The sequence below is a fragment of the Nilaparvata lugens genome, chromosome 1 (assembly GCF_014356525.2).
Source record: "Nilaparvata lugens isolate BPH chromosome 1, ASM1435652v1, whole genome shotgun sequence".
NCBI lineage: Eukaryota > Metazoa > Arthropoda > Insecta > Hemiptera > Delphacidae > Nilaparvata > Nilaparvata lugens.
In genome coordinates, this window is record NC_052504.1 from 41,506,215 (window position 1) to 41,618,509 (window position 112,295).

General features: G+C 34.0%; 2 protein-coding genes across 5 annotated transcripts; both read left to right on the forward strand.

Annotated features, from left to right (window-relative positions):
• The first annotated feature begins 18,557 nt into the window (after positions 1-18,557).
• Positions 18,558-87,748, forward strand: LOC111044285 (polypeptide N-acetylgalactosaminyltransferase 1). 2 transcript variants are annotated; one of them, XM_039434158.1, is made up of 10 exons: positions 18,558-18,722; positions 37,788-38,022; positions 42,610-42,776; positions 48,862-49,036; positions 59,137-59,352; positions 66,521-66,638; positions 74,757-74,942; positions 81,752-81,856; positions 85,284-85,409; positions 87,466-87,677. In XM_039434158.1, exons 1-10 carry the CDS (start codon positions 18,713-18,715, stop codon positions 87,622-87,624), a joined length of 1,497 nt encoding a protein of 498 aa, XP_039290092.1. In that variant the 5' UTR covers positions 18,558-18,712; the 3' UTR covers positions 87,625-87,677. The 2 variants fall into 2 exon arrangements, with proteins under 2 accessions (XP_039290092.1, XP_039290086.1); XM_039434152.1 differs by having other exon boundaries at positions 18,649-19,196; positions 87,466-87,748.
• A 5,850-nt stretch (positions 87,749-93,598) lies between these two features.
• Positions 93,599-111,438, forward strand: LOC111044276 (zinc finger CCHC domain-containing protein 24). Of its 3 annotated transcripts, none has more exons than XM_022329374.2 (6): positions 93,599-93,763; positions 100,165-100,291; positions 101,710-101,834; positions 107,158-107,322; positions 108,893-109,044; positions 110,350-111,437. In XM_022329374.2, the coding sequence occupies exons 1-5, from the start codon at positions 93,677-93,679 to the stop codon at positions 109,010-109,012; spliced, it is 624 nt and encodes a 207-aa protein (XP_022185066.2). In that variant the 5' UTR covers positions 93,599-93,676; the 3' UTR covers positions 109,013-109,044; positions 110,350-111,437. The 3 variants fall into 3 exon arrangements, with proteins under 3 accessions (XP_022185066.2, XP_039290096.1, XP_039290106.1); XM_039434162.1 differs by having other exon boundaries at positions 93,610-93,763; positions 100,168-100,291; positions 110,350-111,438; XM_039434172.1 differs by having other exon boundaries at positions 93,739-93,861; positions 110,350-111,438.
• Positions 111,439-112,295: the final 857 nt, after the last annotated feature.

Sequence of the window (112,295 nt, forward strand, 5' to 3'; positions counted from 1 at the left end):
GGCTCAGATCTTTGTTTATAAGTAGACTTGAGATGCGCGGGAACACTAGCGTCAGGTGATCAATTTTCATAACGGCATGGAAAGTTGTGTGAGTGCGCCACACCAGATTTTTTCCAATATAAGGTGAAAATGTTACTGAACATTAATTCTAGAGATTTTCATGTTCAATCTTTTCAACTTGAAAACTTTTCGTTGAAATTGTATCTGAAGCCTGATACTTTGAAATCCAAATCAAACTTTGCATAGATGGGGCGGAGCTCATAAAATTGTTACAGATATGGGACTTGTGGCGGTTGATAGAGCTTATCAATATACTATTTTAGGTATGAATTTGATTAAGGCGATGAAAATCGTTGGAGCCGTTTTTGAGAACATCGCGAAAAACACTGTTTTTGACATAATTTTCGCCATTTGATCCGCCATCTTGAATTTGATAGACATTGATCTTATCTTATTGATATTATTTATTAATATAATAATGAATGTACTTATTTGATGAGATATAAAAGGTTTGACGTTGTGGGATCAATTGCTAAGAATAGTTATTTGTCATTTTAATTTTATATTTAGTTTTTCTCCTTAAAACTTAATTGTGTGTGCTGTTGATTTACTGGTTCCGATTAACTATTTCAAATAATAAAAAAAGGGTTACCAGAATTGTTCACTTCTTTTACAACTGCTTCCCATGCAATCTGTACTTTGTCCCTGTTGCTGCATTCCTTCAGTTTAAAATCATAAAGGCACGGGCGTTTTTCTACAGCTTCGGCCAACTTTACTTAGAATGAAATTCCTGCCATAATTTTCAGTAAAATTAAAGCTATCAAACAAATTACAAATAGCTATCACACAAATTTCTACAAATCACACAATTTCACGATGCGAAACGTGAAACTACAGCTAGAGGAAACAGATTATTTGAGTTTCACGAAATCTGGTTTCACGCAATCAGGGAAACTGGAGTTTCATGAAACGCAGTGTGCACAATCTTGTGTAATCTTATCAGTCGATTGCAAGCAACTTTCGTTTCATGTTTCCTGACACTTTTTTCACGAAACGCGGTTCTCCGGTGTGCATTCCGCCCTACACTTCATTTTATCAGCTGTTAAATGATGTTGAAATGTTTAGTTAATTTCTCTTTCAAAATTAATAAATAATTATAAACAAGATATAGGTTAGATAAATTCGAAACTGATTAAAAATGAAGTTTTATTGAAAATATAAAATTATATGAAATGTAACTTATTATTTTAAAGTTGTTAGATTATGATGGCACTGATGTGACATAACCAGGGCGTTTCCCAATTATTGTCTCTTTCCCTTTTGAAAATGGCTGCCGGACGTTTTGTGCTGTAAATTTTGGCTCTGTTGGATTTTTATCAAAATGTGTCGAAATTTTTTTTCAAAATTATAACTTTTCCAAGATAAAATTTTATTAAAGTGCTGGATTAACAACGTTGTGATTCTCACGGTATCGGAGTAGTTTCATAATGTAATTCAGCACATTATGTACGGTAATTAAATTCTAATATTTCATCTATTGTTTTCCAACTTTTTCCTTGAGTAGGTACTTAGAATTGTTGTAGACGCAAAATCATCATAAAAAATCAGTTGAACATCCACTCTATTGCTGAGTTTTCTACTTCGATTGAGGGAATTTTGCTGTATTCTGTCCTTGTTAGTTGTATTCCTTTCTCGTTCTTTTGAGGGAAATTTATGGCATCCCCACCACATGCTTGGTGTATTGGTATTTTTTTATTGGCTTCATTGCTAGCCCTGATACCTATTTTTGAGCCTGATTCGGTCGACTTGGAGACCTGAACAGAAGAGACCGCTTATAGATTCTGTAGAGTACAGACATGTTTTCTGAGCTTAATTATTTATTGGCCTGATTGAATCATGTCTTTTCCAGACACTTTCTCATTCTCTCCTGGAGACTAAAGTTATTTATTATTATTGGGAATCATTCATCTCATCAGTTTTGAAATCGCTAATCTTTTTATTAAATTATTAATGGCATAGTTAATTTCCGTTCAGGGCATTTGACTGCTGCAATTTATTATTATGTTAGGCTATTGGATTAGTAACAGTCGAAACCCCATTTAAGGGTTTTTTTTTGTTTGTGTATGTTTTTTCTTGAATACTCATTCGAGGATCGAGCTGTAAATATGCCTTGCTGTCGAACGAGGGCTGACGAATTCGCTGACCGAGATGGCCGGTGATATCGGACATCTGACCTTGCCGTGCGGTGCTGAAAGAAAATCTTCGATCTGACGCCACTAGCCCGATGCCTGGAGGCCATCACCCTTCACCCTCATCCATCACCCTTTGGACACCGGTCTCGAGGACGACAGATCTTAGATAAGTACTTGATACCCCCCACTACAATATCAGATGTGCCCCCGTAAATTTGGTCTCATAAAGACATGTGTTGGTCTCTTAAAGACAGATTGATTATTTGATTATTCATGTAGAGATGTATTTTATAATATTTTCTATATTAATTTCATTATTATAAGAGCAGTCTGTCAACCGCATATCTATGATCTTATTTCCAAGACCCTCAAACCACTAGAGCTAGGATCACTTTATTGACCAGATGCAAATCTGCAGACCTCAGGGCCTAGCACAATTTCAACAACTAAGCCTTCTCCGACAAAATCATTTGTAACCAGGAGAGTGGCATATAATGCTAGCAGAGAACGTGATTCTTGATGAGTCTGATGAATATTGTGATCTTATTTCGGTGATGAAATTGGAATTCAATAATTCAATGATCAGGGAAAATAAGGCACTTAGCTTGAGAGGTATCAGGAAATTAGATTTATTTAAGGCTTTTTGAGTAATTGAGTCATCAGAATATCAAGCTTCCCTGTATTTTATTTAAGATTCATTATTAGTTCAGATTCCATTTTTTTGTAGTGACCATGGCGAAAGTAACTCTAGATTTGTTGCAAGACGAATTTGTAAATAATAGTGAAGTTGATGCATTTCTATCTCATAAGATCAATCCCGATGCATTGACTAAAGTTGAGTTGTTATTTGAACTAGAAATACTAGGTCAGGAAAAATCTAAAATGCTATCCCAAACGGTTGATAATTTGAGATTGCTGTTTGGACAAAAAATCTCTGATCTAACTGAAATCCCATAACACGATAAAGGAATTGAAGTCCCGCATTGATTATTTACTGGAAGAATGTGAATCAAGTACAGATTTAGTAAAAAAAGATATTGTAAAGATCGAGTCAAAAATAATGCATTTCATTTCTGTTCTGAAACAATCTCTGAGAGCTTTCCCAGTTATAATACCTGATAGAAAAGACAAATCCATGAGTGATGTGCACGAAGCACTAATTAGCTACCCAAGAATTTTAGTGTAGAGATAGAGAAGTTATTGAAATCAGCTTATAAGAATCTCTTAAAATCGCACAGCTGAGTGAAGGAAAAATAAGACTCGCGCAGAAGCTCTATTCCTCTCAAGATTGGCGAAAGAGTATATCTAATAGCGAATCCTATAAGTAAAGTTAAAGATTGATAAGAGTAAGTCCCTCAATCGGATCTCCGGGAGGGACAGTTACAAGCAGAGACGTTAAATCAGTTAACATCAGTGAGAGAATAAGAATAGCGACTTGGAATGTTAAAACAATGAGTCAGCAAGGTAAAATTCACAACAGATATGAAAAGATTGAAGATTGATATCCTTGGTGTGAGCGAAATGAGATGGCCAGACTGGTGATATCTACATTGATGATTATAGAGTGCTTTATTCGGGTAGTGCAGATGGAAGACATGAACATGGCGTGGGTCTCATTTTGAGTAATGAAGTAACCAAATGCGTAAAAACCTTTACACCTATATCAGAAAGGGTGGTACTTATTCAAATGAAGGCGAGCTCAGTTGATAAAAATATTATTTAAATATATGCCCCCACACTCGATAAAGAAGATGAGGAAGTGGAAAATATGTACACAACAATCAATAACATATTACAAGGACTGAGGAAACGAAATTAATATTGTAATGGGTGACTTTAATTCAAAATTAGGAGAAGGTCGTACGTCAGATGTTGTTGGACCATTTGGATTGGGGGAAAGAAACAAAAGAGGTGATATGCTTGAGGAGTTTGCTTCATCAAAAAATTTTGTAGTGATGAACACTTGGTTTAAACTTCCACCAAGAAGATTGTATATCTGGAAGTCACCTATGGATTATTAGAATGTCCTATTCCACCCTCTAGGTTTCCTAATAATTGCGAAGTATTGCTACAACGTGGACTAGCTACAGTCGGATATGGGTCGGGGTCAGTAGCCGTACTGACAGGTGGAGTTACCGGACCTACACTTCTCCCTCTATCCTGATTCTTTACCCTCTGCTTCTTTTGCGAGATTTTTAATTTCAGGGGAAGAGTGTTTACCCGTGGCGTTACTGGCCGATTCGGCCCTCGGCCTTTGGAATACAGGGTGGGTGTTAAGGGAGATTAAGATAACCCTATACAAGGAGACGGATCTGACTATCAGATCCCTACCAATAATTCTATTTATAAAGGTAGTACGCAATCTGAACCAACTGCGAATTGACGGCGAGCAAGCTGTACCTGCAAGCCCGGGATGTGGTTTTTCTATGGGGTTTGAGGTGAGAGCTATGGGGTAAAGGTATGACGGAGCTATGGAGTTATTAGTAGTATTTAAGATGTAGTTAAATAGGGTACGGTATAGGGTGTAAGCTATAGAGAATAGGGTGCACGGTATGAGGTATACGGTAGAGGGTATAGGGAACAGAGAATCAATAATAAGATTATTATTCTCTGCAGCAAATAAATATCTGCTCAATAATCCGCAATCTGAGAATTGCGCTCTAGCTCTCAGCAAGCTGGACCTGCTAGCTAAATACAGTATATCAATTTCAATTATGTGGTAATTAAAATTTAGAGAATAAGGTTTGAGGTGTGGGATTTCTGAGTCGCGAGCCTGCAGCTGCGAAAGGATTTTCAGCAATTCTGAAACTGCTAAACAGGATTTCCGCGCTAATCTGATGACTGCGCGTCGGTTATTAAGGGCCAATCTGTGACTGCCCTTAAGGGTATGGGAATCACTCTCAATCGTCCGAAACGCTTTTAAATTAATAGTCAGTATGTCGACTATTATGAGAGGATAGGGAAGGGTTTACAAGGTTTCTCCTAAGCTTCTCGCCGGTCTGAGGACCGCGACTGGGTCGATCTCTAATCTGTGACTGAGATCCTGCTCTACACAAGGTTTCCTACACCTCTCGCTGGTCTGAGGACCGCGACGGGGACGATCTCTAGTCTGGAACTGAGAGCAGGAAGCATCGTAGTCTGTGACTTCGACAAGGACGTTCTCAAGCTGTACCTGAGAGCAGGAAGCGTTGCAGTCTGTGACTTCAACAAGGACGTTCTCAAGCTGTACCTGAGAGCGGGAAGCGTCGCAGTCTGGGAACTTCGACAAGGACGTTCTCAAGTTGTACCTGAGAGCAGGAAGCGTCGCAGTCTGTGACTTCGACAAGGACGTTCTCAAGCTGCACCTGAGAGCAGGGAGGATTATAGAATAGGGAAAGTTAAGAGAGAGAAAGAGAAAGGATGCCGCAGTCTAGAAACTTCGGCGAGGATGTCCTCAAGCTGTACCTGAGAGCTAGAAGGATTTTAGTAGAGGGAAAGTTGAGAGAAAGAAAGAGTAAGGACGTCGCAGTCTACCAACTTCGACAAGGACGAACTCAAGCTGTACCTGAGTTCTCTAGGAAATGATTGGAATTTTCCTACTAGGAATTACAGCAAGTCAGAAACTGCTAAGAAAAGTTAAAATACTGGGCCACTCTATAGTATGAAAACCAAGCAAGGAAAACTTACTATAAATGATAATAATTTCTCTGCAGGGACAAAAATTAATCGAGAAAACTATTCTCAAAAGGAACAGGGATTTTCCCACAAGAATAAAAATTAATTGAGAAAAACTATTCTTAAAAAGGACAGGGATTTCCCTACAAGAATAAAAATTCAATGGAGAAAAATTACTCTTTAAACTAAAGGCCACCTTACTACAGAGAAGGAAAAATATACGGACTACCAGTCCTGACATACAATTACCTGAATCAACGTGGATACTGATACGGAGAATGGCGAACCGATTCCCACTTCCTGTATTATAATTAAAAACGTCGTGAAGCGACAGAGTCGAGGCTTATAAATTAAGTACTCAAAAATAATCTGCTATAAGAGCCTAGCTAAATTTCCCACTCAACTATTTGTAGCACAAACTTGAGATCCCTTACAGGTTTCAAAACCAAGGATAACTCGTTCACCCCCAGTGATACGAATTTAGGAAAAAATAACTGACAAGAAAGAAAATCCCCCAGGAGAATCCACCTTCAAATACAGTCGGCAATTCGACATACAATATTCCATTCACTAAAATACAGAATAGAATATTAACCCACTAGTACACCACTATTAGGAGCGCCGCTCAGAACGCGGCCGTACACAAACCCGTTCACCGAACAACTGCTTCTCTCCCAGGTCTTCTTGGAGCAGCACCGGGTCACTGAAAATTAGGAGGCCGGGGGAAAAGAGATTCCCGACCAATGAGAGTCTGAAAAGACGATCACGCCACTGGTCATGTGACAGGGTTTGACTCAGCTGCTCCTGATGTTAAGGGTGCAGCTAATGATGACAATGATACTAATTACTACACTAAATCAGGCCGGTAAACAATATTTCTATTCCAGAAATTTCATGAAGAGTGATACCAACCCGACTCGGTAGCCGCTTATCGTTTTGATGATACGGCTGCTGCTGATTCATAGGGATTGGCGATGATGGTGATAATGTGCATACACTACTACAAGTCCAACAAGATATATCTGGAAGTCATCGACCCTATTCTAATTCTAAAACAGAATAAATTCGCTAATTTTACACTAGACGACAGCTCTCCATCCGTCACAAAAATTCACTTTGTGACACCCCACTCCTACTAAGGAGGGGGGGGGGGTTGGCGATGAGAAGAAAATACAGCATCCGAGGTACCGGTTGACTCAGTGTTGAACCTATGATCACAAACCCGAAGTACAGCACTCAAGAAAACAAGAAGGAAGTGAAAGAGAGAAGATAATGGGACGAATAAAGAGAGAGATGAAAGAAGAGTGTCAAGCTGAAAAGAAAAAGAACAATTAGTGCAGTAGGTCAGGCTTCTCAAAGCCACAAGATAAGCATGACCTAACGCTGAAAAAGAAACAACCTGTTGCTCCAACTATTATAGCAGCGATTAGTAATAGACCTCATCGCTTGTTATCTCCCGATAACGACAGCCCCTGGCTGACAGCAGCACAGGTATGGAGTAATCCAAAAAGAAAGGAAAAGTAAAACGGCGCAGCACCAGTGAAGAATGAAAAGAAAAAGGAGAAAGGGATGAAAGATGAAAAGAGAACCATTCACCCCTCATATGGAACACATTAGGAGTCTACCTAGTACTGCTCCTACACTCGAGCACCTTGAAACGCACATTCGGTAACCCGCTCCACACATGAGCAATACTACCTATTCCTTTCGCTCTTCTCCATCGGCCCCTGTACTGTTGACAGCTGGAATACAATGAATTGTTATCAAGATCATTCACCCCTGATCTCCTTATCTCGGATCGGGTTTTCAATTCTCCTTTCCCACTGAATTCGCTACCGCTAGGGCGATTTTCAATTGAATGAGTTGCACTACAACCTGCGTTAGCTCTATTCAACTCGCCCCCCTCTCTCTGAGAAAATCGTGACAGTACATCCCGTACCACAACCTTGTCCTGCCTATTCTTAATATTTAAAGCATTCCCCTGCTTCTCTATATTTTTAGGACAGGTATAAAGTTTAATAGATTCAACTCTTTTATGGAGTTTTACTTTTTTCCTGCTTACAGGAGCTTCTTCAGAGATAGGTGAAAACTTTTCAAGTTTTCTTACAGGGGGTTTATCTACCTTCTCCATCCCGGAGACAACTGATAATTTTCCCTCATGATCCCTACTCCTCAAGCGAATACCATGAGGCTGTAACTCTATTACAGCTCTCATATCACGGAGATTTTTCAATCCTAAAACCATTCGCGATTTTATATCAGATGTGATAGATACTTTCCAATTATAATTTTTCCCACAAACGATAACTGGTAATATGGGCTCCCCTTCTACTCCAAGCCGGTTAGCTACTTCAGAAGAGATAAATGTTTTATCTGTCGTCGTATCAATTAAAGCATTGAGATCTATTCCACCTACTCCTACGTGGACATAAATTCCACCTCCATCACTCTCACTCTCCCGTCTCTCGCTAACTACTGTAGCAACTTTTGAGATACAATACTTAGACATCCCTTCACGCTTTAAGCTACCTGTTACTCCATTATCTACTATACTAGGTTCCCACTCTACAATTCTATTATGCATTTGAATATTCATATTATGATGCTTCATAAATGACATACCCAATGACACATCGTGGAAAGCCCCTCTACAACTACCGGTTGAAATGAAACTAAAATATTTTCTATTTTTAAGTTAGTTATAATTTTTGTGGAAAAATTATTATACTTCCCATTAGTTAATACTTCATGGTGACTACACTTTTCTTTTCTAACACACCCTACTTGCTCTAACACTTTAAGAGCTTTTCCACTAATGCAGGATACCTCTACTCCCATATCTAATAGTGCAATAAATTTTTGCCCAGCAATTTCTACATCAATAAAAATGCGCTCATCCCCCAACTTTGACCTCGTACTTAAAACACGTGATAACTTCACTACAGCGATTCCTGATACCTTATTGGTTTGTGAGACACATTTACAATAATCAAAAATTTCTCTACACTTTTGACAACTAGAAATTTCGGGACAACTCGACTTCCAATGCCCTACTTTATCACAATTCCAACACTTAGGCTCTTGGATTTTTCCTACCTTTTTTTCTCACGTTTTCGGTGCGGCTTTAGACTGAAAATCACTCTTTTTTTGTTCTTCACTTTTCGTGCTTTTCAGAGATAACCTCCCGTTTCTCTCTTCGGCACGAATTGCCTCATACTCTCTGGTTACATCTAACAACTCATTTACATTTTTAACCCCTACACTACGAACATATAATTTATACCTCGGTAATAAATTTAAATACAACCTTTGGAACATCATATCCCCCTCATAACTACCTAACCGTCTCATCAAGGTAAGCAAGGCTTCGGCATACTCATCAGCCGGTTCGCCCTCCCTCTGCTTCCTTGCAATGATCTGACTCTCAAGGTCGTTACTATAAGAATGAGGATAATAACAGAGTTTAAATGCCTCTACAAAATCAGCCCACGTCCTCCACTGGGAGCGACAATTCCGCATCCAAAGTAGGGCCTCTCCCTCCATCAGCTCCGGCAGGGCTATAAGAGATTGCTCCCCAGAGATCCCATATGCGCCCTGGAGTTCCGCGAGCCTCTCGATGAAACTGGGAGCATCCGATACACCATCAAAATGTAAATTCCAACTTCTTACCTTGTCGCAGACTTTTCCCTGTCCATACGTGCCTGAAGAGCGGGACAGTGCCGGCTCTGTACCTGGTTGAGAGGCAGCAGCGGTCCGGGATCGAAGGTGCTCGACCATCCTCCTCCTCAGCTCCTTCACAGTCCCCGCTGCCGACAGGCCGAGACTCTCTAGGTAGCCGACCGCTTCCTCCTTATTCAGCCGATACACCCACGACACTCTGGGGTTGGCTTCGCGTTCCGCGAGGTCCTCCCGGTGGACCGCCTGTACGACTTCATCATCCTGATGAGTAGTCTCTTCTCCGTGTACACTCATCGCAGATTGGGATTCACTTAAACCCTCTTCGCGATTTTCTTGGGCGCCAGACGTCTTAGCCCCACGTTCGGAGATGTCAGTTTTATTAGGATGTCCTATTCCACCCTCTAGGTTTCCTAATAATTGTGAAGTATTGCTACAATGCGGACTAGCTACGGTCGGATATGGGTCGGGGTCAGTAGCCGTACTGACAGGTGGAGTTACCGGACCTACACTTCTCCCTCTATCCTGATTCTTTACCCTCTGCTTCTTTCGCGAGATTTTTAATTTCAGGGGAAGAGTGTTTACCCGTGGTGTTACTGGCCGATTCGGCCCTCGGCCTTTGGAATACAGGGTGGGTGTTAAGGGAGATTAAGATAACCCTATACAAGGAGACGGATCTGACTATCAGATCCCTACCAATAATTCTATTTATAAAGGTAGTACGCAATCTGAACCAACTGCGAATTGACGGCGAGCAAGCTGTACCTGCAAGCCCGGGATGTGGTTTTTCTATGGGGTTTGAGGTGAGAGCTATGGGGTAAAGGTATGACGGAGCTATGGAGTTATTAGTAGTATTTAAGATGTAGTTAAATAGGGCACGGTATAGGGTGTAAGCTATAGAGAATAGGGTGCACGGTATGAGGTATACGGTATAGGGTATAGGGAACAGAGAATCAATAATAAGATTATTATTCTCTGCAGCAAATGAATATCTGCTCAATAATCCGCAATCTGAGAATTGCGCTCTAGCACTCAGCAAGCTAGACCTGCTAGCTAAATACAGTATATCAATTTCAATTATGTGGTAATTGAAATTTAGAGAATAAGGTTTGAGGTGTGGGATTTCTGAGTCGCGAGCCTGCAGCTGCGAAAGGATTTTCAGCAATTCTGAAACTGCTAAACAGGATTTCCGCGCTAATCTGATGACTGCGCGCCGGTTATTAAGGGCCAATCTGTGACTGCCCTTAAGGGTATGGGAATCACTCTCAATCGTCCGAAACGCTTTTAAATTAATAGTCAGTATGTCGACTATTATGAGAGGATAGGGAAGGGTTTACAAGGTTTCTCCTAAGCTTCTCGCCGGTCTGAGGACCGCGACTGGGTCGATCTCTAATCTGTGACTGAGATCCTGCTCTACACAAGGTTTCCTACACCTCTCGCTGGTCTGAGGACCGCGACGGGGACGATCTCTAGTCTGGAACTGAGAGCAGGAAGCGTCGTAGTCTGTGACTTCGACAAGGACGTTCTCAAGCTGTACCTGAGAGCAGGAAGCGTTGCAGTCTGTGACTTCAACAAGGACGTTCTCAAGCTGTACCTGAGAGCGGGAAGCGTCACAGTCTGGGAACATCGACAAGGACGTTCTCAAGTTGTACCTGAGAGCAGGAAGCGTCGCAGTCTGTGACTTCTACAAGGACGTTCTCAAGCTGCACCTGAGAGCAGGAAGGATTATAGAATAGGAAAAGTTAAGAGAGAGAAAGAGAAAGGATGCCGCAGTCTAGAAACTTCGGCGAGGAAGTCCTCAAGCTGTACCTGAGAGCTAGAAGGATTTTAGTAGAGGGAAAGTTGAGAGAAAGAAAGAGTAAGGATGTCGCAGTCTACCAACTTCGACAAGGACGAACTCAAGCTGTACCTGAGTTCTCTAGGAAATGATTGGAATTTTCCTACTAGGAATTACAGCAAGTCAGAAACTGCTAAGAAAAGTTAAAATACTGGGCCACTCTATAGTATGAAAACCAAGCAAGGAAAACTTACTATAAATGATAATAATTTCTCTGCAGGGACAAAAATTAATCGAGAAAACTATTCTCAGAAGGAACAGGGATTTTCCCACAAGAATAAAAATTAATTGAGAATAACTATTCTTAAAAAGGACAGGGATTTCCCTACAAGAATAAAAATTCAATGGAGAAAAATTACTCTTTAAACTAAAGGCCACCTTACTACAGAGAAGGAAAAATATACGGACTACCAGTCCTGACATACAATTACCTGAATCGACGTGGATACTGATACGGAGAATAGCGAACCGATTCCCACTTCCTGTATTATAATTAAAAATGTTGTGGAGCGACAGAGTCGAGGCTTATAAATTAAGTACTCAAAAATAATCTGCTATAAGAGCCTAGCTAAATTTCCCACTCAACTATTTGTAGCACAAACTTGAGATCCCTTACAGGTTTCAAAACCAAGGATAACTCGTTCACCCCCAGTGATACGAATTTAGGAAAAAATAACTGACAAGAAAGAAAATCCCCCAGAAGAATCCACCTTCAAATACAGTCGGCAATTCGACATACAATATTCCATTCACTAAAATACAGAATAGAATATTAACCCACTAGTACACCACTATTAGGAGCGCCGCTCAGAACGCGGCCATACACAAACCCGTTCACCGAACAACTGCTTCTCTCCCAGGTCTTCTTGGAGCAGCACCGGGTCACTGAAAATTAGGAGGCCGGGGGAAAAGAGATTCCCGACCAATGAGAGTCTGAAAAGACGATCACGCCACTGGTCATGTGACAGGGTTTGACTCAGCTGCTCCTGATGTTAAGGGTGCAGCTAATGATGACAATGATACTAATTACTACACTAAATCAGGCCGGTAAACAATATTTCTATTCCAGAAATTTCATGAAGAGCGATACCAACCCGACTCGGTAGCCGCTTATCGTTTTGATGATACGGCTGCTGCTGATTCATAGGGATTGGCGATGATGGTGATAATGTGCATACACTACTACAAGTCCAACAAGATATATCTGGAAGTCATCGACCCTATTCTAATTCTAAAACAGAATAAATTCGCTAATTTTACACTAGACGACAGCTCTCCATCCGTCACAAAAATTCACTTTGTGACAGGATAAACCCGGAAATGTGGTCAGAAATCAAATTGACTACCTTTTACTTAATATGAGGTTCAGAAATAGTTGTCTGTCCCTCAAAACTTATCCAGAAGCTGACATAGGATCCGATCACTGTCCCTTGATAGGTACATTTGAATTGAAATTTAAAAAGGTCCAATAAAGAAAACGCTGAACTATGACTTGTAAAAATTGAATGTCCCATTTGTTAAGGAAGCAGCTTCAAGAATGCTCCATGCACAAATCAAAAATGATTCTGACAATGTTGACACAGAACTCAAAAAAACTCAGAAAGCTGTAGAATCTGTCAAGAAGAAGGAGCTATTGAAGCCAGAAAGAATCAAGAAGAAATCTTGGATGACAACAGAAATTTTGGACTTGATGGAGAAAAGAAGGTTGAATAAAGGAAATGCGACAGAATATAAACGAATAAAATACATTATAAGAAAGGAAATTAGGATGGCAAAGGAGAGGGAAATACTGGGAAATTGCTGTGATATCGAATATCATCAAAGCAAGCATGATGATTTCAACGTTCACAAGGAAGTCCGCGAAGTAATGGGAAAATACAATAAAAAGAATTGTAAAGTTCTGGTAAATGAAGCAGGAGATACCATCATAGATACTGATAAGAAGAAGGAGCTATGGAAATCATATCTGGAGAAACTTTTCCATGATGTTAGAGAAGAACATGATACATTAATTTTTAGGAGAAGGGCCAGAAATCCTTGTTGAGGAAGTACAAGCAGCCATTCCACATATGAAGCCCCGAAAGGCAGCCGGACCAGACCAAATAGAAGCTGAATTCTTGAAATTGCTGAATGAAGATGGTATTAAATGGCTGACTAAAATATTCAATAACATTCACTCATCAGGAGTAATTCCAGAAGATTGATTGAATTCAGAATTCGTCACACTTTCCAAAAAAGCAAGTTCTAAAACCTGTGGTGACTTCAGGACTATCAGTTTGATGAGCCATCTCTTGAAGATATTCCTCAAAATAATTCACAGGATATATAGGCTTTGTGAAGAGCAGATTTCACCAAACCAATTTGGGTTTCTGAATGCTGTTGGAACAAGAGAGGCTCTATTTAGCGTTCAAGTATTGTTCCAAAGGTGCAGAGATGTCAGTAGTTGTGATGTGTTTGCGTGCTTGATTGATTATGAGAAGGCTTTTGACAGGGTTCAACATGTTAAAATGATTGACATACTCAAGACAATAGGAATGAATAACAAAGACTTGAATCTCTTATAATAAGCTTCTCACTATAATAAGAAACTTCTCTTTTAAGCAATAAGAATAAGCTAACTACACCTACAGATCTTGACATAACTTACATGAACTCGCCTCTAGGTACCTTAGACCAGTTATAGATATAGATAGAATAGACACATTCCATTGTGTATTCATACTGAAAGTCGATGAAGCCAACATCTACTGCCACATCACCCCATCGTGACGTCAGCATCTGATAGAAAACTTCTGTAGAGTTTGTTTTCTATTTCAGCGGGAGTTTACCATTTTCATAAAAATAGAAAAAAAGTATTGGAAATGTATGTAGAACAAAAAGGTTTCTTCAAATTAATTAATAGACTAAAAATGTTTGACTTACCTGTGAGATGGTATTTCATTTCCTTTAACATGCCCATTCTTGCATCCAAATGCAACACAATACATCACCATTTCTCAGTCATATTTTTATTCAATTCTACGCATTTTACGACAAATACATCACAATATTTAAGAAAAAAGGTTGTGATCTAATACTGATAGCCCTAATACTCTGACAGAATCCAAGGTCAGGGCAGTGGACTGTGAATGATAGTTGGTATTAATACCTACAAATAAATCTTTGAATTCTGTGCATAAAAATACTGATAGCTTGAAGTGTGGTAAGTACGCCAATAAAAGACTAAATGAATCAACAAGATAAGATTTAATAACAATAAAATAATAATAGGCAGATGGCCACATACAAAACAATTGTAAGTAGGTTGAGTCAAATATCTTGGGATAATTACAACATGATAAAACGTTAGAGAAATACAAAATTTAAATGAAATTAGGTCAATGACATTAATGACCATTGAAGCCTGACAATAATCGAAAAGGTAATATTAATGATACCTGAAATGCGAATATAAATTGAGTGCTAATGAAAGTTATTGCTGCAAGGTTCAATCTTAATGATTTATAAGAGGAATAATAATAATATTATTATTAATAAAAATATGACAATGATCTGCAGATAGTGCTCAACAAAAGAGTACATAAAAATATATGCGGCATAGGCCTTCAGTGATTTGAATGTCAAGATAGACATCGACAAAACAATTAATAGGCGTCACTGGCCTTAAAATATCACTTAAGAGCTAAGGGTAGCTAATAAATACAATGTAAAGATTGTCCAGGTTAAATACAGGCGACATGGGCCTTCAATGAATTGAATGTCAAGATAGACATCAATTAGAACGATTAATAGGCGACAGTGGCCTCAGAAAATCACTTGTAAAGCCAAGGGTAGCTGTCAAATGCAATGAAATAGTTGCTACTATTGAATACAATTATATAGGCGTCAGTGGCCTCAGAAAATCACTTGTAAAGCCAAGGGTAGCTGTTAAATACAATGAATTAATAGGCGTCGGTGGCCTTAGTGAATCACTTGTAAAGCCAAGGGTAGCTGTCAAATCCAATGAATTAATAGGCGTCGGTGGCCTCAGTGAATTGAATGTCAAGATAGACATTAATAAATCAATTAATAGGCGTCAGTGGCCTCAGAAAATCACTTGTAAAGCCAAGGGTAGCTGTCAAATGCAATGAAATAGTTGCTACTATTGAATACAATTATATAGGTGTCAGTGGCCTCAGAAAATCACTTGTAAAGCCAAGGGTAGCTGTTAAATACAATGAATTAATAGGCGTCGGTGGCCTTAGTGAATTGAATGTCAAGATAGACATTAATAAAACAATTATGATACATACGTAAATGAAAATTGAATAGAACGATTTACGTAACCTGAATAAAATTTTGAAGAGGAGATGCAGCCAGGCAGACAGGCAATGACTCCGCAATACCCACAGGAACAGGACATCAGCAAGCGATGATGTGATCTGGCCATGCGATGACAAGAATGGAAACGTCCACCACAGCAGGCGAATCCCCCAGTGGAAATGAGAACAGGAGCAAGTAGAATTCCAAACGAATAATCCGACTTTTAAAAACGTTTCGTAGGTCCGATGAAAATGGATAAAAGGTTTAGACCGAAGGCATAATGCACCCTCAACTAAGAACCATTGCAAAAGACAAAAAGACGCTACAATGCTCGATGAAAAAAGGAAGATGCCGGATGTGTTTGAAACGTAGGTAAAACGTTTGCAAACGTATGGTGAAAAAGTAATAAATATCTAGAAAGTAAGATGCCTAAAGACCAAATAAATTCCAAAAAATCAAATAGTACAAATATTAAAATTGCAACGGCAAATAATCCGACAAAAAAATATGAATAAAAGTATAGAAAACCAACTTGACTAAAGCAGTGTCATAGAACCGACTGTGACGTCACTGGTCAGCGCGGATGGACAAAATGACGACATGATGTCTACGTAGTAGCGGAACGAGTGACAAGTAGAACCGTTCCAATAAATGCTTTGTCAGATTTTACAACTCATTCAAATCCGTTTTTCAACTTTAAAAAGGGAAAATCGTACTCAAGAGCTGCAACAACCTGCTTAAATGTATGAGTACGAGAGAGAAGGGAATCCCACATGGTAGGCCTGTCTCACTCACTCCGCCTTACACACTTTTGGCTGTAGCTTAGCATTGGACAGCCCGTTCCAGTTAGTATAGAGTTCACTGGTTCTAGCACAAAGTAGAAGGAATTTCTACTTTCTTCTCTGTGATATGGCCAACATTATTATATATAATTGGAGAACGTGTAGATCTGAAAGAGAAATATATACTCAAGGAATGTCATAATTTATCTGTTTTGATGTGGTGAGAAATACTGTCACCTGCTAGGAACATTTTCTCTTATAATATTGGCACTACTGCTAACCTAAACCTCATCAGCTGTGACATCGAGAAGTCACTGAATATCTCAGTTCTGGAGTAATCTGGAGTAAGAAAAACTGGTTTGACCAGTTGTGGCGAATCCGTAACGGGAACCTACCCTTATATCGAATTATCGCCTTCCAGAATCGAATGCTACACCGGCATTATGTGTTGACAGTGTGGCAACACTGTCATACTGTCACAGTATACATCATTGATATAGAGAATATATATATCAACCATATTAGCTATATATATCAATGGTATACATACAGTATGGATGGAAACTTGGCTAGTACCCTGACGCAAAAAACCCGCCATCTTGTTAGGAAGCGCCGCATTGTAATAGTATTGATGGTATAGTGAGGTCCACGTTATAATGACAGTAATTGATAAACTTTGATGTTGCTATCCTTGTCTATCATTCGACAAAGGAGGTATTACTTTCCTTTTTTAGCTCCGCAATGATGCCAAATCTGTTTTTGGCAATGTATAAATATAATTAATTAATGCAGAGGCAAGGCAATGCTGTTCTTCTATCTTTGTCCACTGTCATTATAACGTGGACCTCACTATAGGTTCGGATCATTTAAATGATCCAGATCAATTGATCCCATTCACAGCCACGAGCCAATCAGAAGACCAGAATTGGAACTTCCCAAGGTCACGTGACATGTCTATAGTGAGGTCCACATTATAATGGCAGTGTACGAGATTACACAAGTCGTATAATTGATTTAAAATGTATTTTTGAAACAATGAAATAATTTTTAAACATTAACGTATGAGAAACACAAATTAAAATACCTGAAATGACATTTTAAAAGTTGATAACTAATCATCCCAGATTTCATCCATGCTTCAGTTAGCCTACCCATAAAGGTTAGACCGACTCGTACCGGTATAAATAATATTGAAAAGTTATTTCAGAATTAATCCATTGAAATTACTTATTTTTGAAAAGGATTTCTATTTTTCCATTATTTTTAAAGGAAATTAGAATAGAATACCTACCAAATAACTCAATTTCTGTTGTTTTGAAATTCAGATTGTTGTATCACAGCTTTTTGAATTAGCCGCCATTTCAGGTTTGTATAAAAATGAATATCTGATCTCAGTCATGAAAGCAAATTTTTTAATCGAATTATGGAAAATTTATTTTTTTGATCAATTTGACATTGAATTATTATTTTATCAAGGAAATGATAATTATTATTGGATTAAATCTAATGGAATGAATTCAGTAACAGCTGTGTACAGTCAGTGGGAAAATGGAGCGACTTGGCAACGTTTTTCTCCTATAGTGAGGTCCACGTTATAATGACAGTATTTAATCAACTTTGGTTTTGCTATCCTTGTCTATCATTCGACAAAGTCGGTGGTACTATCCTTTTCTAGGTCCACAACGATGCCAATTATGTTTTTGACAGTGTAGAAATATAATTAATCAATGCAGAGAATCGGCATCGCTGTTCCTCTATCTTTATCCACTGTCATTATAACGTGCACCTCACTGCCATTATAACGTGGACCTCACTATAGTATCTGCGTCATGTAAAAAGCATTGGTTAGATAGGCGTTGGATCACAAGTTTCCATTCTGTACCTATTCTGTTATACTGTGTTGTCATGGAAATAGAAGCAGTAGCGCCACAGTATACATACAGTAAGGAAACTTGGCTATACCCTGACGCCAAAATTCGCCATCTTGTTAGGAAGCGTCGCATTGTAATAGTATTAATGGTAGGTTCGGATCACTTTAATGATCCGGATCAATTGATCTCATTCACTGCCACGAGCCAATCAGAAGACCAGGATTGGAACTTCCCAAGGTCACGTGACGTGTTTAGTATTGGGGTCATGTAAAAAGCATTGGTTAGATAGGCGTTTGATTACAAGTTTCCATTCTGTGTCTATTCTGTGGTAGCGCCTAGGAGCGATGAGCGAGGTTGTAGAGGGATTTTTGTATGTGTTTGTGATCGTGCGATGCACCGATGATGCAATGCAAGTTCATTATCTTTATCTTTCAATTGCATTGTCTTTTTTAGTGTTATGTTAATGTGACTGAGTGATCTTTGTTTTTGTACATTTAATTTAATATTTATTTTATTTCGAAGCAGTACTTCTTGCAATTTATTCAAAAAAATTCAGAGCGGTCTATCAATAATAATGTAAAAATCTAATAAATGTAGGATGATTTATTAAGTTATTAATATGCTTTTATGTTCAAAAATCGTTAAAAGCATGCTTTTTGTCTTATTGACATGAATTTATTTTATAGTAGACGCAGAAAATGTTTTTGGTTCAAGATATGTTTTTCTGTAGTCATAGTTATTATTTTTTGGAGGTGGTTGATTCATAGAACTTCTAGGTTAGGCTTCTATGATAGAGTCCGAAATCCGAGTATTCAGCTTTCTTTTACAAAACTTTCTTGGACTCCTTCACGAGCAGTGATAAAATCTGTATTCAGTGCTGTGGGTAAGTAAATTGAAACTGCATAAGCCTCATTATAAACAAATTTGATCTGTAGGTAAGTTAGATCTACTTGTTTACAATAAATCTTTATGCTTTGGAATCCTGATAAAAAATGTGTACTCAATGGAATTATCTGTCGGTCTGTCTGACTTGATATGAGCTGGCTATTATTAAAACTAAATTCAAGTAAAATTGAATTATGTCTTTAAAACCCTTAGCATCTATATTCATTAAAACATCTTCAGAAAAATGTTTGTCCAAATATACAGTAGGTCTATATAGTCGGGGCGCAAATAATAATAAAAATAAAATAATTTATTTTTGTCAAAAAACAATTACAAAATTGCATTAGACAATGTCAGAGAATTTAAAAGAAACATTAGGCTACATTAATAATTTGGGTGGAGACCCACTATGTCACTAATGTCATGATAAAGGCACTCCGTGGTCATTTTTGATTTTGGGTAACAGCTGTGGATGATGTCTCAATATATTATTTCTTCGTTAGGTCATAATAATGATCGTGATGATGAAGTTGAAATTACAGGCAAACACTTGAAAAGCAATATGACCGGCAAAATTTTTAGGGTTTTGCTATATCGCTTTTATTTCAATAACCATTCAAGATATTCTCGTTCTTTGAACAAAATATTTCAATAATCTCCCTCAACAAATTTTGTTCTATAAAAGTTTCCTCTAAAACACATGTTTTATTAGTTTTAACCTTCAAAAGCCCAAAATAAAGTTTTTTTAATCTTTTTTCAAATTTCTTTCCATTAAACTTTTTTTTGTGCAAGAAATACAGAGAAAATTCAAATCGTTTCTTCAGTTTCAAAATGATATATATTTTCATGCGCTGTACGTCAAAAAATAACCCAGCGCCCTCCAAAGATAACCCTGCATCATTACTACCTACTTTTGCGGTTTAACGATGAAGACTCTTCGGTTCCAGGCTTTGTAGTAGCCTATGTATACTAACACCCTGAAAAAATTCATGTTTAATTTTGTCGCGCTAAACCATTTTTTTAGGCCATTGACATATACAAATATTCCTTTATTCGAATCGCTGATTAGTATGATTAATTGGATTGAGATCTATTCTATTGATTCTTTGGAGGATAAATTTATGTTTTTCAATAGAAAATTTTTAACTGCTGTTGAGCTATGCTTTTCTGTTAAGAATGTCATGTGCAAGAAAAAAGCTGATCCTACCTGTAAATGGTAGCCTATAATGATGATATTAGACAATTAAAGAATGACTGTTTGCTTATGTATGAGTTATTCAGACAATCAGGTTTGGTTCATTACAAGGATAGGCCTAAGTATAATTTATTAAGAAACATATTCAAGAAGAATGTGAGGGAAGCCAAATTTAATTACAATTGTAATCGTGTGCTGACAGCTAAAAATAAACCCAAAGAATTGTGGTCTATTGTAAAAGAGAATCTGAACAAGAACGATTTAAAATACAGTAGGTTAATCAAAATGATTGCCTGACAGCAGGTGGTTTCAATGATTTCTTTATTGAAAGTGTTGGTAATATTGTTCTAAGAGTACCTACCTCTGTAAATGATATTTCTTATTATCTTGACATTCACAAACAAGATAATCCTGTATTAAATTCTTTCTCTTTTTCATGTATTACTGTTGAGCAGGTGTATAATTCTATATTATCTCTCAGTAATTGTATCAATTCTCAGTGCTTGTCTTGATGTTTACTATTTAAATTCATGTTTTGTGAAATTGGCTGCACCATTTGTATGTGAAGTGTTGTGTTACCTTTTTAATATTTGTATTAAGGATGGTGAATTTCCTAGATGTCTGAAATTAATTGAAGTTATTCCTTTGTTGAAGAGAGGTTCATCTCTAGATTACAACAATTATTGGCCTGTTTCCATTATTCCTATAATTTCAAAGATATTTGCGATGGTACTCTATAAGCAAATCATAAGCTATTTTGAAAGTAATTCACTGTTCACATTTATAGTCAATTTGTATATAGATCTAAAAGAGGTGCTATATCTGAATTCATGAAAAACTGTATTAATTGGCCGGATGGTAAGAACAAAGTTTCTAGTAGTTTTTATGACATGTCAAAGGCTTTTGACACCATATCTCATGAGATTTTGATAAAAAAAACTCCAGTTTAATGGGTTTGATGATGTGTCTATTAAGCTTATGATTTCCTATTTAAGTGATAGATTTCAGGCTTCTTTTTATAAGGGTTCTCTTTCTCATTTTTTGAAGGTTCAGACAGGTGTACCCCAGGGTTCCATATATAGCTGCTATAAGTAATGGAGATATTAAGGCTTTTATGTTTGCTGATGATCTGGCAGTCCAGATTAAGTGTGAAAAGATTTTTACCAATTTGAATGTATTGGGGCAGATTAATGCGACTATTGAGGACTGGACAGCTGCTAACTTTCTTTGTCTCAATAAAGATAAGACCCAGTTGTTAGATTTTGACTTTGGTTGTAAGACAGATATTAGTTATGTCAAATTTCTTGGCATCACATTGTAGAGTAATGTGAAATGGGAAAATCATATTTTTTCATTGGGTAAGAAAATATCTAGAGGCATTTTTATGTTATGTAGATTAAGAAATATTGTTAGCATTGATGTGTTGGTATCTGTATATCATGCTCACATTCAGTCACACCTGTTGTATTTTGTATGGTATTTTGGCATGGGGGAGGGATACCAATATGAAGAAACTTTTTGTTGTATAAAAATGGGCCATAAGGATCATTTGTAAAGTAGATAGTAGAGCACATTGTCAACTTCTGTTTAAAAAACTAAATATTATGACTGTTTATGCTTCGTATGTGTTTGAATGTCTGATGTATACCAGAAAAAATCTATCCATCTTACCCATAAATAGTAATATACACAATCATTTTACAAGACAAGCAGAAGCACTTAGATTATCACAGTGCAATTACCATTTAAAGTTTTGTTGAATTTGGAAAGAGGTTATTTAATAAACTGCCGGCTCATATTAAAGAATGTGATATTAATAGTTTCAAGGTTTCTGTTAAAAATATTCTAATTGACTGCTGTCCATATGGTTATGAGGATTTGTGGTGATGTCTGTGTATTTTCTTAACTGTGATATACCTGTTTTAAGAATGTTTCTTATATTATATAGAATTTGCTTATCTTTGTCTTTTTTTTGTATATATTACGATGTGATTGTGATGACTATTAACGTTTATTGTTATATTTTAGAATTTTTTATATTTGAAATTGATTTATTCTCTTCTTCTTTTACAAAAATACAATATAAAATGTGAAGAAGGCTCCTCATATGGGCAAATGCCTGTGAGTGAGAAGCGAGTTCCAAATACAAATGAGTATTCTATACTTATTTAATTGTTGACTTCGTCTTGCATTTTTGTTAAAGTGTTCTGAGAATAAATGAATCTTGAATCTTGTTAGCTCAGTTATTGGTGGAAAACCATTCAGCCGCTCTCCTTGAATTTTACACCCTGAGAGGCCAAAATATTCCGACTATTGGAAAAATAAATAATTTTTATTCTGAGAAACGTTCTTGCTTTCACCACCCACTTATCTTTAGAAACAAAACCGTTTCTAGCATTTCTGCATGTCAGACTTTTCTGCTCAAAATGTCTCAACTTTTACAAACATAATCACTATAGGTTGGATAAGAATGAACCAGACACGAATCGAAAGAAATCATTCTCCCCCATTATTTTGATTCCGTATAGAATTCATACTCAAATTGTCCTCACATTGATATTTCGCATGATTATATAAGTTTTTGAGATTATGTTCTATGAAAATCACCTGTTAGATGCACTTCATTTCAGTATTTATTAGTGGAGAGGCGTGCATAACACTTCAAGGATCAAAACTTCAAACACTTATAACTTTTGACACAATGCTCGGATCTCATCGTTCTACACTTCATTCTTCTCGGCTCGTCAAGGCGGTTCAAAATCATGCATCAAGAGTCAAATTTGGTCAAATAATTGAACATTTATTGAATTGTTCACAGCAAATGAAAGAGAAGATTCTATTGCGCATTTCAAGATCATGTAATGGTTTTTATAATAACGGGTTACCGAGATACATAGCTTCAATATAGAAATTGGTAATTTTTCTGTTAGTCCAGTCAATATAGACATAAAAAAGGGGGTGTGCTTGCAATTTATATTGTAGTTCTGATTTCTTAATATATTATTTGGATATGTGATAGAAGTCCATTACCAAATTCTTCATGCAAAATTTCCTTGTGCTATATACAGGGTGGTCCAACATCCTTGTATTTTCGGTTCCTTTTTCAGTTTTTAGCTATTTCTGCCAAATCCAGTGATCAGACAGTAAAATTTGCTCTTGCCTTTTTGTAAGATTGTAAAATTCTGAATGAAATGAGATCTTCCCACAAAATCTTCCAATTTTTATAGATCCTTACTAAGCACTGATCACGATATTATTGTGTTGACGGAAACCTGGTTGCATGATGGTATTGCTAGCTCCAAGTTTTTTGATAAACGCTATAGTGTTTATCAGAGTGATAGGGGTAATGGTGATGGTCGTCTGAGGGGAGGGGGGTACTTATTGCCATTAAAAGATCACTGCATGCTGATTTATGTGATAAGCTTTTGGTAGCTAATAATGATTATGAGTCAGTAGGAGTTAAATTGAAGTTAAATGCAACATATTATAACATAAATGCAGTATATTTACCTCCGTCAATATAGTCGAATACCTATCTCCAATACTTAGAATATATTGAATCTCTTCACAATTTTCTTAACGGTAATTCAATGATTATTGGAGATTTCAATTTACCAGAAATAACCTCCTGCACTTATTATCTTTCTTTGGGAACATCTAGAGCTAGGATTCTAAATAATTTTTTGAATTTTTATGATTTAAATTTGTATAACTCAGTTGTGAATAATTTGGGTAAGACTCTGGATCTTGTATTAAGTAACTTCCATATTGTAGTTGTCAGGAGTGATGATTCCCTCGTCCCTGAAGATGGCTATCATCCTGCATTATGTGTTGAGGCATCATATTCAGATTCTGGGACTGATAGTGCTTCAGCTGTGCCATACTACCAAATTTATCCTAATAGGTTTGATAGCTTTCACCTATCATCTATGGAAAGTCAACGGTTCCAATATATGCTAAAATCTTGATAAATCATGAATGGATTTAATGCCTATGAATAATAAGTCCAGTTTAGAGCAAATCAAATTATAATTTTCATAAAACTTGGGCAATTTACAACGAAAATTTACTGAACAAAACCATTTGATACTTAAACAAAAATTGTACAAGCTAAAATACTTATATATTCATATTGAGCTCATTTATTGGCTACAGGCTTTCAAAATTACACAAAACATTCAACACAAATTTAGAACACAATAAAATTATTCAGATCTCAATTAAAACATTTTAAATTCCAATTAAACAGAACATTTTCAACAGGACTAAAATGATTCAACTATAGCCAGCAGCCATTTTTCCATGAGAGAGCTACTGAAACCTTTTGGGTGAAGCCTAGACATGTCATCGATTGCCAACTAATAAAGAATACAAGTTTACAAATTTCATTTATTATACTCAATAAAACTTTATTTTTTAAAGTTATTTTAAATTCATTTAACCTTTATATTGTTTAGAATTATGTGTTTATTCAGAAAAAGAATGTTATTGTTAAAGTGTTTTCTCCGACAATATGTAAGTATAATTGGAATGAGCTGACATATCTAAAAATACTTACATATTCTCAGACCTATTCCACTTGGGTGGGGTATCTTAATACTCAACGCCTTTAGTTACCATGAAACTCTCTTAAGAATATGCAATTCCCACTAACTCTCTTAAGAATATGCAATTCCCACTCACATTCAATTCCCATGAATTGAAACTTCTGACATTATCCTCATTCAAAACCGCTGAATATTCTTTTGGTAACTTAATAGTGTGTTTAAAGTCACCTTCACTATCAATATCGATAATTTTAAGGTGAATTTCGCCATTATCAGCAAATGTTACCTTTGTTACTACGAACCAATCAAAAGGATAAAATTCATAACCCCAATCGGCTAGTGGATTTGCTTCTACAGAGAACTCATTGAAACTTCTCCAATCAAAATAGTGAGACATTGTGAACTTATCACCTCGACTGTTTAGAGAGAAGTGACACGCATGCTACGCCTCCCTCTTGCTGAATGTTTCCCCAGAGAAATGACGCGTGTGGTATGCCCCCCTGTGGGTGAATGTTTCCCCCTTCCCAAATTCTATAGATAAGAGCCTTCATATAACTCCTACATCAAAAAAAAAACTGTTACATTCAATCATAGACGCATGAAAAAAATGTATAGTCTGATTTATCATCTTCAAGTAGCATGTGTTTGTGTTAGCAAGAAAACCGTTAAAGTTCACTGTACTTCAAATTTCTCCCTCATATGCCAAGTGTTATCCTTTCACAAGATGTTTTGTTTTCGGAGACAACACAAAGCCTTTATATTGGGCTAGGCCAATTTTTGTTGTTATCATTTCCGCAACCTGATTTTCGGAAAGGTTATGTTGCTTAGCTTCTATCCAATTCATATTAAAACAAATGCGTGCATACCCACTGACGATATCATAAGCTATCTTATGGATGAATAAATTAAGATAATCTATGAATGCAGCCGAACATTGCAGTCTCATAACAGACCCCTCTTCCGAATCTTTAATTGCCTCAGCTATTTTATCAGGAACGCTTTTCACAGCGACTTCCATCTCGTTTTTCTTAATAAAATCTCCTATATCATTTTTAGTTGCATACTTGTCTGCAATTTGATTAATCAGAATAGCAATAGCATCTTTTGTAATGAATTGTTCAATACCATCCATAATATTAGCTTCTATTGCACTCGCCATTTCAGATAATCGTTTTTCAAACTCTTCCTTTGTTAATGAAGAACTAGTCAATTTCTGCAAAGTAGATTCTAAATATTGCTTATCAATTGGCGATGGTTGTGTTTCATTTACTTTAGTAAAAATTTCTGTACTAAGCTGTTTTAATTTAGTATTGAGGTAGTTTCTGTCCAAGACCTCCAAATTCTTAATTTTATCTGATATGGCTTTTAATTTCTCATCTATATAACCTTTATCAACGTTATCGTTATTAATACTGTCCAACTGGGATGAAAAGCTGTCTGTTAAAGTTTTCACTTCTCCTAGAGCGGATTCTAAAGTTAGAGTTCTCTCTGCAATAGCTTTATCAATATTGGCACTAAAATTTTGTAATGAACTAAGAATATGTTCTCTTTCAATTATGCTCACACCGATATTCTTAGTATTTTCCGAAATGAGTTTGGTTATTCGTGAATCTAAATAAAATTTCACAGCTTTGCTGATTCCTTGCTGATTTATTAAATTATTTTCTGTGTTATCAAGTCAATATTGCACGTAAGATTAGCACTACTAGGTGTATCAATCCGACTAAATAGATGCAAAGTCATCGTAACACTAAACAATTAGTTTTGCTTCTTTTAGCTCTTCAATTACAGACATGATCTCAACATCATGTCCAGTGTTGCCAGAAGCTTTTGAGGAATAGTGTAAATTTAATCTTTCCACTAATTCGTCAAAATTATCAAAGTATTGATAAATTCTCTCATGAGAATTATTTTTTGCAAATTTCAATAAACCCCATCCCTTCTTTTTACTATTTTTTTTACTGGGAAATAATTTCTGAATCATTTGCGATTTAATTCCCTGATTACATTTAACATACCCTCTTTGATCTAAATGTATGCCTGTAAGTGTTAAGATTTTTTTATACTTATCCAGATCTCTCTGATTATAAAGATTCAAATTCGGCCTTGAACTGAATAATAACTCAAGTAAACCATGTGTTATATGAAATCTCTCATTATAAATATCTATATAACTGTTATCGAATATTACTTGCTGATTTCCAATATAATACACGTCATCTTTAGAATCGTATGAAATTCCATAACTAATTGAATTATTCAATTTTTCCGCATGAAACGTTTTTAGGTATTGTGCCAACACCTCATCGTTTTTACTAGAACCAAGTAAACTGTTTTCAAATTTAGTTGAGCTTAAAAGATTCTCTGTTGAACTCCCATAGCTTTTATTATAACTCGACTCCCCCTCCTCCTCATCATCAATCTCCATGCTCTCTTCTTCCTCTTTTACTTCTTCCTTTTTTGGTGTAAAACCATGATTAGAGTGGAAACTAGATTTGGTTTTTCCCAGTTCAATTATGGGCTCTTTCAACTGTGAGAGTGTTTTCCTATTGTATTCCTCCAATCGTTTTTCAAAATTAAGTAAGCTTTTATGCTTCTCACTTATTACTTTTCTCAATTTCTTAATCTTATCGATTAAACTGACATTCTTTCTATTCAGTTTTCTCCTGCATGTTTTAGACAACATGACTGTACAAAGAATTAATCTCTACTGAACGGTAAGAAACGTATCGAGTGAATCTCGGTACTTACCGCTATTAATTCCACACTTGGTCATAATAGTTACAAAATTATGAGGTTTACAATTCCAAACTTTATGGCAAAGTTTACTGAAATCTTTATAAGAAATATCTCCTCCAACATGATCTCTATGAATTAATTTGAGACTCAATAAATCTATCTTGAAGATTATAATCATTTTCGCATTGTCCCTAGTGAAATGTTTCTGCGTAGCTCCATAACTTTGAATTAAATATGCTGTGTCAATATTATGATGTCAGCCCATAGTAAAATATTCTCTTATTTGAGGTACATGATTAAGTTGTAAATCGTCAAATATAACTAAAGAATATTCTGATATTTTGTTCGGATGTGGTATAGATTCAGAATTGTTGGTTATATGAAATTCAATATCCTTCATGTTGGAAAAAACGTTTTTTAAAAAAATATATTCATCTTGATACTCACTCTTGGTATGCAAGTATATAGTTTTAAATCTTAACCCATTCTTTTAAAAAATTGAATTAAATAGCAAATTGGTCTTACCACACCCTGAAGACCCTATTATAAGGAAATTTGCATTATGAGGTAACAACTTACCATTTTTACACCATGCTGGGATTTCTTTCTGTCTTATAATCTTGTCAAAATTCACTATCAGGATATTACTCATGTTAGACATGTGTACAGTGTGTGATCTGATAAGGAACTAATCATTTTTTGTAAGTTATCATGTTGTTGTTATCAAAGGGGGTGTGTGTCAGTCACCACATGGCTCTCAGAGTGTGGGTGTGTATGGCTTATCACATCAGAATGCGGTCGACACGTGCTGGCTGTCACTCCTTTCACAGCAGTGCACTAGCAAACTGATAGAAGTTTCTCACTTCAATATATTGTTCCCTCTCTCTCCTGCACCCTCTTTATGAGAATGCATATGGTCTGCTTCTCCTTATCTATGGCTTGGTCAAAGATTTTCTAAAGCAAATTACGAAAATGAAACTACAGATTGAAATGAAGCTGAGAAGCATTTTTTGATAAAGACGTATTATATTTACACCAAATCTTCGTGATATTTACAGTAAATGCAATGTATTACAACAAGATATTACAATAGATTATTTTTCATCTAATAGTTGACATCTACTAATATAACTAGGTGTTGAAAATCCAATCCACTTAACAAGCAATTTTTTTTTATCACGCTTTAATATTTTTCCAATCAGATATACTTGTCTCTCCGATTTGTTCAATTGTGTTTTTTTAATTTCTTCTCCATAAAACCTACCACTAATTACTTCCCCATTTAGATCTCACAAGCTGTATGTTACAGGTTGAGAAGGGAATATAGAATGAATCACAAAATACTCTGTGCTCCAATTTATGTTATAAGATTTATTGAGAAAAACCTTTTCTTTGAGATTCGTACAACATCTCCTAGCTTAAATTTTAGTTTTGAATTTTTCAATTTATATCATCTATTGAATGCAGAATTCAAAGACATTAAAACATGATTACGATCTTTCTTGCACACATCTTTAGGTTTCATTCTAATTGAAGTGTGCATTGTTGCATTATAATTCCGAATCAAACTGTCTAGCTGGCTTATCCAGTTTTTGGTTCCACGTTCAGTTAAATATCTATAAATTTTTGCTTTAATTGTTCTATTAAACCTTTCAACTATGGAAGCTTTCTTATCACTAAAAACATGGTAATGTTTAATACTGTATATATCTAATAACACTTTAACTTTTGAATTAAAGAATTCTGTTCCCTGATCTGATTGGAACAACTTAACTCCCTTATTTTTAGAAATAATTGGTTCGAGTGCATCAAATACAGATTGACTTGACTTGTCTTTTAATGGTACACAATATGCGAATTTTGAAAAACAATTAATAACAACTAAGATATACCTATAACCTTTATTAAAACCTGATAAACTGCTCATCTCAATGAGATCGGTTTGAAGCAAGTCTTTTTGACTTTTCAACTCATATTTGTGAGTGGGATAGTTGACAAGTGGCATGCTATGAAGTTCTAACGCTATCTTAGATCTAATAATATTCATATTTACAACAGGAAATCAAAATTAGTGGTGTTGGATGATCATCACGGGACATACTGAGCAATCAGTTAGAGCGTTGTTGGCACTCTATAATGTCCAAAAGGCAAAGTGTCCACACCGTTCTCTGCAATGTATCTCTTGTCGTCATAAGGACCCAAGCAGATTTTTGCACATTCAATCTGATACATGGTGTGATTATAGGATCTCATCATATTGAATTTTTCAATGTGTTCACAATGTTCAATCAACGATTTCTTGTATAAATTAAAATTAAGTTTTCTACATTTCACTCCGGTCTGTATACCCTTTGCTACACATTTATTTACAGGTTCTTCATACTCATTACATACTAAATATGAGTAAAGTTTAGATCGAAGCCCAATAAATTGATGGATAGGTTTCGAGGCTGTCTCATCCTTGAACTTTCCTACAACTTTATTTCTCTCCATGGAAAAGCAGGGGTGGTAAGGGGGGTAGTTACTAGTGTCAAAAAGGTTCAAATTTTCTTTAATCAACTGATACACATCCTCTACTTTTACATTTAAAAGAAAACTATCAGTATCGGTCATACAGAGTTCTACGCGATCCCACAGTATAATTTTTTGTAATTTACAATAGAAAAAATTGTACATATGGAATTTACTCAACTCCAGTATGGAAAACCCAGAATAGATAGGCTTGTTCATTTTTAGTTCCAACTTACGAGAGAAAACCACGATCACATTCAGACTAATTATTTGCCAGCGTTTGCATAACAGATTTGAAATGTACTTATCTAATCGTTTTTCGTCTGTCATAATTTTAACATTGATATGCTTGCGAACTGATTGTATAGTCTTACCAAAAATCAAATTGCAACAGGCCTTAAAGAATGATACTTCAAATTTATTTTTCGCGGTCTGTCTATTGCGGATATTGAAATCGATGTAGCTTTTCAGCCAGGGAGATTGGGAAAAGCTAATTCACTGATGTACTTTCATTAATTGCAAACCGAGCTGAAGGTAGAGTTTTAAATTGAGGTAGTGGACAATGTACTTTTCACGGTCAAAAAGTGTGTTCATGAGCTTTTTGGTTCCAGTTTGACCGTTCTCATTTGTTTGATAGTTTGACAGCAATTCGTGTGGAGGTGTTTGGTGGAGAGGCGCGAGTGGGAAGCTGGCATGCTTATCATGTAACTCTTTCGGATACTTGAGATCACATTCTATTACATATCCAGTTTCTGAATTGCTGTCCAAATTCGCGAAATCAAGCTTGGAAATGTTTGAAATGTTTCCAAGATACATGCGTGTAAGCCAGAAATGGAAAAACGAAACTTTTAAACCACCCTCATCCCTTAAGCACAAGGGGTAGGGATGAGGACTTTTGATATGTTCACCTTCTAACTAGACCAAACTAAGTTGCGAAGTCAAATATTGTGTTCCAAACTTTTCCTCCAAATTTCCCTGTCAATCAATCTATTGTTGTTAACTGAAGATATAACACTCAACACTATAACGGCTGTAACAATCTTAGGGAGATGCGTAAAATAATGAAATATTACATGAAATTGGAGAAAATATGATGCTCTATGACCACATGATTAGCACGAATTTTTCAATCCGTCGTTGAAAAGTTATAAGGCAAAAAAGATGAAAAAATCGGAGCCGGTAGGGTTTTTCTTAAAATGTGACACTTTCGAGAGCTCATACCTAGAAAACTAAGAGAGATATGGAAAAAAGTTACAGATGAAACTTGTATGCTCATTTGTAAGCTTTAATTTTGTATTAGACAAAAATTTCTGACAGACGCATATTGTTCGAGATATGTGCAAAAAAACCAAAATATGGTAACTTCCAAACCACCCCCACCCCCTTAGCACAGTGGGTATGAGTGAGGACTTTTGATATATTCACCCCCTTACTATCCTTAAAAGAGCTGCGGGGTCAAAAATTGTGTTCCAAACTTTTCCCTCTATACCTTTTTTTGAGCATCCGTTGCCTGGACTATAAAGTACCCTCAAAAATGAATTTTCAATCAAAGAGAAATTAATTTCTCCCTTCTACAAGTACAAACACTTTTCAGAGTGGTGGAAAACCCCATTTTATCGAAGAACACCACCCTTTAGAGCAAGAGAGAAATATTCCCCTCCTCTTTATTTTCCATATAATTCCGTGTAGTGAAAGAACACCACTATTTTAACTGGCTTCGACAAAGAGTCATGATATATTTGAACGTGAATAAGCAGAATTAAGTGAATGTTATCTCTTCATTCTCCTTCTTTCTATTCTCCTTCTGTTCTATAAAATGAATCTTTCCACTGCTATTTATGATTATGTATGAGGCAATTATTTCAAACTAAGGAGATCCACATTTGTTAATACTGATTAATAATTTATCTTGATATTAATTCCCAAAACTACATTCAATGCATCAACTACTATACTCCAGAGGGTACTTAGAGAATCATTATCTCTATTCTTACTAATAATTATTACATCTCTTACCAAAATTATTTCCATAATTAATAATTTTCAAAATGCTGAATTTCAAATAAATTGGATGATTAACATACGTTATAGATATGGATGTAATCTATAGGTAAAGATAGTAATCTCTTCTATATTAGGTGTACATAATGATATCTCCTACTGTTGCCACAGCTCGAGCAATAGAAGCAAATGTGTGAAGAATTATTGATAGAACGGAGGGGTGGGTAGTCTGTTCATATGCTTATATAGGGGCTGTATTTCATTTAATGTTATCTTAGACATTCATCACTAAAATATTACAGTTCTCAATTTACTACTTTTATTGTTATTGCAACTCCCAATAGTTAATTATACTTCTAATACTATATAATATTTTTCACACTTCACCGTTCAATCCTATTTAAAACTCATCTAAAATAATCCAGCACTTTCTCCATCGTCTCCTCTACTTCTTATTTTTCTTTCTAATTTCTCTTCTTGATCTTATATTTATAATGATTACTTGAATATTGTTGTTTGCGATGATGATTAGTATTCTTTTCTATTCTTCTTCTTCTTCTTCTTCGTCTTCTTCTTCTTCTTCTTCTTCTCTTCTTCTTCTTCTTCTTCTTCTCTTCTTCTTCTTCTTCTTCTTCTTCTCTCCTTGATTAATTCAAGATCACAATACGATGTTCTATTTCTTATTCTATAGTTCAGTTTCATAAGTTCTTCTCAATTTGTGCACATTCCTTCTTTCTCTTCTTTTCTTCCCCATTGTTATCATTATTTTCCCTGTGATTTTTTCACTAGCTATCCAGCATGTTCAAATGTTTATTTCTCTTTCTATATCTATTTATCTTCCTACCTTTTCTCTTTCTATCTGATTACCTTCTACTAGTATCCATATATTATATTATAATATCCATATATTTATCCATATAATATCAATTCTTTCCCACATTGAATCATACTATTCCTCTTCAATTTTATGGGGATATTATTCATTATCAGTTGTATTATGTATCTTTTCTCAATTGATAACTTTCTTCAAAGATTTTTCGTTTTTCTGCTGGCTTTTTCTTCTCTTTTTCAGTTTTTACTGGATCCCATTTCGCTCTATCTCCACCATGAACACGATCTTCCACTACTGGATTCCATCTCTCTCTATCTCCACTTGGACTCGATTTTCCACCACTGGATTCCATCTCTCTCTGTCTCCACTTGGACTCGATCTTCCACTACTGGATTCCTTCTCGCTTACCTCCACTTGGACCGATTCTTCCACTACTGGATACCTACTCGCTCTATCTCCACTTGGACCAGATCTCCCACTACCAGTTCTTCCTCAATCTTCGTCTTATTCACCATTAGGATTATTCATCACCGGAACTCCACACATCTACATCTAATTGTGTTTAGTGAATTTTGTTTTGAACTAGTGCTTTAAATAGTGAAGGGAGCCGAACTGTCAAGGCATGCTGAATGCACTTGAATCAAGAGACTTTTTCATTTAGGTTAAGTTTTATCAGTTTCATCCCCATTTTCCCCGTCATGTGTTGTTCTGAGGTCGGTTCACGATTGGTCTGCTGCTTCCATGATGCCTCTCACTGACACGTCAGCTCGCTCGCCCTCAAGTAGGTATGATTATTTCAATAATAGTAATAATGACGCAGGTATGTTTCTAGCAAATAAGCTCCACTCTTTCAAAAAACTTTTCAAGGCTGCTCACCTTAACGTACAATCCCTCAGTTGCCACATTGATGAACTCAGAGCAATCTTCCGTTTTCAGGACTTCAATATAATCGGAATTTCCGAATCATTTTTGAAGCCTAGTATTTCATCAAATTTTGTTGCATTGCCTGGATATAATCTTTTCCGGAATGATAGATTAAATAAAGCTTGTGGGGGTGTAGCAATTTATGTGAAAGAAGGTATCAAAACAAAAGTTTTAATCACATCTAAACAAGAGTATTGTTCCAGGCCAGAGTTTATGCTACTTGAATTATCCTTATCTAGTACTGATAAATTACTCGTTGGTATCTGTTATCGCCCACCAAAAATAGGTCATTTCACAGATTTCGAAAGTGCCTTGCTTTCTCTTATGCCTTGTTATAACCGTATACTAGTTATGGGGGATATGAACACCGACTTGAACATGACAAATCGTAACTTTGACTACTTTCAACTGACTACAATTTTCCAATGCCTAAACATGACTATTTTACCTCTCGATCCAACTCATCATTCTAATGAATCAGACACACTCATTGACCTTCTCATTGTTAGTGATCCCAATGAGGTTGTTCAAGCAGGCCAAATCTCAGTCCCAGCTATTTCTAGACATGATTTGATCTACTGTGTACTTTCCCATAAGATACCCAAGCCAGAACAGAAAATTATCACTTATAGAGACTTCAAAAACTTTGATGAAGCCGCCTTCCTGACTGATGTGGCTCAGACTCCATGGCATCAAATTGAAGCATTACCCTCAGTTGATGACATGGTCAAGACTTTCGAGAATTGGACTTTGACTTTGTATGACAAACATGCACCTTATGTGACAAGGAGGATTAATAGAAAACGACGAGTACCGTGGATGACTGAAGACATACTTAAGATTATGGGATGTAGAGACAAAGCACATAGAAAATTTAAAAAGACATTTGACTTGGACAGTTTGATAGAGTATAGGAGCCTTAGGAATAGGGTTAAACAGGAATTACGGAACTCAAAGATTAGGTACTTGAATTCGTTTATGACAAACAATAGACAATACTCTAAATCACTTTGGCAGGGAATAAAAGAATTCGGGCTTGGCAAAGAGAAATCGAATCCACAAATTGACTTACCATTGAATAATATAAATGACCATTTCGTTTCACACTCTAACCAATGCGACGAAGTTGTCATTGCTAATCACATTGATGATCTTGAAGAGCAGGTTACAAACTTAGATTTACCAATCACTGATCAATTTCATTTCCATCCAATCTCAGAAGAAGACACTTTCAGAGCAATTCAACGTATTCATAGTAATGCTATGGGTGTAGACAAAATTCCTATTAAATTTATCAAGAAGATGTTATTTGCTGTTTTACCAACCATTACATACATTTTCAACAAGTCACTTGAAGAAGGCATTTTCCCTGAAAACTGGAAGTTTGCTCTGGTTTGCCCTCTAAATAAAGTTCCATCACTCAATAAAGTTGAGGATTTTAGACCAATCAGTATTTTACCTGCATTGTCCAAAGTGCTAGAAAGACTCATTCATGCTCAAGTTGTAAAATTTCTAGACAACAATAGTAAGCTTCATAACTTTCAATCAGGCTTTAGAAAATTCCATTCAACTGAGACAGCTCTGCTTCGTGTCACTGATGATATAAGGTTAGCTATGGACCAAAGAAAATGCACCATCCTCACCCTATTTGATTTTTCTAAAGCATTCGATACTGTTGATCATACAGTCCTTCTGAATAAGTTGGCTATTCTTGGTTTCAGTCACAACTCGTTAGTTTGGTTTAAATCCTATCTATTAGGTAGGAAACAATGTGTATCTGTCGGTGACAAAAAGTCAACTTGGAAAAACGTTATGCATGGAGTACCACAAGGTTCAATTTTAGGCCCTCTCCTCTTCACTTTGTATGCTAATGACCTTTCTTCCATTATCAAATTCTCCAGTTTCCATACTTATGCAGACGACCTTCAAATCTATTTAAGCTGTCCCATAACAAAAATTAATGAAACAGTTGGAATAATGAATCAGGATATCAATTCGATAGTGGAATGGACAAAGAAAAATGGCCTTAAGCTTAATCCCATCAAAACACAACCCATTATAATTGGATATTCTCGTCTTATAAACAATATTGACCTTGAATTGATTCACAAAATTAGTGTAGACGGTAATGACATTCCTTACTGTAGCTCAGTTAAAAATTTAGGCATTATTATGAATAATACTCTTGACTGGTCAGAACAAGTGAACAAAACTTGTAAAAAGGTATTCTCAGCCATGCATGCATTGAAGAAAATGCACGATATCCTCCCTAGAAACATTAAATTATTATTGGTTCAATCTCTCATCTTCCCACATTTAATGTATTGTAATTCTGTTCTTAACGATATGCAAGTCACTCTGAATGATAAACTACAGCGTTGCCAAAATTATTGTCTACGTTTCGTCTACTCTCTCCAACGCCATGATCATATCACCCCAGCCCACATTGCTAGTTCAACATTAAGCTTCCCGATCAGAGGCTTTTTCGAATAGTCAAGCTTGTTAGAGATATCTTGATATACGGTAATCCAAACTATTTTAAAGATGATTTCAAATTTGTCTCTGAAGGTAGGAGGATAGATGCTTCACATACTAGAACCGGAGAAAGTACTTTAAGGATACCCAATCATCGAACTACTATTTTCACAAAATCCTTCTTAGTCAGTGCCTGTCGTGCATGGAATGCACTTCCTGTTTCTATCAGGTCCATCGAGAGCCGAGCGAGCTTCATCCTAACTTTAAAAAACATCTTTTGGAACAAATGACTGAAACTGTCCGGCCCTAGAACGATCACATGACATCCATCCCCCACCCATCCCACAAATACAAACCTTTAAACCATGTTATAGAACGAATTGTATATATATATATATATAATATATATATATATATATATATATATTATATAAACTCATGTTATTTCAATTATCCACTGCATAATGCTGTATATTACTGAAAGTTGATAACCCTGATCTACTTTCAGCCTACTTCATTTTATTAATCAATTATTTGATCTTATCTACCTATATAATTATTTTACTCTATCAATTTTCTGTTTTTTTTCTCTTTAATATTCATATTGATTAAAACTTAACAATATTTCCATTAATAAATAAATCCTTAGTTTAAATAACGAAATTAACGTTTTGGTAGAGAGTTAGTGGGGAGGATATTTTTAATATTCTTTCCGAAGAATGGACATTGTTATGTCCAAAGCTCCGCCAATTTATGTAGATGCATAACAATATGATTATTATCTATAGTTATTATATTACAAACTGCTTTTTCATATCATATACAGTTCAATAATTATTTTCTTAGTCTATATTATGTAAATTCATCTATAATGTTGCTGTATTGTAAGCTATTGTATATAAGTGTATAAGCCAGTATATATTGTAATCTACATAAATAAAGTACTCAATCAATCAATCAATCAATCTTTCATTCTTTCTTCCTTCTTTCTTCTTCCTTTCTTCCTACTTCATAAATGTCAATACTTATTCGCTACCTAAAAAAAAAGGAAATGAATTTTGATAAATAATTAAAATTGGTTCTAGTTCAAAGAATATGAGTTGAAAATTTGAAGTTCATTGATCAGAGCAATCAGATGTAGTCGACGAACTAACAAACAAACCTACAAACGAACGATTCGAGGTTTAAGTCTTCAGTAAGAACTCGATACGATCGTTCAATTATTCAATGTAGAAGTCAAATCATTGGGTTGCAACTTTTTATCTCAGACATTAGCAATTATTAATGTTTGAATATAATAGCTTATTAGATGCTATCAGGTGGTTAGGAACAAACAGAAAAAATCTAATTTTGTTTCATTTTCAGGTGGTCGAATGCCCGATGGAACATTCTCCACTTCAATAAATTCGACGTTTGAGAATCTGATCAAAATTGACGAATCAAAAATAGTATATGGCTTGGGTGATGGTGGTGAAGCAGTCACACTCAAGGGTCGTGAATTTCTCGAGGGAGAAGCGTCCTATAAGAACAAAGCGTTCAATTTAGTCATTAGTAATAAGATACCGTTAAACCGCACAATCAAAGATGCCAGACATCCAATGTAAGTAAATCAATTTGAAAGTATTTTACTTCATTTAATGTTACATATTCTCTTCAATTAACAAATTAACTCACGTTACACTGATGTATTAAAGTAATCTTTATCAACGTACAAGATAATTTGTCTTCAAATAATCGTAGAAGTCACATATAAAATATGTAAAATTGCTTCTCACCGGAGACTTGTCATAAGGCGCCCGACCATGGTGATATCTTCCGAGATTGTTTCATATTAGAACAATACGATATTTTCCCTGATGTAGGCCTAGAAATTTATTGTTGCGTGTTGAGCCGCCTTTTTTTATTATTTTGGAAAACATTTCAAGTGAAAGTTCAACCACCACCATTCAATCTCGTATTGCTAAGTTTTTGTTTGCTTATTTGCTGTGAAAGTAGGTTCAACTGTTGATGGGTATTAATTAAATCAGTGCAATAATGTGATTCAGTATATTGAGTGCAATTCATTGAGACCGGTTGCGGCAAGAACGTTTAAGTTGTTTTTTCCATTGTCACATCAGCTATGATAGAGCTTAAAATTTGCACTTGGTTTGTTTTTGTTTATTAGTTAACCCTACTTCAGTAGCCAACATTGTTTCGACTGGTGCATTTAGTGGTTTTGCCGTTCGCGCTTATTATGAATACAATAAATCTACACAACGAGCTTTTCGACGACAGTTCAACATTCCACGCAACAACGCCGTTACTACTGCAAACATAATTCGGTCCTGGATTCTGCAGTTGGAGGAAACTGGTAGTACAATAAAAACAAATTCTTAGTGTTGTCGCAAATCGATTAGAACGCCAGAAAATGCGCAGCAGAGCATCAGAACAGCAGTCCAACAATCACTGGAACGCTCTGCTCGACGACATTCTTTTGCATTGGGGATCTCAGACCACATTTTAAGAAAGATTTGACATTTCCATTTAAAGTTCCATTTTTTTAGAATAATGTTTGCCCAAGAATTACGCCTATTAGATATTACTTTATTTCATATAAAATATGTGTAATAATTGTTATTGCATGCTCCCAAGTAGATAAATCACATTTTGTTTGGCTTGAAAAAAATTGAATCTCCACCCAAGTTTAGTGTAGTCTTATTGTAAATCAAGTAATTCGTTCTGACTTAGCTACCATTATCATACTCAGTAGCATGCCTGTTATTTTATTCAATAGCTTGAAATCTTGTAGTTTAAATCCAATGTAATTTACCTGTCCAAAATTACATGTACCTATCCAAAGTAGTATTGTAATATAATTATTCAAATGTACCTGTAAATTTGGTAATATGCTTTGAAGTATTGTTTGAACTATAATTGTTATATTGTTGTGTTATTCAAGTATTTTTGTTAAATTGTAATTATTCTATTAATTTGTTAATTCAATTTTTCATGTTATTAATTTTCAGTTATGCAGTAGTATTCTATTATTCTCGATTACTTGATAATCCACATATAGTGGAGACATTAATAAGAGACATAAAGAATGAAATCGTGCTTTCGTATGATCTGACATTTTATTTTAGTATTTCATTTCTTTTGGGTGTTAATGTTTGAATTATAGAATAATTATATTGTTCATGTATTTCTATTCAACTGTAACTGTATTTGCTAGCGAAAATTGGAATCCATATTATAATGAACAGAGTGTTGATATACGCAATCCCTTAAAAATTTCTCTACAATGTTCACGAAATGGAGCTTTGGCAATGACTCTGACAGCCTTTTTCTGCAACAAAAAGATATCATGCGCTTGTGCTGCACAACCCCAGACTATTAGGCCATATTGGATATGCGACTGAAAAATGCCAAAATAGGCCTGACGAATGCCATCCTGGTCCAGCTCACCACAAAGACGTTTGAGGGCAAATACACTGCTGCTCAACTTATTTTTCAGACTGGCAATGTGATGGGTCGATGTGAATGGATTGGAAAACATTTCAAGTGAAAGTTCAACCACCACCATTCAATCTCGTATTGCTAAGTTTTTGTTTGCTTATTTGCTGTGAAAGTAGGTTCAACTGTTGATGGGTATTAATTAAATCAGTGCAATAATGTGATTCAGTATATTGAGTGCAATTCATTGAGACCGGTTGCGGCAAGAACGTTTAAGTTGTTTTTTCCATTGTCACATCAGCTATGATAGAGCTTAAAATTTGCACTTGGTTTGTTTTTGTTTATTAGTTAACCCTACTTCAGTAGCCAACATTGTTTCGACTGGTGCATTTAGTGGTTTTGCCGTTCGCGCTTATTATGAATACAATAAATCTACACAACGAGCTTTTCGACGACAGTTCAACATTCCACGCAACAACGCCGTTACTACTGCAAACACAATTCGGTCCTGGATTCTGCAGTTGGAGGAAACTGGTAGTACAATAAAAACAAATTCTTAGTGTTGTCGCAAATCGATTAGAACGCCAGAAAATGCGCAGCAGAGCATCAGAACAGCAGTCCAACAATCACTGGAACGCTCTGCTCGACGACATTCTTTTGCATTAGGGATCTCAGACCACATTTTAAGAAAGATTTGACATTTCCATTTAAAGTTCCATTTTTTTAGAATAATGTTTGCCCAAGAATTACGCCTATTAGATATTACTTTATTTCATATAAAATATGTGTAATAATTGTTATTGCATGCTCCCAAGTAGATAAATCACATTTTGTTTGGCTTGAAAAAAATTGAATCTCCACCCAAGTTTAGTGTAGTCTTATTGTAAATCAAGTAATTCGTTCTGACTTAGCTACCATTATCATACTCAGTAGCATGCCTGTTATTTTATTCAATAGCTTGAAATCTTGTAGTTTAAATCCAATGTAATTTACCTGTCCAAAATTACATGTACCTATCCAAAGTAGTATTATAATATAATTATTCAAATGTACCTGTAAATTTGGTAATATGCTTTGAAGTATTGTTTGAACTATAATTGTTATATTGTTGTGTTATTCAAGTATTTTTGTTAAATTGTAATTATTCTATTAATTTGTTAATTCAATTTTTCATGTTATTAATTTTCAGTTATGCAGTAGTATTCTATTATTCTCGATTACTTGATAATCCACATATAGTGGAGACATTAATAAGAGACATAAAGAATGAAATCGTGCTTTCGTATGATCTGACATTTTATTTTAGTATTTCATTTCTTTTGGGTGTTAATGTTTGAATTATAGAATAATTATATTGTTCATGTATTTCTATTCAACTGTAACTGTATTTGTATGGCTAGTCCGTGAACAAATAAATTGATTATTTATTTATTTAATTACGCCCAGCAGACTACGACAAACTACAAAATTTGTGTTAGCAGATGCTTGCTCAAATCCCTCTCTATGCAGCTTTCTTTAGTAGTGAACGGCACATTTTCATCTTAGTGGGTACGTGAATAAGGAAAGCTTTGCCTCTGGGCTGAAGAAAGCCCTCAAATAATTCATGAAAGACCTCAACATTCTACTAAAGTGACAGTGTGGTGTGCCATCACAATTTAGCGTGGTTGGCCCTTACCTTTTTGAGGAGAAAGAAGTGAACGTGACACTGAACTCCCAACGTTATGTTCCAATACTGAGAAATTTCCTGCAACCCAAATTGGACGAGATTGTTGAAGAACATGGGCTGGCGGATTTGTGGTTCCAACTAGATGGTGCTACTGCTCACACAGTGATAATTACACCAGACGTTTTGAAAGAAATGTTTCCGAGATGCCTAGTCTGAGTGGTGATGTTGGGTGGCCTGCGCGGTCACCACATCTGAGTATTTGCGACTTTTTTCCAAGGGGATATCTGAAGGAAAAGGCTTTCAAAGGCTGCCCTTACACTCAAGCAATGTTGAAACAGCGGATTATGAAGAAGTGAATGCTATACCCCGCGATATGTGTGGAAGAGCTGCTCAAAACTCTGGAGATCGCCTTGAACAGTGCATTGATGCTGACGGCCGCACATCTTCAGGATATTATTTTCAAAACCTGATTAACATAAAATGGTACATTCAACCGACTTAGAAAATAAAAACATGTTTTCATTATGTTTATTCTTAATTACTTTTTATTGCTCCTTAAAACTGCTTAGTCGTTACTGTCGCAGTCTGTATATTTCCCTCGATTGTGTATATCACGAGCAGGTGTAACCCGTGCACCACAAGGGTCTGTTAAAAGCAGAAATCGAGTTTCATAGCTCCATGCTGTTAAAAGTATTAACAATCGTAATAATTTACAATATAAAACTATTTGGTCTTTTATCTCACGTAAACTTTATATCACAAATTGAATAAATTTGTTTCAGTTATTAAATTTAATATAATGAATTGATCAATAGAAAAGAAAATAGGTTTTTATTTTCAACTTTTTTATTTTTTGCTTTAATTAAAACCAGCCAAACTACACAAAACACAGCTTCTCAATCACTGTTGTCTCCAGTACGTATTGAGCTCTGTGGGTACATGCCACATGCTACATTCCATTTTTACATTCCCTGTCTAAACGCACCTTTAGATTAAATTATCACCTTTTTTATTATTGTCTCTCTGGCTTTCTAGAAGCCGTGATATGAACGCAAACAAACTAAAGTGGGGATCTTGATGTGGTTGCAGGTGCTCTTCTTTATCATACAGTAGTCATCTTCCATCAGCCAGTGTAATCGTTGTGTTCTGTAATGAGGCATGGAGTGTCTTACTAAGGACTATTGTTAGCGTTATCTCTCAAACTCCTGATGAACTGCTCAAAGAAATTATACTCATAGATGATTTCAGCGATCATGGTAAGTGGTTATTTGTCACTGAACATTAATTACTTCCACTTCTGAGCAGGTTGAATCGAATTAAAGTTTTCCGTCGCATAGAATCCAAAATCAATGGGAAGAAGTGCACTAATTTGATTATTCGTGTACGATTGTTGTATTTTAAGTTGACTCATCGAATAATTTATAGTACAAACATATTTCTCTTGGAATACCATCACCATTCTGCCTCAAAGTTCATAAACTTTTTGTTGTACTTGAACTCGTATTTAATTATTAAGATTACTTAAAACTTCAGGAATAATAATCGTAACATATGTTTCTGTGTACTTTCCTTGAGTTAATGTATGTAGACAAAATTATTGAAAAGTGGTTGGTGAGGTTTTTTTTGGAAAATTATAATAATTTGAATGAGAAATTCATTTCGTGAAAAATGTACTGTAAAGTGGTATTCATATTATATCAGGGCCCAATCGACAGTACTATTTTTAATACCTGCCATAAATTTCCAAAAATATTGTGAATGCCCATTAGTTATATATTTCCAATTTTAGATGTTTACTTCATTTGAAGTACGAGGTGTGTTAAAAGAAATTACGAGAATTTTTGTTTAATGAAAGATATATTTATTAATTCATCAATACCTATTCTGCCTCCTTCAAAGCAATCCCCTTCGGATATAATAATATACTTGTGTCAATGCTTTTTCCAATTCTTGAAACATTCTTGAAAATCGATCTTCGTAATAGCTTTCAGCTCTTTCAGCGATTCGCATTTAATTTAATTTATGCTTGTAAAACGACGGCCTTTAAATGTTCTCTTAATTTTTGGAAATACAAAAAAGTCACCTGGAGCCATATCTGGCGAATATGGAGGCTGAGGCATTGTTACCGTTTTGTTTTTAGCCAAAAATTCACGAACAAGCAATGATGTTTGATAATGTGTACAAAAGCCTTGAATTGGTTTGCTACAAATCCGGGCGTTTTTTTTTTCGATTGCTTCATGCAAATGGCGTTGAACTTGTAGGTAGTACTCCCTATTGATTGTTTGACCTTGCGGCAGGAATTAATGATGCGCTATGCCCTTAAATCAAAGAACACCAAACACCTTGAGCTTGAGCGTCCAATTTTTACGCAAAATTGAATACAAATTATTTAATCCATTTTTTCCACAAACTCGAAAACACGTCTAACGTTTGCGGCTGCCACTTGTAAATTAAGCAATGAATATTGCTGAAAATTGTATCGTACTTCAGGGACATGTGTACTAACATGATAAAAAAAATAATATATACCGGAGGGCTCTAAACCTGCGAAATTTTACAATTCTCATTACTTTTTGAACACATCTAGTACCTCTATGCTTGAAAGTAGATCCATTCGCTATTACAAAGTAGGCTTAATGTTCTCATGTAACAACTCATTCAAACCAAACTTCAAGTATAACAATTTCTAAAATCATAATGAATATCGGGGCACCGAGCTTCGCTCGTTATTTATTTATTGATAAACAGAACACAATTCTTTAAAATGATTGGGGAAGGACTAACAGGCACAGCCCAAAACTCTTTGTTCCCCGAATTTTGATTTATACACTATAAGCATTTCAAAAAGTATATGTTCATGTACATGTACATGTTCCATAAACTTTAATTCAGGTCCAATTTTTAGTCCAAACATTTGAAAACAGAAAAGTTATAATTTAGATTATTTACTTAAACCAAATTTAATAACAAAATAACACTCACCAATCACTTTAAACTGTAAAATAATGATTACCTTAAAAAATTATGATATACTGTAATTTAGAATAATATACCATGTCATGTCAACAATTCAGATTATTTTGATCAAGTCGATTAAAATTCTAGATAATTTTCATCGTGAGATAAGCTAATTGATTGCAAATACTTAAACAGCTGAACATAATTCTGTCTCTCTTCCACACAGGCACTCGCATCTACTGTTATGGACAGACGACGAAATTATCTTCTGTTTTCCCAAGGATGAATAATTATTATCCTTTTCATGTCCTTCAGCAAGCTTTCCCTGGGATGAGACCTAGTGCAATCGAATTTTTATACCTTAAACCCACTATGTTCCAAATTTTGTGAAAATCGTTAGAGCCTTTTTCTAGATCCGTTAAACATAAATTTATTTATTTATTGAACATAAATAACCAGATATAAAAATAACCAGATAAATATAAAGATATGAAATGAAAAATGAAATTAAATTTATTTCCCAAAAATAAACAAAAACAAAACATAATAATACAACACTTTACAGCATAGAGAAACACTAAAGAGATTTATAAACAGTGTATATATATATAAAAAAATACATAATAATAAATGTTAATCTATGCAAAAAGTACAGAACACTCAAAAGGAAAATATTAATACCTGCATAGGCGTTGAACCTGTGCGCAGATATGAGTTCTAAATATAGAATTCAATACGGTAGTAGTTAAAATTGAAATTGGGAAAAACCAACAACTCAGAATTAGCGGTTAAAAATATTAATTGAGAGGGAAAGAAGAAAAATACTAAGAGAGAGACAGGTTAATACAGAAATTGCTCGCTTAATATAATAGGATAGCCATACTATGTGTGTCATCATGCTTTAATATTGAGTCATCTTATCTTATTCTTAATGTTATGTTTATGATTAAATATAGCCCATAGTTTGTGAACTGATCTTGAAGTTGAGTTCAATCAATTAATCAATCTAAATTTTTTTTCATATTTTACAGATTTTGGATGACTAGATCACAACATGCAAATCAAGGCTAGATATTATTAGTTGAAAGGTTAACAAAGTACACACATTTTCGACTAGGGTTCAATTTTGCACTTGTATTGAATAAAAAGAGTTTGCATTCCTCTAATCATGACGCATGTTGAAGAAATTATTGCATGGCGTTTAGAGGTTCTCCAGAAATATTAGTGGTCTGGTTCATTTTGAATTCGTATAACATATTATGAATGCTGCACCCTTCTCTATATACTCAAAACTATGTAATAAAAATTATTAGCCATGTTGTGTAATCTATCAGCGCGCTTGGATACTTCAATCAGTAGTGAACCTCCCGTAGCAAATAGTAATCTCTCATACAAGGTGGGGCAGATTAGTTTGCTTACAATTCCGGACTCGAAAGAAGATCCCTGGGCTGATTTAGGCCTACCGCAGCTATTTGAGTCAAATCGCCTTGCAAGCCGCACTACCCATGATACTAAGTTTATGACTACTTGGTACTATGATACGGGGATTTCCATTCAGTTTTATTCTTTGATGAATAAATCATATAGGTACGTATCTACTATTTGAAACGCTTAACAAAACATTGGCTTCCGATACGTATTGATGCATCAGCCTGTATCATTCAACACAGCTCAGCTGTAATTTGCTAACTAGCAATACATCAGTCAGGCATGCGCAGTTGGTTTCCTTCTACCTCCGAGCGCTCCCGCGCAAAACAACTACGGATCTTCTCATCAGTCCACAACTGTATTTGGCTACTCAATGAAAACAAAACATGTAAAAATATCACTTATTTCAGAGAACAACGTATAAAAAGCATTATTTTATATTTCATGTTCATCTAGTTTTATTTGGGTTTAAAATTATTGTTATCAGGCGTCCAGTGTATATTTTTCAATACACTGTTTCAGTTGATTTGGAAAGCCATTTCGAACTCTCTGCAAAATATCATTGGATATGTTGGCAATTGGTAACAGGGTGACGCTACAAACTGGTTGTTCAACTCATCAAGGGTCTCGAAGATCATTGTTAACTAATAACTTGAAATAACCAACAGGAAAAACTCACAGCGTGTTAAATCAGGTAGGTTTACTTTTCTAAAGTCCATTTACATCGACCAGCCCAATCTAATGGATGCTGTTTGCCTGATACAATTCTTAAAACAGGATAAAACTAGAGGAACAGAAAATTATATTTGTACATGGTATGGTTTATTGAGTAACCAAATAAGCAAACAAATCTGCCTCACTCTGTATATTGGAAATAAAATTGTAACTTAGACTATATCGCAACTAAGTGGTCAAGTAGTTTTCTGCTTCTTTATCAAAACACTATTCGCATGGTACTTGTTCCAGTAAACAAAGCAATTCAAAATATTTCGTTTTCCTCTCACTAATAGATTTAAAAATGGTCCAAATGATTTTCGAATTAATTTGAAACTGGGATCTTTTATCAAGTACATTAATCTATGAATAGAACAATGCTAATATTGAATTGGAAGATCTTTAGGAGAGTATGTTGTATGTTAATTTTCACAAATCTTACAAATTATTCGTTTCAATACCTTCATTTTTAGTATAACTCAACCTATTCTAGCTTAATCACTCATATAACAAATAGAAATTACTTGTTTTTAATATATGTGAGTACAAGAATTTTGGAATATATTTAAATTGGATGTATTTGTTGAATTTATCAGTAGAATTGGCCTTCAACACTCAGTAACTATGCATTTAGTAGTTTAGAGTTTAAATGCCTTCATGTTTTAGAGATGTCATCATTATAAAATAATTTTTAATTTCTGGTATACGTAGATAATTAGTATTCTGCAACTATTAGTTATCTTTTGTATATTTAAAAATTACCTTTTTAAATTGGCAATTCATTATGATGAGCATCTGCATGAATGCAACTGCATACTGTGCACGCTCAGTACGTCTCATTATTTTCATTAAATTGTACCTGTTTCTTTTAATCGTGTAGTATTAGTTTGGGAAACTCCAATTTATTTATTTTAAAAGAGACAGCCTCTCATTAAGGAGTTTCTTCAATATTCGCTTCTGTATCAATTTATTATGAATTAATATTCTAGTTAAGATGCTGCTCATATAGTACACATAAATTTCCAATAAAAAACTATTCATCCTTCTTGATAGTAAATTATTGATATTTATTCAATTTATCAATTGATTTATCAAGCTTTCTAGAAGATAGAATTATATGAACTTATGAAACACTATTATGCAAAAAATATATTTTAACATTAACAATCCACTGATACACATGCACAACCTTAGAAAAAATCAAAAGATTTGAGAGGTCGTTATTGTTTATTGTATTCGAAAGGACGGATTCAAGGATCAAAAGGTTCAAAGAACCCCACACGCCAATCGAAGCTTATTGTCTTCCCAAGTAATATGTTAGTAAGGCAAACCAATACCTATGTCCTTTACAAGAACAAGGAGTTTTTCCCTATACTAACATTCCATACATCACCTGGTTGCAATCCTTGTCGCAATCCAGTGTGATATGCTTGGCAGTCTCTTCAGACTGATTAGTCCTCGTGACCTACGTGAGTTCCAATCCTGGCCTTCTTTGTAGGTCCTTCCGCTGAGGAAGGGGCGGCCAAGTTGCCTAGGGCGCCCGGCCACCCTTGACTCAGCCTCTTGACCCACATTTGTGCCTGGTTTTTCACCTATCACTGGTCTCTTGAGTTTTTTCTCTCTCTGCCCCTCCGAAACTTCGCAGGATGAAAAGCCTCACCTCTCCCAAGAAGGTTTGCCTAAATGTCTGCCCTTCTTTGAGCAGTGGTGATTTTTGGCCTCTCCACCCACAAACTCGTGACCTACGTGAGTTCCACTCCTGGCCTTTTTGTAGATCCTTCTGCTGAGTGCTGAGAGAGGGGACCCCAAACTGCCTCTAGGGTACCTGGTCACCTTCGACTCAGCCTGAGTGATCGTTAACCAACTACTGTAATAACTGGGAAGTAGTTGTCTCAGTGATCGCACTGATGAGTTGACGCTCTGATAAGTTGAGATACATGCGTCTGTTACTCCCGTTTTATGTGTGTCCACTTGAGTTGCGAGCCGACTCTTGATGTTCAGATTTTTTTAGTTGAAAAAATTGCTTCCCAGTTGTTCCCAAGTCCTACTAAAGCTGTAGACCGACTCATCCTTCCTATTACGCACAAGCCTAGTGCTAGATATAGAATTACCTCATATTATTGACTATTCAATAATCAATTATAATTAAAGCATACAGTTAAAAATAATCCTATTCGCATTATTTAGTTATCTTTTGTCCTTGACTTTTTTGGTACTGTAAATGTATGCTTGTTTTGTTAGATGAACTCCATGACAAATTGGATTATTATATAAGAACAAGACTGCCATCCAAAGTGAAATTATTTCGTCTGCCCAAACGACGAGGCCTGATTAAGGCAAGGCTGGCTGGAGCGCAGGCTGCAACGGCCGATGTATTGGTTTTCCTAGACGCTCACTGCGAGGCTGGTATACATTGGTGAGTAAAACATTGCCAACTTTAGATAGCCACTAACGGTAGGACCTGCATGCACACACACACACATTTTCCTCATGCATGTTTTGTCATCAGCGAAAGGCTTCTAACATAAAATAACAAATAACAATAAATAAATTACTATAAAATTACAAAGTACTATGAAAAATAATAGATAGTGCTAAGTGTTTGTGTTTCAGTTTACTAAAAGCAGAAACCACCGATGCTCATCATCTTCCTCCTCATTACCCATGAACAAGCCTCGAGTTCACGTAGGCATATCCTTCATCAAAAATAATTTCTTACAAAAGTATTTCAATTCAAATATTTGGAAGTCGTATTCTATGGGTTGTACCCAACTCTTCAGCCATCAATAATTTCGATGAAGATATAATAACCTCTGAGCAGATAACTGTCACAAATAGATATGAAGAAATCATAATATGAAGGTTGTATATTGTGGGCCTTCATTCTTATGATATTTGAAAATTTTAATATCAGAAAAGAGTCAATAATTTTCCACAAGTACTGATAATATTCTCCAGTCCAGTTCTACTCGAGCAGCTGTAGAGATCGGAAGTCTTTATCTCCAATGCCGATAACCGTTTCAGCCGTTCTTGTAGACTCCGGTTAACAACAATGATTAAGGTCGTCAAAACCCATACCTATCAACTGTATATATTTTTAATATTTTACGTAAAATTCTGTGAATTATGGCAAACAAGTGCAGCGAATGTGAAACTGTAATCGACTTGAAGGAATGTATTGAGTGTACCGTATGTGAAAATAAATACCATCCAAAGTGCACTCGTATAAAACCACTAAAAAACTTTCGTAAGCTAGACAAGAATGTAAAACTCAAGAATTTGTGGAAGTGTGATCAATGTATCACCTCAACTAGTAATAATAGTGTTACTGCTGAGGACAAAAATCTGGAATGTATAGTTGACTCCTTGAAAAAATTCATCAATGAATGGTTTGCAGTATTTAGTGAAGAACTGTCCGCCCTTACTGTCGCTGTGAATGAAATCAAGGAATCCATGAGAAGCCTACTAACTGATAATGCTAATTTAAAAAAAGAATGAGAACGTTTGAAGATGGGGGCAAATTGAAGTTCGTGTGGGTGAAAGATGGGAAAATTCTCGTGCGTCAAACGCAAGATTCGCCAGCTAGTAAGAGAATAGTCAAGAATGAAGATCTCAAACCTTTTGAGTAATTCAAAAATCAAAATATCACTGACTACGCTGGAAATCTAAATCTTTTGTCTCTGTCTTTAATTATTCTCTGTCTTCTATTATTCTAATACTAATGTTTTTTTTTTAATAGAAAATTGAAGATTATTGATTTAAGGAGTAATGGATCTCATACGTTGTATTATTTTGTTTTTGTTTCTCTTTTCTTTCGGAATATGTTTGTTTTATTTAAACTTGGAATAATTTAAAATTGTTTGAACTGAGGTTTTGGACATCATTTAGTACTTATTGAGTAGTGAACTTATTGAGTTGTTTTCTGGGGGTTGCAGACTCAAACTCGACTTTCTCAGCTAGTTTTTTCTTTATTTATCTCAATTTTTATTTATAAAAACAAATGCCATTTAATGTTGAAGAAACAATCGATTTTGGTATCTATGATACATTCGAAGAACACGAAATTGCCACTTTCAAACCTAATTATCATTCAAGCAATAGTCAGAGAATTTAGTCAACTCATTACATATCAATATAAGAAGCATTAATAAGAACTTTGATCAATTTATATGTTATTTGAGCCAATGTGAAACTAGAGTTAATGTAATAGTTTATCCGAAACATGGATAACTGAAGACTGTCAGTCATTTTCTTATAGAAGTATAACGAACTATTTATAAAAATAATAAGTATACTAAGAGTGATGGTATCTGCCTATTCATTCGCAATGACATAGATTTTGATAGAATAGAACTGGTTATATTATATATTATTAATTATATTACATTAAGTATATGATTTTTTATTTTTATTTGTCTATCTGTATTGTACTGGTCTGGATTATATCATAAAGAGCTGTAAATAAATAAATAAATAAATAAATAAACCTTTTATTGCAACTTTTACAGTATTTACCTATTGGTACATAGTAAAAATAAAATAAAATTTTCATGGTTGCAAATCAGCTTCCGCTGAGGTTACTTCTTTGGTTGGCACCAAATGAAATATGAACATGATAAATAACATTCACTTTTGAAATTTAGTCTTTGTATAGCCAAACACCGCCGTACACCTTCTTCATCCTCTCCCATTCCGTCCTCTCCTGTGCTACCCTCTGCCATGTTGCTCCACCGCAGACTCTCCTAAATTCCTCGTCCCATCTGTTGGTTGGTCGTCCTCTGCTTCTCTTCAGTGTTCGTGGATACCAGTCTATTATCTTCTTTGTCCATCTGTTGTCTTTTGTTCTCGCTATATGTCCTGCCCAGTTCCATTTTCTTTCTACTATCAACCGTCCTATGTCCTCAACCATTGTCTCTTTGGATATCCATATTTTCGTCTTTTTATCTCTTTTAGTAACTCCCAACATGATCCTTAGCATTGCTCTCATACTAGTTCTCATTTTCCTGATAATTTTTCCTGTGAGAGTCCATGTTTCACAGCCATACAACATATACAGATTATACACATCTGAAGTAATTTTCGCTTATTTTCCATAATAACCGTGGAGCGGAAAAGGTGATTAAATCTTTTAAACATTGACCATCCCAACGCAATTCTTCTTGTGATTTCTCCCCATTGACCGTCTTTTCCAATTCTTTGCCCTAAATATATGAAGCTGTTGACATTTTCGATAATTCTTCCTTGGTTCAAATCAATTACTTCATCTGCTTGACAATTGAAACTCATAACCTTTGATTTTTCAAAATTTACTTTAAGGCCTATTTGTTTTGTTTCTTCCATCATCTCATTTAACATATCCTTAACTTCACTTGCACTTCTTCCTATAAGAACAATATCATCGGCAAATTTCAAGCAGTTCAACCTCTCCCCATTGATATCTATGCCTCTATCTTGCCAGTCTAAATTTTTGAAGGTTGTTTCTAAAACGGCATTAAATATTTTTGCAGATGGCACATCACCTTGTCTTAATCCTCTTTTCACACGTATCTCTTTACTCTCTCCTCTTACTGAACATTCTAATTTCATATTCTCATATATATATTTAAAAATTTGTAAATATTCATCTTCAACACCAAGTCCAGCTAACGTATTCATAATAGCGTTGGTTGTTACACTATCGAATGCTTTTTCAAAGTCGATGAATAGTAGGACCATTTGGAAATTGTATTCCCTCGCCTTTCGTATCAATTCCAGCAGTACTAAGATATTGTCTAGTGTAGAGAAATTTTTCTTGAATCCGGTCTGATCGTTCTGTGTTGCGGCATCTAAATTTCTTCCTATTCTGTATGTTATTATTGCAATGAAGACTTTGTAAATTGTACAGAGGAGACTTATTGGGCGATAGTTCTTTACTTCTTTTCTGTCTCCCTTTTTATACAGTAGTATTAGGTTAGCCTTCAACCATAAATCAGGAACTTTTCTATTTTTTAGACATATATTAAACAACTTGACTAGTATACTGGTTACAGCTCTTCCTCCCGCTTTTATTTCTTCATTTGTAACTCTGTCCGGTCCTCCCGCTTTTCCTTCTTTTAATTTGCTTATTACTCTCTCCACTTCACTTTCCAGGATTGGAAGGCTATTTTCTACTTGACCTGCATCCAGCTGTTCCTCTCTCCTTCCACTGCACTCTGCCGATGTGTCTGTTTCAGGCCCCTGTATACTATATAATTTTTCATAGAAGTTACAGATTGTCCTGAGAATACCTTCCACTTCTCTCTCTTCCTCGCCAGTCTCATTTTTCATCGAGATCATTATATTGGTGCCTAGCTGTTGTCTTCTCAATGTTTGTTTAATACTTCCTCTTGATTTAATTGTGTCTTCTAATTCTTCAGTTTTCTTGAGCGCTGTCCATTCTTTCCATTTTCGCCTTATTAATTTAGAAATTTCAGTGAATTCAATTCTATCCCTATCAGACGTTTTCAGTCTTCTCCTTTTTGCCAAAAGTCTGATTATCTCTCTTGGAGTTGAACGTCTTCTGTTTCCTTCTCTGTCGTTCAAGGTATCACTTGTACTTTTAATAATAGCAGATAGTTTACTTGATATGTCTTCCATATCGGAGCATTCAGTATTCATTCCATGAGCTAGGTTTTCTTCCAATTTCTCTTCAAATGATTTCATTTTTAGTGCTTCTGAACTCAGTCTCGTGCGGACTTTTTTGTTGAATCTTCTTCTCTCTTCTATTTTTATAATCATCTTAATTGGTCTATGGTCACTTCCTATGTTAACATCATTCTCTACGTCCACATCTTGTACAATGAGTTTTTTGTCTGTTATGAAGAAGTCAATCTCATTTTTTGTTTCTCCATCCGGACTCATCCAAGTCCACTTTCTTGTTTCATTTTTCTGGAAGAAGGAGTTCATCAAATACATATTTTTCCCTTCAACAAATTCAACAAGCCTATCTCCTCTTTCATTTCTTTCACCAAATCCGTAGTTTCCAACACATTTTTCACCGTTGTTCTTGCCAATTTTTGCATTCATATCTCCCATTATTATATTGTACCTACATATATCCTTTCCTAAGGCATCATTCAGTTCTTCATATAGTTCTTCAATTTCCTCATCAGTTGAATTTGATGTTGGTGCATAGACTTGTATTATTTTAATTCTACCCATTCCTTCTTTGAGTTTCCAAATTATTGTCGATATTCTGTGAGTATGTTGCTTGAAGCTTATGATTTTCTTTTTTGTCGCATTGTTTATTAGAAAACCTGTTCCTCCTGTTGGACCATTGCCATTCACGTACAGAACAATATTATCATCATCCAGGCTCAAACATTGTTCTCCGTCTCTCCTTACTTCCGCAAGTCCTATTATATCCCATTCTACATTTTTGACCTCTTCCACCAGCTGTTCCACTCTCCAGTTCTCCCTAAGAGATCTACAATTATATGTGAGTATAATGATATTATCTTGATTTTTTCTCTTCGCCGATCTTCCATCCTTTCCGAAGTCTTTATCAGTTGGTTTCCTTTCATTTTCCGTTCTTGCTATTGTAACTCCACGCCGTGGTTGCTACTGTGGTTGTGAAGGCTCTTCCACACCACCCCGCTCTCTTCCAATTCTCTTTATATATGTTTCCATTGTATTCAAGTTCTTTTTCTTCACGAGTCGTTCCGTATTTGTGTTTTGGGTGCTTGCGTCACCGTCGCCTCCTGTTGTGGGAGAGCTTCCCTCACTCCTTGGCCTTTTTTTTCTTTTTCCTTATTATATGCTTCTTTTAAGCTATCCAGGTTGTAGAGCTCACCGTCAATCATAAATTTATCTTTTTCATTAGGACCTGTTTACCTCGTTTCTTGTATTCCATAAGAAATGGGAATAATTCCTTTCTGATGATGCACGTTTCCATGTCAAGGTCTTCCCTTATTTTGATGTGGTTAAACCTTTCTTCTCTTGACAACATGTATTTCTTCCTCAAAACGTCGTTCCTAGTAAACGTTGAAGTCAACTGTGCTCTAATTGGTCCATCCTTTTCAGTAGGATTCAATTTTCTCAAGTTATCGATATCCTGATTTCTAATATCGACGCCAATGTATGAAAATATTCCTATTATTTCTTCTCGTAGTTTCCAGTAATTGCCTCTATCTTTCAGGCCAAAAATGATCAAGTTTCTATTTCTATCTGAGTTCTGTTTCCATTCTCTTTCCGTTTTTATTTGCGTTTTCAGTAGTTCTACTTCTTGCTTTAGGGTTTCCAGTTCATCATTGAACTTTCTATTGATTTCATCAATTTTCGTCTCCAGACAGTCTAGTTTATTTAACTTTTGAAGAATCTCATCTAATTTTCCTTCCATTTTCAGTATTTAGTTATTTCGTAAAGATCCACTAATTACCCCCTTGAACAAAACTTAATTAATACTTCCACAAATACGGCCATTAACAATAATAATAATAATAATAATAAGCAAAGCGTTGATAAAAATGTGTCTCAAAGGAAAGGTAACAAAGGAAAACCTGGGAAACGCCAACGAGAGCAATCGTGGCCCTGGAGAGAAATTGGAAGCTCCTGATGAGAAGGGATACGAGCCAGAGGGAGAAAAAGAATAGGAGAGACTTTTCAAATTTCGAACTGCGCTTTCCAAATAAATGTTTTTGTTTTTATAATTAATAAACAGTAGGTACGAGGAGCTGTAGAAAAGAGACAGATAGTTCAGCTTTTTGACAGTTGTTAATCTGTCCCATTGACCTTCTTCCCGAAATAATAATAATTGCCGGTTGAATCAATCTTGTCAACCAGATGTAATAGGTCATACTATTTCCTATAATGTTTTCACTACAGACAGACTGCTCCTATAAAATTGGCAACTTTGAGCAAGCTCTGATACAGAGCACTCCTTGATACAATGCCGATTAAATAAGTTGGTACTCCTGTTCGATTCAAAATGTCCAACCGACCAATACTACTACGCTGAGGACGATTATACGGAATTTACACACCACTACTAGCACACTAAGACAGCGATAAGATAAATAACAGCTTGATGCTTGTTCTAATTGTACTCGAAAATCAGAATCTTGGTTAGACGACAACTTTAGTTTCTTTGTAATAACTTGTACTCACGTAAGATCGCCTTTAATAAAACTTTTAACATGAAATATTCACTTTCACATTCACTGAGCTGAAAAATTTCAAGCATCAAAACAAATAAACTTGTTAAATTACTTCAAAATACAGAGCTAACACTTTTATTACCTTTCCACTGCAAGTCAAGCTTGCCAACCCATAAAGAGCTGTATTAATCCTAAAATCATGTTAAAATATAGGTAAGAAATGTTTTGAACTCGTGGCTAGAGCACAAGATTTCTTTTTCTAGCCACGCCAATTATTTAACTACAAATTATTTATTCATTTTCATGTAAAACTGTTGTTAATTGGTGAATAAAATTTGATTTGAATTGATTTGATTTGAAAATAGATAATGCCAACTCTCTTTCAATCGCATTCACAATTGAAGATAAGAAATATACTCTGATATCTGTCTTCCGCTCACCTTCTCTAAACATAACTGACTTTATTGACAGTTTTGACTTGCTTCTGCAAAATACCAATAATGGAAGTACATTTTTAATTGTAGGCAATATGAATTTGAATCTATTAGAAAACAGTCATCTCACTAACTAATACTAAAGCGCTGTTCATCTGAATGTATTCAAGTCTTATATTAATAAACCAACAAGAGTTCAAAATAATACAACAACATGTATAGACCATATTTTCCTTAAAAATAATAATATTAATCCTGAGAATACATTAGCAACTATAATTGAATCAAATATTACTTTATCACAACCATGCATATAAATAATAACAGAATATAACCGGACAGTAATGGATTGACTAATAGTAAAATGAAATTCGATTATGAGAATCTTTATCGTTGCTTAGAGAATGAAAGATGGGATAATATAATGGATAATGATTCAGAGAACATTGATAAGCTGGTTGATAATTTTGTAACTATTCTGACGGACCACATGAGAAAATTCAAAAACTTTTAAAATACCACCTAAAAGGAGACCATTAAAACAATGAATAAGTCAAGGCATTATTAATTCTATTAGAAAAAGGGTCAAGATGCATAGAGAGCTGAATAAGCAACCATTCAATAATGGATTGAAAGAGAAATATAAACGGTACAGAAACACTCTAAATAACTTGATAAAATGCAAAAATAGAATTTTACAACGGAAAATTTCAATATTCTAAGGGTAAAAATAAAAATATAAATCTCACTACCCTTTTAAATTATTCTGCCACAACATGTTTCGAACATTATTGCCATTTATTTATTCATTATAAGGGTGATGGGTGATGATATGAAAAAGACATGGCAATGCATGAAGGAGATTACTAACAACAAAAATAAATATTTTCAACCCAAAATTGAAGCTAATGTATTAAATAAACATTTTGCAACAGTTGGCCAGTCTTATGCTAATAATTTGATACAGAATAATCGAATTGAAATCCCAGAGTCTATTTCCATGAGACCTTTGAATAGCTTTCTCCTAAATCCAACCGATACTGCGGAAATAAATAAATTTATACATGAGCTGAAACCAAACTCCTCTCCTGTTGTGGATAACATTAGTTGAATAAGTTATGTTTAAAAATCTGAAAATTCATTGTCTGTCCTCTGGAATTCATTTTTAATAGGTGTTTTTTATTAGTAAATTTTCCGAAAAATATATTGAAAAAATATTTTTTAAGATAGCTTTAATAAAACCAATACCTAAATCCAAGGACCTTGCAAATCCTTGAAACTATAGACCTATTAGCTTATTAACCAATGTATCAAAAATTATGGAAAAAAAATTATAAAGGTTAGATTGATGGACTTTCTTAGAAAAAAAAACTATTTTATTTCGAGTAACCAGTATGGTTTTCAAGAAGGTAAATCCATCAAAGATGCTGCCTTACACTTGACAAATTTAATAAATAAAAGTTTTGATAGTAATGGAAAACACTAGCTATATTTTTGGACTCGGCAAAGTCCCTTTGATTCTATACCACATTCTATCCTTTTTCATAAGCTAGAATGTTTGGAATAAGAGGAATAACAAAATAATTATTTGCAAGCTATTTGACAGATCAAATCCAAATTTTAATACTAAATTATGAAACTGTCATTCAAAATATTAAAGACTTCCACAAGAACTATTCCACTGTACTATCGCCGCTACTGTTTTGATTTATATCAATGACTTATTGAAAATTGACATTTCTAATGGTATTACACTATCATTTGCTGATGACACTGCTCTAATCTTCTCAGGCTTAACATGGAATGAAACATTTAACTCTTAACATTTAATCGTGATCTTGAAATGGTTAAATCATGGTTGAACAGCCATATTTTAATACTAAATGCGAGTAAAGCATTTCTTTTTCCCCTAATAGAAGTGGTCAGCCTCCAGATGAGCTTGAGCTGATAATACACAGTCATAACGACATCACTGTTAACTACCCTTGTCCAACAATAGAGAGAGTTGAATCAATCAAATATTTAGGTGTTTCCGTGGATCTGCATATTAAATGGGACATACACATTCAGAATCTATGCTTTAAACTGAAATATTTAATAACAATTTCTTATAGGATTAACCAATTAAAAGACTTGAATATTTTGAGAACGATTTACTACGCTTATGCTCATTCACTTTTCCATTATAATATCGAAGTTTGGGGAGCAGCGTATGACACTCATTTTAAAAAACTTTTTATAATACAAAAGCATATTATTAGAGCTGCGCTTGGAAGACCCAGACTCTATCCCAACAGACTAATATTTGAAGAGATAGATCTACCAACGTTACGTTAAACTTGTGACAAATTCAATTATTTTTTATTAATAAAAATACACATCAATTTACCCGTTGCACAATCCCTTATAATATACGGCCAACTATAGTAAATGCTTCCAATATTAATTTCACTTCATTAGCATATAGTAAACACCAATTTGAATATCACAGTAATAAACTAATAAATAAAATTACGGAAGACTTTATGAAGGATAAAATAACAAAAACCAAATTGAGATTAATAAAATCGTGGGTAAAACAGAACTATTCTTTTTAGAATTGAGAATTGAGTTTTCTGAATGTGTAAAAATTATTAAAACTCAACAATTATTATATTATTTTTCTGTGCATTTATATTTTGTTTATCAAGTAATTGGATTATTGATAAAATTCCACATCCATAAATTATCATCCATCAACAGAATAGTTTCATTTGTACTGCTGTTATTAGATTAAAAAATGTATTTCTTATTTTTAGAACTCGTGGCTGGAGCTCGAGGCTTCTTCTTCCAGTCACGCAAAAATCTATTGTATTTTAATGATTATTTTCATTTGTAAAAATATTTCTTGTATTTGGCAATAAATTCATTATTCATTCATTATTCATTTTATGATGCTCTCAACTATAATATATTATTCTATGCTTCAGGTTAGAACCGTTGGTGCAACGAATTAAGGAAGGAAAGAATAATGTTGTGGTACCCATAATAGATGTCATCGATGACAAAACACTGGAGTATCAGTACAACAATGGATCCTACGAATTCCAAATTGGTGGATTCAACTGGAATGGGCATTATACGTGGATAGACGTTCCCAGCCGAGAGATGGATCGGATTCATCACTCCTATACGTCTCCTGTAAGGTGAAGCTCAACAAATAGTCTTCTTGATATTTATTCAAATATATGAATTTTTGTTATGCTCAAAATCTTACATAAACGTTAAAATTTTGAAATTATTTGTTAAACTAGATTAAAAAGTTTGCTTTAGTAGATCAAAGTTGTGTAGACTACTTCATGTTTTTATAATTTATTAGACACTGATGAATTGGTTTACGATTTCCGTCGTTAAATTTACAGTCAAAATTGGATACTATAAACATTTTATTTTCTGTTATGCCATGATTCATTTCTTACATTTTTTTTTAGAGTTCCGAGCCTAATTTAATCTATTTTCCAAGAAATAGCCTATCAAAATTCACTTTTTGTGTAGTTGAGAAGTTGATATTGTGCTAATTATTCATATTAAATAAAAATACTAAGAAATTGTTAAAATCCACAGAACGTTTATAAAATCTGTGGTTCTTATAATAATTTCTTAGACTTTTTATTTAATATCAAAATTCAATAAATTGATGCGATGTGGGACACTAGTTATGGTCTAATAATAATAATAATAACTTTATTCTCGCAAAGAAAACATAAAAAAACAATTACAGAAAATGTAAGAAAAAAATGAAATATTATGGCAATAGAAGTAAAAGTAAAAATAAAAAATGTCTTTATCATACAGTACCTATTTCAAAATACAAACATCCTCTATTAAAATAAACATCAAAATTAACAGAGTAGCATAAGTAAAGGAAAATTAGAATAACAGATGAACAAAAATGAAAGAATAAAGTGGCTGTCCATTCAATAATTAAAATAACAATATATCTAATATTAAAAAAGTGATAATAATAATCTTAATTATTTGAGTCTCTCAATTCATCAAATTAATTTTATGCAGGTTCTGTCTAATAATTTCAAAAGATGGTGTCCTCTTAAAACTAGAAAAATCAGCCTCAATAAAAATGATCAAAAAATAATAGTGCAAGGAACTGGTACACTCCTCAGTTGAATAATATAAGAACTCTATTAGATTTTAGCCATATGAAATGCAAGACCAATCCTGAACTATTAGAAAATCATAGAAGATTGAAACAGCTCTATAGAGATCAAATAGATTTGGCTAAGAGAAAGGCAAATGATGATTTTATATTGAAATCTAATAATATGTGCAAAGCATCCTGGAGGGTTACAAATGATGAAACAGGGCGACTGCCAAAGAATAAGTCACAATCTGAACCACCTTTATCTGCTAAAGAGTTTAATGATTTTTTCGCAGGAATTTCCAATATGATTTCGGTAAAGAGTGATAATTGCAACAATATTGGTTCTATTGATATTCTATCTGCATCTGGGTTGAAGCCTCAGACAAATCAATAGCCGTTTGTGTTGTGTGTGGTTGAACCAGACGTTATTTGTATGATTGTTTCAAGACTTAATAATTCCAGGGAAGAGGATATTTTTGGATTATCTAATTTCGTTTTGAGGAAAATTATAGATGCCATCATAGAACCTTTAACATTCCTTATAGATTGGGCTCTTAGAGTAGGGGTGTATCCGGATTGCTTGAAAGTCACTGTGACAGTACCAGTATATAAAAAAGGAGATAAGACCAACATTAATAATTATAGGCCAATTTCTCTGGTACCTGTCATATCCAAGATAATGGAAAGCGCAATAAAAATTCAAATTGAGAAATATTTTGAGCAGAATAGATTGTTTCAGTCGGCGCAGTTTGCTTTCAGACGTAATTTGAACACTACTAAAGCAGTTGAAAGCGTTGTGTCTTTTATTATTGATGGCTTTGAAAATGGTGAAGAGGTTAGTGCACTGCTTTTAGACCTTAGCAAAGCCTTTGATATTGTCCCACACAAGCAACTTATAGAAAAACTGCACTACTATAGATTGAATGGTAATGAGTTGTCACTTTTCATGTCATATATTCCAGTATGTGAAAATGGGTGAGCAGACATCTGATTGTAAGAAGGTCTCAGGAGGACTCCCTCAGGGCTCTGTACTGGGCCATTTCCTGTTTATAGTATATATAAATGATCTACCCTCATACATCCCTTATAAAACTGTTCTCTATGCAGACGACACGACGCTTCTGTATAAGAATAAGTCTTCTGAAATAAATAAAATTATCACAACATTTATGACCAACAGAGCCAATATTTGGTTCTCTGCAAATAAGCTGTGAAGTTGTTAATTGTAAATCCTTCACAGATGATACGATGTTTCTGATATTTATAAGAGCAATCGCTAAATTCCCTCATTTGCGAATAAATTCACAAAAAATTAAGGCCGTCCGGCTCGCAAAATTACTGGGTTCAAACCTCAGCTCTAGCTCAGTGGTAGATACATGAATCTTACAAATATAAGTAACCACCATAAGGTTCAATGACCTGTGATTAATAGTTCTTACCGCTGCTTCTGTGAAGTTCTTGAAGAATACCAGTGAGGAAATTAAAAGAATATTTGATGACTGATTATCAGTAACCATGTACCACTAGAGAATGATAAGGACCAACTATAGTTGTTTCTAGTTGATTCTTAAAACGCTCGTCGTGAATACAAGTATTCACCAATATACCCTTTCAAAATTCCTTAGAACTTACAACGCCAGTTCTTGAAACTCTCTGGATCCTTATATGATATAACTGGAACCTTATTAATATGATTTTTTAATATACTTGTTCTGGCAGATAAGATGAATATCATCAAAGGATGATAAATATTGAGTGCTCTGAATAAGATCAATATTACTTGATTCAATGATTTTAAGTGCTGTTGAATATTTGTTGGTATTAAAACAGCTCAAACTGTATATCACGAGATGAGTTAGGATACAATAAAAAATTATATGAGTTTGTATGCTGACATAAAACACAAAATATATTCCCATAAAAATGTGTGTATAAAATATTCGATATATCTATAATTTACCTAAATAAATGTTTCTATAATCTGAGCAATTATCACAGGTTTCGCTAATATTCACAATAGTGAGTTTCAAATTCATAAATATATTATATTTAATACTGATACTTAGACTTCCAATCAATACAAAATTCTGCAAACAAAAACCTGTTCGGTCTATAAGTTTGATATGATATACTTTGTTCAATTAACAAAATTATAATTAATAAATTAATATTCAAACATGAGATCTCAGGGCTTTTAATATGAATTCGGGCTGTGCATGGAAGTAAGCTTCCTACATATATTGAATAAATTTATAAAATGTTCTTACTATGTGCTAGCATTCAACACGTTGTGATCTTTTATTTAATTCAAGTTAATTTGAATAGCGCTTTTTTATTAATTCCCCCACTGTACGTAGAAAACCTAAAACGAGCTCGTTTGACTTATCACTCACTGAACTGAAGTTCTTGACGGTCTCGTGGATTGAATTAATTATTTCCAATAATTAATTAGGTAGGCTCCTTTTCGTCACTGCTGGGCTAACGCGTGGTCCAGATTCTTATAAGTTCCTTTCCGAATTAAAGATATATTTATGGGGAATAGTTACGAATTACGAACTCTTTGACAGCACTGAGTTCACAGATAATTTAACATTTAATACAAATACTTCACATTAAAAAGGGTTTGGCTTAATAGTTTTTAAAATTTTAAAAAGAGGAAGAAAGAACCCTAGACTCTATGTGCATCCTCTCAGGTCAAGATCTTAAGCCAGAAGAAGGAGGTTTTCAGAAAAATTTGTCTCTTCCAAGAATAATTCTGTAAGCTACTCTCTGATTGGTCTTCAATTTAATAAACTCAATACAATTGGTTGCCTTGGGAATCAGGGCTTCCTCGACTTTATAATAGAAAAAATTAAATAAAAAAGTTTTTATACAAATATATGGAGTGTTTATCTTAAATTGATTTCATGAATAAATCATAACATGCGATTTTAATATATTTAGTTTTTTATATGAGTTTTGTATACTCTTGATTTATCATGCTTTTTTAGATTATAATAAATATTTATACAGAAATAATGGGTATTCGTATTTCTACACATCGACTTCCTTTAGTATACATAATATATCCTTTATGAGTAAATTCTATATAATTCAACCTGTTATACTGGTTGATCGAATAATCAGCTGATTCGTTCAGCATTGATTCTAATAATTATCGATTTATCCAAGATTGACTAATTCTTTTCAAAATGTAAACAAATAATTCTAACCTCAATGTTCATGCACTTTTATTTTTTATAATCCGCCAATAATAAGTAAGCCGCTTTATAATTTTTTGACCTTACCAATGGGTTCTCATAGTTATTGAATCACAATTATACAAGTTTTCTTATCGTTTTTGATAATGCTATTACTCCTGATCGCTAATAATACTTGATTTAAGTTGATTTATCCTTTGACTAGGTCTAACCTTCTTTCCAATTTTATAATTCTGTTAAAATTCATTGGCTTATTTTAAAATATTTGGTGGTATTAAATTACCACGTGACAAAGCTTATGGTGAATGAGAGCAAAACAGAATCTATATTGTTTGGTTTGAGTAGAAATCGTGAAAAAAGATCAGTACAACTACTAGGGATTAACCTTGATTCCAAACTCACTTGGAGTACCCACACTGAAGCTCTTTGCAGTTGCCTATCCACAGTACTATTCTTATTGAAGAGGTTGAAGTTGTGTACAAGTGCTGGTTTAACGTTGATGGCATACTTTGCTCTTTTCCACTCTCATTTACAGTATGGCACCCGATTGTGGGGCAATTCAACTGGTGCCAGTCACATATTTTTGTGTCAGAAAAGAGCTCTGCGAACCATTTTTAATCTTGGTAGAATGGATTCCTGCAGGCCATTCTTTAAAAGAAACGGCATATTGACTCTGCCCTGTATATTTATGCTGCAAGCTCTGACATTTGTCAAAGATAATCTGAGGCAATTCGATCTAAGATGCGATGTATATCAGCACTTTACAAGAGAGCGTAAACAAATAAATACCGGGCGGGTACGACTCTCCAAAATACAAAATATGTATGTATATATCGGTATAAAATTATTTAATAAACTGCCTGAAAGTATCCGTGATAAAAATTCTAGATCGTTCAGGTACGCAATTTCCAAACTATTCAAAAATTGGGCTGTTTATTTGATTGAGGAGATGTTGGCAGCTGATATTTCATGTTAATATTTGACCTCTATTATAATATTGTTATTGCCAATTAGAAATATGACTGTATATAACTGTGAAGAAACTAAGTACCGGGACTGTTGGTTGTGATAGCATTTCTCTGTTTTGAGTACCTATGTGAAATGTATGTATAATGTATGTATATGCTTACCTGATGACTTTGTCAATAACATCTATTTGTTCACGGCAATTAAAAACATTTTGAATTTGAATTTGAAAGCTTAACACTATAGTAATAATCTAAAGAATGCCTACTGATTATATTGATAATATAAAAAACCTGTTGTGCAAATTGTATCCAATATGTTTACTTTCTGATATGGGAAGAATTTTCATGTCCTAATTTCATATTTATTTTTAGTTTTCATATCGCAAGAACATTCCGAAAAATAATTGTTGGAAATTATTGACCAGTTATACAGGGTTGACAAATTGACGGGGTAACATCCAGACGTCTACCCAAATTGAAGAAATAGCTTAATACAAAAACATGGTTGGCACAGGTCTGGTGTCAAAGTTCCAAGGTGGCACCTGATCAATTTCAGAGCCTCAACTACTGTTGCAAGGGAGCCGAGGTCGACGACTTGAAATGTTAATTTGCACAACAAGTTAAAATTGATTTTATTATTATTTTCATTGAATTTAAACAATCGGAAACAAGGAACCTACCATATCTAAAACAACTTATATTATTTTTAATGTTGATAACAAAGGAGCCTTTCAAATTAAGTTGTATTATTATTATGTCCTCAAAGATTTTACTAGAAAAACAAATACGTTTTCACATCCAAACATCAAATTTTTGTGAACCCTGAACTATTTGTTCTTATCCTATTTCGAAATTCACTGTTTTTTCCATGGAACCTTTTACTTCTGAATGGATATATTTTCAAACAAAAAAGTCGTTATCATTTGTTGTGGTGTATTTATTGAAATTTTTATTATTTATATATACAAATTTTATTGCCGCGCTGCATCCACTAGCTGTCACACAGAGATCACTCATCAAAATAATTCTAAATAAAAATATCCGATTTCCTACTGAACAACTCTACACCGAATTTCCTGTTCTTGACATAAGACACATCTACATTTACTCTTATTTTTATCAAATCCTACAGAACAGAAATTTTTACACAGCTACACCATAATTACCCAACTGGACATAATATGTTGAATTTTGGATTTAATACACCTATCGACCTTAACATCGGTCGATAACAACCCATTTCTTATTGCCCACCTACTTCATCGCAATCTTCCAATCACAATAAAACAGGCTGAGTTGCTAACTACAAAAATAAGATAGTCACATGGTTGCTTGGTATTGGTCGGGAGGCATCAGAAGCCCTCATAAACTAGCCTTATATGTAGATCCTGATTCAAACTCTGTTAACTCTTGTACTGTGATGCAGCACTCTGAACATTATAATAAGTAATTTAAAAACTTTAGGAGATAGGTACTCCAACATAATACTATAGTAATCTTTAATAAAAAAACACACGACATCATGCTCTGTTTATTAAAAAAACTATTAATGATTTATATTTATTCTTCTTTAAATAATATATTTCCAATATTGTAATAGTTAAGTGAGAATAATATTAAGGCTGAATTCTGCAGGATTTTCTATTTTACAGTTATTATAGATAACTATTCTTCCCCACACACGGACCAATAGTCTAGAAAATACATTGTGGTTTATCATCAGACTGTAGGAACGATTGCCACTACCAATTTAAGTGCATTTCCACTTCATAAGTGTTTTTAAAATTCACGTTTAATTTTAATAGTGAAAAAGTTTGGATATGGAACAGAGTCAAAGTTTCTAGTTTCTTCAATATGGACATATAATTGGATTCGAATTCTTAGCAGTGGAAACACTGCAGTGGAAGTCCTATGTTTTGGGAATTCTACTAATTTTTTAAAATTTATTACCTGAAAATATTTGTTATTGAATTGTAATGTAAATGTTTTATTGATGTATTTTTTTGATGGAAATAAATTGAATTTAAAATATTTACTTTTGTTCTAGATCACCAACAATGGCGGGTGGCCTTTTCGCTATTAACAGAGAGTATTTCTGGGAGATAGGCTCCTATGACAAAGAAATGGATTTGTGGGGCGGCGAAAACCTCGAGATGTCTTTCAGGGTATGTTTATTAATTCATTGATGCTGGACTTGCGCTCTTGAGGAGTGTTTAAAATGTTCATATTTTATGTTTAGATGTGCATTTATTGTGGAAGATCCAAACTTCATACGTTGATAAAGGAGGCAATTGTAGTGGATAAAATTAATCTGCATCTTGTATATAAAACAATTTACCAATACAGGGTAACTAAAATTATTTAGGAAAGAATGTAATTGTCAAATGATAAACAAATTCAAAGGTAACAAAAATAACGTTTATTGGCCCGATATTGTCATGGACAAATTGTTGAGAGATATTAAGGAGCATACAAACAATTTAGTGAAAGCTTATTACCATTAAAAAAATATGTGTATAAATAATATCTTATAAATAATGGCATTGCGGGATGTCAACAGAACTTTATCACCAACAAAATATAAATATGCTAGAATGCTGTTAGGACTATAGAAACATTCCAATAGATATTATTTCAGCCTGCATCAATAGGCTACAAATGAGCAAAAGCAAAATGGCAGTCTAAAAGTTATTTTAATAAAATAGATTTCACAGCAACAAAGTGTTGTTTTTTCAATTAAGAAGTTACAAAACATCAATATGTATTCAACAAATTTTTATTAGAAATATTAATCAGTTTACAGTTGGAAGAAATCAGGATTTGAGAAATGTACTTTGCGCAAAGAAATGAATTTCACTCGCACACAGGAGTATCGTGGAATAAGCAGTTACATCTGAAACTGCCTACAGAAACGCGCGTTTCTTAAACAAGTATTGGCTTATTGCGAGACCAGAGCGCGATCCTGCCACGTGCTCCATTGTTGTCGGCGGGTGCTTGACCAGTTCGTTGAGCGCGAACCGTAGAATCGTCTGTAGGCATTTCAATAGAATAGAAATACAATGGAATGGAATGAAAAAATATGTCATAAAATCACTAAGATGGATACTGGAACTACAGGGTGGGGGCAGAGCCGATTGACGAGTTTGGAAGGGCTATAAGTAATGAACCGTTCAACTTGGAAAAATGTATTTAATGGGTTTAATTCAGTTTGAAATGTAGTTTTTATTGTTAATTTTTGAAAATGATATCAGTTAAATGGTGGCCATTGCCAAGTTTTAAAACACATTTTAGAACACTGCGATTGGTAAGACTTGGATCTCTTCTCTGATTCGCTCCTTTAGTCAGATCCAAGCTGACTAAAGACAGATCTAAGCCCCACTAATGCCGCAATCAAAATTATGAATAGACTGACTGCCCTTGGAAATAAGACATCTCTAGAAAAAACAACTTCATTTAGAAATTTATTTAGATAACTTTTGTTAGAAAAATTTCTCGTAGATAATCCCTTCTACTCTGTCAAAGAATATATCGAGGAAAAATTATATCCAAAGGAATTTTGAAATGAATTAAAAATAATGTATATTTTGAATGATGTGTAATTATTGTATATTATGAACTGTAAGTATGTAATGTATATTTGAATTTCAATCCAATTTACTACTGTGACTGTTTATTGTAGTGTTTTATTGACCGTTTTTATTGTGCTGTATTGTATTGTGTTGACTGGCCTAAAAGTCAAATTGAGATGTACTATCGAGGCTAATAAAGATATTCTATTCTATTCTATATTCTAACTATGGCCAGCACGCTCATCCGATTTAATCCAATTATATCGCATTAATCCAATTATATCCAATTTATTTCAATTTAATATCCAATTATATTATTTTATATTCCAATTATATCCGATTTAATCCAATTATATCCAATAATCGCATATGCGATCTTTTTCTATGGGGTTGATAACCTTTTTTTTTTTTTTTTTTAAGATTACGTCCTAAAGACTCCAGTCATGGAGTATAAGACAAGTCATGTTATTACATAATAATTCTAACACTAAGTTCATGTTATTACATAATAATTCTAACACTAAGTAGTTCAACCTAGTTTAGGTTTGAAAGGAATTCTTGTACACTATAAAAAGCTCTATCAACTAAATATTTTTTAATTTGTTTTTTGAAAATCTTCAAATCATCATTACTTTTCAAGATTTGAGGTAGCTTGTTATAAAATTTCCTACCAATATAATCTGGTTTTTGTTCAAATAACCTACTATTGTGACCCATTATATGATAATCTGCTCTGTTTCGCGTATTATACTCATGAACATCTGAATTCTGGATCACCCCACTCGTTTTCACATGCATTACAACTTCATATACATACAAAGATGGCACAGTTAATAGACCAAGCTTTTTAAAAAAGGCCTACAAGAGTCTAACCTATTCACTTTCTCTATACATCTGAGTGCCTTCTTTTGAATCTTAAACACCCTGTCCATATTTTGTTGAAATGAATTACCCCATACTAAAATAGCATACCTAATATGAGATAGTATAAGTCCATGGTAAGCAGTTAACAGTAGTTTTTTATCATTCAGCCTAGCAAGCTGCCGCAGGACAAATACCCCAGATGATATCTTATTACATATCCTCTCAATGTAAGGATGCCATGTTAATTTCCTGTCCAATAAAATTCCCAAGAATGCTACTTTCTCTTCTTGGTCTAATTCATTTTCCTCTACAAACACATTCATTTCTCTATCCTCTACTGAATTATATTTACTTTTGAATTGTAGGAATTGACATTTCTTACTATTTATTGTTAATTGCCTTTGCTTCAAGAATTGGACAATTGACTGTACTCCAGTAAAAGCATTTATTTCTAGACTATCTAATAAATAATTGTTAAAGATAAGCGATGTGTCATCAGCAAACAACAGAGCTCTGTGATCTTTTAACTCTTTTGGTAATTGGTTCACATACAACAGAAACAGTAAGGGACCCAGAATTGAGCCTTGAGGTACTCCAGCCTGGACCTCCAGTTTTTGAGATTTAATTTTTACTATTTCATTCCCATCCACCTTGGTAAGCTCAACACACTGGTTTCTACCTATGAGATATGATTCAAACCATTTTAGTTCTATACCATTTACACCTACAGTTTTTAGTATTTCCAATAATATTCTATGGTTCACACAATCAAAAGCTTTGGATAAATCAAGAAATATTGCGGCTGCCTTCTCACCTGAATCTATTATATCTATTAGTCTTTCAACAAGGGATACTATTGCAGTCTTAGTAGATTTCCCTTTCTGGAACCCATGCTGTTCATCACATATGAAATTAATTTCTTCCAGGTGCATCAATAGCCTATTTAAAACTACTCTTTCAAAAATTTTACTTATTACATTTAGAATACTAATGGGTCTATAATTTTCAACTCTTTCAGAATCACCGCTCTTGAAAATTGGCAAAATTTTTCCTTGTTTCAGATCATCAGGGAAAATACCTGCTCTAGTGAAGTATTAAGGAGATGCAATAAAGGGTCCAGTAATTCATTTTCACATTCTTTTAAAATTTTGCTTGAGACCCCATCCAATCCTACTGTTTTTTTGTTATTCAAATTTTTTATTATTCTTGACAACTCATCTCTTGATAATGGATGAAATTTAAATACCTTTTCAATTGGCTCAGCATTTAATGTAGTTGTATTATAAGTATTAGTGTTCAGTGACTTTTGGAGATTATATGCAACCTGTTGATAATACTTATTGAAAAAGTTACAAATGTCTATACTATCATCCATATAATTTCCATGTTCATCGATTATCCTAGGGACATTAGTAACTGTATCTTTTTGAGCTGCTCTCCTATTTCTATTAATTATCTCCCAAACAGCAGAGTTAAAATTGGTACTAGTTGTTAATATTTCAGCTGTTTTCTTACACTTAGCTTTCCTCACTTCTTTTGCATAGTTTTTCTTTAGACATTTGTATTTGACTTCACTCGGAACATCCCTCACTAATTTAAATTCCTCATAAGCTTCCCTAACAATATTTCTTTGAGTAAGAATATCTTCAGTTATCCATTCATCTACTTTGTTTAATTTACTTTTTACTTTGACTTTTTTTATTGGACAGCATACACTAATGTGAAATCTTAGAGTATCAATGAATTGCTTATATTTGTAATTTAGGTTACAACTGCTATAAACACTACTCCAATTTTCTTGAAGCAGTTCCTGCTTCAAACAATTTATATTTCCTAGCTCATATTGCTGAATTTCTTTCACAAAAGTTTTTTTTCTGCTTGGATTCTGGCCCTGCAACTTAACATCTAAAATTTGATAGTTATGATCTGATAGATCTGAGCTACCTAACCTGACATTACAACCTTCTATATTTGTGAGGATATTATCAATAATTGTCTGTGAAGTTCGAGCTACTCTTGTATATTCGTGGACCTTAATTTCTAAATTATTCATATTAATAATATCTCTAATATCCTCTGTCATTTTATCCTGCCTGGCAAAATCGATATTGAAATCTACTACTATAACATTTGTGAAACGAGCGGTTGTAATTTCCAAAAGTGTATGGAGCAGCTCACAAAATTTTTGCCAGTCTCCATTTGGTGACCTATAGATACCTAACACTGCTACCTCAAATCGATCATCAATTTTTAACCTTAGTCCCGTCACCTCTAAATCCATCTCAACAGAAAATCTCTTAACAAAATCCAGTTCATAAGTTTGGGTATGTTTAGCATTGCTAGTGAATATACATACACCACCACTTCTATGAGCTATTCTACAAAATTCTGATCTCAGTGAATAGCCTGGAATCCTAACTTGATTTATTTCCTTTATTTTTAAGCCATGCTCTGTGAAAATAACAATGTCAGGATCCTCCTGTTTAAGAAATACTTCTAATCTGTCAATTTTGTTGCGAAGATACTGAATATTTTGATGATAAATACTAAAAACCTTACCATCTTGTGCTACTCTATCTCTAGCATTTGTAGCTATTTCCCTTTCCCTGTTTTGAGCCAATTTACTAAAAAATCGTTATTTGTTTTTTTGACTGTTTTTAAACCAGAGGATTGCAAACGGCTTTCAATCAGCTCTGCCAATCTATCACAAAAGATTACTTTGCCAGATCGATTTAGATGCAACCCATGATTAGTGAAGTTATGTCTTTTCAGCCTTTCATTTAGAAAACAAATCCCCAGTTGTCTAGAATTCTTATTTTTTAGGCTGTTGATTGTATTATGGATTGATTTGTTTGTCGAATTGATTGCTTCATTTAATTCTGGCCTATCAAACCTATTAGGAATAGTACTTATTATTAAGTTTGTTTTTTTGCTGAGTGGCACAATTTCCTTGATTTTTTCTGTTACTTGAGGAAGATGATTCAAGTTAGGTTCATTTATATTATTTGAGCCACCCAGTACAATTAGATAGTCATTTTCATCAAAGTCTTTAGTTTGTTTCCTAGCTGACTCTACAACTGCATTAATTGATGCACTTGGCTTGAAAAAACATTGGACATCAAATTTATTTTTCAATCTTTTATCAAGGAGATCACTGCAATCACGTCCATGACTGGACGTCAGTAGCAGAACTCTCCCTTTCCTATCTTTATTTCCCTCAGCTATATTTTTGGTTGCTGTCTTCAAAACCTCACTGTACCTTTTATTTCGACCATTTTCAGAGCATTTCCCATCATTTAGGTTAGATTCTTTTTTTTTTTTTGCACCTGTATAAGAACCTGGAGTAAATGTAGAACACGACGACAAACCACTATTCTCTTCATACAATACAATTTTATACTGATTTTTACTAATAGAAACAAATATTAGCTGTAGAATCCCTTGGAACATTTTTTTGAGCAAGACTAGCTGAGGGGCGCGAGTTTTGATAATTGGATTAAGCAGATAACTAATACAATATTCAGAGATGAGAAAGATAGGCGATTTCCCAAATCTTCTTTTTATATTTTTTTCATAAATAAAATTTCATTCAAATATTTAGGTTATGTTCAGGGGAATGTGTTGTACCTTGGGACAATTTTTGAAAAATGATTTTTATTTTCATTTGTGTATGATAAATATCATTTATTTAAATTTTATTTTAAAGCCCAACATTGAGGCAACTTACCGGCATGAAAACATTCAAAATATGTTTCTTGATAAGGAAGTAATAAATTATTTTCCACATCCCTGCTATGTATCCCAAGGTACAACACCAGGTTGTACCTTGGGATATGGGGTGTTGTACCTTGGGATTCAAAATGTTGTACCTTGGGACTAAGTGGAAGGTTAGGAAAAAATCCAATATAGCAAATAAATCTCATTTAATTGAAACAAAAATAGAAAAAGAAGATCAAAAACCAATAAAATATGTATTCAACTACATTATTAATTCATAGGCATTTCGTAAGTACTAAAATCTACAGGGAACTTCATAACTTCCTTTAGACGCTCAGAGGTTCCTGACGTTATAGGCAAAGGTAACTTACAAATGATATCTCCCTCATCAATTTCAAATTTGGTCTCATCTCTTAATACAAAAGTATTAGCTCCAGTTTTAACTAGATATTGAATCTCATACATGTCAGTTTTTTGTAAAACTTTCGCTACTTAATATAAAACTCTCTTTTTACCAGGAACCTTAACCAAAATATAATCATTCTCTTTCACTTCATTACATTCATTGACTGTTTCAAGGTCTACTTCCATCTCTTCATCTAAAACTTCTTTAATTTGTTCTTCAATGGATGCATTATTAAACTCTTCATCACTAGATGGCAAACTAATATCCTCATCCTCTGAACTTGTGTCATATCCAGTTGTTTTAAATATCTTTTTTAGATTAGGTCTATTCAAGTTTTTCTTAAAACCACGAAACAATCTCTTATTAACTACATCTTTCTCTTTGTCCTTCATTCTTTTTTGCTGTTCAATCAACTTTTTTTCTGGAGTGTCAGTGAGGATTCTTGTTTGCGTTTTTGCCTGGCTGTCTTCCTCTTGTAGTTTTTTTTCTGGTTGCAGCTTTGGGAAATGGGCGAACCATTTCTGGAGTCACAATTTTAATTTTCTCCTGTGCTGATGTTGATGGCTTGGTTAATTTTTCCTCTGAAGACATTGATCTAGAAACAAAGAAAAAACCACCAAAAAATTAGCCTGCTTATAATGCAATTTGATATTATTTTGAATACTCTACATTTACTGACAATACAATAAATATGTAAGCAAAAATTACAGCAATACCAACTTGTTAGATAAATTACTTTTGTAAGCGTATTTCAACAAAATTCCAAAATTTGTTGTACCTTGGGACATCCCAAGGTACAACAATGATGCTGTCCCAAGGTACAACACATTGCATATCAGACAAACATGGCTAATAAAATAGTTTTAGGTTAATGGAAAAGACTCATCAACCATACCATTGAAAAGGGAATGTTTTACAGTTAAATAATAAGTTATTATCATCAACACAGAAGCGATAAACAAAATTAGAAAAAAAAACCAATGATGCAACAAAAATTTACTCACCTATGACAGTTTTCCAATTTGTAACTCAGCTGCCACAAAACTCAGTAGATAGTCGCCATTTGCTCTGTAGTAACTCCTAGTGACAAGATTAATAACTAATATAGGTTAGTTTGAACTTTCACCCACAGATGGCAGAGCAATGGCGTTTGTCCCGAGGTACAACTGTCCCAAGGTACAACACATTCCCCCATATTAAAATTCATACCTGATCAGTCATTCATCTTGAAAATTGAATTGACCTCTAGATCAAACACTTGTAATAAAATTTTGCTTTACTCATAATCTAAAATCGTATTCTACTTTCGGGGCAGAATACTGAAGGAGGCTACTAGAACAACTACTTTATTCAGTAATTTATATTATTACCGGGGAAGCAATAATTAATTGGTGTCGTGGTCAGGCTGATAAGCTATCAATAAGATTTCCTTGCGCCTGATACTCCCGTTGTAAGGTTGACCACTTGAAAAGCCGGATTCCTCTAAATACCATTTATGAGCTCAATAATCGCTTCCCTGTGGTTCGGAACCCATCTAAAGCTGTAGATCCACTCATGCCTTAATCATCCGCCTCATTATCGACGTACAAGTCTAGAGCTCATGTAGTATCATGAGCAATTTTCATTAGAATTTTTTAAATATTTTTTTAGCAAAAAAACACAATAAAATGAAATATCAGCGAATACCTGTTGTTGTTGATAATGATCTCATTTTGCTGGTATTACAGGTCTGGCAATGTGGAGGAAATTTGGAAACTGTTCCTTGCTCAAGAGTTGGACACATATTTCGTACTTTTCATCCTTACACATTCCCAAACGACAAGGACTCGCACGGAATCAATACTGTACGATTAGCTGAAGTTTGGATGGATGAATATAAGCGCTTATTCTACTTGAACCGTCCTGATCTCAAAGTAAGTAAACTTTGCTTCTTAATTCGTATTTCAATCGAATGGATAGTTTATCTTATTTCCTACAGTGCTCTCAGATATATTTCTTCTAAAATTCATAAATCCATTAATGAGGTATGTTGAAAATAGTAATACTCAATACTGTATTGAAATTTTTTAAATCTTCTTTTCTAGTATTAGTTTAGTCGTAGAATTACTCTCATAAATGATTCTAAAAGATTTGCTGGGCTGCAACCAAGCGAAATCCTATTATATTAAGCGAGGAAATTCTGTATATATTTATATATTTGGTAATATATTTATGTCCAACAGATCTTGAAAACGGCTCTAACGATTTTCACGAAATTTGGAACATAGTAGGTTTATGATATAAAAATTCGATTGCACTGGGTCTCATCCCTGGGAAAACTCGCTGAAGGGCATGAAAAAGAATAATAATTATTCATCCTTGGAAAGAGTGATGATAATTTCGTCGTCTGTCGAGTGCCTGTGTGGGAGAGAGACAGAATTATGTTCAGCTGTTGAATCAATCAGCTTATTTCACGAGAAATATTATATAGAAATTTTAATCGACTTGATCAAAATAATCTGATTTGTTGACATAACATGGTATATCATTTTAAATTAGAGTATATCATAATTTTCAAAGTTAATAATTATTTTACAGTTTAAGTGATTAGTGAGTGTTATTCAATTTGGCTTGTAAACAATCTAAATTAGAACTTTTCTGTTTTCTAATGTTTGGACTGAAAATTGGACTTGAATTCAAGTGTTCGGAACATTTTCGAACTTTTTCGACTTTTCATAGTGTATAAATCAAAATTCGGGGAAGAAACAGTTTTTTGTCTGTTAGTCCTTCCCCAACCATTTCAAAGAATTGTGTTCTGTTTATCAGTAAATAAATAAAGCGAAGCTCGGTGCCCCGATAATAAAATCTTATCCAAGACTGATACAAGCTCAGTAGGGATTATCAGCTGATCCAAGCTAAGGTGATCCTGTATTTTTGTCAATTAACATATAATATCTAATATTCTAGATTAATATGTCTCGTGAATGAGCTGATTGTTTGCAAATAGTTGAACATCAGAACATAATTCTGTCTCTCTACCACACAGGCACTCACATCTTCTGTTATCGACAGACGACGAAATTATCATCTGTTTTTCCAAGGATTAATAATTATTATCCTTTTCATGTCATTCAGCGAGTTTTCCCAGGGATGAGACCTAGTGCAATCAAATTTTTATAATCTTTTCAAAAATCTTGGTGAAAACTGACAATAGAGATATTGGACGGTAACAATTTGGTTCCTCTCTGCTGCCCTTTTTAAAAAGTGAGATTACAATAGCAACTTTCAAGCAGTCAGGAAATTCACCACTCATCATGCTCTAATTATAAAGCCTACTCAAAGCACAATCAATCTGAATGGAAATTCTCTTAACAAAGTAACTGCTTATATTGTCAAACCCGGGAGCTTATTGTTTTTCAAACCGGCTATTATCTTAAAAACTTCAGTTTCATTAGTGGGAATAAAAAACAAGGAATGCAAATTATTTTCAAATTTGAAACGGGAATTCAATTCTATATTATTCTCTACATTAACAATTGAATGTCTTAACAGTTGCGGTATTTTAATGAAAAATGAATTAAACTCTGTAGCAATAAGTTTTTTATCAGTGATTGTCTCTGTATTGATTTCTAAACTTATAACGTCATGCTTTGATTCCCGATCTCCTATCAAGCTGTTTACTATTCTCCATTGAGTTTTTAAATTTCCCGAGCAATTATCAAATTTTTTCAAGTAGTACTGCTCTTTTGCTTTTCTCAGATCGGATTTTAATTTATTTCTAAATGTCCCTGTAATATTCTTTCAAATTTAAATCATGTGGTCTTGAAATCGTAAGTTTGTACAGTTTTTTCCTTCTATTGATTCCTCTAAATAAGTAGTCAGAAATCCATGGAGTTAATTTATTATTGATAAAAACATTTTTTCGGGGTCTACTGCATTTACACTCATCTATTGAGTCTGATAATAGCTTGGTGAACGAATCGGAAGCAGCTGAGATGAAGTTCTTGAACGCTCTCCCATTGCAAACTTTGTACCTTCAATTGATCAAAATCAATCACCAAGCTGCTTCTTTCCGTGGCCACTTTAACATTATAACGTTTTCTTATTTCTAGCTCTAGACGTACCATTGAATGGTCAGTAATTCCAAGGTGCAGTACTTGAGCATTGTAAGCAACTAATTCTTTTATTTGATTGAATCGGATGAAACAATGATCCAAACAACTCTATCACCAACTATTCTTGAAGGCTCATTCATAAGGCAGTCTAATCCGTGGATAGCCATCTGGCTAAGATAAGAATCAGCTACTCTATCATCAAGCATTAAATTACAATATATCTCCGGTGAAAATAATATTCTTTCCTTTTAGAGAAGCTATTATCATAGAGAAACAATAGCGTAAGTAGATATCCCATGGTATAGGGAATTTATGTCGCAACTTTTACTGTTATCTCAAGCCGATTACTGTCGACTATTGTCAATTTTTACTGTTTTGTTGGGGTGATATTGTATGAACGGCACAATTTGAGAGACTACCAGCGTCACACAGCTGCATAGGAAAGAACTACGTGAACTATCGGCTTGGGATAACAGTAAAAGTTGCGACATAAACGGCCTAAACCATGGGATATCTACTTATGCTATCGTTTCTCTATGCTATTATGCAATCGATATCATCGAGGAATTCCGTTATCGGAATACTGTGTAAACGGTAAACTGTCAAAACAATGAATTAAATCGTCACAACAACTATACTAAGCTGCTAACAGTCGGCTGACCGCTTATCTGACGTACCTAAAATGCTCCATCTGTATTGTGATTTGGCGTAAACTATTACTCCTCCGGCTTGATAGTTATCATTACAACAATCATAAGCATTGTAACCATCAATGCGAAACAAGTTCATCTCATCAGTAGATATCCATACTTCAGTTAGTATTATAAAGTCCGGAGATATTTCCAAGTTATTTAATTCAACTAAAAACAAATCAAAATTCTGTCTCAGGCTACGGATATTCTGATTTATAAAAACTAGAACATGATTAGAACAGAATCAAAGTAGAACAGAATCAGACATTGAAAGGATGTGACAAATTTATTATTATTGTAGAATGAACTGATACTAACTGATACTTTGTTTTTAAACTCATTCTGCTTGCCTTCCAGCAATAAGGACAGAGATTGATCTTATTTCCAATTTAGTAATAGAGAGATTAAAATAAATGAAAAACAATAAAGAGATTGAATAATGTGAAAGAGATAAGCATTTTCTTAAAATATCTATATATCTTTGAATAAAGAAACTAATAAAAATACTTACGAGTAATGGGTACTTCAGTCTCAACGTGACAACAAAAGTAAGAGTAACGAAAACATCAGTATGAAAAATGAAAATAAAAATATAGCTCATCAGTTTAAAACTATGCAAAAATAGTAGAATAACATTAAAGTAACGAAAGGACTTACAGATCTTTCAGGTCTTCAATTTTCCTAATAATTATCACATTCGATCCCTGTTTCTTTCTTGGAAAAATGTTACCACTTCTGACCCAAAGATACTGAAAGTTGTTATCTTTTTTCACTCGTCGGGTCGCATTGTAGAGGCTACGCCGAGCGGGTGATAGGCTCTCGTTAATGTAGATCGGCACCGCGGGTCCTGAGGTCAGACCCATGTCATGCGTGTTGAAGTTGTGCTTCACGCGGCGTTTCTGGAGGAGCTCTTCTGAATCCAGCCTCCGTACCATTTTTACAATGATACCAGGATACTTGTCAGACCCCTCCTTGGAACTTCAAAGTTGAATAGAATCCAATGCTTTTTAAACTCATAATCAGCATGGATTTCTCCCATCGATTTTTAAAAAGTTATAAGAGCAAAAGTAGCGAAAATTGGTGGTAAACGTGATTTTTCAATAATGTCACACCTTTAAGAGCGGATATCTCGTTAACTATAGAAGTTGTTGGATTAATATTGTAAGCTTTCATTTTGTATGGAACAGTTATGTCCGTCTGATGCATATTTTTCTAGTTATAAATGCGAGAAAATAAAAAATGGTACCTTTGAACCACCCTCTCCCCCTCAGCACAGTGGGTAGGTTTAGGAAATTCTGATATGTTTACCTCTTTACTAACAGATCTGCGCGGTCAAAAATTGTCTACCAAACATTTCCTTGTCTGGACTATTATAGTAAGAAAGTACATGCTCATTTCCTGGGTTGAATTTTTTTCATAACTCGTTATTTTCCAAGTTTATTAAGCTACAGATATTATGAAAATAGTATTATACCTCATTTTTTCAAGAAATGCTACCTTATAAAGCTCTAAATTTTAGTAAAAACATTTTTGGACTGGAAATTATGTAAAAATAAAGACCGAACCTCATTTTGTACTTTTTTTCTTATCACAGTTCGGGAGATAGATAGCAGGTTCGCCTCCCAATTATTCCAAAATTTTAAGTATTTGTAAACATGAATTGTCAATTTTGTTTTCTATTGTTGGAATTTCTATTTAGACATCACTATTCTACAGTGCCAGAAGTAGCAGGTATATACTTATGCAGTGCATGCACATCTTGAAGAACCAGGACGCAAAAATTTATATGTAATTCAAATTAGCCCAGTCAAATAGTCATCATAATGAGCCCCGACCAAACAAAAATTAAGGTAATTGATTTTATTGTTTTAATCGGTCCATTTGGGTACTAGTAAGAGTAATCTATGGTTTCCCACCAAAATTTCTGAAGGCATAACTTTTGGCAGCCTGAAAACCACGAGATTTTCGTACTTTTTTCAGTTTTTTCACGATATCTCCATAACCAACTGCTCAATCTATATTTTTGTTCCATACTTTTTTGAAGATCGTTAAATTCTCTACAATTTTCATACCATAAATGTTTTTCTATCTTCAATAGGAAGCGAGTTATAGCTCGTCGAAAATTGGTAATTTTTTTCAACTTTGCGAAAAATCGCTAAATCCATGTTTTTTTTTCTTTTTACTTCTTATAAAGTCGGATGTGGTATTTTTTGATCGTAATTGGGGCATTACTAAGATGTCAATACAATCACTAATGATAGAGTTGGAACAAAAAAAGGTATATTTTAGGGTAGTGATTTAATTTATAAGACTCATGATCTGGCACTGACTTTTTTGGATGAAGGCAGACTGAATGCTGATTGCTAAAACACATAGCCATTGTTGGGAATAAAAAGTGCTCGTTATACAGTGTTATAGTGTGAAAATTATCAGGTACTTACTAGAGTAGATTTCATAATTATTATGTTTTTTTACCCCAATCTTACAAGTACAACCACAGCCACATACTCTTCATTTACACCATAAGTGGTTGTGACACAACATCTGCCTTTTTTGGCCGAGGAAAATTGAAGTTATGCTCTACACTCAAAACCTACCTACACCTGGAGGGCACAGTAAGCATTTTCAACAAACCCAATGCATCCCAACAGGAGGTGGTGGATGCAGGAGAAACTTTTCCGAGGACTCTGTTCAGTGGTGCAAGACTTAACCCTCAACCAACTGTGTTACCAACTCTTTTCCAAGTCTGCTTCTGGGAGCTTCTCTGGCAACCCTGAAAATGATGATGACAAAGAGGCCGGAAAAGCACCAGAGTTCCAGGAGAAAAACAAAGCACAACCTGGCCCATCCAAACGTCCACGGAGGAAAGAATAATAGGGCATGACTTCCACAAAACTGGAGCAACTACTAGAGTAGCTTTTATAGTCCCTACTGGATTGGGGACTATGTACCTGAGAGTGAGTTTATAGACCAGTGAGAGTTGATGCAACGTTGCCAAATCAGCTGATTATGAATAAAAGTACATTCATATTTTATATTTTAACCTGATGAATTGTTAATGAATTGTTAACATCGCTTGGTGTGGTGTTGGGGGTGGGGGTGGTGTTGGGAAGGCACTCTGCTGTTTCATCCTCAACTGGGCTATTTTTATGAAATCTACAGACTCTAGTAAGTACCTGATAATTTTCACACTATAACACTGTATAACGTGCACTTTTATTCCCAACAATGGCTATGTGTTTTAGCAATCAGCATTCAGTCTGAATTCATCCAAAAAAGTTAGCGCCAGATCATGAGTCTTATAAATTAAATCACTACCCTAAAATATACCTTTTTTTGTTCCAACTCTATCATTAGTGATTGTATTGACATCTTAGTAATGCCCTAATTACGATAAAAAAATACCACATCCGACTTTATAAGAAGTAAAAAAAAGGGAAAAAACATGGATTTAGCGATTTTTTGCAAAGTTGAAAAAAATTACCAATTTTCGACGAGCTATAACTCGCTTCCTATTGAAGATAGAAAAACATTTATGATATGAAAATTGTAGAGAATTTAATGATCTTCAAAAAAGTATAGAACAAAAATATAGATTGAGCAGTTGGTTTTGGAGATATCGTGAAAAAACTGAAAAAAGTACGAAAATCTCATGGTTTTCAGGCTGCCAAAAGTTATGCCTTCAGAAATTTTGGTGGGAAACCATAGATTACTCTTACTAGTACCCAAATGGACCGATTAAAACAATAAAATCAATTACCTTAATTTTTGTTTGGTCCGATGTACTATTTGATTGGGCTAAATATGACATTGACGTGTATTTTTGGAGTCAATTACTCAAATCTACAACTATTCTTATCACTACTCATTCAATTATTTGTATGTATTCTATTTTAATCTATCCTTATTGCATTTTTCTTTGATGCTACTCTTCAGGTTCAAGGGAACGATAATATGTGCCTTGACAATCTACAAAAAGAAGAAGAACAAGATACCCCACTCGGCATATATTCTTGTCATTCGATCATTGTTGGCACTCAGGTAAGCAACTGCTACAATGATTTTTGCTTTACTTGAAAATTGAATCTCGAAATAAAAATGCAGTTGTGATGTTGATAAAGGCCTTATTCGCTATGAGCATGTAGGTAGAGGGGATTTCAAAAACGTCGGAAGCGCCCGTGACATAATTTCTCCTAATTTAATTCGTCAATTAGGCCACAATTTAACACGAGGGATAGGATACAGATGTTGAATTAAAAACGCAAAATAGTTGTTATTGTAAAAATAACAGCTATATAGTAAGGCATTTCTTCTATCAATTCCTTATTTCCGAAAATTAATTGGTTTGATAAAGAAAATAGATTGTAACTTTTAATTGAAATTGAAGATTTTAAGCTTAACCATCATGTAAATTTACATAAAAAAGTCAGCTTTCTTTATGAATATCATTAATTCTTCTAAATTAAAATGCTTATATATATAATGCTATATTAAACTACTTATAGTAACTATATTATATAGTAACTGTATCTTATCACAGCTGTCATATGTAAATAATTTGACTCGAGATTTGGCATTTGAAATCTATATAAATAAAAATGTTTGCGTGTTTGTTTGTTCCCTATAGTCTTGAAAACTACTTGACAGACGGCATGAAACTTTGGGAATATTTTGTGTGAATATTTGGGATGGTTTCTGACCAGAAATTTTAATAGGGGGGGGGGTAATAATAATTATTTATCAATCAATTTCACAGACCTATGTCTTCGGAAAGATGGTCATGATTCAAGATCATATTGTGATAATATGATTTAGCATCTAAAGTTACCAGCTGTAATAAACACGTCACTCTGTTATAAATTGTGTACTGGTATTAAAACTGTAGTTTGGAGTTAAAGTGTAGTTGATTGGTACCAGCTGTAGATAATGGTTCCTTAGAAGACCTATACAAAATAATTATCACTCCCCTATCATTGAGAAACTAAAAAATGTTGGAAAAAAATATTCACCTCATGAGAGAGAGAGTTGTTCATATTGCATTCATCAATTACTGAAGAATGGCAGAATAATTAACATTTTTTTCGAATTTAGCTTTGCCTAAAATGGAAGATGGAAAGAATATGGAATCCTTTGTGATTCATCGGACATCGCATATTTTGTGGACCATCTATTGACAATCAACAACCTATGAAAACATTAAATTTATCTTTGAAGCACTGATTAAACCGATTTATTTTTTCTTAATACAACACTTTACTGATAGATATTACTATCAATTGATTGAGAAGAATATGTTTTCGGAATAATAAATGCTGCAGACTAAGCACATATGAAGTCCGTATTGAGATGTAAATGAAAATATTGATTGTCAGATAAATTTCATGATTCACCAAATAGTCAAGTGTGACATGAGATACATTGACTTTTTGGTGGTACGAAGTTCGCCGGGTAAGCTAGTAATATATAAATAATCTGACTTGAGATTTGGCATTGGAGAGAGATAGGAGCTCAGTGCTGCCGTTTCTCTGCCTTGCCACTGCCTTCTATAGAGGATAGCTGATATGAGTATACATCTGATTTAATATTGAATGTTCATTCATGTTTAAAATAATTATATTTTACTCAATAAAAAATATTTTTCAATGTTCAAATAATGAATTTTTATAATCGAGGTTGAATATTTTGTTACTTAATTATATTTCTACATTGTTAAAGAACGATCTGGGAACGTTACGGAGCTAGAAAGTATAGCAATATCTGCTTTGTCCAATGATATTATAAAACAATTCAACTCTAATATTATTATAATTCGTAAAATCATAATTAAAGTCTGCACATAAGATAAGCCTGTCAGTGTATTTGAAGGCATTTTCCAATACCCCACTTAATCTTCAATAGAATATTTCTAGATTGTTGTCGTCAGTGTTTGATATGTATAGGGATAGGACTATAATATTTGATTCCACTAACAATACAGCTGTCACTTCCAATACTATTTCCACTGGTAACTTGTTTATACTTTCATTTTTTTATACCATTCCTTACATTATATGAGAAACCCAGCATGTATCCTGTTATCCCTAAAGTAGTCATTACCAACAATATACCCATCAGTGCCAAAGAATTCCACCTCTCCATGCTCCAACCAAGTCTCAACAATACAGGCGATATCTTCATTACGTTTTCCAAGATAATACTCTACTGAGTCCAGGTTGTTCCTGATGCATTGGACATTCCAGTGAAAGGCTGTGATTTCTTCCTTTTCATAACTATTGTTTTCATCTAAGGAGAATTTACAATCAGAAAAGTTACCCTCTATATCAAATAATCTGAATATGGATCTCTATGTTTTCTGTAGCCTTTAAAAAATATCTAGGTCTTGTAATAACTGGTATTTCCTTGCTTGGAGGTTGAGTCCCACCAACAACCAGACCAGAGTCACTATCGGAAGATTCAACCGCGGGTAGAATATTAGAAGGAGAATCACTATTGCCAGCTGAGACAAGAGAAACAGGCCGCTCTCTCCCACCACGCACCTGAGCACCTAAAAATTAAATAATTCCAATAACACACCTGCAATTCGTTTTATCCCATGTCTGTTTAGGTGTAACCCATGTCCAGTGTGAAATCGTGCCAGATAGTTTTAATCATACTTCATACAAAAATTCAAGTGAAATCGACTGAACCATAACATGAAAAAACTCCTTACATTCGTAGATGTGTGCTCCTGCCTTCAGATCATGTCTGTATGGGATTGTCGATAGAACCAACTCTACCTCTCTCTTCAAATCACCTATCACCTTGCGGAGTTTTGTCACACAATTGAAAATATCATCCTCAGAGGAGGATTCATCAACGCTATTTGTTCCCCCTATAAGAACTATATAATCATAATTCATAATCATAATTTTTTGCCTATTATACATTGAAATCAGAACTCTTCATGGAGCACGAATGAAGAAAACCCTCCAGCACCAGCTTAGCTTTCTCGACATTGGTTTCCATATCGAATAGTAAGCGCTCATTTTTCCGCAACTCAGACTGCAATTCAGGAATTGTTTTTTTGTCGCTGTTTATCCCCTCATTTTGAACAACACTAACAGCATGACAATAGGTATTTTGACGATTATAATTTGCCCATACTTTGCCCTTATAATTTTCATGTTAAATTGTGGCCTAATTGACGAATTAAATTCCTATGAGAGCAGACGAGTAGAAAGATGCTCATAGCTATAGTAACTATATAACCAGTAACTTTATACAGTAACTTTAGCCAATAGTCGTCCAAGTTCCATGATACATTTTTGAAAATTGCACTTGAAATCCCAATAACGTTGAATCCCACAGTAGTTATGCTAGAATAGATTTTCAAAACTACAAATTCATTCGATTCAAACTATCATTCATTCGAAAATTCACTATTGATTGATTAATTAATTTATTCGATTTCCTCTCATTTTTGTTGCAGCTATTCTCACTAAGTCATGAGGGTGAGCTAAGGCGAGAATACGTGTGTGCAGAGATATTGGATAATAACAAAGTAATGATGTACAAGTGTCATGGAGGATTGAATCAAAAGTGGACGGTTACGAGAGTAAGTTTTAAAAATAATTCAACTATTTTATGTGATACTGATAGGTGGTAGTCGATTAAAAGTCACGTACAATAAGAACGACTGTGAAAGTTGAACATTTTATAATCTGTCTGTCTGTACTCAGACTTGACAAAAATGTAGATGGATGTAAGGTAGATTTGAAATTATGCGATATACTATTTGTTTTGGCGCTATGAATTTAAAACTACAATTTCAATAATAGGTTTTAAAAAATACCGAGTGATCTAATTTCTATTGCAGCAGGAAATTTATTTTAATGAAGGTGGCAATGTTTGTCGCTAACAAATAACCTTGTGAAATGCGTAGCAAGTGATCATGATAGAAGTTACCCCATATACGAAGTTTCTAGAAATTTAGAGCTTCAATAACCTGATCGGGAAAAAATACTTTGTTACTGTCATAGCTTTCATTTCTGATAGTGATCGGGTAAGATATTTTTGATAATGATTTCTTGTTTGATAAGACATGGTTTCATCTGAATTGATACGTGAACAGCCAGAACAGATTTTGGAGTTCAGAAAGCTCTTACATTTCTTATGAGAACCCATTCCATTCTGAGAAAGTCACAGTTTGAAAGAATTTGTAGTTCAATTTTTATACATGAATGATAACAGATGAATATTACCAGAACATTTTTATATCGTTGTTAGAATCTGATGAACGATAATCCTTGCTAAAAAATGATTTTGCAACAGCGCACTCGGCGAATGGAACAATGATGATGTTGCAAGATATCTTTGGGGAACACAAAACTTATTTCACGTTTACTGTGACCTTCAGATCAGGGGTTCCCAACCTTTTTTGTACCAGGCCCCCTTCTGGTTATTTAGAGACCTCCCACGCCCCTCCACACATATCAGCTTTCCATTTTGCAATAAGCTATTTCCACGGTGTTGTACATACCAACTCCTACTTATACAAGTATGTGCCTACTTGATACAGTGAGTAAGTACATTTTTTTGTTCAATGTTGAATGCAGTAACGCAGATTGGAAAGATTCAATAATTGCACGTATGATGAAAATTAAAACAAGCATTAGGCTACATGAAAAACGAATATACAGTACTAAATGTAACTTACATGTAATTTAGTGAACTTGTATGTTTTGGATAAGTTGACAGATATATTTTATATATAGACAGGGATGGCATTTTATTTATTTCATTTGGGTTTCACGCCCCCCCCTGGACTTTCTCCACGCCCCCCAGGTTGGAAACCCCAGTACTAGATCATCAGATTGATTGTTCCCCGACTTTTTTCTTGGAAACATCTGGAAAAAACACCTAAATACAACCCTCACGCAATTGACCAACTTGAGCAAAACATCAACATCGAAGATAAAGCCCAGCAAAGTGCTGTATCAAGAAAAAAGTATTCAAATGAAAAAAGTATTAAAATTGTACCAAGTTTAAACAATTGAACTGAATCAATAAACTTCTAAAGCATTGATTTAATGTATAGTATTAATCTAGGCCCGGTATCTAGGACACTTATTAAATCTAATAGACCATTAGACCTATAGATTTCATAAAAAATAGATTTAATGGTACATTAAGTTCAATAAATGTCCTAGAATCCGGGCTTATGGGAAACTCGAATTATCAATGAATAATGATCCTAGGAGCTATTATAAAACTTTAATCATCAATAAATTAGCAAAAAGAAAATTCCATGTGCATGGGAAGCACATATTTTTCAATTTCAACTCTGCGTTTGTGAAATAACTCATGCCAATCAATGAAGGCTTCGACTATTTTAGCTAATCACATACCTCATTATATGAAAGATGATAAATTCAATTAAGATTATTTTTACCAAGTCCAACAGTTAAATAAAAATATGAAATGAATGAAGCATCACTTTTGCTCTACCATCTCACACTGATACTTGAAATTAATTATCCACTAACAATCACATTGCAATTGAATTACACTGTTATCTTAATAACATCAGATTTAATAGAAGTAATTGTTCAAACATTTCTGTTATTGAACATAGATTTGTTTAAATTTGTAATATTTGTCTTTTCCAACAGTTTGGACAGCTAAAAAATGACGATTCGAATCTGTGTTTGGACAGTGCTAATTTGATAAGTGGAGACACTCTGCGAGTGTCTCAATGCCGTAGAGTGCCTTCTCAATCATGGAAATGGGACAATTACCTCGAAACAATCAATCTAAACGAGCAATTATAATCAAATGGATGACACAAATCTAAGCCATAGTTGTACTTCGATTAAAAATTTGATATTGTACTTCATAGTTTTTAACTATACCATGTTATTTTTGAACAAATAAACTGTATTTTTTATTTCTAATCTGATCTTACAATTCTCTAACCTAAAACCACTTTGCAATCTCTAATAGTCATACAGTCTCCTGTTTATTCAAATATTAAGCTAATTATTAAATATTTTAGGCTATTATACTAGTAGTTCTGTGAACAGTAGGCCTCGCGCAGTTATAAACCACAGTCTCCTCTTATATTGTTAATCCAGGGGTGCCTATCCCCCCCAACGTCTATGACGCCAATACCCCCCCCCCGAATGAACTAAATCCCCTCCCCTTATTTTTGGGTCTACCTGTTAAACAAGTGAGAGTGGGATGTGGGACTATTGGATAACAAGTAAGCTGAATGTTGGGGCTGTACGCCTCACAAACTACAACTTTAGGAGTCCTAAATACGAAATATTGTAGCTTCAAGTACGTACCGTCGACTTTGGGGTGACTTTGTCTACCCCGGGGTGACTTTGTCCCATCTCGCGGAAAAATATTCAAATCAGTTTATCTCCGATCTCCGTTATTCGAAATTGATGTTCAACATTGATACCCATAGCCCTAATCATTATCGAGGATCTACAATCGATATCTTGTCGAATCTCGATATATTATTAGTTGGATTATCGACATAAAACCTAACTTCTTCATCTTGTGATTTTGTTGTCAGAAAACTTCGTGTTAGAAAACTTATTTCTAAAAGACTTGAGATATCGGCGAGTACATATTATATTGGCCATTTTATTGTATTTCAATTGGTATATCCATAATATCCATAGTTCAAATGGTTAGGATTCTGTTACTAGTTGTATACTGTTACTAGATACGTTGTTACTAGAAAACAACGAGGTCATTTTTCGTTTAACTTGGGGTGACTTTGTCCCAGTATAAAAATTGTGATATGCAGGATATGATGCAAATACAATTCAAAATATGATAAATATCATGTATTCTACCTGATGAAACAAAATATTCACCTTGCTTAAAATTAATACGTTCTCAATATTCATTTTTTACTGATTCTGGAGTTGGAGCCATCTTGCCATAAGATTTTTAGGCAGCAGAAACTGAAATATTTTTCAATAAATGATTTGTGATTTTCATTTGTTTTTAATGTCTTTGTTCATTTTAAAGGTTAACAGTTGGTTAACAGTTTCACTTTGTCTAACTCTTGAAAATTAACTTTTTCCATATATTTTTTAAAGTGAGACAAAGTCACCCCAACCCCTGGTTGACAATGGGCCATATGAATAAAGTTGAGCATTTGCTTATACTTCTAAAATATGGAGCATTTGCTTCATTTTCTATGAATAAACGTGAGCAAACCCTTTTGCTCATGCTCATCAAAAAAATAGTTTGAGCATTTGCTCAAAAGTAAAAGCTTTTGCTCAAAATTGTATGAATAAACTAGAGCATTTGCTCAACTTTTGAAGAAAATGCTTCAAAAAAGGTGAGTCTAGTCTAGAGCAGCTTATCACCTTTTGCTCATAGTAAAATGGCTCAACTAATTCGTATGAGGAAGAGGAAACTATACCAGATACGATCACAACCAATAGTAGTTGAGAACTATAAAACTCTTTCTAGATTCTACCATGATACATATCACCATTATCCCTACAAAAGAATAAATACAAAAGATAGCTACCTGTTATAAAGATAGCCATCACAAAATAGGAAATAGGTATTTAAGAAGATGAAAGTGTAGACGATTATAAGAAGGCTATTGATATTATAAGAATATGCTGAAGATTATTATAGAGATGACATTTTTTCACGCTATTATTTCAAAATTCTAAACTCAACTAACCTAAAACTCTATTCAGAAATAGAAAACAGCGACGACGCAAACACAAGCGGTGCACCCTATTTGCATATTTAGCGCTTCCGTGAGCTATAAAAACAAACTAAGGCTACAAAAGCGAATCAGCTGATGAAAAATCTCTAAAATACGTGAGCATTTGCTCCAGAGTTCAGGAGCATAAGGTAAAGCTTATTCATATAAAAATGAGCAAATGCTTTTGCTTCTACCTTTTGCTCATGAGCAAAACCTTATGCTCCATGCTCTTGCTCATGAGCATTTGCTCTGGTTTTATTCATATGGGCCATTGTCTCTTATTTTCAAAAAATATATTTTTTTTAAAGTCAAGGAAAATACTAACTTTTTATTATGAAAAATACTCTTCAAACATTGCAGAGTGCAATAAAAAATATTGCAAGAGATTTTTTGCAACATAAGTATTGATTGCAAGCTGTTTAAAATTTTAACTCCCCAAAATGGGGACAAAGTCACCCCGGTTTATCGATACCTTATTTTCCTAACTGTAACTGTTATTCTCACTGTAGCCGAGCTTCTGGTTAGAACCCCTCTTGGACCCGGTCCTGGAAGGTGAGGAGACTGCTTGCTACTTGCAAGGATACTGTAGCTCAAATAGTCTTTTTCCTGGCCAGATGTTCTTGTAGATGAATGTTCTCGCGTTCATGTGCATGTACTGAAACGATACACTCCCGAATATTCGATCTGACTGTTTGATGTCGATCAATTAGTTGATCCATACTGACAATATTACCGATTGATTGACAAGTTGAAAGCCTGCCAGCTAATCCAAGTGCGGAAAAATCATCAATTAAAATTCTCGATACGATTTCTAAAAACCAGTAAGCTAGCGCTTACACTGATCATATTAAGTAGTTTATTCCAGTAGGAACTCATCATTTACATCGTTGGGAAAATAATACGAAGGAGTAATGAATAAATAACAAAAATAATAAAAGAATGAATAAAAAAAATTATTAGAGAGAATCGGTCCTCTAGGTTGAAATTAATCCCCCCAAAAATTTGTATGACGCCATTGGCGTCATGTCCCCCCCCCTGTAGGCACCCCTGTGTTAATCAAAAAAATTGTGTCCTGTCCTGTCGTGTTGGTGAGCTATCGGTGTGAAAACGACTAATGGCTGCTTGGGTCGGTGTATCGACCTTCGACCATGTATCGGAATTCACTTTTTCCTATACATGGTCGAAGGTATCGACAATGATAATCATCTGTTGTAAACAACAACCATCTTCAAAAGCTAATTTCCTATTAGACATACAGATAGCAACTGGTCAGCCCGAGTTGAAAGCGGAGAAAGGTCGAGAGAGAATACTATGATTGCTACTTTGAGTTTTTAATTGCATGCGTCATTACAGGCAATTAATAATCCACTCAACAGCTGATTTACTATGAATAATTCTATAGCCTGAAAATTATTAAATAACATAAAGTACCCTTCTATTTAAAAAATTTCAAACAACTAGTTTCGGCCGAAACTTATTAACTTTTTAATAATTTCTAAAAAGTAGCCCATACAGTGAAGTGATTCTATAGTCTGATTTCCACGGTAATATTGGCGTATGAAAGAAACTCCTTTTCCTTTTATATTATCCTTGAAATGCAAGATTTCAAAAAAACAGTAATTCAACACACTCGTAATTCAAAAAGAAAAGTTCCTGTCGAATTTCATGAAAATTCATTGCCTCGTTCCGCCGTAAATGCGGAACATTCATACATAAAAACATACATGAAATGCAAAACCGTCGACTCGAATCTTAAACCTTAATATTCGCTCGGTCAATTTAGTTTTATATACTGTACCACATAAAATAGGGTTGACTAGGCTGTACAAGCTCAAACCATTTTATATATAACATATTTAAACCCCAAACCAAGTTATATTGAATTGGACTTCATCAAATATGAATATATCAACATCATCAAATATATTCTATTAATATTTTGGCTTCAGAAAAGACACAAATATATCTGGCGCTCTATTTAACATTTTCAAAGCTCTAAATAAAAGAAATGAATGAGAATCAAAGGATGATGCTTCTATTCCTTGACCTAAAAAAGCCTTTGGTTCTGTTGACAGGAACAAATTATTGGATAAATTAATCTATTGGAACTCGAGATGTTGGCATGTTTCAGAAGTTATCTGTCAAATCGCCATCAGTTTGTTTCCTTGACGGACGTCAGGGGTGAAGATATGGCGGTTGACTTTGGTGTGACTCAGGGAAGCTCTTTGGGCCCAGCACTCCTGTTCTCAATCTATATAAATAATATATCAAAAATAAATATATATAGGTGGTTATTTTTGCTGCTGATGTTGCATTAATATTTTTGAAAGGGTCAAACTGAGTAAAAGTTAGGAAATGCACAAGATGACATATTTCCACATTAAAACATAGTTTGATCAAAATATCGTAATAATGAGCACAACGAAAACAAAATTCAGGCCAATATTATTGAGAACGACCACCGATTACAATTTACAAAGTTTAAAAGTTTGCTCCTGTGGGGATTTTCTTTGTGACTTGTTATTCTATTGAAATGGTCACTTCCTACAAGTATTTGGGTATTTTCGACCATAGGATGAGGTGGACTACTCACATTGACTGCTCAAAGGTCTTGATAAATAATTTATTTATTTTTATAATAAAATAATGCATTTAGAATGATGAGCGACGTACTGGATAAGAGAGATATTATAATTGCTTACTTTGCATTATGTCCAGTTGCAAGCACCACCCCATGCAACTATACTAGACTATACTCCAAAAGGAGTTTGGTATAGTTGCATGGGGTGGTGCTTGCAAGATGGTACTTCAGACACTCAAAAGCCCATTCTGAAAGAAGCTCTGAAAAAATCCTCGTTTCTCGACTAACATTCTCTTTGAGGAGAGTGTGGTCCTGACTTTAAGACAGCTCTTCATTAAAAACATTTCATCACATTTAAAAAATGAACATTCTTGGGCCCTTTACACATAGGCATGAAACGCGGAGTGATATGAACACTGCTTTTACAGCTATATCCCTCCAGAGATCTCTCACACAAACCAATTCCTTCTATCTCACATATTCTGTATCGTAACTTGGCTCGTTACTTTCCACATTAGTATTTCAGGACGTCTCAACATCCTTATTCAAAATTAAATTTAAGAAATTTCTGATACAGCTTGGAGTAGACTGTGCAGAAAACTGAATCAATTTTGATGTGTAGTCTTTTTGTTCTGCTAGTTGACAGAGAACTGTGAAATATAAAAATTGTAGTAAATTTTTAGAGCTGCAGAATTTACAACTTGAACAAGTGAGTATATTTATAAAATTATTTCGTTCATAATGCCTCTCAACACCATTTTATTATTTGTCTATTGAATTCCAGCCTTTTTGTTTCAGTTGTCTATAATGAACTTGCAAATCAACAAAACCACTTTTCAAACATTTACAATGTAATTATTAATGAACAGAACTCGTTCGATTCAAAAATGCATTATCTCATATTTGTTTATATAAACTCAGAATGAATAGATTTGATTGTCTTGAATAGAATGAAAACGTTATATTCAAAGAGGCATCAATTGTTCTTATTCATTATTAATTTGAATTTATCAATTTAATGTGTATATTCAACCATCCCGTCATTTATATTTTCAAGTTTAACTATTAATATAAAAAATAACTTACAATGGGCATATCTTTTATAAGTATTGAATATTGATTTTTGAATAATAATAATAATTCATCCAACCCGTCAATTACCATTCTTATGTATAACTTTTCAATATTCTACAAACTTCCAACTTTGGCAATAGACTATATTTGAATCAAACAAATCGAATTATTTCAAATTGTAAAGAATATTGAGTACTGTAGTACTGTATAACTATATTTAAAATTGAATTATTTCGGCCATCAAACTTCCGCTACCGATCTGAAAGAGTTCGGTCATTTGCAACAGTGTTTGTTGACGTTGAGCGAGCCGTCAAAACAGCTAAATACTTTCTTAATGTGTAACTTTTAGGCGCAGGCGTGCTGTTGATGCCAGCCGGTCGGGGCAGCCAGAGTTAATTCGGGCCGCTGACAGTCGCTGGCGAACGGGGCTCGTCGCGTGACTGAAGGAAGGCGATGGTGAGGGGCGAGCACACTGCTGAGTATGCCGTCCACCTACAATGCCGCCGTCATGGAGCCTCTACTCAATTGGGTCTACCTCAATATCACCGCCTCCAACGATCAGGATCAGGTCAGTTGTCTCGCACATGTCACCTGTCATAAACCGCCGCTATGTTCACCACCAATCACAAACTTGTCGAGCGTCTGCAATCCGCGGAAAAATATCCGGTAGGGTACTCAAACTCACGGGCAGCATTACTTATCAATTAACCGATTCTTGTTTATCCGTTTCTACTTCCTCTCAATATCTTGGTGGAAAAACTTTCACTTTAAAATACTTGAGCCTCTGTAGTCCGCGGATAATTATTAGATACTTTACATACACGGGCTGCATGACTTCTTAACCCATATATTTTGTGCTTATCCCTTACTACTTTCCCTTTCTTTTTTGGGGAAAAGACTCCCACCTTGAAATTCCTTTTGAAATACGTGAGCCTCTATAATCCGAGAAAAACTTATAGGTACAGTGCACTCACGGGTAGCATGACTTTTACGGTGTCCGTGCTTATCACTAACAACTTTCCATCGACATAGTTAAGGGGAAAGACTAGCTTTAACTTCAAAATAAATATATTTTAAATACTTATTCAAATCACTTTCCAATGCTTTAGAAATCTTGCCATACTTATTCCATATATTGTGATGCTTTCTTAGTTTCTTCCGCTCCGGACTCTCCGCTATTTCCTCTTTCAGATTCCAACTCCGCCGCCTGCTCTAACTTCTATATTTCTATATTAATGTCATATGCTTCTGTTTCCAAAGACTTGAAATGTTTATTAATAAGGCTCTGATTTGAAATAACGGTGAAAATGTCAGTTTGAATCGAGCCAAATATAAAATTTGTAAAAGTTATTTAGTATCTCTCTAGCAAGATGACTAAGTCTTCCATTGATACTACTAATGTTTATAAATCAGATTTATGAACTCTTTTTTCCTCAAAACGAGAATAATCAGCTATAATCACTTAGAGAAATGAATTTGTTGGTCAAAAATATTGAATATTCATCCTAAAATAGGAACAACTCGCTATTATTTAAACAGGTTGCATTCAATATTACGGATTGGAGTACCGTTCCTAAGTAAATTTACTTTTTCTATGTGCGAAAAAATGCCTAAGATGTTTTTATCATTTTTGCTCAAATTTAACTTGTATTCAAGTCCAGAACCAAGAGGAAGAGATGTAATCCTGTACTTTTATTGAAATAACTAAAGTCTTTGCTTAGTAAACTCCACAAATCTTCTGTACTCTATTTACCGTGTAAATCACAACATTCAATTGTGATTAAATTTCCTCTAATTTTTTGTGTACCGTATAACTTTATTATCTACTATTCAGCTTATAATTGACTGCCGCCAAATTATAATGAAATATATTCCATCTTCAAGTAGTCTACTATCATGTCTCTGTCAAACAATAATAGTAGATAAGGCCTAAGTATTTGGTATATTGCGACTGAGTACTAAGTCAATTAAACTATTAAGTTTGCCATTTCTAGAATAAATCTTATTAACGTTAGGACCGTACTCATTTCAATCCATGGAATAAAATATTCAGAATCTGTCTTTTGAAAGCCTTATAAGTAAACTAGTGTTTAATAGGCTGCAAAACAGTCAAAATTATTCATGATTCCAAATAATTATAATCATTATTACATAATATATTTTTATAGAATAATATTATCAAATGTGAAAAACCCTATCAATCGAATTATTGTGATGATATAAGGAAGCGCTATCTAGCTGGACTCCAATTTGTACATGAGTTATATTTTGTTTATTCTAAATTAAGACGCGGTACGAGCAAAATGCTGTGAACGGAGCCGGAGCTGAAATAAATAGCGTTGACGTTTGGATTGCCCGGTTGAAGTCCATAAAACTTAGCCCAGCAGATTGAGCTCCTATTGTTATCTGTCCGGCTTGTCTTTCTACTAAATAAATTGTTTCTAGAGCCGTTGATGCTCCTCATTGCAAACGCCCTTGTTGTAATAAACGCAAATAGCTTAAAGACAAAATCGGCCGTAATAACTCTCTTCTATCTGAAGGATCAATCTATTAATTAAAAATAAATAAAAATGGCAGTCAAACATACATAAATCATAGGGTATTATGTTTGATAAAAATATGTAGACCTAATAATGTATTCTGCTATTGAAAATCTGCGTTTTAAAGTAGTAGTAATAAGCTTACATGAAAATAATTTGCGATGAAGAGGAATAATTTGCGATTTAATCTGCTATGAAATTCATTCTGCAACTTATGAATCAGTGTCTAATCCTATTATATTTATATGAAAAGTCTACTTTTTTATAATAATGGTTTAGCAATTGAGTGTTTGGAAATAATGTTATTGAACGAGCGTTAGCTAGTTCTCACTTTTGACTTACTAAAGGCCAAAGTCATTGTCCGTGAGTTTGTATGTTCTACAATAACTTTAGGAAGAATTGATCAATCAGCTTCAAATCTTGAACACGTATTCTTCGAACCTTTTTTACAGGTCAAGTTCGTTGGACAAAAAATTGACTCATTCCTTCGTCCTTTTTCAGGATATAAAAAAAAAACATTGAAAGTGCATAAGACAAAAATTTGTTGTGATTTATCATTTAGTCAGCTGAAGAATTCCTTGCATGCAATACTACAGTTTATCCATTCATCCATTCATAACATCAGCTGAGGCTATTCGGGAGCTATCACACAGACGACAGTGTGCGCTGATACATGATTTCAGCTGTTTAACATACAACATAATTTGCAACTTTTACATCAACAAACTGATACGGGTTGAGTCATCAATGTGCGGTTTTCGCCATTCATTTTCTTTTGGAACTCTATGTCGAAATCATGTACCTACGGTATCACAGGACCACCTTCACATTTGAAAAAAATAATTTCTATTCATATGAGGGTCAAAGATGTTGAAGCGACTGAGTAATTTTCATTTCAAATAGGATCCCCAATGAAATCTACTGTCAAATTATATTTGCAAAAGAAATATTTAGATGTTTCCATAAATTTTCACCAACTCTGTATAATTAAAAGTTGCGGGTTTTAAAGATTACAATACAACAGTTCATGAGCGAGATCTCCAACCCAGAAGGTCACTAGTAATTAACATAAAGAACTAGCTTGACATATTAATCTTATGGAATACACTCTTTGATTAAAGAGAGTATGGTGTAAATTGATAGGAATGTAAAATTTGAAATCCTTTTCCAATCATATTCAATATTTTATGGGTGGAAGTAATCCCAATTAGGGTGGAGTGCTTGAATATAATATATTATTTCTTCCTATGACTAATAAAATTATACATTTTTCTCACAATGAGCATTTTTCAAAACTGCACCGTATTCTTTCCTTAATAAAAGGATGAATTTCCTTAATGATTTGGAAAATTTCAAGTTGTGTACAGTTGTCTGATTTATATTTATCTAATGTTTTCTCCAGTCATAAAATTAAATGAAAATAGTAAACTCTTCTATTATAAGTTACGGATTGTTCAATGGTCATCAGAAATGAGTTATTCCGATTAAATAACAACTTCTTACCACATTTACTTTTAAAATGTTTTTGAGTTATCGAAGTCAATAAAGCAATGAACCTCGAATAGTATGCTTGGAATAGATGCTTGGCTGATCAAGTTTTCAATTCTTTGGTGGCTTATAATTCTTAATGTTTCCAATGATATAGAATTAATGTTACTGTTTTCCTCTCCCAATGGAAAACACAATTATAATAAAAAATATTATATACAGATTAATATACATAGTCGGATGATAATTTTCTTCTATTGAGATATAAAATCTCATCTCAAATATCTTTTCAATTTGTGTAACTCTATAATAGAGAAAACACTGATAGATATTGACAGTTCCAACCCTTCTTGAAAATATCTGGTTTGTAGTTTATTTTATAAAATATCAGTAAACAAGCTTACTCACATCGCAAAAGTTAACAATGGAATTTCGTGTAGCCTATGCTAAAATGCTAGATGATGTTGGGCTCTATTATTGTGACAAAGGCCTGTTGCTAGTATTTTTAATCAAGGAGCTGCCGCCCCGTATCAAAGTAGGAAATGAGACCAGCAGGGATCTCGGTCATTAACTCAGCCCACTTTCTCAGCGCTCATATTATCTGGCTACCCTTGCTTTTCCTATTTTTCTTTGAGTAGATTAAAAGTTAAGAAATCTTATGTGTTTGTGTACAATCTTATCACTCTTATGCCGTATTTTATGCGTCTATCATGCAGTTGATAATTTTACTCGATTAGGTAGGTACTGAAATCGCCAACAGCATGCTGTTTAAAAAATGCGATGTATTCTCAAGATATCAATTATATTTTGTTGTTTCCATATCTCTCCTATTGTTTACATAATTCTTAGATCAAGATATCAATTCATAAGGATGACAATAAAATTCAAAAAAGATATTGAGATTCATAAAACTGTCAAAATTGTTCCCAAACTGAAAAAGATTGATTTGCCATTGAGGCAGGATAAATAATAGTGCTTTGGACTTTGACCTCTATAAGCTGTTCAATATAGATTATTGAAAAATGTTCACAGCTAGTTTTATTTAAGGTTTGTCATACTCCTCTCCTTCGTATCAATAATATTATTGTCAAGAAACATTTTTGTTAGAATGGTACTATTATGCTTTCTTTTGCAAACTTCGCAACTTTGAAACATATATTTAAAGCTGAAGCTATTTATAGCTTCATATGCAACAATATTGAATATTGAAATACATATGAATAAAGAGAATGGAAAGTTCAATGAATAGCGGATATTGGTACCTATAATATGAAAGAAACTCAAAATGACTGGAAAAAAATCAATGTTTCAACGTAATTTTATTGTTGAAAATCACATTGTAATTTTGAATTATATTCTAAAACGCAAGTGATTGCAGAAGAAATTCCAGCTTCGATATGGAGTTAGAGGAACAGCAGGTACAGCAGGGTATGCAAGGTTCACAACCTGCAACATTCTTTAAATAGGCAGCTTTCAACGGTGGCTTGCTTATCGCATCGCCTATTCTACCTCCAAAAAATCACTATACATCTAAACGTAGGCATATATGTTGTCAAATCCTGTGATTTTATTATTTTCTTTCTCTGTCAAACTCCTGGACTCTTATACGTTTCTTCGATACTCTTTCTGTCTCTTATTTTAGTTTTCTCTTTCTCTCGCTTTCTCTCTCTCTCTCTCTCTCTCTCTCTCTGCTCGTCTCATTGTCTCTAAACTTGCCAAATGATGTACGTCTGGCCGACTGCCCAAACGGCTGCGCGCTGTGGTGAGTTCAAGGTAAAAAACCTAAAACATGCGTATCAACCAATGCTTACTCATCACACACTTCAATATCAAGAAAGTATAACCTACATGGTGTTTATTTAATATGGTTGCTATTTGATATGTCAATAAACTGCATTCATGAGTTCAAAATTCAAATTTGATGAATTTCAAAATTCACCATTTTATGATTGCATCAATTTTTTTTAATCTACCTGAATCTTGGTCTGTATAATATTGCAACTGTTTTGTGCCCGAATGCGGATAGGTTCTGATTCCAATAAAAAAACTGATTCTATTCAATCTTTTGCTAGGAAGGCGTTCACTTCTAAGATATTGAGAAGTTTGAAGAATGGACACGCGTTCATGAAATCGTTTTAGAATGAATTAAATAAAAATAGTTAATGCTGAAGGCCGAATTGAGAAAAATTGTATGCAAACTTGTAATTTCAAGCCTCCTATTACTTCTGCTATTATTTTTTTTCAGTATGGTTAGGATATTGTTCTGAAGTTTTTACTAATGAGTGAATCCTTATTATTTGTAATCTTAATATTGCACTTTTACACATGATATTACTATAGCAAGCTTACAAATCAATAGCACTTGTATTATTCATTGGACAGGGACGTGGCCATTTATACTGATTTATATCTTTTTCATTCAATTCAACTCTCCATTATTTGTCAATTTTTTAATTATGCTTTTTGTTTTCCAGAATTAGGTATTTGTTTTCTTCATCCTAATTGAGAAAGAGATACGTGAATATGTACAGTGTGATTTTGAAGAGTAGAATTATACTTTTAAAGCTTCTTACAGACTTGAGCGACTGGAACACGCGCATTTCACTTTTCATCAGCTGATGTTATGCTTATTAAATCTTTACCTTACTGTTTCTGTACAAATACAGATATAACCAGCTGATGAAAAGTGAAATGCGCGTGTTCGTAGCGCTCAAGTCTGTAGGCAGCTTTATATGTCCCATTTTACTATGTTTGGAAGGAAGAGATACATGAATACTTACAGTCTGATTGTGAAGAGTAGAATAATATTGGATAAATGGTTAGAATGATCAATTTTCACTTTCAGTTTAACCTAGTCATATTATATATCCTTAAATAAATACTAAACGTTCATCCTTCTTACAATAGTATGCTAAAAATTGTGTATTTCTTACTTTTTCAGCAGTCTTCAAAAGGTATCCCAAACATGTGGGGTTCTTTCCCCACAAGAGGATCATACAATATGCCTGCAACCACCTTCCCGAAAAGAAGGACAAACGGTCTTCCCAGCATCAATAACAATACGGTTGGTGAGTAAGATTATTATGTTTTGAAAGTAGGTTCAATTTTTATTGCTATACAGTTGGTGCACTTTGATTGCAAATATTTTAAAGGTTTTATTAGGGACAAGATCCTTGATAGATCCCATCCAAGGAGAATCTTTTTCCCTATTGAGGAAATTTTATTGAGAAAAATTCTCAAGGATGCCAAATTCTCCAGGGAAGAATTGTTTGTCTTTATCTTTATATTTATAAATATGCGATTCTGACACAAATGAATATGCAAAACTGAACATTATTATATATTCAAACGCCTCCTTCACAAGAGGCAGTGCAATGATTGGAAAAAACTGTGGATGCTACTTATTTTTTTATTTATTTATAATTTTTACAAAGTAGCACTGATTGGGAGAGAAAAACTAAGGATACTCCTTGTACTATTTCTCTCCTAAATTTAGATAACATTTTCAATGTCCGAAATAGGGTTATGGTTTCACTTTCCTAAAATTTAGTCAATTTTCACTAAAAAACAACGAAAACTTAGAATTTTAAATTTTTTATTGTATCCAAGCAGCCTCTATCTACGATACAAAAAATATTTAAAACAAGATAAAAGTTTTGATACAAAAGTGAAAATTCATGCTACGATATCATAAGTTTTATTCATGTTATATCAGATATAAAGTTCAATCTATGAACCTAATTTTACTGATTTTCGCTGGTTTCGACAAAAATTACTACAATGGCTCAATTAATTTTGTAGATTTTGGAATTCTAATAATAATTATTATGATCTATAATGATCGCACAACCCTCACACAGGGCTTGGATACAATGCAAGTATCCTTTCTCTGGAATGAGATTAAATCTCCCTTCGATTGGCTATGATTCACATCAACTGCATATTTCATTCATTAGCTTTCTATGATTAGTTTATTAGCTTTCTATGATTAGTTTAATATCTTCCTTCGTGATATGCAGTTCAACTGAGTGAAGAGTGAAACTATGTAAATAAGATAACATTCGGCTACTATTTATCTTCAGAGCAAAGTGTTAGAATTAGGGATTGATAAATACTCATGTTTCTTCTATTGTATAATAAAATCAAATATCAGTATAATACTATGGCCACACCACAGGTTCACAGATTTCCTAGTAATTTAAATATTGTACTTCAATAAATTATCAGCAATCTTTTTGAATCCAATATTTGCATTAGATAAGCGTACTTGAATGATAGTGGGCACTTCATTACTCTATATCTCAGTCAAATACCCAAACATATTCCATGTTGTGTTCATCTCTCATTCTTAGCGCATTGATATAGAAAAGGATACGTGGGAAAAGTTCAAAAGTGGAGCAAAACGCTCAATAATTGATGTTACAAATTGTCACCGGTAAGCAGGTATGTTTTATTTATCAAGATGTTAATCTTATTGATTTTCCAGGAGAACTTTCTAAAGATTTGAGCGAGCTATGTCTCCATGACCAGAAGAATTTGAAAGAACCACCACCCACGTACCTATGTCATTTGTGCTTCAACAAAGGACATTACATAAAAGACTGTCCAATGGTAAGATCGTTATTGATGATTGTTATCTACAAAAATATCAAAGGCTTCGCAATATTCTAGTATAAAGCTGCTTATGGCCCATTCAAAAATGCTTTCAATTCTCTTCAGAATCTTCAGAAAGCTTTAATTCCATATTGGATAATTATGCGTTTTTATGAGATTAAACATTTCCGAGTAGACTCATTTTAAAGATTATAATTAATTATTTATTATCTTGGAAAATAATATAAGAAACCTTACTATTTTAAAGACCACATATCAATCAGAGTACCTCAAAAATTCCCAATCCATATTCCACCTGCAATATTCATTAAATTACAAGATAAGCATTGAAAAATTGTGGTTTATAGAAAAACCAGGGGAAATTGTTATACTTATTTTTTTCTAGCTTCTTGAATATTGGTTGTGGTTTTAATAGGATGACGCCCTTCTAGAAGAGACTTTTATATTTTCAGAGCTTTGCGTGTAGCCTTATTACTCTTACCTCCATGTTGGATTATGCACTTCATTCTAATCAGTAGCTTTTCCCTTCAATAACTCAATGAGCATTCATGTTATAGTGAGGTCCACGTTATAAAGGCAGTATTTAATTAACATTGGTGTTGCTATCCTTGTCAATATCATCCGAAAAAGCAAATAGCACTATCCTTTTCTAGCTCGGCAACGTTGGCTGATCGTTTTTAACAATGTTGAAAAACCATTCATTGAAGAAATATTACATCTCAATAATTATGAAAATGTATTATTTAATCATTGGAAAATATATATTCTTGATCAATAAAATTTAATTGTCTATTTTAAACAAGAATTAACAGTTGATTCTGCATGTAGCCCAGTCAATGAAGGTCCAAAAAAGCAGTTTCAATCCGAAAATTAAATAAAAGCTGAATTTCTCACCATCGATAGAACCCTCCCAGAGGGTCATTCTCCCAAAAGTCCCAAGAAATCCCCTTGGAGCTTTCCGCCCCAGCCCCCTAAGACATGGAAAAGGCAGGTAAGCACGGGGAATCAATTATCTCTGTAACCATTGATCGGAAACAGTTCTATTATATGCCATTCGATTCGTTACATTATGGACTACAATATTAGTTATATTCATTTTTCCAATAAAATTAACAGTTTTCTTGATAAAATAATATATATGTAAAAATTTAGGGGGTTTGTGATTTGATTTTTTTGTTTTCTTTGATTAACTTCGAAACAAGTAGTTTTAAATGAGAATGAGTCAAATAATTAAGGTAGCCACTGTCATTGCAAATCCATTGATGTATATTGTTATGTATTTGCGATTCGATTTGACGCTGTGGAAGGAGAAACAGTCGACGCGGAACAGCGCGGCTGACTCTCTTAGCCATAGTAAACAGCAAACTGGAAATCAATTATCTCTGTAACCATTAATCGGAACAAAATCTATCATATGTCATTCGATTCGTTACATTATGGACTAAAATATTAGTCGTATTCATTTCCTCAATAAATCAAACAGTTTCCTTGATAAAATAATATATATGTAAAAATTTAGGGGTTTTTCGATTTGATTTTTGTTTTCTCCGATTAACTTCGAAGCAAATAATCTAAAGAAAATTAGACAAATAATTAATGTAGCCACATTCATTGCGAATCCATTGATGTATATTGTTATTTATTTGCGATTCGATTTGACGCTGTGGAAGAAGAAACAGTCGACGCGGTACGGCGTGGCTGACTCTCTTCACCATAGTAAACAGTAAAATACAGTAGTAGGCCTACTGCTTTCTAAGTTGCATCTTATTCACACTATGGCGCTTGTAACAATCAATTTTGTCTATTGTTTTGACATGCGATGAAACTATTTTTTCACATTTTAATTCTCTAAAATCATTTTGTTGTTATATATGTGCTAAATCATGCATTCTATGACAGACAAAGATATTGTTTGCAACCGATAAAATATTCATACTATTACATAATATAATACATATTTAAAATATGTGTGTATGATCATAATTCTATGCTAAAATTTATCATAAGTTATGAATGTCAAAAACTGAGATAAATCATAGATTACAATAGTGTTAACAGTGGCAATTTCCTGAAAAATCATAGCGTGCAGTGTTTGCTGTTTTCTACAGTTAATATTCTCCAAGCCATGTTGATAATATACCTTCAGTTGAGCCAAATATATATGACGGCTGAGGCATGAAAAATTTATACATTGGGCTTGTTGAGTTGAAACTTTCTATGATTCTCTCTGTAAAGTAGCTTATCTTCCGTTCTTACTAGTTGAATCTACATTATTTAGACAGTCCAATATGAAAATTCAGTAGATTCTAAAGATGAAAGCCATGCAAACATACAAATTAAGGAAGAGTAAGCATGCATAGAAGGTAGGAAAATCATGAAAGTGTTTCACATTTAACCACAAAGTACCCTACCGTATAAGATTAATTGAAAGATGATTCATCATCTTCTATTATTTTTGTTAACATATCGATTTTTCACCTTCACTCGCATCTTGTAATTCATTACACAAGGTTGGCAGAAGCTTTTCTTTATGTCGATTAATGATTGAAATCGATTTTGATTAGGGCACCAAAAGAATAGATCGATCATTTTCTATTTGAAGCATTCAAATTAAATCTATTGAACATGATTTCTTATGACTTAGCATTCACAGATTTAGTTGAGTGAAGCTATTTGAAAAATGTACCTGATTATCAATTTCATGGTTTTTATACCATTCTAGTTCATTGTGATCATTGAAGGGCTGAAGTGATGAGTTAGTTCAAGTGAATTCTAGTACACAAGTATATTGTGCTTATAATGGGCTCTTCTTTATTTTCTATCGATGTTTTGCTCCAGTAGAGAAAATTTAAAATGTTGGTTTTACATTTTATAAGCTTTATAAATAATATAAAGTCCAGTATTAAATCTTTGTATCAATGTTACTTGCACTGTTTGCAATTCATCACTATTCTCTCAAGAATTAGTTTTTTATGAATTTCATGATCTGAAAATTGAAATTCAAATGCTATTTGGATGACGTTCACATTCCACTGGTTTTTTTTACAATAATTGTTACGTTGAAGATTGAGGCAATTCAATCCATTTGGAAGTAAAAGGAAATCACAGTGCGATTTGAATAGTGGATAGTAACTTTGAAATTCAGTTGCTCAATTCATTTCGGCTTGATACTATCATTTATAATTATAGTTGATCAGAAATATGCATTGTATATAATGTTTATATTTCAGTTTGACTAATCTTCTATCATAGTCTCGCTTTCATTCATAAACATGATAATCCTAAATACGTTGATTACCTTAAAGATGTAGCTTATCTCACGTCGAACAATGTACAATACAAACAATTTTCATTAAATTACTATTATGATGATCATTGGAATTTCTGCCTGTGATTGAGAAAAAGTCATTTTATGAGCCTTGAAATTCGTACCTAGAAAAAGTTGCATTATTACTAGAAATTTTGTTATTTTTACTATTTATTATAGGTACTGTACATTGATTTTTGTGATTATAGAGATCAACTACTTTATTCTGAATCAGGATAAGGATAAATAGGGAAATTGTGAGATGGGGATAACATCCATAGTTACATAGCATCAATTTGAAAGCTCTGATAATAATGATTTGAACGTAATTGCGATTCTGGCTTGGTATTGCCTCTTCATGTTCAGTGAGAATAGAAAGCTTCAGAGTAATTCGTTCTCACTATATGTGATAATATTGGTAATATTTGGTAACATTTGTTAATATTTGAACCGAATGTGCAACAAATTAATCTACTTTTAGCTTGAAAATTTTCAACTTATCAGGAGTACAGTGTTATATAGTATCTCAGGTAGGCCCACCCTTTTATTTTTTTTTTTGTTCACGTGATCTGATGATATTCATTCCATTATCAAGTGTTTAAATTATAAAGAGTGATGAAACAAGAAAAGCTATGAAAAGAAATTCTGAATCTTCATTTTTCACAAAATAAGGATAAGATGAAGGAGTCGGACACATAATATATCATGAAACTTCGTTGAAAAACATCAATATCTGAAACTAGAGTTATCAAATTGTGTTACCTCTGACTCGTATGGAGAAGGCACACTTCAAATTAATATAATAAATTCTGTGAGCAAACAACGAAATCCTGATTTTTATCATGAGCATTGTTAAATCAAGAAAATTGTAATATTTTTCTAGAGTATTGAAAAGTGAAAATCTATATACAGCGCATGTCAAAACAATAGACAAAATTAATTGTTTCGAGCGCCATAGTGTAAATGAGATGCAATGTAGACAGCAGTATTATTCTGTTTACTATGGTGAAGGGAGTCAGCCGCGTCGGCTGTTTCCCCTTCCACAGCGTAAATTGAATCGCAAATACATAATAATATACATCAATGGATTCGCAATGAATGTGGCTACAATAATTATTCGTCACATTGTTCTTTAAAATTACTTGCTTCGAAGTTAATCGGAGAAAACAAAAAATCAAATCGAAAAACCCCTAAATTTTTACATTATATTTTTTTATCAAGGAAACTGTTCGATTTATTGAGGAAATGAATCCGACTAATATTGTAGTCCTTAATTTAACGAGTCGAATGACATATGATAGATTTTTTTCCGATTAATGGTTACAGAGATAATTGATTTCCAGTTTGCTGTTTACTATGGCTGAGAGAGTCAGCCGCGCCGTTCCGCGTTGACTGTTTCCCCTTCCACGGCGTCAAATTGAATCGTAAATACATAAGAATATACATCAATGGATTTGCAATGACAGTGGCTACATTTATTATTCGGCTCATTTTTTTTCAAACTACTTGCTTTGATGTTAATCGAAGAAAACAAAAAAATCAAACCGCAAACCCCCTAAATTTTTACATATATATTATTTTATCAAGAAAACTGATGATTTTATTGAAAAAATGAATAAAACTAATATTGTAGTCCATAATGTAACGAATCGAATGGCATATAATAGAACTGTTTCCGATCAGTGGGTACAGAGATAATTGATTTTCCGTGATTACCTGCATTTTTCAACTTTGAGGGGGGCTAGGGGGGAAAGCTCGAAGGGGATTTCTTGGGACTTTTGGGAGAATGACCCTCTGGGAGGGTTCTATCGATGGTAAAAGATTTAGCTTTTATTTGATTTTCGGATCGAAAAAACCTTTATTGACTGGGCTAATGGATATACCGGTATCAGCTGTCTTATATAGAAAACAGTGTCAAGGTCCGCAACACTGCTCTCTCATTTTCCTCCACTGCCATTATAACGTAAACCTGATTATAGCATTAGACTCATTCATTTAAGTTTGATGTTCAAGGCTAGACCAAAAGGAGAAGGCCTGACCCCCTATCAAGGCATGAAGAGGTGTTTTGGGGAGTACAAATGTCCAAAATGCAAGCGGAAATGGATGTCTGGAAACAGCTGGGCGAATATGGGCCAAGAATGCATCAAGTGTCGCATTAATGTCTATCCACATAAGCAGGTATAATAATTTAGCTAGCTTTATACTAGCTTGGTACTTTAATTCCATTTGCAACACTTTTCAAATCTATTATTTTTCATTTGACTACCTAATGAAACAATCACGCTAGTATATTTCACAAATAATGATTATGGCTTTGTGGTTCCTTTTTATACTCAACTTCCATCAAATAAAACACAAATTTTAATATTACAAACTTACAAACTTGGAGTGGAGTGGTGAAGCAATTTCATTTCTATTATCTAGTAGAGGTGGTTGTCCTATTTTTATTTCATTTCATTCTCATATCTAACTGAAATGTTCACTAGTTCACTCACCAACTGCTACCTGATATTATTGCTTCTTATTTGGGACGAAATTTATTTTGGCTGTGGAACTCACAATATGGCAGAGCCATCTTGCTTATTATTTGCTTTATCCTGAGTACGACCAGATTTACTTTAACAACAACAATGAGCCAACACATACAAGAGTTGTTACAAGAACTGTTCAGTGGATAAATCAGCAGCATTCTTGATTGCTATCTGAAATGATTGTCCCTTGCAACATAGGAGCATCCTGGCACACCTATTCATCTGTTTGAATGATTTGAAACGGAAAATTAAGAAATACTATTGGCGATGATACTACTCATAGCTCAGCAATCTAATTCTGCCGCTATATATTCTGTTACTTTCTAGATATGTGTAGTTTTCATGGATTTTTAGTTGATATTGTATTATAATAGAACCAAACATCCACCAAATCTGTAGGCTAATACAAAACAAGAGAACTAATTGATTGGGAAATGTTCTTATTGGTAGGTGTAACGGACAACAACGTTAAAGGAAGAAAAAAATGTTCTGAGTTAAGTTTGCTGATAAATAAACAATGTTGATTATTATCAATTTTACAAAAACAAATTCTATGAACTTTAATTATATTTGAATTGATTATGAATTTAAAAAACAAATATGTATATATTTAATTAGGCTACTCGTTTGGCTAGAATCCTGTGGTCAATCAAAATATATTATCTGAAATTGGGGTGAAATTTAATCTTATTTTATAAAATCCCACATTATTAATATTTTTGATCCTTTGGTCAGCTCCCAGGTTTTGAATGGTACTCACTCCCGAGAAACATGAGATATGTTAAGAAAAACATAAAAATACAATTATGTCGGTTTAAACTGACTAAACTGAGATAGCATATAATTGATTCTCAAGGTAAGACTCTTTCAGGTAAGTAATGCCTCAAACAACCACATGTTAACAACAAACGGAATATGTGCCCCGAATAACAATTTTCAAAAAGTACGGTTTTTATGTGATTCCATTTGAGACCTTGATCTTCAGACCAAATAATACCAACTCACTATTGTTTGTAGAATTATAACATTGCCTTTATTACTCAGTTAATAAACGTGATAAAACACACGTCCATATCTAAACATTGGAAATTTCAACGTTTAACCAACCACGTTGAATAAAAATTGATTTAGATTCAACTTCCAATTCAAAGAAAATAAAAATTATTTATAGGGATCAATGTCTGTTGTTGATTTTGAATTTTCATGTACTATTACAGAGACCTCTGGAGAAGCCGGATGGACTAGATGTTTCCGACCAATCAAAAGTGCATCCTCAACATCTATGTGAGAAGTGCAGGAGCTTGGGCTTCTACTGCAGGAGGGATCACCATAGTTAACAAATAATGTGGATTATAACTGGAAAAGACAAGTAAGAAGCAATACTATTAATAATACACATTTGCATTTACATTATTTTTAATGAAAATATTTCATCGATGAGTAGACTGAAATGATTAATGAAATGGTAAGTGAACTTCTGGTGAACCAATTAGATTTCATCACTATTTACTACCACTACTTACTAGTCTCCTCTATCATTTATAAACCTTATAGATTTGAATTATTTATGATACCTGTACATATAAATAAGTATTTGGTGATTAGTCTAACGCGCTAACACACTGACCCAAAGATAAGAATAAAAAATAATGAATTCTTTTACGATTTTCAAATAATGGGAATGATCTTATAAAATTTATTCAATCTACCGTCTTATCAATAGTAGCCTAATTTGATGTGATCGTTTAATGTCTCCTTATAATTTCTCAACCAATTAAAATCATTCTTGTACCTTTATAGTATCAAATGTTTGAAATAAAAGTAAATTACACATATTTATAAACCCACTTTAGGAAATCGTTTTGAAGTTTGATCCAGTACAGATAATTTTATCAAGATACATCCTCTATTCGATTCCCTATACTGGTTAGCAACTAAGAAATAAATCGCCGAGCTTCATCCATCTAAATATAAACGAGACAGGCTACTAAAGAAAAAGTTTCTATTATTACAAAAGGTCCAGATTAATCAAACATGATACTCAGAAAGCTTTGGCAGTATTACGTCCTTGGCACAAACTAGAAATTAATCTTGGCAAGGGACCAAAAAGTTTTATAATTTGCTAAGAAAAGTTATTAGAGTTCAATTATCGCATAAAGCTTCAAACGATGCATTGTGTACTCTTTTATGCTAATCTTGGTTATAATGTCAATTGAGCTATTAGGCTCTTCATATTTTCTGAGTCTATAGACATCTATAGACAATCAGTAATATCAATTATTCTTTTGCTTTCATTATAATTTTGGAAATAAATCCTGCTTATTCATCCTTTGCGCAAAAATGATCAGAAAAATATTACGAAAATAATGATTATTTCATGTTCATTTTACAAACTTTCTCGAGTCAAGGAAGTTGAAGAAGTTTGCGCTGAAGAAGGTGCGCACACGGATTCGAATCATGTCCGCGACATGAAACAATATTGCTACCATTAACCATATAAAAGCGGCTTTAATAGTCTCGCTTGCGTGTCCTGCACCGGTGTTTGCAACGCAAAATCTGGTTCTGTGTTATGTTGAAAATCTATTGACTATTTTGAACGCTCAAAGTAGTAATAAATCTCCAAGAAAAATGTCAAGACTCACAACTGAACTCTCGATCACTTGTTATTTTCCAGGTGAATTCAATTCAAGATTCCATGCAGAAGAGAATGGCATGTGAATAAGATACTTCATTATCAACCAAATTTTAAATATTGTTAACGTATGTAGAAACTCTAAGAAAGACTTACTGGCTCAGTTTCTATGATAATAATTCTAATTTGTACCTTTTATAGTAAGACATAACATGACATTTTTAATAGATATGAGGCATTACATAATGTACTATTTGCCGCATTGATGTTTTCTGTATAGATGTATATATTACAAAGATTGAAATTTTCCCTGTAATTGCCAATCACCAGTGTACCAAATACGGCTAATTTTTGGATATTTTGGAACGCTTCTATTTGGTCTGAAGACATTCCTTGAGACAAACATTGACAACAAAACCAAATTTCAGAAGAAATTCGATGACTCGAATACACGATGTTAACGTCTCTAACGTCAATCAAATTTCCACTTTCATTTGGTTCTGTTGCCAAAGTTCATCTTTATCAGAATCTTCAAAGCCATGAGCATTCAATTCAGGTGATTAGAATATTCAGCCTTATATGATAATTAAATATGGAACTAAAGGAATTTATATCCAGTTTAAATAAGTTCAGTAGAAAATCAACCAAACCAATCATACCAATCTCAGTAGAAAATGCTTTATATTAGAGATAAAAATGTGAAACACATGTAATAAATATTTTGGTCAATAAGGCCTAATCAATATATTTTCTTTAATTTATCGATCCAGTGTCACATTAAAAATGTCATTATCTCAATGTGTGTTGAACCCACCAACTCACAAACAATTCAACTGTACACATCCTTATCGAGTAGGATAATCATTGAGAGTTTATTTCAATATTGTGTTCCATTAATTGATCATTTTTGAATAAATAATCAGCAACTTAGGATTGTCTGAATTAAACTTATGATTGTACTCGTCAGACATTCACCAGAACCATTGACTTTTAAAGGGTGTTATTTATGTTGTAGAGATTATTTTCTCAATTTCCAGAAGGTTGACAATTCTCAAGGAACTTTTCATTTGTTGCTAATTTTGATACAATTTATTAAGAAATATTGTCAATAAAATTATATTATTACAAGTGCTATGTGTTTTATGTTTTTCTAAATATTTCTCTAAGATATTTGTAGTTCCTTCGTAATGTCTTTTGTAGTTAAAATTTATAGTCAGACCATATTATATGAATAGAATGCAATTCAAAGTAATATTGGAATCAGAGGAAAACTTGAGTATATTTCTGCAAAATATATTCTTATTCGAGAAATAATTAACATGCATTGAAGTAAAAATACTTTTCAGCCTTATAATTACCGCACCTACTTTTCAGCTTATAATACTCTAAGAAGCATTTGATACAAACAATTTAATAAGTCGATTGAATCGACTTATAAAATTGTTTTTCACCCCCTTATGAGGGGTTGAAATTCAGTTGTGCGTAAAATGGTAGAGTATTTGACCAATAACTTATCCTGAAAGTTACAGTATTATAATCTACAACAGTCTCCAACTTATTGAGGGGTTCCCATACATATGACTCACTCTATATAATAGTTAAATTCTAAGCAAATGTTGGGTCCATCCAACGTTAGTAGACAGACTCTGTCTACTTACTTTGGGGTCCATCAGCTAATAAGATTATACAGCTGGTTCGAATCCTAGTAGCATAAGTTGAAGAACTTATCTATATTATAAAGAAAAAAACTGGCTAATACACGTACGGGATAGGAAAATTATGTTTCATGCATCATCACGCCTAAACTACTGGACTGAAATTAACTTTAAATTTTGCCTATAATTAACCGAAGATGGTTTTAGGCCTACTTCAAGCTCTTCAAGATTCTACTCGCTCAAGTTTTTAATTAGTCAACTTTTAAAATAGACCCTTGCTGAACATGGGTTACCTGCTAATTAATGAAAAATTCAAATCTTGGTGAAAACTAG

Coding starts and splice junctions, on each gene's coding strand:
- LOC111044285 (XM_039434152.1), top strand. CDS start 18,983: ATGAATTTATTTTATAGTAGACGCAGAAAATGTTTTTGGTTCAAGATA. Junction 49,037..59,136: donor TGCGAGGCTGGTATACATTG/GTGAGTAAAACA, acceptor TCTATGCTTCAG/GTTAGAACCGTTGGTGCAAC. Junction 66,639..74,756: donor ACCTCGAGATGTCTTTCAGG/GTATGTTTATTA, acceptor CTGGTATTACAG/GTCTGGCAATGTGGAGGAAA.
- LOC111044276 (XM_022329374.2), top strand. CDS start 93,677: ATGCCGTCCACCTACAATGCCGCCGTCATGGAGCCTCTACTCAATTGG. Junction 100,292..101,709: donor CATCAATAACAATACGGTTG/GTGAGTAAGATT, acceptor TTGATTTTCCAG/GAGAACTTTCTAAAGATTTG. Junction 107,323..108,892: donor ATGTCTATCCACATAAGCAG/GTATAATAATTT, acceptor GTACTATTACAG/AGACCTCTGGAGAAGCCGGA.